This window comes from Prinia subflava, chromosome 3 (genome assembly GCF_021018805.1).
Source record: "Prinia subflava isolate CZ2003 ecotype Zambia chromosome 3, Cam_Psub_1.2, whole genome shotgun sequence".
In the NCBI taxonomy this organism is placed as follows: domain Eukaryota; kingdom Metazoa; phylum Chordata; class Aves; order Passeriformes; family Cisticolidae; genus Prinia; species Prinia subflava.
The window spans coordinates 99,869,436-100,010,662 of NC_086249.1; the positions used below are offsets into that span (position 1 = coordinate 99,869,436).

The following is a 141,227-nucleotide window of genomic DNA, read 5'->3' on the forward strand; positions in this document are numbered from 1 at the left end:
CGAGCCGCTGCCTTCCCCGCAATAACACACCCTCCCCTCTCCAGAGTGAGCCGCTGCCTTCCCCGCAATAACACACCCTCCCCTCACAGAGTTTGCTGCCCTGAGCCGCTGCCCTCCCCGCAATAACACACCCTCCCCTCTCCAGAGTTTCCCAGCACACGGAGCTGCTGCTTCCCCTGCCCAGGCCCCGACTCCCAGACTCACAAAGCACCTTTTTGCTGCGGCGTATTTGCATCTCTTTGTTGATTTTGCTAATCAAGCACACTCCTGGGCCTTTGAACACAGCAGTACTCAAAGGCACTCCATCTCTTTGGGCATGGCAGCCATTTCAGGGAGGTAACCCCTTGGGGCCAGGTTTGGTCACCAGGCTGTTTGGGGCTGTGCTGGGAGCAGCAGGTGCTGGGTGGGCACAGCATCCAGGATGCGGAGGCACAGGCTTACCCAACTTTCTGAGCCAAGGTAAAGCCACACTGCCACCAAAAGGGCAACACTTCACTGGCTCTCCCTGACCCCTTGCCCTGCTCTCAGCCCCAGGCAGCACTGCCTCCTTCCCTTGCAGGGGGATGGGTGGCCTCCCACCCTGTACCATCCCACCCTGTACCATCCCACCCTGAGTGGCTTCTGGGTCCGTCATCTGCCGGTTTAGTGAGCGCATCCAGCCCCTGTGGGGACATTCCCAAGCACTGCCATGTGCTGATCTGACCCTGCAAGGAGGTGGCTCAAATCCCCAGATGCTCACAGCAGCCAGTGTGTAGCACAGATAGCATCCCTGGGATGGGAAAGCTGTGCAGGGCAGCCAGGCAGATACAAAGCCACCCTCATGACATGGAGCTAGGGGACAGAAGGATGAGCTCACTCTGGAAACCCAACTCCATCCCTTGCTTGACTGCCCATTGGTTGGCCCAATTCAGAAAGAATTACATTTGTGTAGATTGGCAGGTCACAAAGATACTTAAAAGTTATATTTACCCTAGGATGTCATGAAATGAGGAGACAAGATACCCAGCTTCAAACTAGTTGTTTTCCTCGGTGCTTTATGCCATCAGTTCCAGCACCTCAGCAAGGGAGCCCAAGCCAGGCCCCACTGAGTGGTCAGGCACTAAATGCCCATCAGATTCCTGTGGTGGTGGAGGAACTCCCACCCAAGGAGCTCCCACAGATGGCTCCCATGACACGTGGCAGTGGCAGCCCAGCTCTCCCCACTCCCAGTGCTGGGCTCTGTGGTTACCAGCAGCAGTTTGAGAGCAGCCAGGCCAGGCTGTCACAGAAGAGTCCCTTCGGCACAGGTTGGCTCCAGCTCTGAATTTGCATACTGTATTTGCCAAGGGTTATTAGTGTTGATCAGCTGTTAAATAATCTGCCCTTTTCATTTCAGGAGGCCTGTCAGGACTTGCCTTCACGCAGGCTTTACTTAAACAGGAGTTTCATGGCATATTTGAAAAGGGTTTTCATTAGGTAGCCTTTTCCTTGAAATTTCGACAGCTACAAATACTAAACACTGTCTCTGACATCATGAGCGTCTGCCACATGTGTTGCCTAACCCTCCACATCCTCAGTGTGTGGAAAAGCAGCCTGCAGCCACAGAGCAGCAGAAATCAGGCTGCAGTCCCACTGGCACTCCTCACTGTGTCAAGGAAAGACCCGAGCCAGGAGATGAAGATAAAAGCAGATCCCACATTAGAAAATGAAATTATCCCCTGTTGGAGAAGGGCTCTCTGGGTTTGCTGTACACAGGTTTTAAAAACAGCCTCACCCTGCTCTGCACCTGCAGGGATACAATCTTTGGGGTGACTTCTGGTTGCATTTCAGCATCCTTGTTTTTACCTGTGTCTCTTCAGGGCCGTACATCCTTTGCAATTAGCCAGAAACAGGAGCTCCAGAGCCTGGGGAGGCTGGGAGCACAGGCCAGTGGTTCAAAGGGGGTGGCTTGTGACTCACAAGGAAACAGCAGGATGGGGTAAGAACCGCATTTTGTGGTTAGGCAACACTGTCAAAGGACTCTGGAAAGTCAGGTCAGGACAAAACCTCACCTCAGGGCTGAGGGGAACTGCAATAACCAGCTGGTTTCCTCACATGTAATTATGCCCACTACCCTACAAATTTTTAAAAGATCCAGAAAGGAATGAAAAATATGGATGTGGTAGTAGGGATCTGAAGAGGAGATTGCTGTGCATACAGGATGGTCTTGAATAGCCCAGTAGAAAAGTTGTGCTACTTTGAGGGAAAAGGACCTTCACTGCCACCAGCAAATGAGTTAAAACACCTGCTGCAGGACAGCCCCACACTCCACATCTCCCATTCCTCTCACCTGCAGATTTGAGTGCCTGTTGAATTCTAAGGGCTTTTCACCATGGTTACTTCAGCACAGGGGAAGAAACCCACGGTGCCAGGGGAGTTTGTTGCCCACTGCCCACCTGCCATGCTGGGGGCAGAGCTCTGCCCTCCTCTTCACCAGGGCTGAGCCAAAGCTGGTTTGCAGGTGGTACATCCAGGTGGTAGCTGCCTGCTGGCAGAGAAAAGGGGGAGCAGGGAGGTCCCTGCAGAGCCGAGATGGCCACGTGTCTTGGGTTCTGTAACCAAAAAATGTGTATTCTACTTCATCTGTTAAAAACAGCTGGGGAGATGTTTTTGGTTTTGTTTTTTTTCTTTATCTCTTGCAACTCCAGGGGGGGAGGAGGGTGGATGCCTTCTGACAATAGCCCAGCTGTTAAAACCAGGTGGGGCAGTGTTCCTTATCTCTTTCACCACTGTTCACCCTCTGGGGGATATCTTCTGTTAATGGGCCATTAAGGCTCACCAATGACATCACACATTACATCATCCATTGGGAGATGCTCCACCCAGTGGGGAGGAGCCAACCATTCCCTACCCAGATAAAAACTGAGACCCAGGAACACCAGGTATCTGGTTTTCCACTGGATTCCTGGAGGAAAACTGGAGCCACCTTGCCACCACTGGACCCACCCTGCCACCACTGGACCCATCTCACCATCACTGGACCCTTTTCTACAGGATGATCTCTAGTCCACAGAACCACATCTGTTACTCCAGGAGGATTTATTTGGACTGCTTCCAACACCCTGACCAATAGGGTGTCAGGTCATATCTCTGACTCTGTCAGGGTTTTTCTAGGATTTTTGTTTGTTTGCATGCTTTGGTTTTTTTGTGCTACTATGTTTGTATTTTTAATATTCCACGTAAAAAACTGTTATTCCTATTCCCATATCTTTGCCTGAAAAGCCCCTAATTGCAGAATTATAATAATTTGGAGGGAGGGGGTTTACATTCTCCATTCCAAGGGGAGCTCCAACTTTCCCTGGCAGATACCTGGATTTCCAAACCAAGACACCACATTGTACTCAGCCATGCCCAGTTGGATGAGAAGGTGGCAGTGGATACCAGAGCAAGCTCAGCCTTCACTTTCTCTCCCACCACTCCTCTGGGGAGAAGAAACAAAAGCGACTGTGAAAACCAACCAATTTGACTGTAACGAACCATAAAACACAGGATCAGCTCCCCACCTCTGGGTCACCTCGCCAGCAGAGTGCTTGGCTGTGCCTTGCTGGTACAGCCTGTGTTACGGTCATCAGGCAACAAAGCCAGCATTTAGAATTGATTAATTGATTTGTACATTAAATAGGTATTTGTGCTCAATTATTGGCAGGTTTGTTAATAGATTATTATTTAAACAATTGTGATATTTTAAATTACACATTATTTTATAGATGCACATTTACTTAAAAAAAAGACCTCCCCTTGCATCTATTAGCATATTAAAAAGAAAATAAAACATTCAGGCTGTTATAATGCACAATGTGGCATTACTCTGGTACTTTCCCTAAGCTAGGGAAATCTTATTTGTTTAATAATAAGTTAACCATGAATATGCAAATCTGCATCCGTGCAGTACCTCACTGCTGTCACTATTAATGAGTTGCAAATTAATGTGACAACAAAAGGAAAATCTATTTAGTGACAGATTTGTGGTTCCTACCTGGCTCAAGAGAGCAACCATCTACAGTCACGTCAGTCTGCTGGAGGAAAATGTGCACATGGCGTGGACGGGGTTTTCTTCAGGACTGGCAAACCAGAAACAAGCAATGGCTTTCTGCACCCCAAGGGCAGAAGGCAGTGCTGCTGCTGAGGATCCATCACACTTCACTTGCAGGAAAAGTCTCTTCACTGTGCAGTCAGGGGAACCCATGCAAACCACACTAACGAGTGAAACGCAGAACTAGCAAGAGTGATGCAGGTAGACATCATGGTGGGATACTTAAAACTTCATCTTTTTCAGAGCTCTGTGGAGATTTTTGCACCTGACGCCGCTCCCAGTGAAACTTGGATTCCTGTCACCTTCTTCTGCTCCTCCTTCTAACAGAAATGCAATAGTGAATGAGCACACTGAGAAAAACTCAATGTCTTCACAATCACAGCATTCAACTCTTCTGCCTTGTGGTGCCAAGCCCTCTCCTACCACCATCGGCCTTGTACGGAAATGAAAATATATTCTGCAAAAAAAATTAAGCAGATAAAATGTTATTTTTCCAGTTACCTTGTATCTGTGCAAGTTTAAAGCAATAAGGTGTGCCTTTTCCCTGTGCAAACTGATGATGCTGAATGTTTACCAGCAGCCCCACAGAGCCTGGGAATGGCACCTTGCCTGCACTGACCACTCCCTGATACATCAATGCTCAAGCGATGGGTCTCATCTATAGTTCAATTATTTAGCACAGAAATGAAGGGAGGAGTCAGCTTCAAACTCTTTTGATTCATGGAGTGAGCTTGGCCCCTGGGAGCTGTTCTTCAAATAATTTCCATTCTGTTCCTGCTAACTAAAATCATAGAACCATTAAGGTTGGAAAAGACCTCCAAGATCATCAAGTCCAAATGTTAACCCAGCACTGTGAAGTCCCCCACTAAGCCATGTGCCCAAGCATCACATCTACCCTTGCTCTGACCCTTGCTTGTCACTCACTGCATCAACGTCTCTGGCACAAGATCCAGCTCAGCCACCACAGCAAAGCAGAAGGAGCAAGAAGAGTGGCTGGAGGGAGAAATGACCCAAACAGGAAACTCCCAGAGCTGACCCCACTTTTGCAGAACCCTTGGGTAAGGCAGGAAGGCGAAGGAGGGGTTCAATATTTTGGTCCTCAGCAGCATTGCTTATCTCAGGGGAAATTTCCAGCACTGCCTAAGCTGCGGCTCCCCTTAGCCTCCCCGCCAGGCAGCCAGCCTGGAATTGGGTATTCCCTGGGATTTCCCAGCTAGCAAAGCAATAAGTAAAAGTTTGTGAAAGGAACCTCTTTGAAGCGAGGCTCATCTTCCTGCTCTCGCTGGAAATAGGGTTTTTCCCAATTGCACCAGTGGTTGTCCAACGCCTCCACAGGGCAGCACAGGCTCCCAGCCGGGCAAATCCAAGGGGTAAGCAGGGGAAATTCAAGGAAACACCTCGGCTTTGCCCCCTACAGCATCAACATTGGGCTTTCACCTTGCAGAAGTCAAGAAACAGGATCCGCAAGGTTTTACCATCCCCAAAGGCTGCGTTTCCATTTCCTCATTTTTTTATTAACCTGGAGCAAAGCCAGCAGTGTGAAGCAAGCATGTTTGGCCCAAGGAGGATGCACAGGAAAGCACTTTAAAGGAGAGCAGAGTGAGACCAGAAGCTGAACTGCTGAACACAGCCCCCACGCTGGCTGGAGCTTGTCCAGCCCCAGCTCTGTGCCCTACAGGATCCAGACAGCCCCGGTGCTGGCCGGTGTTCCACTCCCTTGTCACACTCGCTGTCACCACATTCCCGCCCTGCTGGCAGGCTGCCATCTCTCCTCTCCTAAGGTAACTCTCCCCTGGCCTTGCCTCCTGCAAAATCACTCCTGCATCCAGCCTCTCCTGTGACAATCTCTCTCAAACCACCCAGCGAAGGGCCACCAAGCCAGGCTCGTGCCTGCTTTGCTGAACCCTCTGTGCTCCCTGAGGCACCCTCACACAGCCACGTCCCTTTAAAAAAGCACATCCCAGCGTGTGGAAGGGCTGTGTTAGTCCGGGGACAGCGCCGGGATCAGGTGTTCCCTGCCATGCCCCTATTTTTAGAGCACGGGCGCCTGGGGCAGGCACACACGCTGGCATGGCATGAGGCTGTTCTGTATTGGAGCACCAGGCAGGAGCCAGCGTGGAGGAGACCCAGCTGTACCCGGAGGAGGCAGGGAAAGCTGACTAAGCAGGGATGCTCGGGATTCTTTGAAGAGGAGCTGGCCAAAAGAGGAAGCCCTGTCAATCTTCTGTTTGCCCGAGGGGCTCGGGGAGAAATGAGGTGTCTGCCACACAGCCCGGGAAGTGGCACGGAGCTGATTTATACCCAGCTCGAGCCACCCAAGCATTGCACAGCTGATCAGATAAAGGTGTCCTTAACAATTGCTTTTAGTGCTCTCCCTTGCCTTACATTTTCTGGCCCTGTTCTTTCAGGGAAAATCAGGGGGTGAAAGCAGATGGCACTGGAGAGTAGGAGTGTCTGTGTTTCAGTTCCTTGAAAAGCTGGAGGCTGTTTGAAAAGGAAATCCAGCATGCACATAAGAGCATCACCCTCCTCACCCCACATCTGGAAAAAGGAGGTTAGTGGATGTGTTAGGAATAAAAGTTCCCTGTCCTGTGCAGAAACGAGACTTTGATGTCCAGCAGCAGGAGCTTTTGGACCCTTCTCTCACCTCTTGGCTCAGCTACAAAACCACCTTACCCACAGAACAGCCCACTGTAAATCCACACAGTACAAATGTTTGGCAAAAGACTCAGGGGCAGCACAGGAGAGGCAGTTCTGAGTCCTCCCCTCCAGGGCACCTTCAGAAATGAGGCAGAGTTCCCCCTTACCTTCAGCCTTCAAGGCAATGAAGAAACTTCCTCCTAGATGCTTTTCCCAGACTGACCAGGCGCTCTGCTCGAGACCCTTGGGCTGGGGTCCTGGCCCCCATCAGAAGAACAGTGCAGTTTAAACACCTCAGAGGCAACTGGCTATCATAAGACATTCTACTCTCAATAACAGCCCCAAATTAAAACTCATGAGTTCACAGCAAGAATTTCCTTCCACAAGGGGAAGGCAGAGAAGGTCTGCCCAAGCCCAGGGAGCCCAGCCTCATAGATACAAGTTCCAGAGCTATGCAGAAGTGACATTCTGGTCACTGTCCCTTCAAAGCCTCCCAAAATGTGCTTATATATTTAATGCTCCGCATTAAAACTAAAGCATTTCCCCTGGTACTATTTTCCTCCACTCTGCAGACTCAACTGAAAAAAGAATTCAACCAATTGAAATTAAAAGGATGTCAAAGGAGGGAAGGAGATTAAACCTATTCACAATTGTTTAACTCAAAGATGGTGCAGAAGGTACTGTGACCACCACTTTTAAACCCTTGTCCCACCAAAAGCACCCACCTGATGTTTTCTTGCAACATGGAATTTAGAAAGGCACTACAGATTGTACCCCAAATTTCATCAGCTGCTTGCCTGCACCTCTACCAGCCCTGCTCCACTTTGGAAACTACACCCTCCGTTCATAAACATTAATGGGATGAAGCCCATGTCACAACCAGGCACAGAGTTAATGGGAGTCACTTTAACCTCTTCATTTCTCAACAGTTTTATTGCCTTTAAGAAAATTTTTGTAAAATATAAATACAAAGGCAGAAGATTTACTTACAAAGTTAAAACACAGATCTCAAACATAAACACACAATTCAGAAAATTTAGTTTATGTACAGTTTCAAGCAACTTCAACATATGTTAGTTTTTCAATATTTTACAAGGTACAGAAAAAATAGTTCAAAGTCTTCTTTAAATAAAGAGCATAAAATGTTTAAACATATATAAACAATCCGGTTTGATGTGTGAAAACTAAATTTCACAGCTTTTAAATTAGGATATAAAAGTTCTTACAATTAGTTGATGCGTATGGATATGGTTTAATTTATATTACAAACTATTGAATTATATTCAATAGTGCTTACCTGGCCAAAGCAGGTAATTCTGTAAACAAAAAAAACAAAAATAATATCACCAAGTGCCTTACTGAATTCTATCTCCCAAACAAGCCACACGACTTTGATCACATCACCTAGAAAAAGTATGTTCTGTGTAATCAGTGCTTTGTATGAAACAAAGTCAATGTGTGTGGGTGTGTTCTTTAAAAAAAAAATGTGTTCCGAGTAATAACAAACTTATCCCAAAGCCTGTGTGCATTTAAAGAAACATTATATAACAATTTCCGTAAAAACTGATTGAAGTTAAAAAAAAATTCTTCCAAAATCCATCCAACTGGAATTCAGATCTCTTATATAAAGGAAAGATATTTTCATATTTAATAGTGTCCTTTCTTTACAGAAACGATTTCCTCTGAACACATATACATAAAGGAGTAGCTGTATAGAGCGCTGTACATTAGCGGCCTGGCGGTTCACCAGAGGATGTCGAAGGGCGGCTCCTCGTGCGGGTGCAGCCAGTGGAGCTCGGAGCCCAGCAGAGTCTTGAGCTCGCTTGTGAACTCCACCAAGTCCAAGAGCTCTTTGCTCTCTGGGTTGAAAGCCTCAAGGTCCGTAGCACAAGAGAACAACTGGCTGAGGGAAGTCTGTTTGTAAAACTCTGCCTCCGTGATGGTGACGACCTCCAGGTTGGGGAAGTTGCAGCGGAAGATGCGAGATGACATTTTTAGCCTCTTCACCACGTCCGAGAGCAGGAGCCAGTTCCGTGGTCTGCGGAAGCAAAGGAGAAAGAGGCTCCAGTGACTGCCAGTAAGTGACAGGACTCCTGACTCTTCCCCACAGCGCTGTGTGACAAACCCTCCCCAATCCCACAAGCGATCCCTCTGAAATCAAAGCTGTCACTCAGGAGTCGAATGTAACATGAGCAGGTGTGCATGTATTTACTCAGAGTACTGCTACCTGCAGCTTTGGGAAGGAAGGATCCAGGCATGCAGGGGCACAGGGACCTGTAAAACCTGGGCTCCTTAGTGCCCATGTGTGCCAGCAGCCATCCCAACTCAGGCACCTAAAGGTCAGCCCACCTGATCCCAACTTTCATTGCACCAACCAGGACATGGCTTATAGTTACAACCACAAAATTCAGCACCCCTGGCTTCCAGAGATGCCAATATTAAATAGAAGTCAACAGTAAGTTGGGGTTTTTTTTTGTCAGATAAACAACACAATTTTAAAATTCAATCTTTGTAGTTGTCCACTTCAGGGAATTAAGTTAGATTGATCATCCATGTAACAAAAACATACTAAAACCCACACTCCTTCATGATCAATATTTAAAACTAGCTGTCATCAAAACTGGTGCAAATGGTAAACAACAGTCATTTACAAATCTAATTTATATCTTGAATATAACAGATAATACAGCTTTCCAGGTCTTTGCTTATTATTAAGTATCATAGGATCTTCATTAAGATACTTATTTGTTTGTTCCAATTCAGAGCTTTAAACTAGTTTTGCTAAAAAGTCTAGAAAAGGAGTAATGGTGTCATTTTGTCATCCACAAAAGTGTGTCCACTCAGCAGCAAAACAGAAAAGCCCATGAAATACAATTGACACCTTTCAAACTTGATACCCCAATTTAAGTGCTAGAAGCATTTCTGTTTTGGAAAGTTATAAACAAGATGCCCATCTGGGATGAGGAAAGGAATTTGTGTTCAAAATCACTTGTCCCACCTGGGAATATGGCAATAAGAACTCAGCCCTGACAAACAGCCTTTTCCCCTCTCACGTCCCATTAGTTTATTTCCAAACAAACCCTAGCAGTTACAGTATTGATCTCTCATTTATGTTACATAAACACACTTTTTCCCGCCAACACAAACTGCCACCAACCCAAGCAGATCATCCCAGCTGGTTTTACCCCAAAATTTGTATTTGTTCTTACCCCTGAGAGAGACACACTTGAATGTTGTAACACGGCAAGGGAGGCTCATCCAAAAATTCAAATTCAAACACATCGCTAAAGCCATCTTCATCTTCATCACCTGGGCCAGGAGGATTTGCCAAGACATCAAATCCAGATTCATCTTTTGGATCTAAATAAAATTGAATAAAGGTGCTAAGTCAGCAATGGAAAGACTGTTGCAGATCTTGCTTTTTTCCCCAATAACGTGATCTGTAAACAAAATGAGTTTGCTTCCTTCCTAGCTTCCTCCACCACAACAACAAAACAGCCCCCACCCCCACGTTTTTAAAGTCTCTGCATACAAAGAAATAAAGGGCAACATTTGCTCACCGCACACAGAGCTGCCATAGAAATCCCAGCACAAACCAGGGTCATCAACACTCCGACCTTGCAGGTCAGTTAAATACTCTGGAGAGGAAAAAACAACAACAAAAACATACTGATGAGAACAAAAAGCTGCCAAGTTAGGAGACCACACGTCACAGAGCCTCCACACGGGTCCTCTGTACCTTCCATCAAAAAATCCCACACCACACTCCTGGCACACATGCCACAAACAACAGCACATAACCACCATTCCCCCACATCAAATAATCACCCACCACATCAAATAATCACCTAAGGTCTAAAAAGGACAGACCCAACGTTAAGCTTCAGGTACTGAGAGCAGTATCTTATTTTTGTAAAGAAAGGGTGTACCACATTTTTTGGCCTTCACAATTATTCTTGGACTTCACACAAATTTGAGGGTGAAACTGTGGCCCCAAATAAACCGATGAAAAAGGTTTTTTCACACAGGTATGTTCACAAGATGCAGTTCTTTTCTACAGATATAATTTCGGAGATTTACAAGCTGAATTGGTGAAAAGATACTGGGATTCAGGATGCTAGAAGTCAAAGATACTTTGGACTTTACTGGAGTCCTGAAACATCTGTATGCTTTCTATGCTGCACCATTTAAAGAGGTAAACAGATGAGTACTTAAACTCATGGACATGAACACTGCAAACATGCTCAGAGGTAAGTTATTAGGAGATGCAAGTGTCTTCATCCAAAACTAAGAGGCAAAAAACCCCTAAAACCATGTTACAACATGGATATGTTTAAAGACAAGAGCCTTTAACGTATTTTTACAGTATTTCAGATATAAAACAAGGCAGAACAGGCAAAACAAAAAATAGTCTAAGATAAGAAGCAAGACCATGGGAAAACATGTTTAACAAACAGCTATTTGAATTGGCAAGTTTCTTATTTCCATTTCAAGCAGAAAACTGAAGGCACCGAAACAGCCCGCTGACCTACCCACCTATTAAATCTGACAGTGGAATAATCCTTATGACTTTTTAAGAGTTTCAATTAGAAGGAGCCCCCAAGCATGGCTGTGCTTCCCACATGCAGCCTCTGGGTCTTTGCAGGCAAACAGGGAGCTACTGCAGCCCAGCCCACCCCACGGCTCCGTGGCGTGAAGTCACCCCTGCCAGGCAGGAGGGACTTTGGGGGACAGGGAACAAAGCCCCATCTACCAGGACCAGAAAGTCTCATGCAGCGTGGGTACAGACCTGTGAGGAAGGTCTCCATGAGCTCACTGTGGGTCATTTTCACAATGGTCCTCCCAGAGTAGGTGGCCAGTGTTGGATCAGCACCATAGGACAGCAGCAGGCGGACAATTTCCAAGTGGTCGTTCTCGACCGCGTCGTGGATCGGTCTGGTGAGGAATAAAAGGAAAATCACGGCGTTACTTTTTGACTCAACAGTGTTATGCAAATGTTTCTGACAAGAAACTTCTGACTGTAGATCAAAGTTATTTATAGAAAGTAACTCTATTAATACAGCTGCCAGTCATCTTATTGTCGGTTTTACTTGCACATCATTCCCCTCCCTTCCTGTCTTCAGTCAGACTGCTCAGGGCACATATTTCTGTTATGTCTATTCCTTGCTGTACACATTTTCGAGGGACAGTAAAATAATTACAGCCCTGTAAGGAAAAGCAGGAGTTTGTGTGAAGCCTCACAAACATCATTTTGCTGCAAGTCACTCTACCGTTCCAAATCTCTGCCAATTTAACAGCGTGTTGTGGAGCAAGGCTCATTCAGCCTGCCTCTGGGCAAGCACGGAAATCAGTTACCCGAAGCTCCTAAATTATGTACACAGAAATAAGTTATGAAAATTTGCTAGGAATTAAACTTCCACACAGAACATCCTCTTTAAACAGTACTTGTGAATATATTTGCAGCACAATTCAACCCTTCTAATCAGAGAATAGAAAAACATGTTATTTTAGGTGTAGTCCACCCAGAAATTAACGCATTTCATGCGCGTGAGCAATCCATACAAGCTCAGACATAGATTTTGTGAGCCTTCAGAAGGATTATTCATTAATACACAGGCCTGCAATTCCAGGTTTAGAATTTCTTATTGCTAATTATAAATCGCATTAACTTTTGCCTTTAAAATTGATTACACGTAACAGGGAGTTGTCTGGAAGTAGAACATATTACCCTTCAGACTAATGAAGATGTGTTAAAATCCCATCTTTTCCTTAGACAGCAAGAGCAGGGAACTAAAAGCAGAGTCCGATGCGTGGGCAGCGATCGTGGCAGTCCAACTCAGCACAACACTCCTCCTCTGGGCTGTCAACACTGCTGCCCCCAGCAAGGTTTCCAAGCTCTCAGGGAGCTTGTACGAAAACACAAGGAAGGACTTTAACCAGGATCACACACTGCCTTCCTGGAAAGCTTTCCCAGTGATGTTACCACGGGAAAGCATCTGGAAGCACAGCCAACCTCTCCGCTCCGCCTCCCGCTCCGCCGAGCAACGCTCGGCTCACAACCAGGGCTCCAACTCCCTCCTGCCAAGAGGTCACATCCCAGAACTCCTCCCTCACAGGGCAACGTCCCCTGGATGTCACCACTGCTTTGGATGACCTGGCATCCACGAAAGCTCAGGACAGAGGAGAGGAGGATCAAATCAGTCACAAGAGGATGGCACACCACCTTTTTCCCATCTATTACACAGCACTGCTGGTAGCAGGAGGACTCTGGTAAGTCTCAAGAAGGTGTTCCAGATGTATTTACTCCAAGTACTTTCCAGCATAGCTTAGGGTGACTAACACCTGCTACATGAGAAGGGATCTTGCTTGCACCCATCTTGCTGGAAAGCTGCATGTCGTATTGGTTTTGACATGTGCACAATATACTGACATAAGGAGGTGCACTTGGGGACTTGGTGGTTTTTTCCCTATGGAAAGAGGGCTTATCCCATACTGCCTGCCTCCCATACACCCCATGCCACCAACAGAGTGAAGCAGGTGGTCCTCGAGCTGCTGAGCACAGTCCTCAGTCCAGCCTGTGCCAGTCCTCAGACCCTTGGCAGCAGAGGGCACAACATGCAGACACCTTCAAAGCCCAACACACCACTCCTGGGAAAGCCACCTTGACACTTTAAGACCAGAGAGGTCCATGAGGATCACTGGAAAAGGGTCAGGATATCCCTTCTCTGTTTCTGAGGAAATGCCTCTAAAATAACACTGAACCTGATGCCTTTCAGACACAGTGTTGGAGGAGCCAGCATTCCCAGGATTCCCCAGCAAATCTCACCCTCCCACCTCCACCTACTGACTCAGTGCTTCCCCACAGGGAAGCCTCACACGCAGGATCTGGTCAGTGCTACATCACAGTGTCACATCCCAGGTGACACCAAGCAGGAGGCAACAAATAACAGAGGTGCTGACACGGGGGCTGCAGAAGGATCGGGTGTTTCTTGCTGTCAGCAAGCAGCTGAGGCCTGAGCTGCTGGGTCACGGCACTCTGAGCATCCACAGCAGCAAAGGTCAGCCCTGCTGCAAACCCTCCCGTCCCCCACTGGGCACGAAGCATCCCTGGCTGAGAGTCTGGCAACAGGCACCAGGAGGAGATCAGCACTACGGCTGCTGCCAAGTGCTGGGAATGCTTTTTCTCCCCCACTCCCTCGCTTTACTGGAGTCTTTAATTTTGAACTCTTTTAAATTTTATTTCAGAATTACGATTTTCTGGTTTTGGGAGGGGGTTGAGGAGCGTTGTGGGATTACTGGTTTGTGGGTTTTCTTGTTTGTGTTTGGGGTATTTTTTAACTGACTTACCTAAGTGGCTTTTGAAGCAGTAATGAATTCAAGATGATCCCTTAACTTATTAAAAACAGCATCTAAATCACCGCCCGGTGTTTCAGTTGATTTAACGACACTCAGACGAGTTTATTAAAGGGTGCCTGGGCATTCCCCAGGAAGGAAAAACTGCAGCACATGGGCTGTAATCCTGTGATGGAACCTCCTTCTGCCTTTTGACAGGTCACCCAGCCCAACGTGGTGCTGCAGACAGAGGCAGCAGGGCAGGCACCAGGGCAGGCAGAACCAGATTTGTCATCTAGGAGTACACAGGGAGGCTGCCTGGGCATGAGGGGAATTTATAGAGGCATGGGGAAGGAAAGGCGTAGTAAAGCAGTGCGGAAGAAGGAAGAACAATAAATAGAAGGAAGGAAAGAAAACACTAGCTGGATGGGGTGGGTGCGGGGGGAAAAGGAGATTCCCCATAGATAAGTTAAGGGAGAAAAGGCCAAAACAGAGCACTGACAGACTCTTTTACTGGCTAGAACAGCTTCTTGGCAAGCTCACGAGCGGAACCATGCAAAGGCACAGCTATTTGTTTGCTTCTCCCAGCAGGGCCAGCAGAGGAGGGAGTATTCTTCAGTCTTGGCAGAGCTTAACCATCCTCTTTGTAGGATGCAAAAGCAACTACTGGAATAGGCAACTTTTTCAGATGTGAAAATAAAAGAAGATCCCTGGGAGTCCTCTCCTGGGCTGCTTTGCCATACAATCTCTTCCACCCTGAGCATCGTGGAAATAAACACTCTCTATCCCTAATGGTACAGTAAACGCAGCACAGCTCGTTTCTAAAACAAACCCTCCAAAAGGCCCCAGAAGGATCTGGGGACATTCGAGAGCTGCAATATCCTACAAAAGACACACATCTCAACCCTCTCTTGTGTACTGCCGAATTCTTCCTACTATTTTTACCACCCCCAGAGTTAGGAAAACACTTCACTGGAGGGATTTATCATTCCACCACCAAAATCATAAACTATTTAGACCAGTCAGGGTTTGCTCTCAGCCCTTCAGGCACCACCAGAACTCTCCTCACTGCAGCCAGAGGTCTTGAACTCGCCAAGCAATGCCACGTTCTGGCATTTTGTTTTTGTTTCCATCCCCCCACGGAAGAGGCAAGGCACGAGTTGCAGGAGGGCAGCTCCGCAGGCTGGCTCTTCTTTAACGCAATTAGCTGCTGGAAGGTATGGCTGTGCCAAGCCCAGCTGAAAGGACACAGGAAGAGAGCCATCTTGGCATGGTCCTCGCAGGGAAAAAAAATAAATAAAAAAGGCTGAGCTCATCAGCTGCCAGCGGGAAGGATACAGCAAAACTGGCTGCAGAGAGAGAACCTAGCGGGCGATGCGGAGCCCTCGCTAACAGGCAAGGGACGTCTGTATTTTTGGCATGTGGCTTTGTTTCTATAATGGCATGGGTTCAGCTGAAGAGGTAAGAGGAGGAGAACAGCGAGATAAGGCCAGATACACGCGGCAAACAGCCTTGCTAATGTCAGCTCGAACACTCCTAGCGGAGCTGCGGCACTGACTGGGGTCCTGTCAGGGAAGGGAAGCTCTCACCTCTTAAGCACGGTCTATTATTATTTATAGGTAAGACGATTAAGAGCCCTCAGTGACTGCAGCACCTCGGAGACAGGTCTTAAAGATCTCCGGGTTCTACAATAATCTTTGATTAGGCACTAATTGAGCAGCAGAGTGCTTGTGTATTCAGGGTCTGCAGGCACTGCATGTGGTCTATCAGCACAGGGTTTAAGGGGAAAAACATCCAAGACCTACCACATTTAGCCTGGCCAGATGTGCTGTGAATAGGGCAGAGAGGGACATCCTGTGCCGAGCTGGAGTGAAGGGAAGGACTGCACCATTCCTACACCCCCAGTGTCTCCTCCTTGTCCCTACACCAGTCTGGCGCTTTGTTTGTTTCTGGCTTCACCGGGATTTCTGATACTATCAGGAACCAGAGGCTGAACTCATCCCTAAACACACACATGCAAAGCCAGCCCGTTGATCAGAGCACCCGCAGCACTGCAGAGACGCGCAGACAGAACTTTACAGAACTTTCCTGCACCCTTCACATTCCCACGGACATCCTGCACACACCAAAGCCATATCCTCACCAGCCACAACTTCTCAGAGCGTCCTCCAAAAAGCCGAGGGCAGAGACAGCAAGGAACAGAGCCCAGAGCTCCAGGTGACCCCCCAAGCCAGCTCCCCACCCCAGCTGCATCAGTCACACCAGCCCTCTGTGCTGCCTTACACCAACAGGCTGAACACAACTACACACAGCCACTGCCACTGTCTGCAGCCCTCAGAGCTGCCACAGCACGGCCAAAAGTACCTGGGATAAGTGACATGGCAGAGAAGGACATAAAAAGCATATTCAGAGTCATTAAAAAAGCAGGAGAGAAGGACAAGTCTTTGACGGTGCGCATTTTGGGTTTTGTTTTGGGGTTTTTTTGTTGTTCTTTTTAAACCTTTACTGTGTTTCTAAGGGTTCTGGAATTTAATTTTAAAAGCAACACAGCTGAGGACATCTTTCCTCCTAAAAGTTAAAGAAGAAAAACTTTCAAGAGAGAAATGAGACTTGTCTTATGTCCTGACTTACTCTTACAGAGAAGTCTGATCCTGCCAAAAGGCAGTATGTTACACAGATTCAAAGTTCCTTACAGAAGCTTTTGCTCTCTGTCCTGCCCAACTCAGACCATCTTCCCTCTATATATTACTTGTGTTTTGGGTTCTTGCTGTCTGTTGGGCAGCTTTCCAAATGAAAAGTAAGTCTGCCCTCAGAAAAGAGAGGCAACTCTCTCAGGCACGCTGAGTTCTGACATTACCATCTATGATCAGATCATCATTATGTTATTTTCTAAAATACATTTTCCCAGAAACAACTTTTCAGGGTACACGGGCCAAGTTTCTTTCTTGAAAATCAGCTCCGTCTGTGACTAGAAATCAAAGGTGGACTCTGAACTGGCGAGTGATTAAGACTGCTCAGACACTTCCCAGGGATAATTTTCTATATAGGTTATTCTAGCGAGTGAGACAAAAATAATTTAGGATTCTTTTTACGGTAACTCACCGCTGTTGCACAGGTCACATATTAAAGCCGAAGGCAGCAGAAAATGTGAGGCTGTTTTTGTCAGCCTGGAGAGCTCAGAACTCTTACAAAGACAGGGGCGACAGAGGAGGAATCTGACAATCCAGTCGGGGTTTTAATGTTTCTCCCAAAAGCTTTCCTTTGGGCTGTGATGGGCTGGTGATGGGCCGGGAACAATGGGCCATCATGAACTTTTAATGGACCATCCTAACCAGACCTCTTTTTGTTTTCCTGACTCCTCCCTTCCCAAGTTAATAAATAAAGAGCTTAAAAACAAAAGAAGCAGCCTCTTAGTTACGCTAATTTTACCTCCCTGGCTATCTGGATGGTGATAGGGAAGGCGATAAACCATTTAAGATAACAAGCTGCAGGAGATTCGAAGAATACAAAGCGACCTGTCCCCAAAATGCACAGACTGAATAACGCTCTGCATATGCTCAGGACGAGTTACCCCAAGGTCAGCCTCACAGAGGTGGTCAAAGAGGTGCTTTAGGAGATACACAAGAAGCTTCAAAAAAGGTCCGGAGCAGCAATTTTTTTTCTCCACAAAGCTCAAAAGAAAAGCTCGCTATCTATTCTGCCAGCACAGGAACTAAAGCGCTCCTGCTATTCTGTGAAGGAAACTAAAAAAAGGCTAATTCGGGATTAAAAAAAAAGGAAAAAAGAAAAAAGTAAATCCAAAATATCAAATGAGCAGATAGTTTAACAGTTCAACAAACATTTTTATACAGCATATACAGGATTCGCACACCCGATCGCCACAAAAGCCTGAAGTGCTCTCAAAAGTAACCCTGCTAACAAGGCAAACTCCGCTCTTGTGGCACAACTCAAAGGACCTGGAGGGCACATGAGCAGGGCTGCGGCTCAAGTATCACTTCTTCCTGCCCTGCAGCTGGCAATTCCACTGACTAACAAAAACCAGCCAAAGCACAACTTATTGAAATTCCCGGAAGAAAAGAGAAATTACCCCGAACTCGAGTGACAACAGCAGCGTGTCCCCACTGCTTTATCAACCAGAGAGCAGAGCGGGTCGCAGAGCCTGGACGAGGACCAGGACTGGCAATAAGGCAGTGCTATCTGCTCTGAGAGTTTCAGGGTGGACAGGCAGGACGAGGGGAGGACAAAGGAGAGGCACAGAGGGCAGGGAGGCAGGGATGCCGCTGACCTGGTTCCATCCTGGGCGCTGCAGTTGACGTCCGCGCCGTACTCGAGGAGGTGCCGCACGATGCTCAGCCAGCCCCTGGCACAGGCCTCGTGCAGGGCACAGTAACCCGCGTTGTCACGATGGTTCACATCGCACGCCTTGTTTTCCAAACAATACAGAACCACTTCCTGGAAAAAGGAAGGAAAACGGATGAATATAGAGTTATTTCTTGCCGTGTGAATGCGCAGGTTTCTCTGCTTGAAGGAAAAGAGGGGCGGGAAAGAGGCTGAAGACAAAATCCCTGTGATATGCTAAGTTACCCTTTACGAGATGGGTCAGTCAAAAGGAAAATAAAAAGGGGAGCTGTTGACAGTCCTTTCTGTTCAGGAGACATAGCAGAGAGCACAACTTCCCTGAGCAGACTAATTTGGGCAAAGCGACACGGAGAGCTCCATGCCCTGCATGACCCTGTAACCCCCAACATCAGGAATTGTCATAGGCGGAGAACATAAAAATTTCACAGACAAAAACTCACAATGTTCCACTTCTGAGAACTTCTACATGTAAAGCCAGTGGGAAGGCTGTTACTCATACATCTAAATTGTTTTTAACAGAAAATTCTGCAAGTGCAACAGCAGCACAGCCAACGTCAGTTTGATTTTAAAAAGAAAAAGCGCACGACCCAAAACAAAACACATTTAAGACAAAGGATGGTTTGCTATCAGCAAACAGAAACCAGCCCAGCTCTATCGGGATCGGGGAAATCCCATTTTCACCCTCCCCGGTTTTCTGCATGCAGAAGTAAAGCCAGGCGCCGGGTTCCAGTAACGAGCCCGGCGCCGCAGGAAGCCATGTGAATTTAACACAATTCATCTTGCAGTCAAATACACCACGCTCCAGAGCCTGGGCCAGGCTCAGCTCTGCGCTGCCGTGCAGCCTTGGAACAATGACTGCTCCATCACTCAACCGAAAATTTAGGATGGTGCGAGTCTTCCTCGACTCGTGTCGGATGCAGAAGAAGGCAAAACAAAACAAAACAAAACACATTTCTAAGAGATGTTCGATGCATAAAATAGCCCCCACGTTCCCAGATTAGTGGTAAACCATTAATTTTGCATTTGAGTGACATCCTTGCAAAGCCAGATCCGGCACGGAGGGGGCGAGCGCTTGTTTTGCCAAAACAAGAATAAAACGACATCGGGCGCAGCGCATTTATTCCTCACGTTTCAAAATAAACCGGAAAGCCCGCAACAATCTGTGCTCTGGGTACACCTGACTCGAGAGCTGGTATCCAGGATACAGCATGAAGCTGCTCTTTTAGCAGGCCCTCACCAACCAGGCTAGAGCTGAGAGCTAATGAGCTGCCTGTCCCAGGCTCCAGAGCATCCCCTCCACCTGCCACGGGGATGCACCCACCTACCCCCACGCACCCACACATTTAACCCAGGACCCCCCCAGTCCCACCTCTCACCAAAGAGGGACTCTAAACGCTCCTGCTAATCAGCCCAAAGGCCAAAAATCAGTCCAGAACAGATGCTCTTTACCCTGCACATGCTCAAGGCCGTAAGAAAGGGCTGTGCAAAATTATACTCCGGAGGTATGAATTTTCCTTCAAACCAGACCACCCTGCCAGGCAAATTAGCAGATGGATATAGGTAGCAGAAGCAGTTGCTGTATTCAGCACCACTTTTAGCATGCAGTTACCGTTTAAAATAGACTTTGCAACCCAAAATAAAAGATGTTTCATCTATTTTTGTAAAAAGGAAAGGCTGGTCCTAGGGTGGAATACTTACTACTGGACAAAAAAGCTAATTTTGTCGGGCAATTCTGTGCTAAGAGGCTGTAAGAAGAATGTCATTAACCACAAAATGTAACCATAAAGACCAGAAAACTCTACATTGTTAATTAATTAAATGCCTCATTAACTTTTTTTAACATGATTTATTTAATTTACAAAAAAATGAGCCACCATTGCCAAATACAGGAACATGTGGTGCCACAAACACACTTTTGGTTTCCCAAGCATTTCTCGCTGAAGTTCAGGGAAGGCTGTGAGAGTGCCACAGGGCAATTTAATGTCTGCTCAGGTGCTCTGCTTAAACCAGCATCCTGAAAATCACTCACAGTTAATCCAAAGAGTCAAACTAGAACATAATCAGACACCCTCCACCTCTGCTGCTTGTAGTTTCTTTGCCCAACTACAAATAGTCAAAGTATGCACATATGCATGGTCCATCCTCATATGCAAGGAGCTGCCCTTCCTATGTACTTGTTTTACAGGGGAAGAGACCAGCATCCCCCGGGCCCCAAGAAACACTATAACCCCACAGCCAACCTCAAAACACAGCCCTTGGGTCAGGCATTATATGCTGAGCCTTAGCACTTCCCCCCAGCATCATACCAAGCCCCTGAAGTGATGTCCCCTCCTGGGCAGGACTCAGGAGCCCTGCGAGAGCTGTGCAGGGGCAGGAGGGTGCTCTGGAGCTCCTGCTCCTGTGGCAGTGACACTGGGAACTCCCTGTGCCTGGATAAGCCCTGCCTTCACATGTTGAAATACCCTATCACACATCACACACTCTGCTAATTTCACTGCCTTCCCAGAAAGGACTTAATAACAAACTGATGAGGGAACTTTCCAAGCCCATTGCCATGGTTTCACCCAAGCCAGCAGCTGAGCCCAGGCAGCCTCACTCAGTCCCCCACCAGCAGGAGCAGGGGGAGAACCACAGAATCACAGGGGTCAAAGGTGGAAAACTTGTGGGCTGAGATAAAGACAGTTTAATAGGCAAAGCAAAAGCCATGCACACAAGCAAAGCAAAACAAGGAACTCATTCACTGCTTCCCAAGGGCAGGCAGGTGTTCAGCCATCTCCAGGAGAGCAGGGCCCCATCCCACTTAGCGTGACTTGGGGAGAAAAACAACATCACTCCAAATGTTCCCCCCTCCTTCCCCCTAAATTTATACACTGAGCCATGATGTCACACAGTCTGGAATATCCCTCTGGTCAGTTTGGGTCACTGTCCTGGCTGTGTCCCCTCCCAGCCTCCCATGCACACCAGTCTCCTCACCAGTGTGGCAGCAGGAAAGTAGAAAAGGCCTTGGTTCTGTGCAAGCCCTGCTCAGCAGTAACAAAAACATCCCTGTATTATCATCACTGTGTTCAGCACAAATCCAAAACACTGCCCCACATCAGCCACTGGGAAGAAAATTAACCCTACCCCATCCAAAACCAGCACATACACACACACACCGAAAAGAAACAAGGCAGAAAGACAGTGTTTCCTCTCACATCAAATTCATTACACAAGCCTTCTGTAATTTTTTTCCAAAAAAGAATCTACACTCCCTGTAATTCCCTCTTCACAAAAAGTAAATTACAGTTTTAAGACTACCATTATCTCAAGTCATTTGTTTCAAATGGGGAAAGCAGAATGGATTCGAGAGTGGCCATATATTGGGATGGGTTGGTAACATCCTGCTGAAGCACAGCTTGGCGCATAAACCTAGGAAGGGAAAGGCAAAGCTTCCCACCAGCTTCATCAGGGATTTCCAGGGCTGAAGACCATTTGCTGCACTATCTTTAAGCAGCCTTGCTGGCTGCAGCCCTGCAGTTTATCTGACCAGACACAAGCCACACTCGTCCTTCGACATTTCACACTCGAGTCAGCCTCACACACAATTCGTACCCGCTTGTGTCGTGCTCCTGCGGCGATCTGGGGCACATCTGCCCCGTGGCACTGAGAGCAGGACAGGCTCACAGCCCCGCAGCATGCAGGCTCCCCACGGGTACAGCAGTGACACACACAGCCTGCCAGCACCTCTGCACGCCCAAGGGTTTGGAGAGGGATCTCTGCACAGCCTCGGGGCATCCCTGCTGCAAAGGCGGGCAGGCTGCCAAGGGCAGGCACGAGCTCATCCGGTCTCAGGGCAGTACAGCATTCCTGCCAGGGCTCGGTGGTGCCCTGCGGTGCCAGCCGCTTCCAGCTCGAGTCCTGAATCAGCACTCGGCTCCCTCTGCAAGCCCTGCTCTGATGATGCAAACTCGTCTGCCTCCCCTGCCACCGGGCTGGCACAGGGCTGCCATCGCAGCAGCCAGGGAAGCCCCCATGTGCCCACCAGAGGTTGCTGCCCTGCCAACAGGGGTGGCACAAAACTGACCTGTGTGCTTGCCAGAGCTCACAGACCAGCATACTACCTTGACTCGTCCAGATTTTTCTTTTCTTTTTTTTTTACATAGAGGAATTTCTTACTTCTCGACCATTCTCATTCTTTGTGCAGACAGAGGAAATTCAGCTTTCTACTAACTGCAGCAGTCTCATCACTATCAAGAAAAACCCCTCAGCTATGGAGCTCCCACGGATGATCAAACTATCACAGCTCACCATGGGCCAAACACAGCTCTGGCAGGGTGGCACAGCCACCCACCACTCTGAGCCTCGAAAAACACAGACAACGCTGGATTGTGGCAGCAGCCTGGGTGCATGGACCGGGCTCTTTCCCTGCCCTGCATTCCACCAGCAACAGAACCACCTGCTGCATGGCCAACACCACCTGAGCAACCAAATCAAACGGGCTGGATATTCAAGCCTACTAAAAACGTGGTGCTCACTTGAACTTTTGGGTGAATTCAAGCCAGAAAATGAAAATCTCCAACCAGCTGAAGGGAATGAGATGGTGGCACACAATGTTATCCCCAGCTTTCTGCAACCAGCCGGTTTGATGGCAGAGAGCTCCTGCTATAAAGCAAGAGGAGAGCCCTGGGCTCCTGCTTGAGCAGGACATCAGCCCATCACTCAGTGTGGGAGCTGCTCCCACTGAGCTGTGCTCAGCAGAGGTGCCAGGCACAGAAAGCCAAGTGCCCAAGCACACCCATCCTGACAGACCCCATGCAGGAAGAAAATACACACTGATGGTTCGAGCACATGCTACGACATATTTGGATTTTGGACCTACAGAAAATTAAGCACTTAAATTATGAAGAATACCATAGCACTGTTGTAACAACCACAGCCTGAGCTGAAGTGCCCTGGGTTAGAAGAATCCTTTGTCTAAGGTAAACAAAACCTTTCCAATAAACCCTGCCTTCCAGAGCTGGACAAAGCCTTGCTCCACACAAAACTCTCTCCAGCTATACAAAGGGCATTTCAAGGTTTCAGCAAATCCCAAAGGCTGGGCAGGCCCCACCTGGACCTGGGCTGATGCCCCCTTGCCACGTGGGGCTCAAGCCCAGCTCCAAGGTCCAGGCAGCCCTCTCAGCAGCACAGCAAACCCTGCAGCCACGCCGAGGGCAGCAGTCGCTCTCTGCAATGAAACACCTCTGCACCAGATCTGAAATCCAGCAACACCACTCATACCTACATGCCCGCATTTCCCCAATAAAAGCGTGCTTCAAAACGGCACAGCTAAGGGATTCATCGGTTTCTGATTTTTGTAGCAACAGGGGGCCCCTTTCATTAGACAACATTGTTCCAGCTACACCAAGCAGCTCCAGACGCCGAGTATAAAGCATGCAGAGTGCTGCTACGATGTGTCTGATCATGCAAGAGGACACTCCAAGCGCTACATCCTGTGTCACATACCAGATACTCCTTGGAGAGAAGAACAAAAATAAAACCCTTCTAAACTACGCGCTCCTCACAAACAACAAAAGCAGAAAACATACAGCTCATTAAAGATCACCATAAAGATTACTTGGGAGGGAAAAAAAAGAAAAGACATTCGTTCTGTTTGCAGATGGTTTATATCTAAAGGGAAGTGAGGGTTACCAATAAAACTTTACCCTTTGCTCATTCCCGTGGGATGCTGCTCTCCCTGCATCCCTGCCAGCTGACCCAGCAGTGGTGGGGACTCATTCCCACAGCAACCTGCCCCCAGTCCCCACACACCAGGGAAGGGGAAGCAGCAGGGGAACAGAGGCTGCGAGTTTCAACCACCCAACCCAAAGCTGCTGACTCGCAGAACTTCCATCTATAAAACTGGGAAGAGGATTTTAACTTTTGAAATTTAAAGATAAAAAAGAAACCACCGCGCAGGGCGCCGCGGGAGGCTCACCTCATATCCCAGGCGAGCAGCCCGCTGCAGCAGCGTCTCGCCCGCGTTCTTGTTGACGATGAGGCGCCGCGCCTCGGGCGGCATGGGCCGGCTGGGGGCCGTGTCCTGGGGCGGGCTGGCCACGGGCAGCGGCGCGGGCGGCGCGGGCAGCAGCGGCGGCGCCACCGGCAGCCGCTCGTACGGCTTCTGCTCGTACGCCTTGACTGGCGAGGAGTCGCCGTCCGAAGCTGGCTCCGGCCGCTTCCTGACTTTCCTCGTTACCGTTACCTGTCAAAAGCATTACGGAGGGGGGTGTTTTATCTTTGTTTGCACAGCACGGTGATGGGAGCGCGTTTTGTCAGCAAGGAATTACACTGTTCTACTCGTGTTTAATTTTTAAAGCAAGACTCGCTACAGCTTTTAAACAGAAGATGCTTCAACCCTGCAATGGTGCCTTCAACTAAGGTTAAGAAAAGCAAACACAAAATGTGCAAAGCGCCCATAGACAAATCTGAACGCAATCCCTGTTACCCTGCATGCACGACAGTGCGCTAGTTTTAAGCAAGCTGGCTCTGCCTTCTCAGAGGCCGGTGGACAATTAAGTCTAAATAAAGATACCTTATCTTCAGCATTTTCGATATCTGTGGTGTCATCCCCTGTCAGAGATGACCTCCTCCTCCTCTCCTGCAGTGCCAAGTGTTTTGTTTTACACTGACGTTTCCCTGATGGCTTCTCACACTCGCTGTATTTCGGCAGCAGAGACGCATGTTGGAAATCCTCCTCTTCGTCTGTGTACAGCCCATCTGTCTTCCGGCTTTCTTTAATTTTCTGCTGTTTGGCAGCCAACCTCGAGGCTGGAGTACAGCTTGGCTGAGCCTGCCTTTTGCTGTTTGCATTGGTGGATGAAAGGCTCTTCATGTGCGGAGACACCGGGAATACAGGCAAGCCTAAATGGGAAGGAAAGGCATTACACATCGCACGGCGCGTTAAACGGAAAATGCATTGCTAGCACTTAACACAAGCTCCTCGACTGCTTAAGAGATCTACAATTACATTTTCAAATCATTAATATTTTAAGCGTTCCACATCCAAACTGTAAACAGCATCTCGCCTGTCGACGCTACACTAGCGGCTCTCGGGCTCTAATAAAAACCCCTGAATGAAAGGCCCCGCGCAGGTGCCGGGCAGCGCCAGGGCCATGGGGATGTGCCACAGCCCGGCCACCACGGGCAGAGCGGAACAGCTGCAGGGAAAAACTCCCCTCCTTGCCTAGGACTGCCTGATGTGAAGGGGAACCAACTCCTCCAGCAGCCTGGGCCCAGCCCGGCTTGTCTCAGTGGGGTGTAAGCGCAGACACAGGGATGGTGAAGGAGGGGGGGACAGGGAGAAGGGTGGGAGCAAGGATCAGATTTTGCCCCCCAGCACAGGTGGGCATGTTGAGCTTAGCCCCAAGACAGCCCCAAGACAGGGAACACCTCCTCAGCAGCATTTTGACTTCAAACACAAGCCAAGAGAAAACTACTCAAGGAGCCATCCCTACAGAGGTTCTGTGCAAGCTCTCTGCCAGAAAGCACGGGGATTTTGCAGGAAAAGCAATCAGATATTTTCCCCAAAAGTGAGTCTTTCTGGGACATTGGGACAGTAAGGCCAGTGCTCTGCTGCCTGTGGCAGGACACTGGCAGGGCTGGGTTTTCTCTGGGGGTTAGTTCTGACAAGCTGGATCCCTCAGTCTGGGCCGCATGCAAAAAGCATGGTTAGTTTGGGGGTTGTTTTCAGAGTGCAAGCAGGCTTACAACAAAACAAGGATAGGAAAGTTGACTTTTTATAGTCTGAATTTCCCTTGGGAGGAGAATTGAGGTGACCTCAGAACCAGCTCCTCTGCAGAAAAATTAAAGCTTGCTGGAAAGGAAGGGACACTTCAGCCAAACAATACCACACAACCAAGGGAAGGTGTGGAAAAAACTTTGAGAACTTGAAAGAGGCTCCCTTGCTCTGAGAAGTCTCTGAAGTGATGCTACTTTCAGAACAGAAGAGATGGCAGGAGCAAATAAGCAGGTGCTCAGAGGAGAGATACCCTTACTTAAAGAGATTCGGTCCAGAACCAGTTAGTAAAAAAGAAATCAAAATCTAGAATCCTCTTGGTGGGCAGTTTCACACTTTAGTCTTCCTTTAAATAGACCTGTGAAAGCAACTCACAGAAGGCTTTCTAGATTAAGGATGAAAACAGAAATCCCTCAGTTGTTTTGAGCCACTTTCTAGAAAAAGACACATACCACGGCTTGCCAAGCAGATGTCAGGGGATTTATGGGACACATGATGTGCAGATTGTTCAGCAAAAATCATATAAGTTTTTCAGGCTTTCCAATACTGAAGGAAGGCACCTAGTTGTAGGCTGAGCCTATGGATGCAAGGCTGTCTTTCCAACTCTGTAGACAGCACAAGGTAAAGAGTGTTTAACTCTAAAGTTCCCAACTAACCTAATTGAGCAGCATGTGAAAAGCCCAATTCCAATACAGAAGTACCAACATTACCTACTTAATCACTTACTAAAGAAAAAAAAAAAGATGGAAAAGATGGAAAGCAACACTGAGGAGCTCTTGTGAGTGCACATGGAACAAACAGCTGCATGCATAAAAACTACAATAGAATGAAAAACTCACAGGTCTGGAGAAGGATAGAAATACTGAAAGGATGGAGGAAAAAAACCACAGGAAGCTTATCTCAAAGAACTGCAGGCTTTCCCATGCAGAGATGCCGAGGCACTGAAAGCAGAAGTTTAATCACCACAAAAAATGTGTACTCCTGCCTGCAAACTCCACATCAACTCTGTGCTTCACTTTGACCCTCCACAGTGGTGACAGCAGGCACCAGGCTAAATGTGCACCAGAGCTAAGAGATGGGCACCAGAGCTAAGAGATGGGGAGTAGCTATGTGCTATGCACCCAGGAGCTTCAGGATCAACAACACTGCAAGACACCAGCACTACAGAGAAAAAGCCAAGCATCAGCCTGGGAAATGCAAGACAACAGGGGCAGAGAAGCAGCAAGTGATGAATCCTGGAATCCCACCCCATCTTTCTGACCACGTGAAGAGAGAAGAAAAACAAGGGTAAGCACGAATATACCTAAATATCCATGGGAAAAAAAAAAAGAAAACCCAAACCAAAAACCCCAAAAAACTCAGGCCTCTGACTGATGTGGGTTGTGGCAAGTCTGACTCAGAGCAGGATCTGCCTCCCTTCCCGCAGGAGCGGGCTGCTGAGAGGTCCGTGCGGAAAAGCAGCTGCTGCCGCGTCACCTGAACGCTCGCTTGTTCAGCTCCCACCCCGGCAGCTGCCTCCTGCTGCCTGCCAAGCCCGTGGCCCCGCACTGCCTGCAGCTTGTGGTGGCTCTGAGGGGCTGGCACAGGCTTCTCAAGGGGCTGGCACAGGCTTCCCGGTGGGTGAGAGCCTCCCGGCTCCTCTCCCCAGGGTTTTGTTTCCGCGCTGTTCGGGGTTTCTCCTCGACGCTCACGGTGGCAGCTCCCCAGGGAGCATCAGGAGAGCACTGCCAGCAGTGCAGGGTTATTGCTCAGCTGGGACCCCGGCAGAGGCCCTGGCTTCTGCCTCGGTCACAGGGCTGGGCAAGCAGAGTGATGCCCTGAGGCAGCAGCATCACAAACCCGATGCACCCTGGAGAGCCAGCACGGCAACCTCGCTTTGCAACAGGATCATAAAATGGTTCAGGGTTGGAAGGGAGATCATCCCTTAAGGATCATCCAGCTCTAACCCCCTGCCACGGGCAGGGACACATTCCATTAACCAGCTTGCTATGCCCTTGCCAAAAGTCCCTCTCCAGCTCTCTTACAGCCCTCTTCTAGGTTCTGGAAGGTGCTCTAATGTTTCCCCAGAGCCTTCCCTTCTCCAGGCTGAACAATCCCAACCCCCCCTCAGCCTGTCTTCAGAGCAGAGGTGATCCAGCTCCCTGATTTTCTTTGTGGCCTCCTCTGGAATTGTTCCAGCAGGTCCACATTCTTCCCATGCTGGGGGCCCAAAACTGGGCACAGCAGGGCAGGTGGGGTCTCACAGGAGCAGAGCAGAGAGACAGAATCACCTCTCTCGACCTGCTGCCCACACTGCTTTGGGTAAACACAACTGGGGTAACAAGCCCAGAAGTCAGAAACCTCCACATTCCCAGAGATTTGCAGGCAGGAGTGGCAAATCATCCTGCTAGTGTTACACTGAGGCGTCAGAGGCACAGAGGCGACCCTCATGTCCTGTTACAGACTGCTCCTTGGGATACAACCAGCTGCCAGGCAGCAGAGACTGCCACAACTGCAGGCAGTGCTTGAGCACAGACAACAGCTGTTGCCAGCCCCAAACTAAAAAAAAGAAAAGCTGCAAGTGACAGTATATATTCTCATATTGACAGTCTCTGGTTGCTTAAGAAAAGTTTGAGGACTAGTCCTGAGCAAGACAGACAAGCTGGAAGTCTCTGTCTCCATGAGACTGTCATGCAGAGGATGCTCTGTCACACAAAAATGTCCTCATCCCAGTCAACTAGGAACAAGGAGATTCAAAAGTTGGCACTTCAACAGGGCTGGAGAAGCATCAGCAAAATTACCTGAATGATATCCAGTGTCTTTGTACAATAAACAGTGAGGTGCAATTTAGTCAAGTTTATGGTTTTATAGCAGCTTCCAAACCCAAGAGTTTTTTAACAGCCATAGGGCAACTGAACCTGAATGCCTTTGAGAATGGTGCATAAATTGGGAGCCACCCCTTTTTCTTTCCCAAGGCCACAAGCCTGTCACTGCCACAGGAGGCATTACAGGGGAAAGTGAGAGCATCCTTACACAATCCAGCTTCTTGTTAGTGACCGTCGTTTCATCTCTGCAAGGTATCTCTCTCTGAAAGTACAAAGGTGAGGGGCAGGGGTGTTTGAGCCGACACCACGCTCGCCAAGGCAGCACATAAAGCAAGGAAGGAAGAGTCAAAGCGCCTTTTAAACCAAGTTTTGATCTCCTGCTCCACAAACTCTTCTGGAGAACCTTCCCCATCAATAAGCATCAAAGTTTGGGGGTTTCTGCCCTCAGATAATCCTGCCAAGGAGAAGGACAGATGAGGAGTTTTAGGACCAAAGGGAAGCTGATACTTTTGCCTGTGACTGTTTCAGAGATGCTACCGAGGAAAATCCGCACTGGCACAAGATGATCTGGACTTGGTCCCTTCCATGGTGTGGGACAAGAGGATCCACTCTCCTCTTGCTTCTCTCTTTTAAGGGGATCTCAGCTAAACTACAGGTTAGGCCAGCTGGAATGTGAATGCCTTCCAGGTGATGAAGCACCCAGGTTTGTGAAGGAGGAAGGAGCCCAAATGAGGAGCCCCATACACAGAGCTCCCACTCCCAGAAACAGTCTTTCCTCAAAAACAAGCAGAGGGCTTGGAGAGGTAAGAGCAGGAAAAGAGAAAGAAGAGAAAAGGGGACTGGCCCTGTGGACTGTGTGATTCCATTCCCCACCAGTTCTCCAGCCAAGCTACAGTACCAAAATGTTGAAGGGAAGGAGAAAAGCATCAGAGCAGAAAACATGCCCAGGGGCTAAGGACAGTGAGGATAGGAGAGTGACCTGTCCATCCCCATGAAAATTTGGCAGATTGTGTCCACAGGCTCTCCCCCAGCACAGGGAATTGACAGAAATGAGACGGAGGATGGGGAAAGGAGGAAGTGGAGTGAGGGGGAAAGAAGGAGCCAAAAACAAGTCAAGGAAAGCTGATGCACTTTGAGGAAGCAATCCCTAAGGAGAGGGCTGCTGGAAGACCTCTGCCATGGGGCTGGGAAGTGGGGTGAAAGGGGTTTACAGGATTTGCTCAGGACAAACCAGCAAAGCATCCTCATCAGGAGGAGGATGAGCTTTACTCTTGAGCATATGGCCTGGGAAAGGCAGGGGAAGCCAGCAGTGCTGAGGGTGCTGGAGGTGTTGGGTTCCCGAGATTAAGAGCTGCCATAACTGTGCTGATGCTGTTTCAGAAGCTCACAGACCCTCAAATCTTAGGTGTGGTTAAACACCCTTACACCAGCAGCCCATTTGCTCCCACTCTCACTCAAAAGCATGCCCACATTTTATGCCCTCCCCAGCTCTCCTCTAGAGTCATAAACTTCATCGTCATATCATCTACAAAAATATTTAAAGCCAAAACACACACGCACACACACACAAACATGTAGTTACACACACATACACAAACACATTTTCTTGTCTGACAAATATCAGCTACAGTGCAATTCTGAAAGAGGAGGTGTCTGTCCTTATAAAAATGGACATCTACAGAAATATATATAATTAAAAAAAAACAAAACAAGAAGAAAAAACTCTCAACAATTCCTAAACATCGGTGGCAGCATGCGTCACTGTAAATGCTAAAGCCAGCTGGTTTCCCTAGTAGTCTCTGCATACCTTGTTCATTGTCACTTGTTTTGAGGGACTCTTCAGACCAACTTCTATTGCTTTTGGCCTCTGACCTTTTCTTGGTGTGCCTTTCTTCTGTGAAGTCTTTGACCTTTGCAGTGGCCTCTGGCTGAACAGCCTCAGCTAAATCTTTCCTGCTTTGCCGGCCCAACTTGCCGGACGGGGATCTCTCTGGTGACACCTGCTGCTCCCAAAGTTCCCTAAGATGCTGCAGGTGACGCTGCTTTTTGGGATGGAGCCCTGTTAATTCAATGCACACCTTCAGGTTGGTCACCTCATTACAATTGGGCTCTTCTAAGTGGTTAGAGGAATTGTTTGTCATTTCCCTCTCAGGCCAGTCATCTAATGGAAAAATAACTAAAAATTAATCAAAAAGCCCCCTCAACTTAAAACAAAAGCTACATTTCACTTTCGGGGCATATAGTCTCAGCTTTAGCACCACACTATGCATTTTAAAGCTTCGCTCATTAAGGGTTACATGCACTACAGTAACTTGCACTGCTGTGGCTACAGTTTCCAATAACTAGTGCTTTATCCTTACATACCAAGTTTTTTTATATATACATATATATACATATATATATACATATATATATACACATATATATAATTTAAAAAGTGAAATGACAGTGCTCACATTAGTAAATAGCAAGTTCAAAAATGGAAACACATTAAGCCAAAGGGACATTCCTTTCACAAGACATTCCTTGAGAGAGACCAAAGCAAAATGCTGTCTTACCTTTGGAGCTCTTCTTCTTTTTTGCTTTTGATATAACTTCGTCCTGCAGTTCATCCCCAAAGCTTTCATTTTGGCTGCCATCATTTTGCACTCTCTCACCAGAGTGTTTACGTTTCCTGTCCAGACGTGGACATGAATGTTGGCCAAAATCTTCTGTTGGCTGGTCTTCTGCCTTTTCATATACAGAATGCCTCTCTAAATAACATTTCTCATTTGAGAGATCTTTTTCCTCTGGAGTTTCAAGAAAGTGACCTCGGTTGTTTTCTGTACTAGTAAAGTTACCTAAAAATAAGAAACAAACAAACACCACAAGACCTAATAAATATGACACAATTGACTGTGAGAAGGCTTTGCCCTCTGATCTCTTCAATGTCATCTCCATCGTGACTTATGGCTCACGAGGCATGCAAATAAACATAAAATTGTACTTGGGAACAAGTCTCCTCTGCCCAGCCTAAGGCAGCAGTTTCCTCAACAGTTAAGCACAAAACACCCAAATGCACACAACTTTGTGTTGTTTTTACATTAATTTAAGAAGCACAATATTCACTATACTTGTATCCATAGAAACGTAACAATATGCTTTTTTAAAGAAATATCTTTAGATACTGAAAGCACAAACCCTTTTCAGAAAGCAGCCTCACCCCCGAAAACTGTGGCAAGTAACAATCCAGTTCAAAAATACCTTCTGATGACAACCAAGTATTAGTCCTCCCTTAATTCCTAATCTTTCACTAACTTCTCCCATCAAATTGCAGAGTCTGACTTAAAAGCATTCATCCCTTCTTCTGGAGATATAAATGGGATACAGAACACGCACACACGGACACAGAAATACCACTAAGAATAGCTGTGATATTTTGCAAAAAAGGCACTACTTGAATCCAAGGTTATAAAAAGGCTGCCTCACTTCAAGTAACCAACAAGGCACTGTACCTCACATGATCTCTGTCACCTCCTTTTAAAACAGACCTCACTTTTTTCAAGGAGTATTTCCAGCAATAGCAAGAGGGTGAGCTCTGAAAAGCTTACTAGAAACTAGTCTGACAAATAAGCCACAAAAACACACATGCTGCCTCGCCCGCACTAACTTCAGCTTCCCTCCAGTACTGTTTGCCCAAATTCAGCCTATGCAATTTTAAATGGATGCCTGATTTAAAATTACACTTAATCACCATCTTGAATAACGTTATTTTCTTGGGTTTAACCAAACTAGCAAAGGCAAGGTTAGGCAGAGATGCAGTACAGACTTCAACACAGATAATCAGCTCCTATTTACAATTCCCACAATCAAGTTGGGGCTCCCACGTGTTTTAGCCCTCCTGGCCGACAATTACTCCACAGCTCTGCTGCTGTCTGGCAAACTCGATGTTCCATCCTGTCTCCCCATGGCTCACTGTCCCTTTTCCTCTTCTTCCTTCTTGTCCTTCCTCCTTCTCTCACTTCCCTTCCTGCAAACTTATTTGCTGGTTTCCTATCTGGACTCCTGACAGCTCTGCTACCCTTCCCTCCCAGAAGGGAGAGGAATCCTCTCTCCCTTTTACTCAGTCTTCTCAGTCTTCTGCCCTGTCCAGCCTGGCCTTCAACTTCTGCTCTTCCCCCTTACCCAGGCTGACACTGCTCCCCTGCAGCCCCTTCTCCCCTCCTGTGCCATTCAAGACCCACCACTGGCAGCTTCTGGAGGCAGCCCAAATCTATCCCACCTTATCCTGACAGCACCTTCCTACAGCCCTGCCAACCCCTCCTGATTTCATGACCATCCTCGAAATACCTGCTGTCAGTAATGGAAGGCTGGGGGGGGTGGTGAGGGGAAACTTCCCTGACGAGTTTTCTCTTCACCACAATCTGGAAATGGCTTCTAGTAGCACCAAGGGCTCTGGAAATGTTTGTGGGCACCAGAAGACACCCCAGCATATTTTTTACACTGCTTGGGAAGCTGCCTGCAGGGCTGCTTGTAAAACAGCACAAGATATCGGCCAAGAAAAATCAAAACAAAAGCTGATTTTCTGCAGGCGAGCGGGACGCTTGGGCTGTTCCGCTGCTTGGCGATGCTCCTCTCCACAAGGCCGTCTGGCCAACACATGCTCCTTCCAAGACTTTAAAATGCACTTTGTCACACTTCTTCCAGCCAACAACGCTGAGACGTTCCAGAGAACAGGTATCTCAGTTTACTATGACCGTGCCTCTAAATCAGAGTCCCCCCGGATCAGAAGGAATCTGGCAACGCCCTGTGCTCGCACATCTGGCAGGAGGACGCCGCCCCACAGCTGTACCCTATAACCACACCAAAAGCTCCAGCAGTCCTGTTTCACACAGCATAAAAGCAGCTGGCCCAGCCACGTTTAAAGTATCACAATAGAAATAAATGCGTCTATCAGATTTCATTTTACATTTTTAATGCAATCTGCTATTTCCCTCCTTTCATAAAGAAACATGACACTTCTGTGGTCAGCTTCCCTGAAGAGATCAGGTAAGGGCACTCTCAGGCACGCTCCTGCTGTCTTAGAGCCTTCTCATCTCCAGCAGCACCAACAGCTACACGCCAGGGTTCATGCTGAGAGTGGCTACACCGGGACAGCTTTCCTGCTCCTAACACTGTCTGGCCTGAGAAAAGGCAGGCACATCCTGACCAATTCCCAGAGAAGCTCTTGCAGGGTCAAAGGAAGTAGCAGGCTGTAGCGAGGGGGGGTGATGGTCTTAATCTTTACGGCTTGCAGGAAACAGCAGGCTAATTCCAGCCTGCCACCACCGAGAGCAACCTGCTGCAGATTAATTCCTCCTCTATCTGCAAGAGGACTTGGCACGGGGATGCCGAGCGCCGCTCGCTCAGACTGCGCTGAAAAATAAAGCGGGGAGAGACCTCGCTAACAGCTTGTCACTGTCAGCGCTCCTCCGGGGCTCCACGTGCTGGGAAGAACAGCACACACCTACTGTGGCTCCTCCGAAAAGCCCTCGCTGCCAGCAGCAGCTCCGCGACACCTCGGCCTCCGCTTCCAGGTCACATCCGAGAGGGACCCTCGGGGGACATCTCGGCAGCTGCCGAGGCAGAAATCCCTCTCACGGAGCGCCCGTGCACACGCGGCTCTGAATCCGTCCCGCTCGCTGCGGCTCAGGCCATGGGGAAGCGGCGTCTCCGCACGCTAATCCCGCTTGTGTAATCACCCGGCACCGGAGCCGCTCCAGCCCCCGCCGCAGCTCCCGCCTCTCCCGCAGCTGGATTTCAGTGCCCTGGACACAAAGGTCACTCCCTGCTGGGGACACGGCACGGCCACGGGCCGCCAGGCTCTCCCCGAGCCTGCACTGACACAGCGCAAGCCCAGAGGTTTTCTCCCCCTGGCACAGCTGCGGCTGGCTCTATTAATATTTTACCACCGGATTCCACTCCGTCCTCAAACTGTTTTGCAAGCAACCGGGATCAGACGTAATGTCTCCCCAAATTAAGATATAAATGTCAACAAGCACAGCAACATAAGCATAACGTGTGCACCCAGCAAGGATGAGGAGAATTTATCTGCTTTTGTTCCCACCAGCCCCCTCCCATGCCATGTAAGTACAACATCCTTTTCTCTGCCTGAGGAAGAAAACAACAACAAAATACTTGGGAGTTCTCGTATCATCATTATTCAAACAGTGGTGAGGTAGCCAGAAACACAGGATAAATGCTGAGTTCTCATAGCAACACACCTCTATGAGTAAGGAGATTAAACTCTTGAATGTGTTCCTTCCTCGAGCCTCCAGTATTTGCCAGTCTCACACCAGCTGTGACAACCAGCACCAACAATTCAAACTATTTCTCACTGTCCTACCAATCTAGAAACAAGGAAGAATTAAGCAGATGCTTCTTCACAGCTGGTTTCTGTCTGAAGCAGTATCTTCTTAGTGCACGGGTTACAATCTCACAAGAAACAGTTACAGACACGCACAAACACGCTACCCAAAAAAACTTTCATTTTCCCATCTTCCTGTTCCCGTCAGCTGCTGTCAACCAGACCAGACCCTCCCGTGCAATGCAAACAAGGAAACACATCTTAGTGTTTAAGTCAGATTCTTTTGTTCAAATAACATGGCAGCTAAAAACAGCCTTTCCTCTTCCCTGGAGCAACCTCTCATTGCACTCACTTATATGCAAGGCACCCTTTATTCATCCGAGAGCAGTAATGACTATCCAAATGCTAAAACCCAGCATTCAGCACAGAGATCACAACAACGGTAAGAAACTCCCTAAGACATCCTCAGAATTCAGTTCTGAGTATCCCATGGGGTAGAGGGAACCCAGTTGATTTCACTTGTCCCTCCAAGTACCTCTGCTTGGGAGCTTTCTGCATTTGTTTCATTCTGCCCAAGCCTTCCACACTGCACAAACAAGCAACCCCCACTCTCACTGCAGCCTTTTTATTTTTTTCCCTTCTATTTTTTTTTTCCCCACTATCTCCTGTTGGCAGGAAGGTAATAACTGACCAGGGCAAAGGACATATTTACTGCCTCCATCTTTCATTTGTTCCAGTGTACACACAGCCCAGCAAGAAAAAAGAGAAGCAGGGCATCAGCATGCGAAGGGACACTGGCACCTCACTACAATGCTAAGATCAATTGTGTAATGTGTTTAGGCACATTGCACCAGTTACCTTCACACACACCACCTGCTTTAACTTTTTCCTAATGACCTCACACCTTAAGATCAGGCTTCCAATATATTGGCGTAATTTTGCCCAGCTAAGGCTTGAACAGACAGTATCTTCTATCGTAAAAAATTAAACAGCTAAAGTCATGCTAGCCAATCAAGAAATTCACAGTTTGTAGAATTCATCCCATCTTTTGCACTGGTGTATGATTTTCAGAACCTCTGGAAGAGCTTTGTTATGAACCCACATGCAGTCATCACATGCCCGTATTGATGCGCGTGTCCGTGCCAATAGCTTAAATCACTTGATCTCTCAACAATCCTATGACTCATGACATATGCATCCCATAATTTATCATGTTTGTGCTATGAAAATGCACTGGAGCAGCATTGCCTCAGCAACATTTACAAGTCACCTTGGCAACAAAGCAGCTTTGCGGCTGCTCTCAGATGCCCGGTCTCAGATGCCCAGCAAAACCCAGATGAGATGGGAGAGAACTGAACCACTTCTACTTTACTGCTCAGCTTTAATTGCTCATTAATTAGCTAACATGGCTATCTGCCTTAAATTGGGCCTTTAAAAATAAAAAAAAAACCAACAAGGCAAAACAAAAAGCTAAACAAAACAAAAGCCCACTTCTTTTACCCTTCTCCAGAAGGCTCAATGCTCGAATTTAAGGAGACTCCCAGTACAGCAAAGCCACGCACTGCCAAGCCCGAGGAAAAGTTTAAGGAACCGAATTTTGTGCCTTCATGTGCTTCCAAAAAAGTCTACACATGTGCACTACAGCTAGGAAAAACAGCAAATCCTAGGACAAGCTAAAAAAAAAGGCAGTTCCATCGCATCAAATGCCTCTGTAAGCATCACCTGCCTGTGCTATTTAGCCTTTTGTTGCACTGGTAGGTTTAGAGGAGCCAAGGGGGCAGGCAGCTGCCAGGGCCCCGATCAGCTCTGGTGCTCCATGCCAAGCACGGCTGCCACCGTGCCGAGGCAGCAGCAGGGGAGCCCTGGGAGCTGGCTCCATGCCACAGTCACAGTTTTGGACACAGTTTCCTTCCTTCCCACCGACACCAGGCAGGTGAAGTGCTGGCAGTGGGGGCAGAACAGCTCGCTGCTTTCACTCCTGAATTCCCTCCTCACACAGGTAGAGGCACGGCTGCTTTGCTTCCAAGCTAGCACCAGACAAACACGAAACTTTTCAAGCAGCAAGATCGCTTGCAGGAGGCAGAAAGGAAACAGAAGAGGCTGCAAACCATCAGCTCGTTCCCGTTCAGGAGCCTTAAAGCCACACACCAACAGCGTGGTCAGAAATTGAAGGCAAAGGGAAGGCACAAGATAAGCAGCCCTGGCTCTCACCGAAGGGGAAAAGAAGGCAGAGCTCATCACCCCTCTGCCAGTGGCTCAGTGAGAGATGCATGAAGGCTGCTGGTGGCTCAAGCCCCAACACAGAGCCCACGCCACCACAGTAGAGGCATTCAAGAGGTGTGAAACTCGGCTTCCTGATTTATCAGCTGCTATCCCGAGGGGCAGGAGGTGAACCACCACGATAAAAAACTTCTACTGAGACCTGAATCTGTACTGGTAAGTATTTGCTGCTGCCCAGGCGGGCGTACAAAACAGGAGCTCCCTCAGCAGAACAGATCCGTGCTTTTAGGAGTTTAGACATTTGGCCAAAGTCTGAAATAGCCTGTTAAGTCAGAGCTAATTAGCAGAGGAGAGGAATGAACTAACATAAGACTGAACATACTTTCCCTGCTTCCAACAGTTATTTAACAGTCTCAAACAAAATTCAGCCAGCAAATTCAAGTGCCAGAGATCTCACTAAATGGTGACTTTACAGACAAACGATACCATCAGCCTTTTGCAAGGATGGGGGGAGGGGTTTCAGCACACAATTATGCTCTAACACACTCATCCTCTTCACAGCACCCCCACCAGCCCTCCCTCTGTTAATCCCCTGCACCCTCCCCAGCTCCACAGCCCATCATGCCCCCTTTGCTGAACCCTCTCTGCAGCCAGAACAAGCCAGCAGGACTGCTGCTGCCACTGCTCCTCTGGCTTTCCTGTCCACCCAGGGTGGAATTTAACAGAGGACATCACCAGGGCATCCCATGTCCTCTGAGGAGCAAGAAAGGCTGCAATGGGGACAGTCAGGGCAGCAGCCTGCCCAGCTCTCAGCTTCAGCACAGGGACTGCAAAGGCAGCTGTGCCTTCCTCCCCGCAGCTCGGAGAAGGAAAAGGTTGCCCAGCTTCCAGAGGCTCAGCCTGCCTCTCCCCACCCTGCTACCCTCTCCACTTCCACAATTAGAACTTTCTCTTGCCATTTTACCACGCCAGTTTTCGTTGAGGCTGTCATTTCAGCGATAGCGATGCCACAGTAACTTGAATTTAGGTGAGTAACCGAGCAACTATGATTGACCAGCATGCTCTCTGCCAAAAGCATTAACCAAAGACCAGAACAATAATTCAAAGTTATTAAATTGCCTGAATGAAATTTTCTAGTAGCCCTACACTCATGAATCTCCACCTACCAAAGAGCACACTTAACCACTGAGTTACACAGCTGTGAACACACACACAGAGTGCAGTCTGCAGTACAATTCCTCTTGTTTTGCAATGCTTTCAGCACAGATCTTTTTTTCTGAGTTGTTCAAAACAAAGTATCAACCGAAGGAACTGATCCATTCCTTAAACACCTAGGTAAAACAAAAAAGAAACAAAAAAAAAAGGAGGAAACTGACAGAAGCCATAAGCTTACTAAAGAGTGCAAACAAAAAAGAAGTGATCTTTCTTGCACAGAGTAAAAAATCCCCTAATACTATTTATTTATTTTTAAGTTTATCTTACTTCCAGGATGTTGCACTTTCCATAGTCCTCTGACACCCTGTAACAGCCCAGAGGGAGCAGACAGCCCCACAGGGAATTTCAGACTCTGCCTGCAAGAACCTGTGCCTCACACACACCTCCCAGCCACTGCAGCAGAAGTCACTCGGGCAAAGTAGCTTCTTATCATTTGGAGTTGTTACTGCCAGCTTTTATGGACAAGCCAGCCTGGCAGATCACATCCTTCCCCACTTCCCTGCACTCTTCCATCCTCCATCCTTGCTTTGAAGACTGCAATACTGGCATATCTCAGTGCTACTGCTACTTCAGGAAGCTGAACTCCTTCTTGTTTTCCTCTCTTCCCCCATACCCTTTCTGTATTTAAAATATAACCTTAGACCTTTGCTTTCACTGGCTGATGTGGTATCCTATCAGTTAAAAGGAGGCTCTCTCTAAGGCAGTAACAGTGACAGACAGTCAACTATCTCCTGAAAAGCAGGTGCAATGGCAACCAGAAACTCACAAATCCCAAAACAAGCACACAGGGTACCAGCCGTGGCAACTCAGCACCTGCAGAGGATGAGGTCAGTGACTTTCACCAGCAACACAGTGAGTACATGAAGATTTGCTTGCTTTGCTGCAAGCTGCCATGGCAAAGAGACACATACACGCTTCAGAAAGCCATCTAAATTCGCTTACATCTGTCATTGTCATTTTGGTCAGCAATGGCATCTTCCAGAGCAACCGACTTTGGCTTCTTTTCACTGTTTCCTTTCAAGTTTTCCCAGTCTGCCTGGCTGAATCTGCAGACCTCTGAGTCTTTGGTAGCTGTTTGGCCTTCTCTCTCTTTCATCTCCAACTCTGAGAAGCGCATCATTGCACGCTAGAAAGAGAATTGATATGAAAAAAAGTCTTGCAATAAAAACTACTTCATTTACCTTACCTTAAATGAAAACATTTCCAAAGAAAAATTGACTCAAAACCAGGGTTTCATATAGATAGCTAAGGGTAGGATTTTAACACACCTGACTTGTGAAACAGTGTTCTAGCATCTTATAAGCAAATAGCCACACAATTATTTCGTATATAAGTATATATATATAAAAGATTATATATAAACATATATTATATATAAAACAAGCAACATTCCATTTTGGAGGTAAAAAGAGACAAAAACAAAAAGAAATAAAACAAAATTAAAAAAAAAAAACAACAACACAAAACTGTACAATGAATAAAAAACGACCATGGCCCACAAACTTCCCTTTGTGTATTTGGAAATGAAATTTAACTCAAAGGTTTATGTAAGAGTCTAGTAATAAAAATTTGAAGAACTGACCTCACAGTAAGCAGCAGGTAGACATAAAATACTGTCCTCTTGTAATCCTTCCATCTATGTAATTAAAATGGGCACTCAATGGATCATTTAGATAATTTCATCCATTTTTATAAGCATAAACCAATTCTTTTCTTAACAATGCAAAACAATTTGGCTTAACTCATCCCTTCATTAAAAGTAAAACACCCTGAGAATATTCCTACACAGTATCTGTCTATCATCCCTTAGCATCAACCTCAATACCACTCCTACACTTCCCTAGGCGCTTGCTTGGCACCGATGTTGCCTGAGACCCGCTAATGCATGGCTGCAACTCCTCACCATCCAATGGCACATTTGGCATACTAATCACAACTTCTGGGTGCGCTGCGCTAGCTGGCACTGCAGGCCGGCTCAGAAATTACAGCCAGCACCAGGGTAACATGCATGCCTGTCTGACTCCCCTCGAAACTGCACAAACATTGCATTAACGTGCATTAACATTTGCATCACATCTTAGTAAAAGCCCTTTAAAGCTCGCCAGCCCATACATACCTGTAAGCCACACATACTATTCTTTACATCGCCTCGCTCTCATTAACAACCTCACTTTGCTATTTAAAACCACTTACGGCGAGTATGCCCCAACAAAAAAAAATTTTCTGGTCTCCCCACCTGCGTCGCTTCTCTCAACTTTAAAAACTCAACTGTGACTTGCAACAGAGAAATAACGACAAAAAGCGCGGCGGTCGTTGGACCGCGCGGACTCACCTGCAACGCCCGCTGCTCGCGGCTGAGCTGGCTGGAGTCGGCGTAGAGCTCAGTCGTCACACACTTGAATCGGTCACCTACATAACCGGCGGAGTTTGCGATCCTCTTGGCCAATTTAGATGGCTTGGGTTTCAGTGTTTTGCCATCAGCAGACTCCGCGTCGTCAGCTCCGTCTTTGGTATAGGTCTGGTTGGCATCGATGCTTGGCGGCGCGGTCCCCATGCAGAATGGCTTCGCGTCCTCCTGCACTTTGCCAAAAGCCAGAGCTGGAGCATCGCTCTCGTGCGTGCTTTCCAAGAAAACAGGAGAAGGCTGGACTGCCACTCGCTCTTTAGGCTGGCTCACAGATAAATCTTCTTTCCTTAAGCCAAACACTGATGAACTCTGGGCTTGCTTGAAATTATAGGTTTCATGAACATCATTATTTCTTCCAAACTCCTCTCTCATTACAATAAAATCTCTGTGCTGAGACGCCTGCTCTACCTTGTGCTTTGTAGGGTCATTAGTCTGATTACTGCTTTCTGTAGCAAAGCTGGCTTTCGTTACATTTGCTTCGCTCTTAGCCTCTTGTTCGTCTCGCAGAAGATCTGGGAAGAGGTGTTTGTCACTTTTTGCAGAGTTTTTACTATGGCCAGAGCTCTGGTGCAATTTCACGCTCTTGTCACCGGGCATTTCAAAATGCATCTTGGCCCCGCTCTCCAGGAGCTCTGGCAGTCGGCCCCGCAGAGCCGGGTCCTCATAGCGGACCCTCTCGTGAGACCGGGACCTCCGCTCCGTCTTCTCCTCCTTATTGATCTCCAAAGATGAATGCTGCAACAGCATGGGGTGCACCATCCCCACTCCCAGCGCGTCCTGGTAGGTCATGAACTCCCCCCTCCCGGCTGGCAGGCTGTAAGGGAGGCCGGGTTTGGGAGCCAGGTGCGTGGGGTAGAGGCTGCCGTTGGGCAGCAGGACAGGGTGAGGGTAGACATGTCCTTTCCCGTGGAGAGTGAGAGGGCTGATGGCGATCCCCTCCGGCACTGGGTATGGGAGGTAGCTCCTGGGGTAGGGCAGAGGCGGGGAGCGAAACGCCTCGTTGGGCGGCAGGAAGATGGGGCTGGAGGCCAGGGCAGTCTCAGTCGCCTTGAAGTTGGCTTCCTGACCACAGGATTTGGCCACCTTACTGCTGTGTTTCGCAGGGGTGGCGACGGGCTGCCCGACGTGCTGTATGACTGAGGCGGTGCTCTCCGCAGAGTTCCGCGCCGTCTTGGCGCAATCCGCGTTGGCGTTGGGAGCTGGTGACGCTGACGCCGGCCGCCCCCCCGCCGACACCGCCGCCGAAACGCTGCCGACCACTGCCTCTGTGCCACCCATCCTGGGACAGGAGGAACTCCGCGGCTGCGGCATAACCCAGTCCAGTGCCTTGTTTTTCAGCTGGACATTCTTCCCAGCCTCCTCACTGGGGCTGGGACCAGGAACAATCCAGGAGGATGGCGCCGTGCTGATAATTTCAGGTCTGTAGATGGGGCAGCTGTTCCCAGGAGAAATGGTTTCTTTCTGAACGATGTCACTGCCTGGCAAGTGTGTCCCCGCTCCTGCCCTTCCATGCACCAGCACCGTTTGCATCATTTTCTTACTGTGGTCCGACTTGCCAGCAGTTTCTGCATCAACCACTTTCGCCGACAAGTCCAGTGGTTTGTCGGTGACGTCTTTGGTCGGGGTCTGCTTTTCCAGGAGTGGGGGAGACCTGCTGTCCTTCCGGTCATGGCTAGCTTTCCGTGCATGGGGGGCAGATGGCAGGGGTGCCTCCCCAGCATCACTGCCTTTGGGAAGCTTCCCATTGGAGAGGCGAGCAGGTGGAAACTCATTGCCGATGTTCACGTAGGGCTTTGGGAGCGTAACAGCAGAGGAGGGAGAGGTGGTGATCCTGGGGAAATGTTTGTGGAAATCAGCATAGGCATCCCCGACCTGGGCGGGCAGGGGGAGGCGGGGGGACGGCCGGGGCGAGTGCGGCAGCAGGAGTGAGGGATCTGCTGGCAAGTTGGCAGGGGCCGGCTTGGCGGTGGGGACCCGGGGCTGCTTGCTGCTCTGGATGTGCGGGTAGGCATGCGTGTCGACAGGATTGCCTGGGCTCACACCCATCTTCCACGACAAGCTCTTATCCGGACAGTGCACCAAAGGTGGGATTGCTGGTGAAGCTGAAGCAGTTGTGAGCCTCATGGGCGATGCCAACGACGAAGGGATGTGAGGGGCAACGTAATGGGAGGGAGGCAGGTATAAAAAACGTTCGCCGTTCGTACAGACGGGCGAGTAAGCCAGGTGCTGCGGTAAGCTGTAGGTGGACTGCTGAGGTAGCAATGCCTTGTACATGTTCAACGAATACTTATTTGGTGAGTCAAGGAAAGGGTATATGGTGGGCGTTGCACCCTCCATGTAGGGGTTTACCCAGGGGAGCCTTAGGTAACTAGCACCATTGACGCCGAGGGGACTCTGCCTGTCACCCGCAGCTCGGTCCAAACCCAGTGTCTCCCCTGTTGGGACTGAGTTTTTTTGTATTCCAGGTGGCGTTTTGTATATAGCACTGAAGCCGTTCGGGGCTTTTCCAGAGACGGCTGCGCTTTCCACTGCTTCGGGGGGATTAGCCTTAAACTGTATCTCTGGATTTCTTTCAGGAGTAAATCCCAGGCTGGCTATGGAACCCGTAGCATCCCGCGATTTTTCCGAGCCAAGTCCGCACAAGCTGGAGTAGACAATGCTACTGGGGACTCTGAGTCCTTCTCGCATGAGCCCAGACCTGTCCATGCTCAGAGCTGCAAGACTGTCGATGCGATGTGCTGTAGTTGCATCCACCTTTACAGAACAAGAAGCATGTTACTTTCACACCTCACTAACATGACTACCATTCAAGCAACAGATAGATCAGCACTTTGGACGAGGAACAGTAACAATGCAAACATGCTGTTTGTTGTGAAAACGTACAGAGGCTGATTACACTGGAAAACAGGAGAACAGAGACCTACGGAGCAATACGTATAACACCACAAACATCAACACCAATCTCTCCAAATCCAAAATTCAAACAGACAGGAACAAAAGTGGGAGGACTCAAGCAGCCAGGAAGGGCCCAGAGACAATGCTCAGAAGCACTGATCCTGTGCAACCACTGGCTCTTCAGCCCCAGCCCTCCCAGAGCAAGAGGATGTGGGCTGTGGCATGGAGACCAGAATGAGAAAGATGGAGTGTCTCTCCTCATCATCCTCCTCCTCCTACAGGTCCCTCTCCCTCCACCACAGCTCTGCTCTGGGGCTCACCACCGCTACATGATTCATGGGGCAAAGCATCTGAGGATGTAGCATAAAGAAAGGTCTGCTGTGTTATTTCTTTCCCACCTGCTGCTCCCCATGCAGACTCAAAGAAAGGAAAACCCCACCTTTGCCCAAACTTTGCTGGAACACTGATGTTCTTAATGCTTACATGAACTATTTTTGTTACTCATGCTGGTATTCTGCATGGCATTATTCATAACAGCAAAACTAAGAATCTGACGCCATACAACAACACACATCACAAAGCATCAAGAGATTAACGGGATAAATAAACAAAGCCCCAACTTCACAGAAACAACCAGAGTGTGCCCAAGCCCACTAGGGCTGCAACAGGAAGGTGTTTTAATCATTTCTCCAAATGGGTCACGTAGTAACAGCCAGGGGCAGGAGTCACAGGGGGGGAGGACAGGCACAGATTCATCTGCAGCATGAAGCTTGTAACTTCTTACCACACTGTGATTCAGGTGATTTTCCTCCCTCAACTCCAGTCTGCTTTTCGGTGCATCAGCATCATTAACGGGAATTTTCCTATTGAAAAACAGAAGCTTACTATTTGAAAACATCCTGCACATCTTGGATCACTACAGTATCATATCACCTCCATATTTTGATTCTCCTAGAGAAGTCCCATGAGATAACATATTTACCCTTCTCTGTACCCATACATGCCAACTACTTTGAAAAGCAAGGACTATTTTAAAAGAAGCATAAAGGATTTTGAAAACAAGAACACACCAAGTACATCTCAGAGCAGATTCTTCCAAAGCAAGCAGTTTTTGTCAAGGTCTTCCCTTTTGCTCCTTGCCCTTTCCTTTTTCCAGGGGCAGAATATCCCATTTTAAACTCACTCTGTTCATATACCATCCATAAAAACTGCTGAGGATAAAATTAAAACGCACACGCTAATATCATATGAACATCAGCTCTTCCATGCTAAAGAGGGAGCTGCACATCTGTGCCATACCAGTGTTGCAGCTCTGGGACTTGTTATCACAGAAATCACCAATAAAGAATATACCTCAGTGCCAAATTCCAAATCCCAGGGATAAAAATCACTGACATGCAGCAGAAGGGAAGTTTCAGCATTACCCAAAAGAACTCCTTTCAATCAAAGTGCTTAAAGGCACATCATCACCACAACGCAGAAATGTGATTTTAATCCATTTGTTTTTAAAAGATTCACCTTCCCTGCAAGTAGCACATACAATTATTACCCCTGAACAACTGGGAGGAAAGTGGGGAGGGAGGGTGAGAAAGTAAAGCGAGATGCTTGGCTGTTTTCCTTCGGCTTATTATTTGCAAATAATATTCCCTGCAAAGACCAAAAACTTCCACCAGCTTTTTGGAGGCTTTTCACACAACACTGAGAACAGGGAATGAGAAGAGAGAAAAGCACTAAAACCACACAAAACTGGCACAGAGAACTGGAGGCGCATCTGCAGCTTCTGTCCAGCATCATCTTACTTTTTAAAAAGCTGGGATTTAAGGGAAGGGGACACCTGCCAGTGCCTGTGTCACCCCATGGAACACTGTAATTTTGATCTTCAACTGAATTATATTCAGCAGGAAAAAAGGTGGGTCCAAAGGCAGGGAACACAAAGTTGCAGGCACGAGACCCCCTGCCGCAGAGAGTCACCACAAGAAAACATGCACTGTTTGGTTTAATTCCCCTTCAAATGCAAAATAATAAGTTAACTGTAAAAGCACATTCAAAGGCTGCTTGGGGGCGTCCCCACTTCACTGACCCAGGCTGCCTGTTCCACAGTAAATCAGCATCTGCTCTACTGCTCTCAGGCACGTCTTGACTCTCTCCCTTTGCCCTCCCTCCAAGCTGGGCTGATCTCCATGCAGGCTTTCTGCTCCAGTATTAGGGAAGCGAGCAAACTCCGAGACCTCGCTCTGCAGAATTACAGTGTGGTTTAACTTGCCAGAAGCTTAAATATTTACCTGTCTTCATTAATTCCACACATGCGGACCCTTTCATTGCTCATCCAGCTATGAACATTGCCATACAGGGGAGTTGCAGAAAGCATGACGTCTTCTTAAAAATCAACGCTTCTCTTCACGGTTTTATATTCTATTAAAAAAAGAAAAGAAGAAGAGAAAAGAAAAGAAAAAAAAAAAGTTGAGCAGATTTGTCTAGGAGGAAGTGCAAACATCACAGTGGAGCAGGCAGCCTCCCTCCGGGTAATTAATAATGAATGCAGGATTGGTGCGGGGAGTGAGCTGCCTACGTTAACCGCTGAGGGAGATACCCAGCAATAAAGGAGCAAATTGAGGGCATTTATAGGTCAGAGGAGATGGATCTTTTCCCCAGCGCACATCCAGAAAATTAAGAATCATTCCAGACTATCGGCAAATAAAAGTTTCTCCACAGCATTTCATTTCCACAAGAAATGACTCAGCCGGCCAAGAATACAGCTGTCCCCAAATCTTCATCTCACACAGCCTGAGCCAAGGAGGGAGACCCTGTGAGCCTGGGGGAACGTTTAAACAAGCCACAGGCACTCCCCAAAGCCCTGCTTTAGGAACACACAGGAGCAGGAGAGCATGGTAAGAACAACCACATACCAGCGTGTATTAGCTACGCTGATTGCTGATAAGGCTTTTACACGAGGGCTTAAAACCAGAGAGACACTGCTACAGAAGGCATCTAAATAAAAACCTCCCCTTTAGCGTCTGTACATGACTAACTTGGAGAAAGGGGTTAAAAATAGTAAGTGGGTTGGCGAGCTCCCCACCCCTTGATTTGATTAAGTGAGGAGCCCTGGTGGCTTCTGCATCGGAGCTGCTGCTGCTGCTGCTGCTACTGCTGCTGCTGCTGCTGCTGCTGCTGCTGCGAGTGCTTTCAGTAATTCATTGATGCCTGCTCACTCCAGGGAAAGAAATCATTAGCAGGCTCACTGGAGAAGTATTAGCAGTCCAAGAGGATCGGCGCCGTGTGCAGCCAGGGAGGCAGGTGAAAGGTAACCACATTTTCGCGTCCAGCAGCAGAGAGGGAAAGGCTTTTCCTCCCCTCTACCTCGCCTAATGCCACCTCCGCTCGCATTAAATTCTAGTTTGCTGCATGAGCGAAGTGTCAGGACAAGCTGCGTTTTATTAACAGGATTATCGCGGTGCATGATTTATTCCAGTGCAAGATTTTAATTGCTCTTCGGAGGTTGAGTCGTTTCTTTTGACTGAGCTTCAGCCTGCATCCTGCTGCTAAATGCTGGGTTAATAAGTAGGGGGAGCCTTTAATGCACAGGATATCCCTCAGCTCTTCCTCTCTCACAAAAATAGAAGCCTTTAAGCAGGAGGCATGATACTCCTTTTACACACACACAAGCCAGTAACGGGCGATTGACCACTGGGAGTTTAATGCCTAACGTCTCCCAAAGCATCCATGCTTCCCCAGCAAACTCATTTCCTTTGTCAGGCTACAAAATATGCAAATGATCGCTTTGGCATTTAATAGGGAAGAAGCCCAGATTGGGCCTTTAACACAATACTTCACACACGTTCAGAGAGGTTTAAGAACTGAAACGGCAGGAAAGCCTTGTTCCCCAACACTTTTTTCTCCCCTCGGAGAGGTCTTTTGTGCAAAACTCCACGTCTGGAACAAATGTATATTAATGAAACGGCGCATTGACCCTCCTTTCTCCACAACGGTTAGCTTTTCCTAATGAAGTCCGCACAAATCGCCGCGAGGAAACAAAAATCCGCGGAGGTTAGTTACCGCGCTATCATTCAAAAGGAGTTATTTCACTGGAAAGACGTTTTCTGGACAGATTTACTGGTTTCCAGATGCGCTGCTCGTAATGTTTTCAATAGAGGCAGCAGCAGCATGGAGAGAGTGATTTAGGGTTTTACGTAAGGTTGTAGCCACCCCGTGCGCTGCCTCATCCGTAGGGGACAGACACTGGCTCAGAGAAGGGCCTCGACGGCACAGCCCCGCTGGCTGTGCCCCGCTTCCCTTCGGGGCCACGGCTCCTCGGAGGGGCTGCCTGCTCCCGCCTGCCTTCCTCGGTGGAAATGTATCATTAAGATAAGGCGAGGTGCCTGAACTAGAGCTCATCAATCCCCTGACACGTGCAGATAGCGAAATGCTGAAGTTGCATGGGGGGAGTGAGAGCTTCCCCAGCCAAACGCGGGTAATCTGGAGGCCCCATGTCCCGCAGCCACCACCGCCCGAGCAAGGGGCAAAATCCACCCGGGTGCGGGGTCGTGGTGGGACGTCCCGGGGCCAGCAGGCCGGTCAGAGCCCGCGGCCCCGGCGGCTGCCAGCCCTTTCCCCAAAGGCAGCCCTCGTCGCCGTGCGCCCGGGTGCGCGGTTATAATCATCGCCGCCCTGAACTTCTCGTGAACTGTTTAAAAGTGGAGGTCTGCTGAACGAGCAGCGGCGCCACTGCCAGCCATAATTTCATTGCAACAAGCAGCAGACTTTTAACTCTTCGCACACCCTGTCCCTCGCCCTCCTCGCTGTCCCCACAAGCCTGTCGCGGACACCGTCTCACAGAGGCTCGGCCAAACGCCGGCAGCGCCACAAGCGCTCTGCGCTACGGGGACCGGGCGGGGAGGACAGCGGAGGGGGCGTGGGGGGCACCGTACCTATTTATACCCGGCTTCCGCGGGGGTGGGCGCAGCCGCTCCCGTTATGCAACCCCGACGGCGGGCTGAGCGCCCCGGCGCACGGAGGAAACCGAGGACACGGCTGTCCCTGCCTCCTCCTGTCACCCATCGGGCCGCCGCCAGCGCGCCCCAGGGCGCCGCAGCCCCCCCGGCCGCCCCCGCTGCGCTGCGCGGCGGGGCGCGGAGCGGGGCTCGGCAGCCAGAGCGCGCACGGCATTTCCTCCGGGAGGTGTCTGGCCGATAAAGCCATTTGCGGCTAAATATAGACGGTGATGCACGGAGGAGGGAGGGAGGGAGGGAGGGAGGGAGGGATGGAGGAAGAGAGGGAGGGAAAGCGCGGGGACGGGGGGGGGGGTGGGAAGAGAGTGAGACGCGCAACGCACACGCGGTTCCGCAGCGATGCCGCCGTGTGAAACCAGTTGTGAAAAGCGCCTGCAAGCACTAACCTGCCTCCCGGCGTGCTGCCGAGCGGGGCCCCGGCGTGCCGAGCCGAGCCGTGCCGAGCCGTGCCGGGAACACCCAGCCGCCTCCCGCGCTGCCCGCGCCCCGCCGCCCCGCGCCGCAGAGGCAGGCACAGGCACACACCGCACTGCTCGGGCAGCCGATTAAAAAGGGAAACGTTTGGGTCTCCCTCGCAACGTCAACAGACTTTTGGCAGCCATTGACGCCAGCAGCAGCAAAGTTTTGTTAACACGCTCCTGGCGTGGAAACGAGAAAAACCCGATGCCCGCGGGGAGGGGGAGAAGGAGGAGGAGGAAGACTCCACTTCTCCGTGCCTCCGGGGGAAAGAGGAGGGGATGGCATCGCCACCCGGGACAGGGCAGCCGCCTCTCCCCCCTCCCTCTCCACCCCCGTGACCCCGGGGTGCCTGGCGGCGAGCTTGCGAGGTGAAAGTCTCAGCGAGGGGCGTGCGGGGGAGCGGGGGTTGGCCCGGAGGAAGCCCGGCGGGGCCGGCGGCTGCAGCGAGCCAGGAAGCGGGTCGGGAGGAGAATTGCAGCGGCGCACGAGTTCCCTTTTGGCGCCTTTACTCTTTTCCACCTCCGAGCTCCGCCTGGCAGCCTGCCAGTTTCCACTGCACAAGCCACGGAGCCGGCAGCGGCAGCGCAGCGGCAGCCGGCGGGGAGGGCTGCGCGGGGTATAAAAAAAAAAACCTCTGCGAGAGCCGATGGCACCGACGGAGCGCCGGGAGCTTCGGCAAACAACCCAGCCTTTCGGATATTAAAAGCGATGCAATAAATTACCGGCCTCTGATCCCTCCCCCACATCACCCCCCCGGCCCCCTTCCTCCGCCCCCTCGCCGCCCGGTTCCAGGCCACTGGAAGGATCATTTCTAGATTTGTGAAAATCCCTGAGAAAGAAGTGAAAAGCAGTCGGGGACCCGTAGCGATCTACTTCGATTAGCCCTCAGCCCCGTTCATCTGGAGCTTGATTTACAGGGTAGCGCTCGCACGGTATTTATAAGCTTAAATACGGGCTGATGCTTATGAATGTGTTTAGGTACCTCGTTTATCTTGTACCTCCGACTTACATATTTACGACTTATAAGAACAACGACCAGTGTGTGCCACGGCTAGAAAGGAGACTTCAGAGACACCGTATTGCTGCACCGCTTACAATGCGCCGTGTAAAGCTCTGGCAGCAGCCAGCGATCTAATATTAGACAAGTGTTAAAACAACAGGGTTGGCTGCGTTTTTTATATATATGTATCAAAAAATAAAATATACTGTGGGTGATTTTTTGCGATCTCCACACGACATCACCGCTAGTGACACGTTTTGTAAACCAGAGGAGGAAGCTGCAGACTAAGTAGCCGCCGCACGGATCCGCGGATTAGAGAAGAAGTTTGACCTTTACCCGGGACGTGTGGCATTTCATTTAACCATAAAGCTAAGCACAATGCGCCAGCGAGATCGCTAAACCGATTTAAAATACATATTGAGTCATGCACGACAGTAGTGCATCTCGGTTTAGGCAGCGTGCAGGCAGCACAAGGGGGTCGGCGACTATTTTAAGGCTCTTGCCGCAGCCACCCCCATAGTTCCCGTGTCCCCCGTGTTCCCCCCTCCCGCGGCTCCCACACCGTCACGTGTCGAACAGCGACCGGGACTTTCTGCCGTGTAAACACGGAACCAGCCGGGGGCACCCGGGGCCGCCAGCGCCAGCGGGGCATCCTCCCGGGCCCGGGCACCGCCGCCCCGGGCCGCCCGCCGCTCCGTGCCCGGCTCCCACGGAGCCGCCCCCGGTGCCGCGGGGCTCGGGCGGGTCTGTCCCGCCGGCACAGGCGGCCCCAGGGAGCCCTCCCGCGCCGCCCGTCACGCCTGGTCCCTGCACAGACAGGCGCTGCGCCGGAGCGGCAGCGGCGCGCTCCCCTCTCCCATATGCTGCGAGGCGAATCATTGCATCGCTCTCAGCTGCCGGCGGCGGCCAAAAAGGGGGAGGAAAAAAAAGTTTTCAATTAATGATAAGCCTAGGAGCTGGGGAAGGGGGCGGGGGAGGAGGCCAATGAGGGAAAGTTAAAATGGCTGGCGATCCTTCAAATAACCCTGGCTGCCTTCCCCTGGAGCCCACACGGCACTGCCTGCCGCGGAGCGCCGGGGGAAGACCCGGACCCCCGTGCACACGCTCCTCGGGGCCGAGGCTGCCTCCGCACACTTCGATGCCCGTATCTGAAGGTTACGGGACACTCGCATGGCGGGGGCACTCACGTTCCCCCTCCCTCTCCCTCCGGTTGAGCCACATCGTGGGGGTGCAATAGAAAGGCTGCAAAGCCTCCCACACACAGCGGGGGGAGGTGAGGCGGCTGGTACCCAACTTTGAGGCATCACCGCACGAAGGATTTCCCAGAGATTCGCGGGAAACACCGAGCCCATCCCCGCACTGGCAGCCCCGCACCGCCGCTACGGCGCCCGCCCCCGGGGCCCCGGTCCCTCCCCCGGCTCGGGCGATGCCTGTGTCCCCCAGGCACACGCCGCGGTGGCGGCCGGGCGGGACGCGCCTCGGGGGGGCCGGGGGATTCCTGCCGCCGCTCCGGGAAACAAGGTTACCGGAGGAGGCGGTGGCGGAGGAGGGAGCCACAAACAGGCTGAGCCGCAGGAACCCCCGGGCCCCCACGCAGACGGGGCCCCCCGGAGAGAGCCCGGGCTGCCTCCCGTCGCCCACCCGCCGCGGCATCTCCCTGCCAAGGCCGTCCGCGCCATTTTAGACACACTCGCTCCCGCTCACGCACTCACACTCACACACGCGCGCACGGGAGCGAGGTTTCCGCTGCCGCTGCCAGAGACAACAGGCAGCAGCCGAGCCCGGGCTGCGCAGGCGGAGCGGCGGCAGCGGTGGGAGAGAGGGACACACACACGCAAGCACACACACCCACGCACCGCGGGCCAGGCAGAAATGTGCGTTTCAGGTAATTTAAGGCCGCATTCCCGGCGCGGGGAAGGAAGAGCGCAGGCCTGCGCGCCCCCAGCCCATTAACCCGCCGCGCACTCGGCATCCCGGGATCCCTTCATTGTTGCCTTTATTCCGTATGGCTTTTGCTTTCCAGGAGGGGGATAGAAAGGAATAAAAAAAAAAGGGGGGGGGGAAGGGGAGGGAAAAAAAAGAAAAATATCACCAAGCCAGCCCCTTCCCCCTGTTCGTTCCCCATTGTTCGTCCGCGGGAGGCTGGGAGAGCGCAGCGCCACGGGCTCGCCATTAGCCGGGCTCCGGCGAGCCCTCCCCTGCCCCCAGTAGCTCGGGAAACTTAGGAGGCAGGGTGGGAGGGAACCCCCCCACACTGAATACAAAACTCCCAGCGCTCCTGCGAGAGTTGGGCGAAGGCCTGCGCTCACTTCCGCAACGTTATCCTCGCAGAAATACCGGAGCACGGCCCCCGTTTCCTTCCCCCGGCCCCCGCCGCACCCCCGAGGGGGTGGAGTGATTAATGGGCCGTACGCCCTTGGTTTCCCTCCGGCCACCCCGGCACAGCGCTCCCCGGCGCGGAGCCTCCGCGGCACGCCTGGCGGGGGCGGCCCCCTCCCCCCGGCATCCGTCGGGGACGTTGCGAGATATTGATCACGGACGACTTCATTTTGCATAACTGCGGCTGACAGGGCCTGTGGTTCCCTCATTTACGGAGCAACAGCTTCGCGGGGCTGATGGATGGGGAGCGGCCCCCTCTGCTCCCCCAACCCCCCACTCCGTTCCCCAGCGCCAGCCCCGAACCCCGCCGGGGCACGGTGGCTCCGCGCCTCATGCAGCAAATGGCCGCGGACAACAGGCAAATATTAAACTTGGGTGCCTCCGTCTCTCGTTTTACCTAGCGCGGCCGGCGTGGAAGCCTCTCGCTTCCCGCAGGGCTTTGTCTGCACAGCCACGGCAAGGCCAGGGCCGGGGCATGGGTACCTTCGGCGGCCGCAGGCAAGAAAAAGTGCTTGGGAAGTTGGGGGGTTTCCCCTTTTTTTTTTTTATTTTTAATTATCTCCTCCTCCTCCCATCAACAAACAAATAAACAGCCTGGTTTCTGCTGAACAATGCATAAAAAATAGCCTCGCCCCAAAGTTTATGTGGGGTTTATGGCGCTAACGTTTCTCCTTAATGGGAAATGCTTTCCCGAGCACTTCTGGAAAGCTGCGTTACGAGCACCTCGTCTCCGCAGCGTGTCCCGACCTCACGTCCAGCACCTTTTCCACACCTTTAGAGGAAACGCCTGGCCAGAGCACGGGCACCAAACACCGCCCGACTCGGCGTGCGGAACACACCGGGGGCAAAAAAAAAGGAAACCGAACAACACGTGAAAAAATACAAAATATTAAAGAGAGAAAAAAAAAAAGGCAGAAAAAGGAAATCAAAAGGACATAAAGTTGCCGGTAGCGGCGGTGGCCCGGTGGAGAGGAGGTAGCGAGGAGGCCGCCACCGGCCCTGCCTTCCCATCCCGGCGCTCCGCACCGAAACAAAGCAGCGAATCAACTGCGATGCAGATGGGCGGCTATGAATTTTTTGCTGCTGCTTAGAGCTTTAATTACTCGTTCTTGATCCGTGGGACTACGACACGACACCGCCAAGGTTAAAATGCCCTGAACAGCTCTGAGCAGATGTGAACGAGTTGGCAGACGCGCAAATGAGGTCTGCCTCTAAGCATGATAACAAGTGACTAATACATTGCATATCGCTGAAAGAAAATTATTTTTCTCTAATTTGCATTAGCTTCTTTTTTTTTTTTAACGCCGCCGACATTCCCTCCTCAGAGGCAGCAGCATAATCCTGAAAATATTGCTCCGTGACTTTAAAAGATTTGGAAGGAGGCAGCAATTGCCAGTGTTTTGGCTATGCAAGTGTTTTGGCTATGCAGGCTTGTTTATCTTTCCGCCTTTGCTCCAAGGCGAAACTAGTTTCGCAAGCAGTATTCTCGCAGAAAAATGGCACATGTCATATAAAACACCAGTTTATAGGAATTGATGCTAAAATTGTTGAATGACTACTGGTGTACTTTTGCCACTAATAGCACAGTGTAATCCATAAAGGACCAAGGGGACAGTCAAGGCCAAAAGAGAAAAAAAAGTAGTAGATTGACTGGAGAGAAATAGATAAAGACAACCCATCGACCAAAAACGACTAAAAGGGGGGGGTGAGGGAGGAAATAAGCATCTCCCCCTTCTTACCTGCTTACCACCCCAGAGCTGCCTCGTCAAAAAGACAACAGTACGAGGAGGTCACTTACTATATAAAACACAGCGGTTCTCGTAGGTAGCGCAATTATGTCAGGTACAAATATAGGCCGGAACCCAGTTCTCCAAGTTTCCTCGACTTTCCAGAGGCTCTTCTGAAAGGGCCAGGAGATCACTCTGGGTACTGGAGCAAACTTCAAGAACAGACAGCATTTTATATCCTACTCTCAGAAGACAAACCGAGGGCCTTAGATGCGGAGGCTTTGAGCAGAAAATAGCCACTAGGGAAATTTATGCACGAGGAGTTTTTCACTGAAGACCTACTCCAGGGATCCCTGCACATCCAGGTTATCAGGGGTCGTACGCTGCCATCTCAAGCGATAACTTCTCTGCCAACACGTGTTTGTGAGGAAACGTGCTGCCAAGGCGCCGCACGGTGCCGTGCCCCGGGCCGGCCGGGGCTCGCAGCCGGGCTGCCCTCTTCTGCCGCGGGGCTCCCCGGCAGAGTGACCGGGGCCGGCGCAAACCTGCCGCCGGGAGGGATTTCCCAGCGCCGGGCACGGAGCCGGCCGCTCCTCCAGCTGCCTCCCTGCGCTTGTAAATCAAGCGGAGGCGGAAAGCGGGGCCGGGGGGGAGGGGGCGGAACGCTTCTCCCGGCCAGCGGCGTTTGCTCCAGCGCCGCGGCGGGCGGCAGGGGAGCGCGGCCGGGCGCCCCGCCGCCGCCGCCCGGGATGCCGCCGGGCCCCGGGGCGCCCGGTCGGGCCCCGCAGCGCCGGGCGGAGCCTCCGGGAGCTGCGGGGCGGCCCCGGGGCCGCTCTGGCCGCAGCGAGAGCTTTTGTGTGCGAGTGCCAGCGAGGCGCGGGCTTTTCGCGCTCCAACAGCTGTCACATTATTTGCACTGGCTGTAAACAGCCTTCGCCTTCCCCCCCCAACCCCGCCCCCCTTGCCACAGAGTTAAATCCAGACTAACAATCCCCAGTTAGAGATCAAACCAACAACAGCAGCATTGTGTCTGCCTTCATTGCTTTACCATCAACTACTGCAGCTGGTTTACTCGAAACAAGGAACACCCTCTACCCACCTCCCCCGCCCCGGGGCCACAAACGTGCTTGTTCCCGGAGGTCGGCCAGGCGGAGCCGCGCTGCCCCAGGGCTTCTGCGGGCCGGGGCCGGGGGGTGCTGCTCCGCCACGCCGATGTCGGCGGGTGCCGAGCGCTGCGGGGCTCTCCCCCACAGCACACAGGGGTTTCCAGTCAGCACTCACGCCCGACGAAACGCCTGCACAAGTTGAGCTTCGCTCTCGGTCTGGCTTTTGGGAAAGGCGAGGGGGAACCCCGCTGTAGCGGGGAAAGCCGCGCCTGCAGCTGCGCAGCGCCCCGCGGCACACGGCGAGCTCGCCCCCGCGGCGCGCCTCCGAGCAGCCCTTCCCCGGGAAAGCCGGGCTTCCCCCGATCGCTGCCCGGCCGATCCCTGCCCGGCCGATCGCTGCCCGGCCGATCCCTGCCCGGCCGATCCCTGCCCGGCCGCCGCCGGCAGCGCCCGAGCCGCGGTCGCAGCGAACCTCCCGCCGAGGGGCCCCTCCGCCACCCCTGCCCGGGGCGGTGACCCCGCAACCCGCGGCGGCCCCGGCCCCTCCGTTCAGCCGGGCAACAGAGACGCTTCCACCCTCTCCTTCCCACCGTAAGGAGGAAAAAAAACAATAACAAGAAGAATGCCGATAACCTAAAGCACAAGTCCAGCTCCGTTCATGATACAACCACCTGGAAGCAAAGGAGTGCGCTGCACACTCTCTGAGGGCCTTTTGCCGGTCACAGATGGAATTTGAGTGTAAATCCTCATACCTCCTTCCCTGCCCTTACTTATTTTTTCATCAGCAGCAAAGTTGGAGGAGATGTGGAATTTACTTTACAGAAACATGCGGAAAATAAATCTGTTCGAGGAAACCTTTCCTTGCCCATTCTGACCCCTGGCCTTACCCAAATTGTACATGTAAGGGAAAACCGAGACATGGCAACTTTCTCTGAAATTTGTGTCCCGCACAAACTCTTGAGGAGGCCACAGGAGCTGGAATAACACTTTGTACGTGCCTATATGCATATACAGGAGCCGGCACCAGTAAGGGAAATGAGCTGACTTCATTGGAAGCATATCTCCATCTTGGCCTAAACTCCTGCCTAAGGGCAGTACTACCCCGGCAGGTATGGGGCTTCACACTAACGTGGTAAGTCTCCAGTAGACTTCCAAATCAGATTCAGCACCCAAAGACAGCAGAACATATTCGCAGGTCAGTATCATCGACTATTCATTGGCTATACGTAACTAGAAATCTGCTGGCCTGGTAAAAACCACTGCGAACAGAACAATGTCAGCAAAGGCTGCAACACAGTCTTGTGAGAGACAGGCGATTCGTGCCTACTGAGGCTCTTTCAGCACAAAGGCTTTTAGAGGAAGAAGAGAGAGAAGGGGGGAAAAAAGGAGGGAGGGCTCTCGTGTTTCAGGGCTGCTGTCCCCTGGGAACCAAGAACCAAGTGTAGCTTCAATCAAATGCTGACTTCTCCTCTGGGAGCTCAGTAGGAAACCTGATCTCACTAGCTCATGCCTGCCTCCATGCATATAGGCTGGGTTTTCTTTCATACCAGCAATTTGTATAAAGAGAGGAGCCAATATAGTTTATTGCAAACGAGATCTCGCAGTAATGGATCTAGAGAGATATTTCTGTAGCTAAAATAAGACAACCTTCAGCCACCTGCTCCGGGCAGGCCGCGCCACAGCCGCCTCCAGCTCGGCGCACACGGCTCCGCTGTGGGTGCCCCTGGCACTGCACGGCACAGCCTCCCACGCCTCTCCCCGAGCCCTGCATCCTCCCCGGCTGGCAGCAGCCGCCCTGGCTTGGGGTTTGTGCAATGCCAGGTTACACTTCCATTAAAACGTTTACCCCGGGAGATCACTTCCTGCTTGTGAGTACTGTTCCAGCTTCCTCTGCCGCTCCCAACTTTAGCCAGAGGTATTTCTCTCCTCGCCCAGTGAGGCGTGGAGAGCCCTAAAAAATCCACCCCTGCCCCGTGGTCCTGGGGTGCCCTGACACGGCAAAGCACAGGAGGTCTGCAGGGGAGGGCAGGGCAGTGCTCAGAGCCCCGCATAACTTCACACCGGGGCTGCTTAATTCTGCACGGGGCTTTGCTAATCCACTCTGTGCTCGACTGCTGAAACGGGAGGAAAGGAAAACACTGCACGGGGAACACGACCAGGCCAGAGCAAGGTGAGCATGGGGGACTGCAGCCTGTGGGAAACACTTTCCTTAACACCCAGCTCAGCCTCCTACTGCTGTAGGCAAGTCGGAGAAGCTTAAAGCACAAGCCAGCACACCAGGGCGTGGGAGCAAAGGGGATTGCCCGAGGATCAGAGATCCCTGTAGGATCTCTCCATAGCCGGGAGCTTTCACATGGAGAAAGTTTGGCTCAGGGAGGGAATTTACACTTAGAAAGGGGAGCTCAGCCCATCCCTTCTTGTGCCATTAACAAGTTCTCTGTGAATTTCAAGGAGAGCTGAGAATACGCCCCTCCAGCTTTGATTTCACTTCTCTGTCCCTACCTGTCACCATACACAAATGCCATACTCAAACCATGACTAAACCAGCCCCAAAAAGCTCTCTCACCCCTCCAGGAGACTCCCAGATGCAATGCCACCCCACTCCAGGGGAACACAGAGGAAACACAGCAGTGGGTGAGGGCCAAGCAGCCCCACAGCACCTGCCCACACAGGGACAAGGATACCCATCAGGCTGCCCCAAGCATGGAGTCTGCTCTCTGTGCAAGTGCAGGTGTCCTTCTCTCTGCTATCACCTGTGCCAAGTGCCAGCTACTCCAATACTCCCGTGAAGGTGGAGTTTTCACTTTTACAGCTGAAGATACAGGCCCAAATGTTTTATGATATGCAAATACTGAAAGGCATACAAGGCCCCCCAAGTGAGGTATTGGGGTAAGACCAAGAGCCACTCCAGCTGAAAACGAAAAGCAAACCACACTTTGAGACAGAATGAGCTGGCACACTGCAACCCACCGTGGGCCGTCTGGAGGTGCATAGGGAGGGACCCCAGCACAGCACCAAGCTGCTGCAGCTCCTGCATGTGGGAGATTACTCCAAGGGCAGCAGGAGCTGTGGAAAGGAGAGCACCAAGGCTGAGCACTCTCAGCCCTCCTGGCCGAGGAGCCGGCAGGGGAAACACAATGACAGGCTTTCCCCACGCAGGCTGGGCCGTGCAGCACAGCCCCGAGCCTCCCCTTTCCCCTGTGCTCTACTGAACACACTCAGCTCTTTATGCGAGCTGTTCCCAGTGTGGCTGGTGGATTCTGCGCTTTCCACTTTAATTGTCTTATCCAAATAAAGCTTTGTTTTTCTTAGTAGGACAATCCCAACATTCAGACTGAGATTTTCATTGGACAGAGGAGATATTTTATTCTCGGATTGTTTAGGGAGTCAGGGCTTACAGGGAACAGCCCAGGCTTGTGTGCCTCCACTCACAATGGGCGCTTTGCAGCCCCTTGTCCCATCATGTAGATTCATTTTACTGAATTATCAGGATGAGAATCATTGTTTCTCTCAATTTCATAGCTTTCCAAGTCTACGCAGACTTTAACAAGTCTTTTAGTTTGCACCTAGACAATAAATTTTGTTTAATTTAGCTTCCGGTCTTTAATTTTAGCAGGTCTTCTTTTTGCATGCAAATCAATATGGCAATTACCATCTAAAAGCTCACCCAGCCCTAGGTCAATGTAAATTGATCATTGTCCGCCTTCTACAAAATAACACCGGGAGTCTGTGGTGCATAATGAGATTATACTGGAAACTGTCTCTCAGATCACAAATTATATTTCATGCTGTCAGGATATTCTCCAAGCGGACTTCCTTGCATGTCTAATCACATGGCACCAAATCTATCAGCTCATGAGGTAGTTTTGGGGTGCAAAGAGTGAAGGAAGAGTACCAAATAATTCAGACAACAGTTTTGGAAAACAGGCATGCAGATACCGAGGCGTGCTCTCACTCGCTAACTTTTCCAGCAATGGAAGAGAGGAGGGGAAAAAAATCTCCCCTCAGCCAAGAACTGCTGTCCAGCAAACAAGGAAAAACGAATTCCCTGCTGGAAAGCAGCAGAACTTTCCTAAAGCCACATTTGCAAGGAGTTCTTGGCCTCCTCCTTTCCCTCCCCACCTCATCTGCTCAGCCATTCGAAGGAGCGCTGGCATTCCGCTCCAGAGAAACCCAACGAAGGATGCGCTGTCCTGGCAGAGACCTCCCTGCCCGCCGCAGCCCGGGGACCTGAGCAGGTCAGGTCGGAGGGAAAGGTCGCTCCGGAGCAGCGGCTGCTGTAAGCCAGTTCCCTGAAAGGCCAGAGGATTAACGGGATCTGCTCACAGCCCGGGGAACTCCCCCTGCCTGCAGCCCAGGCCTCCGCGTTCCCTCCGGCACGCACACGCGGTGCAGCCAGCGAGCGCTGCTCGGCGTTTGACAGGGTGAGCCAGGCCCTCCGTGTCACTGCTCAGGGTATTGCAAAACCCACAAAGACTGGAGCAGGCCTGCTCTGGCCACCTATTATTTCTAAAGCAACGCCAGCCTGAGGAGGAAGTATTAAACTCGGCTTCGTGCTGCTCTAAGCCCACACTAAAATGTGATGTATTGCAGTGTTCGGGGGAAAGACAGCGCATCGCACATCACCGGTGGAACCCAACTACGCTGCAGGGTCCCAGTAAGAGCACAGACCTCTGTCAGGACATGCAGAAATCGGAGATCACGCTAAGAACCGATTTACTGCAAGCCATATTTAGTCTGAGGGCAACGTGGCTGCTTAGCTACGACCTCAACTGCAGCAGGCCTTTTGCCTGTCTGTGCAGGGGCCACTCATCGGTCAGAGTTGAGAGACCTTGTAAACGACAGGCACACATTGCCAAAACTGCGCTGGTATGTGCAGCAGTCATTATTCTGGGCTGTGGTGACCTGTGTCCGTTTTCTCCACAAACGGAGACATGGAAACATGTCAACAACTTTGTGCACTCGCAGCTGCACAGATCCAGAAAGTTTGCTTGCATGGACTGTACACGAGCCCCTGCAGCTCAGTCACTGTTAGGGGACCCTTGGCTTCCTCATCAGTCTTCAAAAAAGTGAATTATCGTAGGATGGAGGAAGAGGAGGGAAGAGGAATGACAATTTTGAACTGCCTGAGAAGCTGCAGCTCTTGGCACATTCTGGTAAGGGCAGATACAGCGTGTGACACGGAGCCTGGATTGTCCACCAGCACAGGAATAAAGCCAAGGCACCAGTATTGTTTCAAGACCCAGTCCATATTTGGGCATTCAGCTCACACATCCCAAGTATTGCTTTAAATATTAGAGACATTTGCCAATGTGGTTCATAATGCACTCAAATAGGAGAACTCATTTCTGTTCACTCTCAGATTACTGGCTTGGTCTTGATGGTGGGGGTTTTTTTTGTGGGGGGAGAAGAGAGGGAAACCCTGCTGAGTCTGTTTGCACTGGTCTCTATTAGATATGCAACAAATCTGCCATTTCCGGCGCTGCTTCTATCTAATTAGAGATGTATTTAGATGTGACGTGTAAATAAGCGCAGAGCTGCCTGCTGCCCTGGCTGCGTGGACTGCTCGGGAGCATTTCCAATAAGGCTGTAGCGCCCGGAACCAGGGCTCAGACAAAGAGGGATGGGAATGGTCTGTGCTGCAGGCGAATCCAACAAAACCAGCTTTTATCTATCGCTCTAAAGCCTTAACTGCTTTTAGTCTGTACCGCCCAGGCTTGCACGCCAGGATAGCATCTCATGCACCGAGGACGTCTCAAGCACAAAAGGAAGCACATACGCTCAGAGGAGCTGCGAACAACCCCGACCCGCCCGAGCTGCATCGCAGACCCCGCTCGCCACCTGCCCTGGCGTTCCACGAGGTGTGTTGCTCCCGTGGGCTCCCGAACACCCCGAGGCGGGCACGCCCGGCTCCTGCCTGCGAGCCCAGGGCTGCCCCACGCTGAGAGCACAGATGTGGCCCCGTGGGGCCAACGGCGCCGAGACGCTGGGGGAGAAGTTGACGGAACACGAAGGCGGCCACGGAAACTCGCCCTCCGCCCCCCCGCGGGGCCGGGAAGCTCCATCTCGGGATTTCCACCGCGGCCCGCGGGAGGAGGGCGGGCACGGCAGGGCCGCGAGGGGCGGGGAGCGCCGGAGACGGCCCCGGGCCCGAGGGGCTGCGGCGGCTGCCCCGGCCCCGAGCCGGCTCCAAGCGCTCCTCGGAGTTTCCAGAGAGGAAACTCCTGGGAACGAAATCATCTGGCACTCGCCTCGTGAACTCTTTTCCTGTTGTGGGAAACATCTCGTATAAAGCCATTAGAGGAACGGGGCAGCGCTACCCCGTCCCTCCGGCTCCGACATCATCCCTGCGATCGCTGCTGTGCTCCCGCATCTTTCCAGGCCGGGATAGCCAGCCCCCATCCCCTCTGGCGTGAAGGGTTAACAACCATCACCACCACCACCATAAAAAAAAAAAAAAAAAAAAAAAAAAAAAAAAAAAAAAAGAAAAAAATATCGCGGTGACCTTTTCCTTTTCGTCTCCCCCACTCTCCCTTTCAGGCTCTGGTTCCTGAGCTCGCAGGGAGCCTGAGCGGCTGTCTAGACCGATCTATCACAGACGGACAAACAATACCAGGAGAAGCCCCTGCCCGGTCCCTCAGCCTCCACCACTCACCTTAGAAATGGCGAAGAACAGAAAAGTGACCGCGATACAATCCTCCCCGGTATATTTATAGCCTTCCACATAGCCCACCTTCATGCCTGACAAATGAGATTTTGTCTGCTCTCTCAACGTACGCTCCAATAAACACACACACTTTTTTTTTTTTTTTTTTTTTTTTTTTTTTTTTTTTTTTTTGTGTGTGTGTGTGTTTGTTTTTGGTAACATTCCGGCCTCGTCCCTCCGATCCCGGGGCGGGCGAGGGCCCACCACGCCCGTGCGTGACGCCGGGTTTGATAGCGGGGTCGGGAGGGACGGGGGGAGCAGTAGGAGTCCCGGTCACTCGTCCCTATGCAATCTCCCAACCTGGAAGCTCCCATATCCCTTCGCAGCCGGCCCCCCTCATCCGAAGTACTCCCTGCTCCCTGCCAGCCCTCCAGGTTGCGTATTAAAGAGGTATACGGGGCGAGGAGCCGGAGGTCCAACGCTGCAAAAGGCTGGGGAATAACTAATGAGCTGTGCAGCCCATTGATCCGGTGCATACTTCCTAATTAACTCTGAGTCACCTATTTGTGACAGCAATTCAAAGAACTGCACCAGGGATAAACTGCAACCCCGGCGCGCGAAGGCAACCCGGCGGGGGGGGCGGGGAGGGAGGGGGGAGGAATTTGCTCCTAATCCTCCTAAAAGCAATTAGGGTGAGCGCTGCGCTGGCTACCTCTCGGGAAGAAAAAAAAAAAAAAAAAGGAAGGGAAAAAAACCCACCCAGCGGCTCCAACAGCAGAACCGAAAGGAAATGAATCGGTGTGTCGCAAGGGCGACAGCACCGGGCTCCAGACAGACAGGCAAGCCTCAGCACCTCGGGGACGAAAGTCGGCGGGAGCGGCGGCCGGAGGGAGCGGAACGCCGGTGTCGGCGGGCGGCGGCGCGCACGGAGCTGCGGGAAGCGGTGACCCGGGAGCGGCGGAGTCACCGGCGGGGGGTGCGGGCGCTGCCCGGGGGACCCAGAGCCCGCACCGCCCGCCCGCTCTGCCCCCAGCTTTGTTCCCAAGCGGCTCTGGCGGGGCATTGCTCTTCCCGGCCGCCCCCCGCGGTAGGGCCACGGGGAGGGGGCGGGGAAAAAAAAAGTTAATAGAAACCTTTGGAAAATCCGGGCTTGGCTACGTGGTGCGGGTTGGGCTCCCCCCGCCCGCTCCCCCCCTTTTTTAATGCAAACACGAATACAAAAGCTGCGGGCTCTAAAGAGCAGATGAAAGCAATGAACGGAGTTTCTGGAAAAGATTCATTAGTGGGAATTAATGCTGAGAGGAGCTCCGAGGCGATACCATTAAAGTCAGTCCCCACACTTTGTCAGTTTTACACCGCTCGCTATGGTCGGGGCTTTTTTTTTCTTGTCGGGGTATATGGGGGAGGTGCTTTTCGCCTTCCCCTCGCCCCCTCTGCGATCACCAAACCCGGGATCTGACGGACATCGCGGAAACGAGAGAGAGGGAGGGAGGAAGGAGGAAGGGGAAAGGAAAAGAAAGAAAAAAACAACAAACCACCCAACATACACACATCGAGAAAGAAAGAGGAACGTGAACGCTCCGCAGCCCTCGCCCCCGGACTCGCTCCGCGAACATCAAATGCATGCCTCATATGCTGCGCAGAGCCGCCCCACTTGGCCCTAGCTTCACAAAGCAGCCTCCGCTGCCTCCCCGCCTGGCCGTCCCCCTCCGGCCGGCCCATTGATGGCAAGCCCCGAGCCTCCCTCCTGCTCGCTCTCCCAACTCCAAACTACATTTTCGGGCTGACTAAACTTCCGTGTCACGCCGGACCTCACGCCAGCACAGCTCCGCGCACGGGAAAGCCCCGGGCCGCCCTGTCCCACGTGCGCCGCGGCGCCCGCCCCGCCGGGGCGGAGGGACAGTGGGGAGCAGAGCCCGAGGCTCTCCCGGCGGGGAGAAGGCAGCCGGCAGTGGGGTCTCCCGGTGGGAGAAGGCAGCCGGCAGCGGGGTCTCTCGGCGGGAGAAGGCAGCCGGCAGCGGGGTCTCCCCGCCGCTCACCTGCCCGCCGCCGCCGCACCGCGCGTTGCTCTTGGCGGGGAGCGGAGCCCGGCCCGCCCGGCGCGGGAGCTCTCCCCGCTGGGCGAGCCGGCAGCGCCGCTCCCTGCTTGCCCCGTCCCACGGGAGCCCCCGTAACGCCGCTGCTCCGGCGCCTTCCCGATCATTAAGTGCGAGATGACGGGAACACCGCCACCACTCCCCACACGGGCGCACCGGAGCCGACAACGCGATCGGGAGCTTCCCCCCGCCTCCGCTGCCCCAAACAGACATCTTCACGAGTAACTGCCTCTAAACTTCCCCTCCGACACCGCAGCCCCGGAGGTGCTCCGCTAGAGCCTCCTGCCGCCGCCGCCCGCCCGCCGCTCCCACCCGAGCCCTGCTGCCCCGCGCCGTAACTTTCTGCGGCGCCGCCGCTCCGCCTTTCCCGCGGCCGGCCAGGGGAGCCCCGCGGCCGCCCCCGGCACCGCGGCACTCGGCGGCGGCGCTTCCGCACGGGAGCTGTTCGCGGAGCGGAGCACTGACCTTCCTGCCGCGCCGCGGGCTGTGGCGTGCGCGGTCCGAGACGCGGATCCCCACACCGTCGCCTGGCCCTGCTGCTCTCCCTGAAGGGCAGCCCCGTCGGAGGTGGGAGGAAGAGGCGAGAAAAGTTTCACGATCCCACTCCCCCTCTCCGTGGGTGCGTGTGTCGCGGGCTGCCCCAGCGCGGGCGGGTCGGGGAAGGGGCGCGGAAAGACCAGAGAGCTGCGGGGCGCGGGGAGCAGGAACGTGGCCGCCTCTGCGCCGACGGGGCAGGTGCCCGCGGGAAGGGCTTTGCTCCTCGGCTCGGCTGGGCTCAGCGGCGGGAGTGGGAGCGGCAGCCCGCGATGCTCATTCCGGCTGCCGGCTCTGGTTTGGCAGCGCCATGTTGCTGGCTTGCTCCGGGCGAAGTTCCTGCGCTGGCGAGCGCGGCGCTCCCCACATCTCGCCCGCGCCGCCGTCTCCCGTGCCCTGGCCGCCGCGGCTTTGTGTGTGTGTGGCTGGGGATTTAATTCTCCTCCTCCTCCTCCTCTTCTCCTCCTCTCTCTCTCTCTTTTTCTTCCTCTCCCCCCCCTCCCCTCTTTAGTCCGCCGGGAAAGCCGCTCTTCCTCACCTTGCCGCTGGGAGACCGGGCTCCGTCTGCTGCACGCTGCGCTCCCCTCGCATCCCCCCTCCCTCTCTCTCTCCCTCCTCCTCCTCCTCCTCCTCCAGCCGTCGCCTCCCCTCCCTTCCCCTCCCCCCGGGCAGGCGCTGCACCGAGGGAGCCGCCGCCAGCAGCAGCAGCGGCAGCAGCGCCGCCACCGCTTTTTCCCTCAGCAAGTTTCCCCCTCCCCTGGCTGCGTTTCTCTGCTCAGGCAGGGCTCGCCCGGCCGCTCGCCCGCTCCCCCGCTTGCCCTGACTAATTGATTTGCCCCCCCTCGCCGCGCCGCCAGCCCCTCGCCTCGCCCGCTCCCCCCGGCTGGCACAGGTCGCTGCCAAGCTGCGGCGCCCCGGGGAGGGACTCCGCGCTCCCGCGCTCCCCGGCAGGCAGGAGGGGAAAGCCGCCCCCCCCGCCCCGCCGATACTCCCCTCTCTCGCTACCCAGAAGGCCAGTGGAGAACCGCAATTACCATAAAGCTCCGTTCACTCCGCTCCGCCAAGCTGTCAAAACCCCGGCGGCGGCGGCGCTGCCAGACATCGCTGCGAGCCTCCGCGGCGGGTCGCGCCGCGCTGCCACCCCCCGCCACACCGCTCGCCCCCGGCCCCTCCGCCGGGAGCCCCCGGCCTCCCCACCCCGCTCCCCCCGTGATCCCAACGGCGCCTGGAATCCCCCCCGGCGATGCAGCCCGCGCCCCCGGTCACACCCGCCGCCTCCGGGTTCCCCCCGTCGCGCAAAGGCATTCCCGCTCCCCCAGGACCTGCCCGGGGCTCGCAGCCGGCGTAACCCGCCGCGGGGGTCACACCACGAGCGGGCTCTTTCGGCCGCAGCCTCTCACACTGGCGGAGGGGGGGTGTCGCCCCCCGACCCCGGGGCCCCTCTCTGGTCCCACCCGCCGCCCCCAGCTCCGCGTGGTCCGCGGCTCGGCCGCGCTGATTGCCGCGCTTCCCCCGGCCCGCTTCTCCGAGCTCTGAATCGGGATGGGAAAAAAAGCCACTCGTTTGTCAACGTCTGCATTGCGGGGGGCGGGGGGGCCGAGGGGGACCTTATTAAAGCGCGTTTTCGCCTGATCCGGCTTTGGCAGCCCTTAACGCGCTTTTTACCCGGTGTGAGCAGTGTGGCAACCCGGGGTGGGGTCACGGCTGAAGTGCCGTTTCCCTCGCTGACATTTCTACGGCTGCTTTAAGATTTCTCGGCCGGATCGTGGAGCCCTTTAATCTCCGGGTTGGTAGTTATCGGCTGCATCTATTTACTTTGGCAAGGCAACTTTTGGCTCGGCGAGCTCGACTTGTAAATTCCAGGTTCATAACGCCCATCCTCGCTGATACTCCCAGGTTCGGTCCCGCAGGGCCCGCGGCGTGGAAGCTCCCGGGGCGGCCCCGGCCTCGGGGCCAGGCGGGCTCTTGGCCCCGCTGCTCCCCCGCACCTCCCGGCGCCTTCCCGGGGAAGCGGGAGTTCTGCCACTTCAGCGCCGACGGCGCCGCATCGAGCCCTTCTCGCCGCCGCTCCGTGTGGGAGCGACTGCCAGCCAAACGCCAGGCGATTAACGCGGACAGTTTGCCCCGGGGGGGATTTTTAATCGCCTCGTTCAGGACCCTGCGCGAAAAGGCTGCAGAGACGCTATGAGCTGCAAAAGCTTCCCTCTCCGAGGGCGCCGGAGCAGCGAGCAGGGCGGTGGGAATTCAACGCCAGAGCAGGACGGCCGGGGCTGCCTGCCTGCTCCGCGCCGCTGCTGATCTCTGAAGGTGGAAAAGCGAGAGTTCTCCAAAGTTGTCCCTACTAAAGCTACCCCCCTCCCAAATCCAGAAGCTTTTAATAGAGAAGCTACACTACGTCTGGGGGAAAAAAATAAATAAAAAGTGGGGGTCGCCCAATGCTCGAGAAAAGGACACAGAGTCCAGAGAAAAGCACACACCCCCCACGCATACACACAGGCAGCCGGGTCATGGCCAGAGCGCTGGCATTTCATGAAACTGCCATCACGGGCTTTGGAGTTTCATTGCGTCTCTTAAAAAACTTGCTCGTCTCAAAGCAGAAGTGAAATATCCCCCATGTGAAACCCGAAACGGCAGCCGCACCGCTCAGCTTCCGCGCAGGGGAGCCCTGGAAGCTGCGGGGACGGGCTGCGGTCCCACCGTGCTGGGAGCACTGCCCCGAGTAGCGGCCGGGTTTGATCCTGGCGCGGCGGGCCACGCATCTGAAAAGGCTCCCACACGTTTTTTTAATCTCCAATAACAAGCAGAAGGACACCTGGCCTATTACGCTGTAAAGCTATTTTTTATAAAGATGTTTTAGGGCTAGACATTAAAAGTTATTAGACTGAACACACGTGAGTTACAGGCACACAGCTGGAGGGGAGGCCTCTGTTGGATTTTTTTTTTCCCCTTTCCTAGGAAAACCTCATTAAAATTGCTTCTTTCGATATGAAAGCAGAACTAGCGCGTTTTCTGGCGAGGTGGCCGCAGCCGCGGCTTCCCAGCTTCATTGATCTGAGCTTTGTCTCTCCCCACAGGTCTGGATCCGCGGTGCCAGCGGCCCGCACTTGCATCACAAAAGTCGCTCGCTTCCCTTGCTCCTAGCTGCGAAGCCCGGATCACAAGTGTGTGCCTACAGCGTAGGGCTGGATGCTTGGGGCAGGGGTGGTTCGCTTTTTGTTTTTCACTAATGACTTAAAGTTATCTCGGGGTAAACTTGCTCCGCTTTTATTTTTAACCGTAAACTTTCTTTGTGAACGCAGCTTCCTTCGTGGCGGGGAGGAACAGACCCGCGCTTGTTCGCCTCTGTGCCTTTTTTGTTCGCTGGATCCCCGAGCTTTGCAGCGGGAGGCTGGCGGCTCCCGGAGAAGACATTGGGGCTTCAGTTCGCTCCTCCCGCGGCCTGCCCCGGCCGCCTGCGCGCCCCGCCGCCTTCCCCAGCGCGGGTCCGCCGGGCTCCGCTGCGCTAACCCCGGAAAATTCAAAGCATGCTCTTGCCTTGCGGATTACCGGGCGGCCTCCCCCCATCCCACACGGCCCGGAGGGAGCTGACCCCCGGGTCAGGTCGCTGCACACTGCTCTCTCCCCGGGAGGGAAGGGGGGCTCGGCGCTGGCGCTGCTGTTGCGACCGCCGAGGAGCCGGGGCGAGGATGCGCTCGCAAAAACGGCTGCTCCGATAATGCTAAGTACTTAACCTCCTCGTAAAGACAAATCCATTGTTAATGGCAGAATAGGCTTCTCGCAGGAGGCGTCCAAGTGGGATGGCTTTATGCCGGCTCTCATTTACCTCCAGCGCCGCCTCTAATTGGAAGCTTCCCCGCGCCCCGGCCCGCGCACCTCGGAAAGTTGGGGGTGAAAGCGCAGGAGCGGCGAGGCCGGGCCCTGGCCCCTCCACGGCCCGCTCCCCTGCTCACCAAACGGCAACCGGAGTCCTTCGGGCACGGGAAATGAGATAGAGGGGAGATGGGCGCTGCGAAAGTGAAATGAATTAATGCGAGAGAGGTGCTCAGACAGCCTGGTGATGAGTGCTAGGAAAAGCCTATAAATAACAGATCACTGTCCTGAGCTCTGAATTGCCCTGCTTGAGTGTGTCTTAAATCAGACCTTTATCATTGGTTATTGTAAGGCTGTTTTTAATGGAAGTGTAGAAATCTGAATAACAAAACAAGACAAGCCTCAATTGGCGTTATACAGGGTCTGCAGCGCTTTCAGACCTGACACGGCGTCGGCACATTGTTACACCGCCATGCAAACTCCCCGTGCAATCAAAGGGGTTTTGCATAGCAGAAGTACCATAATTTTACTTCGTAGTTCAGGGCTACTCCGTTGACAGGAGATCCATAATTTTCTTTCCGTCTCCTCAGGAGAGCCCAAAACGCGCTCGGTTCACGGACTAAGCGCCGCTATCTTTCTTACAAAGGCGAATGCCAAATCGCTCATGTTGCGTTTGCTTTGCTCCGCACCCCTTCCCTGCTCCACCAAACAGCGGAGGTGCCTGCGGCCCTGCGGTGGCCGCTCGCTGCCCGGAGCGGACAGCCCGGCAGGGACAGCCCGGCAGGGACAGCCCGTCAAGGACAGGCAGACAAACACTCGCACTGCCGGCCTGCCCCCAGCCGGGGAGCTCGGCCCGCCGCGCCGCGGCCGGGGAAGCGCTCGCCGGGCCCGGGCAGAGCTCAGAGCTCGCAGCGCCAAGCTCACCGCGCTTCGATGCGCGGCGCGGGCCCCGGCCCGGGGAAGGGGGGCGGCAGCCCAGCTGCAGGAGGAGGGCAGGCCGGCTGCGAGCTGCCCCCTCCACCTCTCCCACTTGCATACCACGGCCATTTTGTGTGCTTGCGGCGCGCCCGTGTGTGTGTCCCCCGCCCCGTCCCCCGGGGCCGCTGTGGGCGCTGCCCCGGGCGCAGGGGCCGGACCGCGCCAGCGGTGGGGCCGAGGGGCAGGCGGAGGTGAAAGGCGGGCGGACCCGGCCGCTCCTGAGAGCCGAGAGATGCAGCCGCTAGGCAAGGCCCTGCAGGGGAGGGGGCGTGCGCCGCACAAGTCTGGAGAGGAGTAAAAATAGCGCCGGCGAGGTTGTCGCTCTCGTCGCCTCCCCCCAGCCCAGCGGGGGGCAGCGGTGGGGCTCGGCGGGAGGGCGGCGTGGAGGGCTCCGGGGACGGACAGGAATGGGAGCAAACAAAACCCCGGCCCGGCGGAAAGCGACGCGGGCGAGGCTCAGGCTTCGCCTTTGAAGGCGATGCGCGGGAGCTGGAGGCTACAACCCCTTTTCCCGGTGGGGTCCCCGGGCCCCGGCAGGCGCGGACTGCGGCCCGTCCCCGTCTCTCGGCGGCCTGGAGAGGAGCGGCAGCGAGCGGTGACTTGGCGGAGGAACAGAAGCCACCATGCTCCCGAGTTTAAACATAATACGGCGGCCGGGGGAACCGCCATGGTTTGAAGGTGTGTTTGTGCAGACTACAGCTTGTATGTTAATAATTGGATACAGTCGATGAATCACCTCCGTCCTCCTTCTGGTTTTGTTTTTGTGTTGTGTTTTGTTTCGAAGGGGGTGGGGAGAGAAAGCGAGGAGACGGTGGCTCGGCGCTGAATACCAATTCTGAGCCCGGGTTCATAAACACTGGGGTTATTCACTCCGCCCCAGAGGTGACAGCGGAGGCCTCCGCCGCCCTCTGCGCCCGCGCCCCGCGGCGCGGCCCCCGGGCTCGCCAGCGTGCCGAGCGGGATTTGCGCCCCGGCTGGAAGCCCGGCAGCGGCGGGTGGCTCGTCGGGGTGCATACATATGAAATGAGAGCCTGCAACATCAAAGCAGCAGCAGAGCGAGGGCAGGGAGGGGCTCTCGGTGCCTACACGCGTGTACCTTTTCCAGAGAAAAGCCCCTAATTTTTAAAATCGGACACCACCAACCCCCCCCCCCCCCGCCCCTGCACTCGCATGGCAGACACGCGGAGAGATTCTTTAGTCCTGTACTTAACACTTCACAGTGTTTTTAGCAATTAAGGCGAGAGGGGGGTGGGTATAAAGATAAGCCACTTTTTCGCCCTGCAAGTGTGAAAGATAAGATAACAGTAAGCTGGGGCAAAACGTCTGCTTACAACCTCCCCCCAGCGATTCTGATCGGTCACCTCTTATCTCAGAAAATGTTCATTTCGAAAGCAGCTTCAAAAATCCAAGGGAAAATAAAAGTATTTTCCGTTCAGAAGTGCCATTTAAAACCCCGTCCTCACTTCATCTCTCTACATCGTGGTTCCCCCGCGCCCCCCCGCTCCGCCATCAGGGTACCCAAACAAGGGCAGCAGCCGCTTCACAGAGCGCCTCTCGGAAGCCAAATCACGCAGGTAATCAGAGGACCGAAACCTGTCAGGCGCCGAGATTAGCGGCTCCCCGCCGCTCCCCGGCAGTGCCCGCTCCCCGTCGCAGGCGGGGGGGACCCGGCCCCTCGCTGCCCCCGGAGTGGGCAGAGCCCCGCTCTAGGGAAAGCCCCGCGCCGGCCCCACAGGCTGCGGAGGGCGAGGCAAAGCCAGAGCCAGGCTGCCTTTCCCAGTTCGTTTCGCTGCAGCACCCCCGACGGCGACACTCCTCCACCCCGGCCTGTCCCCATCCGAGCTGCAGGATCCGCTGTGGGCGGCCGTGCTCGGTTCTGATGCTGAGCCTCTCGGCCGCCCCCGAGCCCCGCTGCCCGGCAGGCACGGGCGGAGGCCGGGTGCGGGCACAGTGCCCGGTGCACTCGGCGGTGGCCCTGCCCTCTGCGGCACCGGGCAAGGCCCCGCCGCGCCCGCCCCGCGGCCCGCGGGCAGGATGCGGGCGCTGTTCCGGCGCGCCTGCCACGGCCACGGCCGGGGTTACGCGCTTCTTCCCGGTCCCCGGGGCCTCCCTGTGGGCCCGGAGTTTCCCCCTCCCATTCTCGAGCCGTCGCCACCCGCGATAAACCGAGTAGAAAAGGCTTCCCGACACCTTCCCGAGGGCAAGGCGCGGCAGCGCCGTGTCCTCGCTGGCCTGGGAAACCTCCACACGGGCCTCCACGCGAGGCAGCAGAGTGTGTGTGGCGTGCGTCCCCTTGTCCCCCGGCAAAGACACATCGAGGGCACCGCACGGGAGATGCGATAGCAGCGACCCCGCGCTGCCCCAACGTGCTCAGGGCCAGGGCCGGAGCGGAGCCGGGGTGGCTCGGCGGGGAGCCAAGACGGTGGGGGGGCTTCCCATGCCTCGCCACAGCCCCCATCTCCTCCTGCTGCAGTTCTCAGAAACCCGTCGGTGCCGTGCTCTCGAAGTGAGTGGGTCAGCTGCTGATGACAAGGGGAAAAAAGAAGAGAGCGAGCGAGCGAAAAAAAAAACCTCCCTCCCAAACCCCAGCCTGGCGCGATTACTCATCCCCAGAGTTCCCCTAAGTCACAGAAACTTGGCGAAGTCCCAAGGCCGAGCCGTTAACACGGTCTGAGGCTCCCCGGGCACCTTCCGCCGCTGGGCCGGGGCCGAGGGGGCCGGGGCCGAGGGGGCCGGAGGCCAAGGCCATCGGGGAATGCGCGTCCCCATCCTCGGCGCTGTTCGCGCTCGAGTTATTGTGGAGCGTTTTATCTTCACAGTCACATCGGCAGCTAACGAAGCTCGGCGGCTGCAGCCCACACGACTTTGGTTCTCTGCATTTATCCTTCAATAAAAGCCGATTCCTTTATTAGAAACAGGAGACGTGTCTCCTACCGCCCCTATCAAATCCCAACTGGCAAGGCGCAGCCGACACCTCCCCCTCAGCCCCCCCTGCCCGAGAGGGGCAGGCGGCACCACCCCGTGGCCTGCGTCCCCCTCCCGCCGGACCCCCCACCGCGAGCATCCCGCACTTCCCCGCTCCGGCCCCCCACCAACAGGGGCTGCCCTCGTCCCCTTCCACCGGGGCGGCCGCCGCCCCCTCTCCGCGATCCCTCCCGGGCAGGAGCAGCCGAGGCCAGGCGGCCCCTCCCGCCCCAAACAGCCCGCGCCGGCACGGGCAGCCGCCTCCCCTCCCCTGCCAAATCAATCGCCCCCACCAGGCGCACCCACACGACTTTCGTTCCCCTGCATTTATCGTTCAATAAAAGTCGTTTCCTTTATTAGAAACAGAGGAGACGCTTCTCCCACCACCCTCACCTCGTGCCCCTTCCGCGGGCGCAGCCGGCGGCCCCCCTACCACGTCGCCCCCCGCCGAGCGCGGACCGCCCCACTCCCCCCCCGCTCCCACCACCGCCGCCCCCTAAAAATAACAATAACAGTAATAACAATAATAACAGCCGCCGTCCCCAGCAGTCGCGGCAGTCGGCACCCCCTCCACCGAGCTCAGCCCCCCTCCCCTTCCCTCTCAAATCCCCCATCGCTAGGCGCAGCCAACCGCCCCCCTCCCGCCCGCCTTTCCCCAGGCGCAGCCAACGACCCATCAAATCCCCTGGCCAGGCACGGCTCGGCCCCCGCCCGCCTCGAGAGCCCCCCCCGGGCACCCAGCAGGTCTGCGCGGCGGATGCTTATGTGGGACTCCGACCGGAGCTGCCGCTCCACCGCTACCGGGCGGGGAACGTCTCCCCGGGCGCCGCCGGGAGAGCCGGTGCTCGGAGGATGCCAGCCCGCTTTGCCGTGCCGTGCCCCGCCGCGCTGTGCCGTGCCCCTCCTCCGCGGCGCGGAGCGCCCGGCGGAAATCTCCCCGCTGAGGAGGGGCCGGGAGGGAGCGCACTCTGTATCGCATTAAATTAATCGCTCGGCTCCGGAGGAGGCAGGTGATTCTGCCAAACACAATGAGGGGTTTGAGCGCTGCGGAATAAAGCGCTGTTCATGGGGCCGTGGGCGGCGGTGCCCGGCTCCACCGCGGGATCGCCGGCTCCCGGGCGATCTCGGCGCTGCTCCCCGCCGCCGGCCCCAGCGCGGGGAGCTCCGGCTCGGCGCACCCCACCCTCGCCCTGGGGATGGATAAAGGGAGAACGCGGGGGGGAACCGAGCAGCCGCCCTGGCAGCGGGGGAGCAGCAGCCCCTGGGGACAGACACGGAGGGTAGAAGAGGCTGTAGCCAGCCCTCCCCACGCCCCCCCCCTTCAAGCCCCGCTGTGCGTCCCATCGGGGGCGGCCCTTTGAGATGGGAGGGGGGGCGAGAATCAGCCTCCCGAGAGGAAGCAGGGGCCGAGTGACGGGGAGCGCGCAGCTCGCTGTGCAGCGCGCCAGGGAGCGCGGGGCCTCTGGGCGGCTCCGGGCGGACGGTGCGGGGCGGGCGGCGCTGCCAGGGTTCAGGCGGTGGCAGGCGTTGTTTTCCTCGGAGAGCGGAGGAGGAAATCTCCGGGTTTTTAATGAGGGGGTGCAGAAGGGCTGAGCGCTGGGATTACACGGCGCTGAGACAGAGCTGCGGGCTGTGTGTGCGCGCAGGGCTGGTAGTCTCCGCCCGTCTGCCTGCTAATCGCACGTTTTCCGCTGTTAAAAAGAAACCGAGACACTGTGGCCGAGCCCAGCGCTGTCTCTGTGACTGTGACATGAAAAGATGGCGCTCTCTCCCCTCCCCCAGCCTCCCTCTCGGTTTACACTTCCTCCCCAACAGCTTTTGCCTTCCAGTTTTTTAAAGCCCTCTTTGCTCCTTCCTTCCCCCCCTCTCCCCCGGCCGGATACCACCAGCTTCCCAGCCGGTCGGTGGGTCCCTCTGTTGCGACGATTTTTTCCCCCCCCTTTTTCCTTTACCTCGCTATTTTCGCCTCTCCCTTTTCTCGGAAACCTCGATCTCTTTATGTCTCGCTCTTTTGTGAACTTCAGCGGCAGTTTGCAGGAGGCGGAGGGAAGGGGGGGAAGGAAAAGCGGGGAGGGGGTTGCCCCGTCGCTTCTGCCCCCCATCCATGTCCTCCCTCTCCCCAGGGGCAGCGGGGCCAGGAAAGTGAGCCGGATCTAGGTGTGTGGGTGTCGGGGCGGGCAGCAGGGAGCCTCAGGGAGGTGCCTGCCCGCGCCGGCGACCTGGGCGCGCTGCGGTTGCCCTGGTGGCCGCGGGAGCACTGGCCCGGGGGGAGCCGCGCTGGGGCGATGCCGCGGGAGGCATCGCCGTCTGAGGAGCTGACCCGTCTAGGAACCTGCGAGCACCAAGGTGGTCCCGGCTCCCACAGAGGGTCCCCAGAACTGTCCGCGGCCCCGCTCCGAGGCAGGAGGGCTACTCCGCCGCCTTCCACATCACTTCTTGCGTTCATCACCAGAACGCTCTAAGTGCTAAGGTTTTTTTTTTTTCCCTTTTTTTTTTTTTCCTAAGCCTGCAAATTAAATTCAGCGCCGCTCTCCTATTTTAGTGTCTGTTATGTTAATTGCACTTAGCGCTGGGGCGCTGCTCGCCAGGGATGTATGAAGGCCTTGGAGATTAACCGCAGGCTCTTTCTCGGAGTTTTCTGAGGCAGCAGCAAGTTCCGAGGGGCTAACAGGGAGTCTTCAAGATCCCATGTGCTTTCGGGGCGTGCCGCTGCTGGCCGGCACCTCTAAACTCGGGGCCAGCGACTCTCGGCTGACAGGTCAGGCTGCCAGCAGGTCCCTGTGCACCCGCAGATCTATTTGCGTAAGAATTTGCATTGCGGGACGACAGGTATTTTTCCTCCCTGTGGATGGTAAAAATGCAAAATTAGCGTGACTGTTTCTAGGCAGAGAAGCCACGAGTACGTGATCTCGCTGAACCTGTCGGTTGTGCTCTCTGGAGCAGCAGGGAAACCGGACACCTTTATCAGTGACCCCCGGAGCCGTTCTCCCGGGCGTTCGCTGTGTTTATCGCCACCTAACCCTGGGCAGCCCGCGAGTGCCGTGTCACGGCCCCCTGCCCCGCCCGGGGATGTCCGTGCGGCTGGCGGTGCCCCGCGGTGTCACCCCGCCTCTCCGGGAAGGAGCAGGCGTGTATGGCCTCCCCAGGCATGTCCCTTCTCCGGCGTCTACTTCATCTATTCGTTATCAGGGGACAGCGTGTGGAGTGACTGAGCCTAATAAGTTGTCCACTTGTTCATTTCAGGAGCATTGATTTCTGGTTCCAAGGCACTCTGTTCTAGCTCTGGCTACAGCTGCGGGGCATTCGCAGCTGGTCTTTCGCCTAGACAAATATCAGCGAGAATGTGAGCGTTATTAGCCACATAAATAAATCATTAACGTGCACACAAATGTTATTTTAGCATAACTTCCAGGGAGAAAATATCCTGGCGGGGTAAGGCGGCCAGGCGTGCTACGTCGGACCGGCCTCGTCGCGGGCTGCCCGGCAGCGGCGGGCGGGGGTCGGCGCCCCCCGGCACGGAGAGGCACGGTTCCCCGGCTCCCGATTGAACATTAACAGGGCCGGCCGGCGCGGCACGGCCGCAGGGCCTCGCTTCGCAGACCTTTGTCTGCTCTCCCGAGGCCGGGCGGGGACGCCGGGCGCTTTACTGCCCAAACGCGACGGCACTAATGAGATTACCGGCCGGCTGGCCGCGGCTGGGGCTGGGGAGCGCCGAGGCGGCGGGCAGAGCCCCGGCCCGGCCGCTGCGCCCCGTTCCAGGGCAGGAACGGCGCTGGCCTCGGGCCTCCCGCAAAGGGCCGCCGGCTCCCCCCGTGCCCCGGCGGCGGCGAGCGGGGAGCGGCAGCCGCCGCCGCCCGGGCCGCGCTCGCCCTACCCCGCGGAATCCCGCGGGTGCCAGTAAAGCCCTGCCTGGGAGCCCTGCCAAGGCGGTCTCGCTTTGATATTCCGCGCCACGGCCGCTCCTCCGCTTGCTCCTAATCACGCAAATGCGAGCTTGCCCCGGCACTCTCCATAATAAACACTGAGCGCGTTTCGCCGGGCGCCCTAAGTAAATACTGTATGGGAGAAGCGGGGCTGCGCTGGGAGGCTGAAATCTTCCACTTTTTTTGCACTTAGCAACAGACTGAGGCGTCGTGCGCGCCCTCCCCGAGCCAGGCTCGGTGTGATTTACTTTCTGGTTGCAATGCAGATATTCACTTGTCAGTTCAAGGGCAGGACAGAAACTGTGCAAGCGGAGTCTTGTGAACGGAAATCTCCCATTTACGAGGTTCTGCTCCAGCACCAAAAGCCACCCTCCAGCACCTTTGTTCTGCATGCAGCTGCTCTTACACACACACCCCTCCGCCCTCCACCCAGCCACATCACCATCCAACCCTTCTTCCCGCGTCTCACTCAGATGGATTCTCAGTTTTTTTCCCGACTGACCCTGGGAGAGGCGGCGGGGGGGAGCAAGGGGGAGGGAGCCCGGGAGAGGTTGATGATGAATGACAAGGCAAATGATAAGAGCCGAAGCGACAGCGAAAGCAAACAGAAGTGGTCTCGCGCAGGGCCCAGAACCGTCCGCGGCCACGGGAGTTGTGCCTGTGCCATGAAGGCAGGGTTGTCCTCCGCAGGCAGCCCGGCTTCTCCGGGGCGAGATAAACACATTTCGGTCACGTGGCGAGCCTATACGGTGCCATGCTCCTATTTGCCTTCCCCGCTCGCTTTTCGCTTTTCACAATAACATGCCATCCGCCAGCCAGCTCCGAGGCTAACCTCACCTTCCTGGCGCCCGGCCAGCCCGCCCGGGCCCGGCTGTGGAGGGAGAAGCCGCGACTCCCGTGGGGAGGTTGCATCCCGGCCTGGGGCTGGCAGCAGCCCAAGCCAGAGCCGTGGAAGCGTCCGGCTGCATCCCGGTTTGGGGCTGGAATGGGAGCTGGCTGCACGGGGGGGAGCAGGGTCCAGGACTGGCCACATCCCCGGGACAGGGCTCAGGAGGAGCGCGGTGTCCCCGCAGGGTGGAGTTTCTCCCGGGCACCGCAGGTGCGGAGCGTACGCGGGTGGTGCTGACTTCAGGGCGGGGGGATCCCCCGCATCTCCGTCAGGATCGTCCGAGCGCAGAATGGGCTCCGAAGAGAGGAGGCGGGAACGGGGCACCCGCGGCGAGACGCCAGCAGCTCTGCTGTTTTAAAATGGCTGAAAAGGGTGTCCCCGGGCATCCCCTTCCCGGTAGCAGCAGCGGCGAACCCCGTCGCCCCGAGCACTGCGGGCGGCGGCGGCAGCCCCGGTTGGTTACGGGAACAATGAGGCACCGCGGGCGCGCCCGGTGCCTCCCGCGGCCGGGGCCGCCCGGGGACAGCGCCGCGGGGCCGGGGTGCAGGCGGCGGGGGCGGCGCTCGGGGGGAGCGGGAGGCCGGAGCGGGCCAAGCCCCCCCCACCTCGCGGAACGAGCGTGCCGTTTAATCCCTTTATCCCCGCTCGCTGGTGGCAGTGCGAGCCTCCGGGCCGGGAGCCACCCGCCAGCCGCCGGGAGGGCAGCGTGCTGGCTCGGCGCTGCAGATGTCGCCGGGAGGGAGCGGGGAGCCCATCCCCAGCGGCAGCACCTCCGTAAGGGCAGCGGCCCCCGGGGGCCCGGGCACCGCCTGGCCGCGCCCCGGGGGTTCGCACCCTTCACAGCCCCCGAGGGCTTTCTGCCGTCGGGCACCGCAGCCGTGCCCCAGCACCGCGCTCGGGCCCCGGCCACCTCCGTATCTCGTTCCCGGGGCAGGCCTCTCCTCTGGCCCCTCGGGAGCACGGTCTGAAACCTCCCCCCTGTCCGGAGCTTGCCGAGCCCCCGGGCGAGGGAAGAGCAGCCCCGGTGAGGTGCCCAGGTTGCAGCCCGTGCTCTGAAATCTGGCAATTATGCAAATACGCAGGACGCTCTCCCCTGTTGAAGTGAAGGAACCTCAGATTAAACCGGTTGTGTTAAAACGTTACTTAGTAGTTATACCTCTAAATGTATTAAACTGTCAGTGTAAGAGTTGTAACTTTAAGTCTGTGTTAATTTGTGAATGTAATAGTCAGAGTTCAGAGCCTATGTTAAGATAGTAACATTTCCAAGTTGTAACTCCCAGTTTGTAACTCCAGTGATTTACGTGCATTAAGAACTGTGTTAAACTGTTTTGCAGCATTGTATCCCTGACCCCTGTAGTCCAATCGTCCCTTCCTGCGCTGCCTCCGCTGCTCCCCAACCCCGAAGGCCTCGAAGGCCTCGTCGTTTCCACTCCACCTTCACTGCTGACACTCCGTCACCATAGTCACAGACTCCACCTTCGCTGCTGCCACTCCATCACAGACCCCGCCTTTACTGCTGTCATTCTGTCTTCATGGCTACCCTTCACAGCCTGTCATGCAGCTGCCAGCTCCACCCTTAATGTAAAGACCTCACAGCTCCCAGGGGACACTGCTCTACCCAGAAGCCCAGTAGAGGGGAATAAACCTCCTGGGCAGCTAACCAGAGCAAAATAAGAACCTGCGAGGAGCACCACCGAGCTGAGCAAACTACCTAGCTGCCGACGAGAGTCGCTTCCTGCCTCGCCCTCACTTGCAACGCACTGGAAGACCAAGACACCCCTAGACTAAACCAGCCATAATAAGCTTCTTCGCGCTTTCGCGAGGACAGGAGCCCCCGACCTCACAGCAGCAGTGATCGGTAGCAGCGGGTTCGACGGATCCTCTTCCGCGGCGCAGACTCCGAGGGAGCAGCAGCAGCAGCAGCAGCAGCAGCGGCGGCGTGCGCAGACCCGAGCATCCTTTCCTCTAATCCTTAAATGAAGGGCCTCAAGAAAAGAGCAGAAGGTCTCCTGGCCCTTATTTCCAACGCTTTATCCCCGCTCGCTGGTGGCAGTGCGAGCCTCCGGGCCGGGAGCCACCCGCCAGCCGCCGGGGAGGCAGCGTGCTGGCTCGGCGCTGCAGATGTCGCCGGGAGGGAGCGGGGAGCCCATCCCCAGCGGCAGCACCTCCGTAAGGGCAGCGGCCCCCGGGGGCCCGGGCACCGCCTGGCCGCGCCCCGGGGGTTCGCACCCTTCACAGCCCCCGAGGGCTTTCTGCCGTCGGGCACCGCAGCCGTGCCCCAGCACCGCGTTCGGGCCCCGGCCACCTCCGTATCTCGTTCCCGGGGCAGGCCTCTCCTCTGGCTCCGCGGGAGCACGGTCTGAAACCTCCCCCCTGTCCGGAGCTCGCCGAGCCCCCGGGCGAGCGAAGAGCAGCCCCGGTGAGGTGCCCAGGTTGCAGCCCGTGCTCTGAAATCTGGCAATGATGCAAATACGCAGGACGCTCTCCCCTGTGATCTGAACTTCCTCGGAATGATCCCTTCTCACTACGGGGCACGAAAATGCCTTTCGGACGTGTAAAGTGAGCTACAGAGCTCCTTTCATTCCCTTTTGTTACCAGCATCAGGCTCGTCCCTCCAGCCCCGCATTCCCCAAAGCGCCGGGAAAGAGGACGGAAAGGGGCTCCCGGGGAGGCGGCGGGACGTGGGAGCAGCCCGGGCCGCCGGTTGTCATGGCGAGGCCAAGCGTCTTCCCAAGTTATGTGCGACTAATGGGTTTGTGCCCCTCTCGGCTCCGGCTTCACCTTTCCCCCCGCTGCTCGGCTCCCCGCCGACCTCCCCGCCCGCGCCCCGGGAGGCAGCGGCGGCCCCCGCCCCGGCCGGGCCCCGGAGCCGCGTCCCTGTGGCTCAGCGCCCGCGTTCCGAGCTCCGCGGGGCCCGGCAGAGCGGGCAGAGGGGGCGGCTGGGGGCTCCCGTCGGCGGGATTGCGGTCATCGAGCGACTTAAAACTCCATCTTCTGCGGCGCTCCTCACCAGCCCTTGTTTCAGTTTTGATAACTGAGGCTAACGAGGCACTGAGTGTATCAGAGGTTTAGAATGTCTACACAACCGTGGATATGATTTTCGAGACTCCCAAGAGCCATTGCTGGGATTTTCTGTTATCTTATTTTCTCTATTCTCTCTCTCTTTCTTTTTTTGTCTTTTTTTCCCTTTGAAGGGATATTAAGAAAGTTTATGCTGTCTTGAAAACTACTCCTCTGTAAGAAAAACATTCTGACCATTTGCTGGAGGCCATTTTATGAAACCTCAAGGAGGTTAATAGCTTGCATAATTTCAGGAATACCAGATCTCTCCTTAATGCCTTCTTCTCATTCTCTGCCATTTACTCAGAAAAACCAGGAGCTCTGTAGGCCAAGCGCTCCTGTGACAGACAATGGATTCCTACCTATCTGAAGGGCCTGCACCAGAAAACAGATGGATTTCTTCCCTGCTCTGCTTATACCCGGTGCTGAGAGAAAACCTGCGGTGTATCTGTGAGACTAAGGGATGCACATGAAAGAGGACACAGCGCGAGGGGCCCACCCTAAGTATGGAGGTTGCGTTTTTCATTTTGCTGGAATTTGCTATTTCATCTAGAGAAACGCTGGTAGATGTGGCATGAATGAAATTTTGCTGCTGCAAAACAAAGCTGAGCAAACGGGAGAAGGAGAATTATTTGAACTGTTTCTAAAATGTTGTCATGTTTGTTAACAGCTGCTTAACTCCAAGCCTAACAAGCTCTTGGAAAATAAGTTTATTAATAATAAAAAAGAAAAAGGCAATGCCCCTGCTTGCTTACAATTAAATGATGACAGCTTATAATGCATTCCTTTGAGACCTCCAGTAATATCAGGGCTCAGGGGACTGGAAATACCTAATTCATAGATTTTTTAAACCAAGAACGGACTGTTATGATCAGCTGGTCTGACCTGCCACATATCATGGGCCAGTGAATTTCAGCCAGACATTCTTGTATCAGACCCATAAATTCTGCCTGAGCTTTTAACCTGGCATCCAAGCTTGCTCTGAAGACTTTTAAGTAACAGGAAAAACCACTGCTTGCCTCAGTTGTTCCAGTGGTTATATCCTCTCACTGTTAAAAAAAAAGTACCTATTTCTGCTCAGAATTCATGGAGCTTCATTTTCCAACGTAGGATCTCATTATGCCTTTGTCTGCCACATTAAAGAGATCTTGACTATCAGAAATCTCCCCATAGAGACACTTAGGGCACTTAAAGACTATGATCAAACCAAGTCATAGCCTCCTCTTGGATAAATTAATAGACGGGATTTCTTTAGTCTTTTGCAATAAGATGCGATTCCCAGACCTTGAATCACTCTTCTAGCTCTCTTCTGATCCCATATTAATTTGCCAATGCACTTTTAACATGCAAACACCACAACAGGGCTGGACACAGTATTGCAGCAACAGCCTCGTTCATGTTGGAAGCACTAATGGCATCATTAAGTTCACTTGTTTAAAACCCTATGCAGATTACTTTTACAGATAGCCTTAGCAATACTGACTTTATTAAAACCCCATTTAAAAAGTCACCTGTCTTCATGCAGACTAGTGTTGTTCATCAAAATCACAGTGCTGAGCATCGCTTAACCAAAGTGCAGAGCTCGCTTAGTTTTTCTGGCTGGGGCTTTTTCGGTGCTGCACCCTTTGGTAGGGCTTCAAATTTTTTTTTCTTTTGTCTGTAAGAAGCAACTACTGCATATTCTCACAGTGGCACTAGCCCTGGGTGTACAGCAACAGAGAAGCATGGACAGAGCTTCACTGCACCATCCCCTCTTTTCCCTGTTCCTCTCTTGCTCTACCAAAGCCCTCATTAAATTCCTCCAAGACTCAGGGTAGCTCAGTCCTTTCAATGCCCCAGTGATGGGGCTCAGTTGTGGGACACTCCTCCCCAGACAGCTCACAGAGACATTCCATGGGGGCTTTTCCAGCCGTGTCAAAGGGTCTGCTTTGACCCCTCAGCCCACTGCCCATCCAGCTTCTCATGAACACCTGCTCCAAAAAATGGACATTAAGGATGGTAGGGCTGTGAGTGATGTCACATCGGGTGCTGCAAGCCTGGGCTCTGTTCTGTGTGAGAGGTGGCCTGAGTTGAAGCCAAAATGCCCTGGATTATCTGGGTGAGACAGGCTCTTAAAATCCCCAAAAGTAGCTGGGAGTGCATTGTGCTGGGCTTTGTACAGCAAGGATGAAATAATTTGACCCTACAATCTCTTTTCATATTATTTGTATCCTCAAAAGCAGAAAATCACATAGGATAGACAGATTCTAGGAAATGGCTGAGCCTCAGCTTCATACACAATCTCTGTGCTTCCTAGCAGGAATCACACCTGAGGAACACTCCTTTATTTATTTTCCTCCCAAATTATAGGTCTTTTTTCATGGTTCTGGTTGGAGATTCAGGTTAGTCATGGTCACACCTCAGACCAAAGGTGCTTTTCCTATCAAGGGGAATCAGACTGTCATCTTCTAGCTCACTTGGTTTCCCAGGCTGTCCTTACTGAGCTCTGTGCCCTAACAGAGGTTGTGGCACTGGGGGAGCTTAGTGGGCCTGCACCATGGTCACCTCCCAGTGGGGAAGTAACTATGACCTGCCCAGGAAAGCTGGTCCCCATACAGGGATGATTCCCCATTTGCACAGAGCTGCTGAAGGGACTTGCATGCCACCTGTTCTTCCAATACCTCTGGGAATGTGGTGGCAGAGCATAAAGCCAGTGTAACTACACTTTTTACACTAAGGTGAACTATGATGAAGTTCACATTACATTAGAAAACCTTGAGGCCGTTCCTGCAATACCTGCCAAGGCCCAGCCTGCATAAACCAACACCGAGACAGGGACAGCACAGGATCAGGGGTTAAGTTTCTTTCATGCTTATGCCCCATCTCGCATTTTGCACCATGCTGTTGCACCACATCTGCCCCTTTAATCATAAATTATCCAGGAGCTTAAATAATTTTTCCCATGACACATAGCATGGCTTTCAAGTCCTACTAGCGACAGCCCTCCCTTCGTTTGTACTTTCCACGTGCCCTCGTTTTACTATGAGTCGACACACTTGCCCTCTCTTCCTATGACTTACACTTTCCTACCTCGGAGGACACATATATCAGAAGACACATCTGACGGCCCAGTTTATGGATATCCTCTCATACAATGGGCATTTCTCCTTTCCAGAACCACTGCTAGATAGCCATCAGGTTCAAATCAAACTCTCCATTAGACCCGACCGTGAAAAAGCAAGCGCAGAGAAGTCACCTTTGTTATAACAAAACACCCTTGAGTTGCACTTAATTCTAGTAAGCAGCACATTATCCTCGCTCACTGTACGAAGATGTGATTTATAATTTTAAAAAGCAATAATCATTCAAACCATCGGACCTGCAGCTTTGAGGCACTGCATGCTGCGGGGTGGGATTACTTCTCTTCCAATTTACCTGCAAGCACACGTCATGCCCAGCCACTCATGACAACCTGCACCTGCTTCTTGCCAGGCTGCTGCAGCCAGCAGTGTTTGGGTCTGAGAGACTCTTTTGGGGTCTGCTCCCCTCCAGCTCTCTTAGGGGCTTGCCAGTGGTTTTCATGGAGAGCAGAACGAGGCTGTATGTGTAAAAACCAATGTTGACATTTCCTTGTTTAAATATCATACATCAGAGGGGGGTCACGGGAGCCAAGGCCACCAGAAAGGGTTCCCCCACAAGCTATTATTTCCTTTTAAAAGCACCAGGGACCCAGCAGTCTCAGCGGGGCCTCACACCCGCTTGTCTGCCCTTCTCTGTGAGCTGGATGACTGCTGCTGGTGCCACTTAGCAAATACAGATGTTCAGGTCTTTTTCTTTCATCACGGGCCTCACTTATCCCTGTGCAGAGGTCTGCTACTAAATGAATGCATCGTTTAAGCCCTGTTTTCAAGGCCATGCAAAATACACACCCCGTCCACGCTCACTTCACTCTTTGCTTGCAAAAATCTACAATGCTTTCCTATCAAATTTGAAACAAATGGCATTCAAACTTATTTTAAAAATTAATTGAACCAATACATCAACAACTTTCATGTTTTCAGAGCCTGCATAGCCCTCGCCTGGGAAATTAGAACTGCAGGAGGGTAATTTTGCATTTAAATCAATGGAGCTCTCTTCCCTGACAAGGTTGCCTTCTCACTAAGCCAAGCATCTCTACCAGAGTTCCCAAGAAGGGAGACCATGAGGTGTCCTGTACCTATGGCACACCTGATCTCCCTGCCAGGAGAGTTTCCTGGGAAGCTGTGGAAGTGTAACCCTCACATCAGCACCATATGGGACAGTGCTGCTGGGCAGTCCTGCTTGCACCCTGTGCCCTAGTTCCTTTCTCTTCCCGTTTGTCCAAGCAACACCTCACCTGCTGCGCCTTATTCCATGAATTTCCCCCCATTCCTGAAGTGGGAGTGTCATGCTGAGAGTGCGCAGGCTGTCAAGGTGATATCAGACACTGAGGTAGGAAAAAGTGGGTTTGGGGACTGCTCAGAAAAAGGAGCAAAGAAAGTGATGGAAGACATGCCCTTTCCCAGGAAGGGAATGGCTGCAGGATTTATCTTTTTATCCAAACCCCTGAACAGATTTGCTGCCAAAAGAAAGATAATCCACATTATGTAGAAACACAATTACGTTCACATGAGCACACACACACAAACACACACTGTTCCCTTCTAACCACAGGACACAGACTTTGGGAGTGGTGGCCTTGGTGAGACATGGCAAAGGAGCCCATGACCAGGTCCAGGAGCTCACCTGCCTCCCTGTGCCACCAGCGTAGCACTCGTGATCATCTGCTTCTATAGACTTTACAGTTTTTCTTCCATTTTTGGGACAGAGGGGAGCAATCTGTCTTCTGTCCCTACAGAGTGCCCAGCATTCTACAGTTCCTGGCACAAAACACAACATTTGTGAACCTGGAAAGATAAAATACCACTCAAATTTAGGATATGTCAATCCCCCTACTCATTTCTGTGTGTTCTGAGCCTTACCCTAGTCCAAAACTGCTCCTTGCTGTTCTATATTTTGATAATAGGGACAGTATATTAGATGATGCAAGGCAGAATCTACCCTGAAGAAACAAGACAGCTTTCATAAACAGAGTTTCTAATAATATGAAGGCATCATTTAGGTGGTCATGTAGTGGTCTTTAAGAATTTTTGATGACAGAACTTTTGAAATAATTTTTCAGATGTGTTTTGAGGGTGGTGAGATGTCAAAACAGTGAAAAAGAGAGACAAGACTTGACAAACTGTAACTGGGAGAGCATCAAAGGTGCAAGCCTGGCTGCAGGAAGGCCTGCAGGCTGCTGGGCACTGGGTGCCTGCAGCCTGCTACTTCTTGCAGAATTAAGACAGGCAGCAAAGGGCTGGGGTTGGAAGAGGGGCCAGGGGTGCACCTGTGTTCCAGACTGAAGAAGCTTTCACACCTTCTGGTGTGCCAGCCAAGTGCTCCAAGCCACTGGGGTTTGCCCATTCTGCTTTGGTAATGTTCTTCCCTGCTTTGTTTATGAGGCTTAGCCATCACCACGTAACAGCACTTCCAGAAGATTTTAAAATGCCTTTGGAGCACCAAGGGGACAGCAGTGGGAAGACTATTGGAACAACCTTAGTCTGCGATGCTGGGACTTAGATCCATCCAGGCATTGGCTCAGTGAAAGCCAGACAGGATCAGGCTGAAAGTGGCATAATGCGCTGTTGGGAGCAAATCCACATAGTTTCAAGTACACACAAACCATTTTCTCTGGGACCTTGGAGTGCTCTACAAGAATGCTCAGGGGACCAGGTGACTTTGGCGTGGTGAATTTCAGCTGTATAACCAAGGCTTAACACTGTGACCAAGGCCCTCCCCGAGGCAGGGATGACTGCAAAGGCCAAGCCAACAGGTTGGAAGGGATTCTGTTTTCTGTTTTCATGGCTACTATCTGGTTTTCCAGCTTCTTGATATGCAGACTGCTTGAAATGTGAAGTATGTTACCATCACAATACAAGGCTGTGTTTTCCCTCCCTTCTAAAATGCTGGGTGTACCTAGTCAGAGAGCAGCTCCATGCAGAACCTGCAGCGAGGTGTGGAGACCCTGGGGCCATTTTTGCCTACTGCTCTTCAGGTTGCTCAAAAGTTTCAGTCCTGCCTTCAGACAGTGAACAACAATGCCCAGGGCTAGAAAGAGTGTTGGTATATAATACCTATACTATATCTCTCCCCTCACAAGGCAGGGACCAATCAACTACACCCAAACCCCATCAGGCCCCTGGGAAATGAGTTTCAGTATTGGTTTGCCACAAACCTTGTCCCAAATACGGAAGAAGGATCTTGTCTCAAGCTAACAACAGAAAGAGTTGTACTGACACACATTGCTGCTGGTGTCTCATTCTTGCACTCTTCTTTCAGGGGCTTCCTTGGCATGGGAGACGGCATCCCCAAACCCTCATTCACACGTTCCTACAGGACACCTTCCCAACCACAGTTTTCCCCAGACAAGAGTTACTCTGACATCTTCGCACACACACAGAGAAGGATCTTTCTGAATGCTGTATGCACCATCTTTTGCTCTCCTGCTCCCAGGCAGACCAGGGCTCGGCCTGCCCAGGCATGTGCCACACCACACCTCTTCCCCATGGTCTGCCCAGAGTCCATCCCCATTTCCTGCACCTTCCACTGTGCCAACACCATCCATTTCTGGAGGACCAGAGCAACTTCTCTGGTGCAATAGGAGCACATGAACCATTTCCCTCCTAGCCAGTCCTCTCTGCTGTGCTCCAGCAGGACTGGCACAGTGCTCTGCTCCTTAAGCAGCCCTCAGACATACAGGCCAGGTTACAGATTTTTGCCTCTCTGACTTTTGGGCTGCACAGGCAGCTGGCTTGCTGCTGTGCCCCTTTGCTTCCTCTGCCATCCCTGATGCGTTAAAACTTCCTCCAAAGGCCCAGGGGTGGAGGAGAGCAGAGGGAGAAGGCAGAGGTCAGTGAGAAACTGGGAATAGGATCACTCCAGGGTGCTGGTGATGAGCATGAAGGCTGCTGGTCAGCTCTGCAGGCACAGGGCAGTCGGGAGCAGGGGCCGCGGGCTGGGAGATGTCACTTGCCTGACCTGGGGCCGGGGCCATCACCGGGCTGGGGACAAACCGCCCAGGCTGGCTCCCGTCGGGGGGCAGGGGCACGGCTCGGACACCGCTCCCAGCTCCACGCCGTGCTGCGCTTTCCCCCCGCGGAGCCGGGCACGTCTCACCGGGACGTCTCTCGGGCCCGCAATCTTCCCGGCTGGCTTAGCCCGGAGCCCTGTCCCGCTGCTGCCGGCCCCAGCCCCGACGGCACGGCCCGATCCTGCCCTGCCTGCCTCGCCCAGGGTTACGAGGTGGTGCTGGACCCGGGCAGGGTTTTCCGGGCTGAGGAACGAGGCCTAAAGCAGCCCGAGCCAAAACCCTGCTGTGCAAGTCACCCCTGTCCTGGGAAGAGCCTGCGATATCCTGGCTGCCTGGGGGTAGCAGGGAGCTCCAGAAAATACCAAGTGCGTGCTTGGACTGCATCAAAGGTATTTATTTTGATTGTCCCTTGGCTATAACTTTCATCGTTCGCCTTTGTTTTATAGCTGCTCAAGTTTACTTGCAGAATTAAGACAGATTTGGGGGGGAGGGGGAGGAAGGGGGTAGGAAGCCTTTGTTCTCCGGAGTGTGCTTGTCTTACTTTTGCATCATGTGGCCCGAGCGGCACACACACACATCCCCCCCGCCCCGACCGTATTTACTCTATCTCGAGTGAGTCCTTTGAAGGAGAGGGCAGAGTCGTCGTTAACCCCCTGCGTGCCTGCCGGGCCCTCCGCCGGCAGAGCCCGCCTGTGGCGGGGACGCAGCCGCTCCTGAGTCCCGGAGCCGCGGGTGTCGCTTTGACGGACGGCATCACTCGTGTGTTTGTCCCCCCAAAAAAGCCCACAGCAGCCATCCCGTGGCGGTCTCCACTCCAGCAGCACGCACGGGGATCCAGCGGCATGGGCCTCTCGGAGAGAGCCCGGGGATACCCCTTGATCACTAGCAGACTGGGCTGCTTGCACGGCGCTGGAGATGCCTACAAACTCGAAACAGCTGCCGGGCTTTGCTCTGGCCTGACTGCTAAAATACGCCGATCTCCTTTTAATCTGTTTCATATTCACAAATTAAGCACTTAGCCTAGGTAATAAATCATGAGGCAGTTTATGAGGCTAGCAGGAGACAAACAAGTGGAAAGGGAAAACAATCGCCTAAAAGTAGATTCCGTAGAACTGAAAATATAACTCGGAAATGTAACCAGTGTAACTCGGAAAACCTAGCCCGCGCTCCCCGGGGCGGCGGCAGCGCCCGCGGCCCCGGCAGGGCCCCGCCGCTGGCGGGGGGGGCCGCACCGGGACCGGCCGAACCCGCACTTGTCGGCGCAGCAGGGCTCCGGTGGCACCCCGGGCTCCGGCCTTTGTCTCCCCGGGTACCGGCCGCCCACACCGGCTCCACCTGGGAGAGACTTCCGCGGCAGTCGGCCTGGAAATAATGACTCGAGCTGGCGATAGCCTCGTCTTGCACACACGCACACCGGCTCGTCTCTGCCTGGGGCGGGGGGGGAAGAAAGTGATGATGGAAAAAAATAAAGTGCGGGCTTGTCTCACAGCGAGCCGCCCGCGCAGGATGTGGCACTGCGCGGTGTCCCCGGGGAAGGCAGCCCCGGGAGGTGCCGGGGGCTCCGGAGCGCACGCTCTTGGCCGCCAGGCGCAGGGGAGGGCAGCAGCTGGAAAGTAGCGCCTGGGCTACCGGAGTTGTCCCCTGCTCGTCTTTCCGGATGGCCAGTGGAGGGACACACGGCCCCCAGCCCCCCGTGGGGCCACTGTCACGCTCAGCACCCATGGGCGTTGCGGGGCTGGGGCCCCGGAGGGCAGGTCCCAGCCCAGCCCCTCTGCTCCTGCGGCGGGAAAGGGAGGCGGGCGAGCTGCAGAAGCGCCGGCCGGGCGCTGGCAGCGGGGCCAGGGCACTGCTGCCCGCGGCGGCAGCCCGGGATTCCCCGGCGCTTTGCCCAGAGGCTCTTCCCGGGAGAGCCGCCAGCCACTCCGGGGCACGAAGCCGAAGTCCCCCAGACAAAAGATCCGACGCTAAGACCCCTCCTGACAAAGTCGCAGCATGCCGAAAGTATTTCACCAGAGAGTTTTCCCCCTCCCCCGGCGGAGCTCCGCACCGGGCCGGTGGCGCCCAGCCGTGCCGTGCCGAGCCGTGCCGAGCCGTGCCGAGCCGAGCCGTGCCGAGCTGTGGTAGCGGGGCCGCAGCCGGCTGCGGGAGGGGGAGCGAGCAGGGGAGGGCGGCAGGGCTGCTGTGTGGGGGACGGTCGGGAACATCCCCCGGGAGAGGTGAGGGGGGAGTGGACCCGTGATTTAAAGGAACTCCCGCGAAAGGGAGCGACACAGACCTGCGGCCGTCCGCCGAATCCAGTCTGCCGAGCTGTGGGTGCGAAGAGACGCTGTCAAGGGCTATTTATCTCTCGCCGGAGCGGCGGCTCCGGTCCCCGCATCGCCCGCCGGTAACAATGGCAGCGGCCGGCGGCTTTCCACGCGCCTGGGAGGCGGAATGGATGGCGGAAGATGCCGCCGCGCTCCGCTCACACGGGCTCGTTCATGCATCCCTCTTGGCCGGAGCCTCTCGCTACTGCCGCTCCGCCGAGAGCTCTGGCCCGCTCCCCCCGCTCCCCCTGCTCCTCCACCCACCCCCCACAGCCCGCCCTTCCCCAATTTTCCATTTTCAGGACTTTGGCACCGAGCCAGACATGTCAGGAGGGGATGAAACTTGACACAGAGATCTCAACCCAGAGCGATTTCCTCCTACCCCCGCCCTTCCCACCTCCCCCGCCCCCGTCCCCAGCCCCTAAGTTAACTTGAAGATAGTTTGGCAATATTTCAGTTTGAAAAGAAGGGGAAATTGCAGGTCACTGGTGCATGGTCGGGCCGGGTGCATTTTTTTAATTTAAAACGGTAGACATCGAGGCCTGAAAAGCATCTGCAGCCCGTGCACTTTAGCTGCTCCTCCCGGCCGCGGCGCGGTTTAACCCCTGTGTGCCTCGGCCGCCTGCCCAGCGCCGCCGGCGTCCCCTGCCCGGAGGGGCTTCGGACCGTCCGGGCAGCAAGCCCGGCGCGGAGCTGCGGAGGGCGGCGGAGCCGAGCGCTTCCCCCGCCTTCCCCCCCCCGGGCCCCTTCGCCACCAAACGCCGGGGCTGGGTAGTGCCCGCCGGCAGGATGAGGCCCCCGGCGCGGAAGGGCGGCCAAGCGACAAGGAGCTCGCCGAGGGGGTCCTCCCGCGCTCCCCGCTCCCCCCGCCCACGTCTCCGCCCTCGGGCGGACGAGGCAGCGCTCCCGCCGTGCCCCCGCAGCGCCCGCGGGGCAGTCCGGGGCCCCGAGCCATGGGAGGGATGCTCGGCTGCTCCTTCCACCCTCAGCCGGCCCTGGGACACAGCCGAGGGCTTCCCCCGCCCCTGGCCAGCTGGGCGTGCTGATAAGGGCGAGCGATAAGGGGGGGCTGGAGGGTGGGGAGGGGGACGGACGCGGAGTGAGGGAGGGAAAACTCCCGAAACGAGGCGAGCAGGGAGCGGAGCCCGAGCGAACTCCGGGGAGGATGCCTCAGCACTTTCTCTATTATGCATTTCCAGCACAAGGAAAGCTAATTCCTCCGCTGAGGGCCTCAATCAGGCATTTATTTGACACTCATGATGCATGAACGGCTAAACACTAGTCTAAGCGGAGGATCAGCCGCTAGTTTATAGCTCGCGAGGTTTTTTTTGATGCAGGTGAATTATGTTGATCTCTGAATGCCTCGTACTCCTGGTGGCGGCCGGGGGATGGGAGGGGGAGAAGGGGAGGAGAGAAAAATAAAACAAGAAGAGGGAGAGTGTGGGGGAGATGAACTTCTTCAAGCTCCCCTACTGCACACCCGGGAAACAATTTGGCCGGGAGTTTTGGCTGGCACCCCTCCTCACGGCCCTTTCCTGACCCCCAGTCTTCCCCTGCTGTTCCCTCTCGCCCCTCCACGCTGCGAGCTGGCCCGGCTGAGCCCCTCAGACACTGCACCGGGCCGGGCCGGGCCGCTCTGCGGGGCCTCCCCACGCCGCGGCGGGGAAACGCTCCCCCGGGGATGGGAGAAGTAGCGTGGAGTGGGGAGAGTCACGGAGACATGGAGGGGGGAGAAGAGGAGGAGGAGGAGGGGAGAAACCATATGGAGCAGGAGGGAGGGAGGCGACACGGAACGAGCGAGCCGGGAGAGGGGGGAAGCAGTGGGAAGCCGGGTGGCCGCCCCGGTCCGGGGCACTGGGGCGGGCGGGGGCGGCCCCCGAGGGGCCCGTGGGGGTTCGGCAGAGCGTCGGCCAGGCCCTGCTGCCCTCCCTCCCTCAGGGCTTCACTTTCTCTCCCTCTCCCCCACGCTCTCCCGGGCACTGCCCTTTATTCCCCTCGCCTCCCCCCACAGGAGAATTTATTTTTAATTTCTTTTTTCCCTCCTGCTGGCCTCTTTCCAACTGTTGTTCCAGGACCGAAAAAAAAATAACAATTAAGTAGGAGTCATGTCTTGTGACTTGCACAATCTCTTCTAACGCCTGAGTTCAATTTTACACAACATTTAATACAAATATTAAAAATCAATAAATCAGGGAGGTTGTTAATGAAATGTTACAGTGAGTGTGTGTCACCAGATAGGATTTTGGTGGGAAACATGTCTGATTTAGCAAAAGCTGAATGCAGTTGTATTATTTATCCTTCTGCTAAAAACAAAAGATAAAGGTGTTCATTAAATCATATCAAATCGAATTAAACTCTATTGGCGGGTCCCTCCAGCAGAACAGAAGTATGAAAAGCAGGGGATGGAAAATGAATCTCAATGCATCTCTTGACAACGGAACAGGAATCGGAACGCATTAAAAATAAATCAGAGCGCTGCTGTAGGTCACAACAGAAGGATTCGACTGTAGTGGAATAATGGGACGAGAGACAGAAAGGCAGAGACTCCCCTGCAGGTACACCCCGGCACTAGAAGGGCAAGCCAGATTTTTTTAACGATAGGTCACACCAGGTCTGTAAGAAACAATCTTTGCCCCATTCACGCTGCCTCTTCATGTCCTCCTTCCCTGGCTGGCGGGGCTGCAGTGCTCCCTTCTCGGCATGCTGCCAAGTCAGCATTTGCAGGCTGGTGGCTTTGCCTGTCGGCCCCCCAGCCCGGGCCTTTGCACCTCTCCCTTTTCTGCACCCTGGCCTGTCCCCGCTCTCCCTGCCTCAAATCTGCCGTGCCTTAGCCTGGCCTATCGCACTCTTCAGCTGCTCCCCGTGACCCGCCTCAGCCCTTGCAGGAGTCCTCGGGAGCCGTCTGCGGAGCGATCTGCCAAAAAAGCTGGCACTGCCCGGGCGGGGCGGAGCGGGAGCGCCGCTGGCAGCGCCACCGCCCTGCCCGGCGCCCGTCCCGGGAGCAGCCCCCGTTGTCGCCAGCTGCGAGGAGTGGCGTGGGGTGACGGCACCGCGGGGATTCTCCCCTCTGCCGTGATGTGGCCGACCGGTGATGGAGGCCATGTAGCACCCCTGGGAACCCAGGCCGCGGCTGCGTCGAAACTCGAGGGGCGCGGTTCGCTCCCGTTCTTCCTCCCGGCGTGGCCCCAGCCCGAGGCCCCGGCTCGGGCCGTGCTGCAGTGGGAACCATGGCAGCGGCAAGAGATCCTCTCCTGCCACCGCCATGCCGGGAAAGAAAGGTCTGTGACCGCCGGGACGAGTGTTGGCGGCCTCTTCTCGAGCTCTCGTCCAGCTTCCCCAGGCTTGGACTTCGCTCCCGGCTCTCCTGACACAGCTCCTTTCGTCCTCTGCTGAGGGCGTGCAGAGTCCCTTCCTCACCCCGAGGGCTTTGGGGCTGTTCTGGCTCTGTTAAAAACTGGATGCAGAAGTGATGTCCCCTGCGAGCCCTCCGCGAGCAGAGGGGCTGCACAAGCCCTGCTCAGGCGGGGCCGCCTCTCCCCCTGTGTGGGCCTGTGGAGGCCGACAGTGCGGAAAGGCTCGGGAAGAGCGATGGGAGGAGGAGCGGACCCCCGCCCCCCACCCCCTGCCCGGGCTCGTTCCTCGAGGCAGACGTGAAGGCCGGTCGGGGGCCAGTGCCACTGGAGAGGCTGCGAGATCAGCTCTGCCCTGCCGCCTGCAGAGCCGGGAGGGAGCGCGGCGGCGGCGGGAGGCGGCGGGGAGGCTGATGCGCGGCAGCCGAGAGCGCTGGGCACGGAGCCCGGAACGCGCCGCGAGAGCGGGAGCGCGGCGCCCCCGCGGTGCGGCCAGCGGGGCCGACACGGCCGAGCCCCGGCGGCCGAGGGAGCGGGAACCCCCGGGCACGGCTGCAAACCCTGCGGGAGACGCCGTCTTGGCGCTTCACGATCGGGAGGCTCCGCTCCCGCTCCCTCCACCTCTCCCTTCCTGCCTGCCCGGGGCCGGCCGCGCCGCACAGCAGCGGTCAGGCAGCGTGCAGCACCGCCGGAACGCGATAAACAAGGGTGGCCATCTGCCCTCCGCCCGCTGCCAGCCCGCGGCACCGCGCCCGCCGGCGCAGGGGGGTGCTTGCCCCGTCCCGGGGCCGCGGGAAGCCGGCGCTCCGCGGCGGCGAGGTGAGGGGTCAGGGGGCCCGAGATGCTCTCCGCGGCCGCACGCTCGCCCCGCGGACCGTGCCGCGGGCTCATCTCGCCGGGAGCGCAACTTCTGCTCCGACCTGAAGTTGCAGCTCCTCTGTTTGTTTATTTCCCCGGCCGCGGTGGCCGGCTGCCAAGCACGCCGACCTTGCCTATTAAAAACCCATTTCTCCTGCCCTGCGCGGAGCAGCAGTTTGCTCGCCGCGCTCTGTTGTTCCGTTAAAATAAAGCGCTGCGAAGTCTGCTCGAGGGTGCCGGGGGACGCTGCTAATGGGGGGTGCTGGTGGAGCTCTGCAGCTTCACCCGCTCCGCCCGGGGCCACCGCGGTCCCCGGGGCGCCTCCCGGCGCAGCCCGCGCCGGCCGCCGCCGTACGCCGGGATCGCGGCGGGGCGGGGTGACCGCCGCGCTCCTCGGCCAAGCCATTTCCTGCCCTTCGGAGCCGCGGCCCCTCTCCGGCGGCCAAGCAGCGGCTGGGTCTGGCTGGGGGACGGCGGGCATCGGGGCTGGGCAGAGAGGTCGGAAAAACCAACACGCGGCAGCGGTGGCGGAGGGCAGCGGCTTGATCCCATTAGCCTCGTCAAGCCGAGCGGCTGAGCCGGAACAGCGGGGTCACCGCTGCCAGGGCCGCCCCGGGGCGCCGGCCAGAATGGCGAGAAGGCGATGCTGGGTTCCTCCCCTCCTTCCTCCCGTGTCCCTCGGGGTCCCCACGCCCTTATCAGCCGAGACAGCCGAGGAGGGCCGCGGAGGGGTCGTTGCTGCGTACCCACCTCCGGGGCCAGCAGCTTTGTGTCGCTGCGCTCGGGGCCTTTTCTCCTCGCCGCTTTGTTCGGCGGCGGCTCTGCCCGCCCCAACGCGCTCCGGCCAGCCCGATCCGGCCGGGCCCCGGCTCGCAGCTCCCTCAACCTTGGCACTACCCCTGTGCTCAGAGCCTCCTCCAATACCCGAGGGTGGCCTCTCTCCTCCTCTAGGACGATCTAGAAGTCGTCCGAAGCAAGTCGCTTTTAGAGCAGATACAACAATAAAGTATATTGAAATAAGTCTGCGGTTGGTGAGTTTCCAGCGATACTTAATGGCACTCGCGGTAAACAGTCCCTCTCTGTGCGAGCGGGGAAAATCATCCAGACACAAGCACATTCCACCCTCTTTAGGGCTCCCTGGCTGTTATTATAGTTATTGCATTACTCTGGTGTAAGCCTTTTGTAACTAAGCTTCTATAAAGCCCCGCTTACAAGCACCCTGATTAGAATTTTCCTTGCCAGTAACCAAAGGCCACCCGCTTTCCAGTGCTATACAGAGGGAGCCGTCAACAGCCACCCCTCTGAATGTACGCTTTGTTCCTGGCAACAAGGAAACGAGTGGGCTTCTATTGGGGAGAATGCAACCCTTCTTTTAAATATCACACAGCGAGAGCTGATGGGGCACTGGGCTTCGCAGAGGCTGCGATGGAGGGAGAGAGACACGGCGGGGTCACGGGAGCGCGGAGTGGCAGAGCCCTAACGCTACCCACGGAGCGGCTGCCACTCAGCCGACGGCCGGAGGATCATCTGGCTGATCCCGGCTCAGGGGCGGGCGGGGACGGAGCCGGGGCCTGGAGGGAGGAGAAAAGGAGGACGCCGGATAATGGTTTCCCAGCAGCACACTCCGCTCCGGCACCCTGTCTGCCAGCTCCCCAAGCAAGGGGAGAGCAGCGGTTCGCAGGCCCGGGGTGAACCCCAGTGCAGGGAACGGTGGTGACCTTCCTAGGAGCTCACCCGGCATCCCCGTCCCGAACCCGTCCATCCGTCCCGCCGCCCCTCCAGGGACGCTTGATGCCCTGGGAAAGTAAACGCCGAGGGAGCGTTAGGACATCGCCATTTCCGCACACACGGCTTAGCTGCCGGGCACCCCCATTTGCAGGGAGGAAGAATCCCCCGGTGGCGAGGAAGGAGCCCGGCTCCCCGGGGCACTCTCTGCGTGCAGCTGCGGCGCTGGCAAGCGAGCGGGAGGCGAGCGGCCTCCTTGGGAAGGCTCCGCAGCCAGCCCAGCTATTGTGAGCCCCGAGAGCCCGTCTAGCCGGGTGTGAGTGATTACTGTGGTGTGTCCAACGTGGATGTTAGTGACATTACTGAGGAGGTGAGAGCTTGGCGCTCAGAGGGCCGAAATGCTGGGCTTTCGCTTTCATTCAGGATGTGTGTAACACAGAGCCTTTTCTCAGCTCGTCTGATTTTTAACTTCCTCTAAACCTCTCTCTCTCTCTTTTATTTCCTTTGCTCGGGGAGCAGCAATGAGAGACCGAGAGGAAACACGCTGCTGCTGTGCAAAATGTGGACCATGTGTGGGAACTATTTACTCAGAGTGCAACTGCAGGCACCAGGCGAGGGACTGGCAGAGCCGGGGGGGGTGGAGAGCGAGGCTACATTTCTCTCGTGCCTTCCCCCTCCTTGTCTTCTCCAAAGCCAAACCACGTCGCTCTGTGTGTAACGGTGCGTTTTACTGACTTCTCGCTGAGCTTGTGTTGGGGTTTTTTTGTTTTGTTTTGTTTTGTTTTCAGTCCAAGGCTTTCACGACATGCTTTTGTGCCTCACCCATCTCAAGCCTCAAGCAAAGGGTTAAATCTTTGGAGCCCTGTAAGGAACCAGAGGGGAGGAAAAAAAAAAAGAAATAAAAAAGAAAAAGAAAGAGAAAGGTGGGGGGGAAAGGAGTGAGAGCGTGAAGAAGTGAGCAGAGAGGGCTGCACGGTCCCCTGATCGTCCTTTTGACGGCTGCAGAATAATAAAAATAATTAATAATAATCCCTAGCCTTTCTTTTCTATTTGGCTGTACCAGGAAGTGCCTCTGGCCTTGAAACTCCCTATTACCTCTCTTCCACCAACCCCCGTCCTTTCCTTGGGAAGTGAGAAGAAAAAGGTCTGCAGCTGACAAATATTATCCATCCTTTTCATCGATCGGAGCATATACAGATGTGATAGCTTGATGTACGCTGCAAACCGGCTGATCCATCGCTTTCTCCCTCTCTGGCTGGCTCTGGTTCGGCCCCCTCCTCCTCCTCCCCCTTTGTTCTCCCCCCCCCCCCTTCCCTCTCTTTAAATAGATTTCAAGGCGCTGCCTGTTGGAGAGCAGCTCTCCAGAGAGAGCGAGCTATTGCTTTCCTGCCGATAGCCTCCCCCCTTCTCCAGTTTCCAAACAGAAAACAATCCCCGGCCCGAGGAACCTGTGCTGGGCCTGGCGGAAAGAGTTAAACTAGCAGCGGAGAGCGAGATAAGGAGGCAGCTCGCTGCACCATCGCTTTCTAGTCCTGTGTTTAAAAAAAAATAAAAGGATTAAAAAAGGAAAAGAAAATAAAATTAAAAAAATAAAGAAAAATGAAATTAAAATAAATAATAAACAAATTAAAATACAATTCGTGGCTCCGCGTCCTGCATTGCACGAGGAGCAGAGGCAGTTTATCCCAGGACAGCGCCCGAGCCGGTCCCGGCGGAGGCGCCCCGGGCTGACCGGCACGGCGCGGCTCGGAGCGGGCGGGCGGCTGCGAGGCGGCTGGCGGCGCGAAGCGAAAGGGTTAAGCCTCCCCTCCACCGCCCTCCTCTCTCGCCAGAGAATAAGCGCTCGCACGAAGCGTTTCTGAGGAGGCAGGCTGCGAGCAGGCCTTTCGCAGCGGATCCATGGCTACCTCGGTGCTTGCCGGGGAAACGCTGACCCTCCCCCGGTGCCGTGCGCGGCCAGCGCGGGCCGCTGCCAGGCACTCGCCATCAGTTTTTGGAAAGGTTAGCCAAGGTCCCCGGCCCTCGCAGACGGGAGGCATTACGAAACCACCTTTGTATCTGCAGGAACTTACATAAAAAACAGGAGAGAAGGAGGCGAAGGAGAGAGAGCAGCTCTCTCCAGGCGGGCAGCGAGTGGACTGGGGGCTCTGCCCGGGCGGCTGTGGGGACCCCCACGTACCCCTCTCTTGGCCAGGGCACCGCGCTGCCCCGCAGGCAGCTCGCCCGCGGAAGAGCCGGAGTAGCCCTCGTCGCCAGCCCCCCCAGACCTGCCCGGTGCTCGTCCGGTGCCGGGGAGAACCAGCCGGCGGCGGGGCTGCCGAGGCGAAAATGGAGTGGGAGGAGGGAAAAGTGCTATCCGGAGAGCTGTTGTGACAGATGCTAGGCTTTGCCCTGCGCGTGCTGGTGAGAGAAGGAGTTAAAAGCAAGCTGCTTTTTCGATCGAGCTGCTTCCCCGAGCGTCTGAAGGAGCGGCTTGCTAGAAAGCCGTCCATCAGCAACCAGTCCAACCTGCCCGTGATAATATGCGATCAACACCAAATCACCCCCGCTAGGCACGATCCATCATCGCTACGATGCGATGGGCCCTTGTATGGATGTGTCTACACGGGGGGCGGGCGGGGAGAGAAGGGGAGGGAGCGGAAAAGAGAGAGGGAGAGTGTGTGTGGATGTGTGTGCGAGGAGGGGACCGCATCATTCACGGGAATGGGAATCGCCGCCTCCCCCGGTTCTCAGCGACCGGAGCTGCCCGAGCCAGCGGAGCCGAAAGTTGCTGGGCCGGGACTGAGCGGGGAGCCTGGCACACGGCCTCGCCGCCGCCTCCGACTGACATCAGCCTCCCCTCCCCCTCCTCGCTCCTCCTGGGCAAGCTTGACTGGCGTAAAATTAATAATTAATAGGGTGAAATTGATTAAAGGGCTGGGCGCGCGATGGGGGCGCTCGGAGAGCCCTTCCCCTGCCTGGTCGCTCCGCATCCGCCTCCCCGCCGGCAGCGGCCCGGGAGCGGGGACTGGCCGCCGCCGGCGAGCCAGGGGAGCTCCGGGGCAGCGCAACCCGCGCAGGAAGGAAAAGGGCGGCGGGGACCGGGGAGGAGGAGGAAGGCGGCTGCTGCAGCAGCCAACCCCGCTGGGTGGCTGGCTGCAACCGAGATCGGCCGCACAGGCGGCGGCGGCGGCAGGCGGGGGCTGGCCCCGGGGCTGGCTCGGCTCAGCGCAGCTGGGTGTGTGTGTGCGTGAGTGTGTGTGTGTGTACAAAGCCGGGTCCCGGGAGCTGCCCGAGGGCGGTGCTCGGCAGCACAAGGCCAACCCCCCCGGGCCCCCCCGCTTCTCCCCCGCCGTGATCAGTCTCTGCCACGGAGGGAGTGGGGAACCGCAGGGGACGCGGCCGGGCCAGCGCACGCCTCAGCCTCCAGCCCCGCGGAGGTGGGAAAGGGTTAAACGTTGGAGGGAGACGGGGAGGAGGACGGGGGATGGGGAGCGAGGGAGGGGGGGCCGCCGAGCACAGCGCTGAGCGCAGGGAAACCACAGCGCACCTGGGCTCGGCTCGGGAGCCGGAACGAGCCGCCGCCTCCTCCTCCCTCTTTCCCTCCCTCCCGCCCTTCCTCCAGCTCGGTGCCTGCCTGGCCCATATCGCGGCTCTATCTCTGCAGCAGCGGGAGCTCAGCTCCTCTCTTTCTATCAGCTGCTCCCTCTAACCCCAGTGACCCAGATAAGAGCAGCGGCCTCCCCCCACGCCCCCGCCCGCAAGCGCGCCGGGGGCCCCGGTCCTGCTTCTCGCCGGCCCTCCCTGCCCTCCGCGCCGCCTCCCGCTGCCTCCCTGCGGGGCCGCGGGGCCGCCCCCGGCCGGCAGCCCCAGCGGGTTCCTCCCGGCCCCGCGGCTCCGGCCCCGACCTCCGCGGGAGGCAGCGAACCTGGCCCCGCGCCCGCGCCCTCGCTGGGCTCTTTCCCCCCCGGCTGGGGCGGCGCTGCTCCCCGGTGCCCCTCTCGGACTGCTTGGGGTTATTGTTTGCCTGCGCTGCGTCAGCCGGCCGTCAAAATAATAATTAAAAGCAAACAAACACCCCGATCCGGTCTTTCCTGGACACGCGGGTCGGAGCCACCGCAGCCCAAGTGTTATTATTCCCGGGCTGGAAATAGCCCTGGCTCCGCCCTGGACAATCGGCTGTCAGAGGCCTCTTCTCTGCCCTCCCTGGAGGCCCTTCCCTGCCCTGCTTTATTTACTTTTGAAGTGTCTGGATTGATGGAGAACTGCGAACGGCACTTTCTTCCCCCGGCTCCCTCCTGCACCAGGGCTCCGCCGGAGCCTCTTACCGCACCCGGCGCTCCGCGCCAGCGTGACCCAAGATAACCCGGCCCCGGGGAGGCCGGGGCCATCGGGGGAGGGCGCTTGGCAAACCAAACCAAACCAAACACATCGATCCGTCCCCGGCCGGGCCGCAGAAGCCCAGGGCGGTAGTGGGGGGTACCGGGGCACCCCTCGGACGGGCGGGGGGAGCTGCAGTCCCAGAGCAGCCTGTCCACCCAGCGCGCCCGCCGGGGAGGGAGGGCGGAAGGGAGATCGCGGCAGGGCCCGTAACGACACAAGGGATAAACACCAAAGTTATCACCAGCCGTGACCAAAATAAATGCCTGTGATAAAAAAGCACTGACAGGATGATCCATTACGCGGGTGTCACTGCCTACAACGAGGTTCAATCAGATACGCCGGTTGCCGTGGACAACGGGGGAAGCGGCGGTACCGGGCTGACGACTTTTCTGGAGAGGCGGGTGGTGGTTGCCATCAGGGAGGTGACACGGCGCGATCTGCATGAGGGTGGCCCGGCGTCGCGGGAAGGGACAGACCGCATCTCCCGCGGCCGCCGCTCGCCTTGCGGCCCCTCTGCTGGTCCGGGAGGCTGCCTCGAAGCACTGGCACATCCCTGGGGAGAGGAACGTCTTCCCTTACGGGCGGCCCCGCGGATGTGCGCACACCCTCCCATCTGGGATGCGGTCGGGCCCCTCCCCGGTTGGTGCCCCCTCGCCCCCGCTGCTTCAGGGCCGGAGCGCGGCACGGCGCTGCTGCCGCGGCTCTCCGCTCCCCGGGCGCCCCACGTCCCTCCGCAGCCCGGCGGGGGAAATCAATGAACGTTTGTTCCGTGCGGCGCGACCGTCTTGCAAGTGGTGCCCTGTTATTAGTGGGGAAAGGGGGAGAGAAGAAAGGCTCTCTGCGGACTCCTCCGCACGTCCTCGCCTCCGGCGGAGCCACTCGCAGGTGCCGGAGCGGGGGCAACGGGGGCCGGGCTGGCTGTCAGCGCCGCCGGGAAGAGCCGTACCCCGGGGCGCCGGGTAATCGCATGGCAGGCCAGCTCGGCGGTACGCCGCGGCCCCGGGCGGAGCGATTAATGAAGGCTCAGGGGCAGTGGGCATGGGTAAGGGCCGGTCCTTCTTATGCCACATTCCTCTGGATCGGGCCGGGCCAGAACTTGCCCCACACCGAGGAGGGGGAGGCGAGAACAAGGTCCTCCGGGCCTGGGGGATACCAGCCCTTCTCCCCCAGCCGAGGAGAAGGAGCAGAGCAGCGAGCAGCCTTTGGGAACGGCCGTGCCCGAGGTGGGGCATGGCAGGGAACAAGGGACGATGCCTCTCCACGCCCGCGGGAGGAGCGATGCCAGGGCCGTCCCCGCCGGTACCACGGTGCGTGACACGCCAGCCCCGTGTCTCTCCGGGGTGAGAAACTTCCTGGCTGCTAGCGACGGGTGGCTGCGCCGCTGCAGCGCATCTTTCGGTCCCGAGATTCCCCCCCCGAGCGTAAACGCATCCCCCCCGCCCCCGCCGCCCCCTTCCCGTCACGATTTAATGCTTTTCATGTTCTTCGGCAACTGCGTTTCCGCAGAGAAACCCCGGCGCGCTCGCAGCTCGGCTGCTCAGCTGTATTGTGGAGAGCTCAGGCACAGCCGGAGTGAATCCATTACGCCTCGATCCTACAATACAGGTTTATGCGGATACCCTCTGATTTACATTTAAAACAGTGCACGGGCATTGTCTGCTAGCCTGAAAAGAAAACACAGCCCCATAACTTCAAATGACCTTCAAAGCAATGCAATTAACTCTCGTAATTATCAGTACACGCCTTTTAGAAAAAGACACAGGTGCTCGCCTCGGTGCTGTTCCACCTAGTTAAGCAGCCTCGTCCTACCAGGGAATGCCCCCGTCTCCCCCTCCCCCCGCTTTGGAGTCCCCAAATCTGGGACTGGCTCCGCCGTTCCTACATGTCGAAACCTCCCTTCACCCTCCCTTCCCCCGCCCGCCGCCTGGGCTGAGGGACAGCTTGCTCAGCGCGGCGAGGCTTTGTCACACCGCCACACACACACACCACCACCACGTCGCTGGCTGGTGCCGGCGGCGGGCGGCGTGGTCGCTTTCCCGGCTCCCACAAAGCGCTCCCCTCCCGCCGGCCCCCGGACGGCAGGCCACGCAGAGCCGAAATTTAGGTTAATAGGATGGGCTTTGATCTGTGGTCCCCTTCGCCCGCCCCTCACCCCGAACGACATCGATCCGCTGCATTTACTCCCGCGCCGATCGGCCCCCAGCGCTCCCGCAGTCGCTCTCTGCGCGTCCGGGGAGAATAAATAAATATTCCCGAAACACCCAGCCGGTGGTGGCCCACGGTCCTGCCCGCCACGGCCCCGCGCACGAGTGGCAGAGCTGAATGTGCAGTGTCATGATGGCTCCTCCGACCCGCGGGCAGTCCCGGGGGCGATACCGGGAGCGGCGGGGCCAGGGGCAGCTCCGGGGGGGAGCTGCGGGTCCCGCAGGAACCGCCACCCCCCCCTCCCCTTCGCCCCTCTTTTGCACACACGCACACACAAAATAAATAAATAACGAGGCGGCTGGAGCCATCTGGGGTTGGATGGCTTCTCATCTCATTACAGAGCATTAGGAGAAACAGGCAAATATACAGCTATTAAAATTAATCGCCTCGCGCTGTCAGCTGAACATAATGGAAATTATTTATAGGCTGCCTACGATGCCTTTCTCGTCACGGAGGCTTGGTGCGGAGAGACGCACCCGCGGCTCCCAGCACAGAGAGGCGCACGGGGCCCAGCGGGGGTCGCCGGGCTCCGCTCGGCCCCGAGCAGCGAAGTTTGGGAGGTCAGAGGGGGAGGGAGAGGGAAGGGGAAAGGAAAGGGAAAGGGAAGCGGCGGAGGCGCTGCGCTGAGCGAGTTAGGATGGCTTGTTTTCAGGTGATTGCAGGGGAACGGGGGAGAGGCAAAAAGGGCAAACCGCGGGGCTGGGGGCCTCCCCGGGCTGCTCTAGCGGAGCGTGCCCGGGGCGGTGCGGGGCAGGGTCCGGGGCAGCGGGCGGGCTCTTCCAGAAAGAAACCTCCTCTGCAAACAGCGCATAGTGCTTAGCAGGCACCATGCGATGCGGTGAGGGCACGCCGCGGGAGGGGGCGATGCGCTTCCCGAGAGATCTGCCTGCAGATCTCTGCTACCAGAGGAAATGTTAATTGTCAGCCCTTCCGCTTCAGCCTCTGGAGCGGGCTCTCGGAGCTGTTTGCTTATGCTCCCGGGGAGATGAGGGTTTCTTCCGCTCCGGGAAAAAAACCCCTAAACCAAATCGACTACGCTAAGGAGAGCTGGCCTGTTTTTCCGACTGAGAAAGAGACTGTATTTGGGAAACATGGGGAAACGCTGCCCGAGCATTTCCCTGCTCCGTCCAGGGTAGTTTTTGCCAAGAGAGCCACCTCGGCTCGGCCGGGGCGAACCGCCTCCTCCGCCGGCAGGTATGGGGCTCCTCGCGGTGCTGCGCCCATGTGAGGAGTGAGAGCCTCTGCGGGGCCGGAGGAGGCAAAGTACGGCTGCCATGGGCATCGGAAGGCACCGGGACAGCCCGGGTGGCACCTGCAGGGTCCAAGAGAAGGTGCGAGAAAGGCCGAGTGAGAGGCTGGAAGCGCATCTTCGCCAGGCTTGAGAGGTTAATAAATATACCGTCCCCTCTTCCCAGCCCGCCTGAGGCTAAGACTCACAGCTCAGCGGGTAATTGACAGTCTCAATCCAAAATTGAAACATGTGTTAACAACAACGCCACGCATCCTAGGAGCTACCCGGGAGATCGCCACCTCACGGTCTTTATATATTATTTGAATCCACCGGAGGAAAGTGTCACGAGATTTTCAGAGCACGTTTCACCCCTACCTGTAAATCAGCTCTTATCACTGCTGGCTGCTCAGACAGAGCCAGCCTCTGCTCTGTAGCGCAGGAGGAGAGAGCCATTGCTCGCTCGCAGCGCTGCTTCAGTGCCGCCTCCATGCGGAGCCCGCCGGCGCCCCGCGCCCTCCGGGGCGAGCCCCGCGGCGGGGCAGCGCCGCCAGCCCGCCCCGGGAGCGCCCAGGACGGGCGGATCCGAGACCCGGACACGGCCGGGGCTGCGCCCGGCTCCGTGCTCCCTCTGCCCGCCCTGCCGGAGCGAGCAGGACCGGTGTCCGCGTCCCACCCCCCCGGGAACCCTTTCGCGCGAGAGCACAGAGCCGCGAGTGGGAACACGAGCCCGTACCGGGGCAGCATCTTTCCCATGCAGTTGCTCGTGCAGAGCTGAGGGCCTTGCTCCCGTCAGCGCGTCGACAGCCACAGCGGGGTTGGCTGCTCCCTGTGGTGTAAGCTGAGGATTCCCTTCCCCCGAAACCCCTCTAAGGGCCTATGTTATCCCTGGCAGGAAGGATCGGGCCGGGGCGGGAAAACGCAAACTTGTGCCGAAGTGGTTGGACGTGCAGAGGCAGGACAGGACTGGCAGGGTTCCCCGGGAAGGGCAGGTCTCCAAGGCCTCCCACCGCCAGTTCCATCCCTTTCCCCTCGCCGTTGCCATCGTCCCCTTTTCACCCCGGGAGCCCGTGTGAGGATCCGCGTCCTCCTCCGGGGGGGCGGCAGCAGCTCCCGCTGCAGCCCGGGCCCGCTCACGAGAGCCGGTGCCTGCGAGCTCTGCGCGGAGGTCACGACCAGCGGAGCAGGCAGATGGAAAATCCCAGTTCCTGCCGCACATAAACAAGGTGGGGACGGGCAGAACGGCCCTCGGCGCTGAGCGGGAGGGGAGGGGCGTGGGGTCCCTCCTCCATGGCCCGCTGCCCGCCCAGCCACGGCTTTTGCCCCGGGAGCTCCCTCCTCCGGCGGGCGCCGGCCGCGCTGCGCCGTGCGGGGGCGGATGGGCCCGGAGGCTCCGTTCGGCGAAGGGACGGGACAGCCGATGGCAAATGGACTCCGCTAGCGGTCCCGGCAGTCGGGACCGCCCGGGCAGGGCGCGGGCAGGGCGCCGGTGCGGCAGGGGGCACAGTTTCTGCCCGGCTTCCCCGGCCCCGCAGCGCGTCCGCCCCCCGAGCGGCTCGGCAGCTCTCGCCCACGCGTGCACTCACACGGTGGCACGCTGAGTCACACGGGCACGCCGCCTCTCGTACACCGTGTCACGCATACGCTCCGTGTGGCACACACCCTGCCGCTTCTCGATCGTGCCGTGTCACGCACGCGTTCCGTGTCACACTCACGTTCCGTGTCACACGCACATTTATTCCCACGCACACTCCATGGCCCTCTCGCACGGGCACTGCATCCTCCGGGGGAAGTACGGCAGCTCTCGCACATTCGCTGCTTCTCTCAGCTGGGACACACGCCGAGGCCCTCTCCCGTTCCCGTTCTCGCACCCGGGCTGTCACACAGCCACACACACTGTGACCCGCACACGCGATGCCCCAAGCGCGGGGTTCCCACGCAGACACACGCGCGCCGCCTCCCCCGCGGCGCGCTCCCGCTCCCCACGCACATCGTCTCGCCGCCTCAGACTTCCACACACGCGGAGCCGCCGCCGTCCCCGGCTGCTCTCCGGGTGCGCCCCCGCCCGCACACGCCCGCCCACCCCCGCACACACACACGGGGTCCCCGCTGCTCGCGCTGGGAGCGGTCCCAGCGCCGCGCCCGGGCGGCCGCGAGTGTGCGCTTGCGGGAAACCCGAGGACCTTCCCTGCGGCCTCTTTGGCAGCGCTCCGCCGCCACCGCCGGGCCAGCTGCGCGGCCCCGGTCCGGAACAGCTTGTGTTTGTTCCCACCAGACGGACGGGCGGGCGGGGGGAGGAAGGGTCAGCAGGTCCCGCACCGCGCAGCCCCGGGCTCCGCTCCCCGGGGCAGCGGCGCAGCTTCCACCTGCCGCCGGGCATCCCCAGGCCGGGGAAACCCCCACTCCTTTCTAAACTTCGCTTCCACGCTTTATACCCCCGTCCGCATTCTCCGTCCCGGGCTGATGCCGAGCTGCGGCCAGCCCCGGGCGGGTGGCCCCTGAGGAGGCAGCGCCGTGCGCTCGGCCGTGATGTACGCGCTGCCAGAGCCAGCCGGGGAAAGGCCAACTCCGCCCGAGGCGCGGGCAGAGGTAGCCGCTGATCTCTTGGCAGATCCAAGAGCGATTTGGCCGCCACAGCCGGGAGGCCGGCCCGGATTATTCATCATGGGCGGACGAACACAATCCCTCCCCCCTTCCCCCACCCCCGTCAACCCTGGATATTTTGTCCCGGCCGCACAAACAATATTCAACTTGTATCCTCTTCCTTGGAGGCACCGGCAATCCGGAGGCTGCCAGGAACAGGCTCCCGTGCAGCGCACGGCAGCGGGATCCTGTTTCCCTCGCAGCCGGCGGAGAGCGGCGGTCCCGCGGGGAGCGGGCTCTTCCCGCCCCGCCCGGAGCACGGCGGAGGCCCCGGGCCCTGCCAGGCACTCCCTGCGGGGCTTGGCCGCAGCCCGGCTCCGGCCCGCGGGCGGGCCCCCGGCGTGCGGCCGCGGCTTTGCGAACGCGCGGTCGCAGCCCGTGGAGGGCGGCGCTGGCAGCCGGCGCTGCCGCCCGTGCCAAGCCGCGGGCACAGCGGGGCTCGGCGGCCCCCAGCGCTCCGCTCGCCAGCCAAAGCCGAAATGAAAGCCAGCTCCGCGAACGCCCCCGGGGGTTTGCCTGGCGCCGGTTCCCTCTTTTCGTCCCCGCAGCCTCTCTCCAGTGGGAGATGCCAGCGGCGGGCGGGGGGTGGGTCCCGGGGAGCCGGGCTGTCCCTCGGCCCCCGTCTCGATCCCGGTCCCCGCTCGGACTCGTAGCCCAGCCGGGCTTCCCTCGCCCTCTGTTGGAAGCCTCCACGCTGTGCGGGGCAGTGGCGCCGGCGAGGTCCCCCACACCCCCCCCAAATCCGAGGGGACGAGGGAGAGGTCGCCTCCGTGCTCAGCGGCGAGCCGTGCCCCGAGGCCTCCTTCCCCTTCCATTCCCCGTTCTTCCTCTTTCCCCTCCCTCCTCTCGCACTTCCCTTTTCCCTTCCTTGGCCTCCTCGGGGGGAGGCACCCCTAGAGCGCACTCAGCCGAGTGCATCGTGCTCTTAAATCAATCCTGGATATTTAAAACTTAACTCCCAGTTTATTTTCGTCCAGGACGAAAGGCGCTCTCTACTTATTCGGGAAGCTATTTAAATACCTCCCCCGACCTCCCCTCGAGGTTATGAGTTTGCTGCTGGAGAATTTCACAAAGGTATTTGTTACCGTCGCCCCGGCTCACCAGGACGCGCGGCGGGAGCCGGGGAGCATTGCCGAGGGCAAGAGGGGATGTGTTTTGAGACGCTGAAGGGAGAAGACCTCCTTTCAGCCAGGGAATCGCGGTACTTCACACTCACTTCGTGGTTTATTACTACGGGAGGAATCTGTTTATAGTCAAACCGTATTACATTGGGCCGTATCGATTTTCCTGCAGTACTCCCCACCGATTTAATTGTTTTTAGGAATGTCAATTGCAGCTCTCATGTTCCCTGAATTCATCAGTGTTCAAATGATAAACCTCATCATCGCTCTAAATCATACGGCACTCTGCTCGTTCCCGGCTGCCTGTCCAAGCCCCCGCGCCCCCAGCCCCGCACACGGCCCCGTGCGGGTGTCAGGGCGCATTAAACTTCACCAGAGCCGCAGCACCGCCTTCCCGCCTCTCTCTCCCTCCCTTTCACAGCCCCTCCACTCCATCTTTTAAGTTTTACTGTCTTAAAATGAACGCACTGAAGAAATACACCCCTAAATTAGTCACGGTTCCCGGTTTCGGGTTCTACAGCTCAAAATCCCCTTTGCAGTGCAAAGCATACAAAACCAGAGGAAAAAAAACCCCAGCAACCAACCAACCAAAAAAAAAAAAAAAAAAATCATCACCCAACAGCAACAAAAAAGGCACAACCCACACAGAGAAGTCATCGAGTCTTTAAAAAATAATTAGGAAGAAAAACAAGCTGAAACTGCGGACAAGGCGCTGGAAACTCCACGCTGGTGCTGCTCGTGGCTGCGCTAATCCCAGAAGGAGAGAGCAGATGGAGCCCTTGCCCACTGCCCTGCCCGCTGCGTCCGCGCCCGGGCAGCTCCGGGGGTCCCCGCAGCCCCCGCCCGAGATCCTGGGCTCCGAGCGGCTCTGCGGCTGCCCAAGGGACGCCCAAGGGACACCCAAGGGCTCTGCGGCTGCCCAAGGGACACCCAAGGGCTCTGCGGCTGCCCAAGGGACACCGAGGCTGTGGAGGGGCAGGCGCAGTGACGCTCCCGCGGCAGGGACGGGGACCCGAGGGTCAATGTGGGGACATTCCGGGGAGGGCGAGCGCAGCCCGAGGGTGGCGGGCAGTCCCCTCGGGAGGGCACGGCTGTGGCCGAGCGCCGCTCAGCGCAGCTATTCCGGCAGCTTTTCCTTCTGCCGCTGAGGCTGCTCGGGAACCACCATTCCCAGGCACAAACATGCCCTGCGGGCAAGCTCAGCCCCCGCGGCGGTTTCCCTCCGTGGCGACCTTTACGCGGGCTCTTGGCCCGCTGGTTCCCACAATGATAGTGAAGTGCCTTTACGGACAGCCGATTAATTTGCTCCGCCAAGTCAGCCACTGTCTCTTGAGGCTACGGGGGCCTTTATTGCACGGATGGGAAGCGAGGGGGGAGATGCCAGGTTAGAGGGACCCGCGGGCAGGAGGGAGCTTCTCCCCGCGGTGAGTCTGGGACGTTCAAGGCGAGGGCAGCGCCCGCCCTGGAGGCAAGAGTTACCCTACAAACCCAGGCCGGACACCCACCCCCAGACTAATCGGACGTGCGGGCCGTTTTCCCCGCCGAAGTTTCGGCGCAGCGAGGGGATCCAAGCACAATAAAACATCACCCGCGCTGGCGCCGGGAGACAGCCCAGGCGCTGGCGCTTCGCTACACTCAGAAGCCCCCAGGGCAGGACTTGATGCCGCGTCTGCCATCCCCTGTGCACGGCACCCCCCTCTCCTCCTTCGGGGGACGGCGGGGAATGCCTTGCTCGCGGCTGGCCCGGGCGGGCCGCGGAGCCCGGAGGCGGTGCAGCCCCTGCGGAGCGCCGGGCGCGGTCCCGGGTGCGCAGGGACGGCTCGGCTCGGCTCGCTCCCCGCCGGGCCCCGGGAGCCGCGGCCCGGGAAAGCCGTGCGGGCATCCATCCCCTTCCTCTGCCGCCTCCCGCGGGCAGCCCTCGGCTGCTGTTTATTTTGTTATCAAATCAATTAAGCTGCCGCTCTCGTATAAAACGGGGGCTGGAGGGGAAGGAGGGGGAGGGGGTTTGGAGTAAAACTGTGGCCACTCCTTTGACATTGTCTCACCAAAGCAAAGAGCTCCTCCTGTTGGAGAAATGATTTCTTGCCGGATGGGAAACCCTCACAACATGCGAGGGATTTCATTAGTTTATTTTGAGTAACGTGGCTTTATGCTATACTATGCCATTCTTCTTTTCTTTTCTTTTCTTTTCTTTTCTTTTCTTTTCTTTTCTTTTCTTTTCTTTTCTTTTCTTTTCTTTTCTTTTCTTTTCTTTTCTTTTCTTTTCTTTTCTTTTCTTTTCTTTTCTTTTCTTTTCTTTTCTTTTCTTTTCTTTTCTTTTCTTTTCTTTTCTTTTCTTTTCTTTTCTTTTCTTTTCTTTTCTTTTCTTTTCTTTTCTTTTCTTTTCTTTTCTTTTCTTTTCCAGTGGTCTCTGCACCAACAACCTTGCCAGTCACCCGGTACAAATGCTCTTCTGTGTTCTACTTCTCTATTGCCATCAAGTCTGGCCACTGGTGCCTGGTCAAACACTAACTTCAAAACAGTGGACCCTTCCTGTGCTGTGCATAATGATCTAGCCCTTGTAATGCCAACACAGTATCTGGCACCTTGTGAGTAGCATTGAGCAGATTTAGAATTTTTTTGCTTGATCCAAAGTCCCCCACAAACCTGTCCCAGTCGCTGGATGGCTGGAAAATTTTCCATTGGTTCCCAGAGGCCATCAAATCAGCTGTCATGCAGGGTAATTTCAAATCTGTGCTCTGCTAAGTTCATGCCCATGATTATATTAAAAGTTTTTTAAACTTACAGTGTCTGTTAAATGAGGTAAGCTGAGCTGGGGACCCAGTATAATCACAACAGGTATCTTCTGGGGAATCCCTGGCAGGAAAAGCCAAGCATTTGATGAGCAAAGAGATTCTCCCAGAGCCTTGTGGTGTGCTGAGGAGCATCCTCTGAAGGCGGTGTCTGGCTGGAAGCACAGGGCTGGCTGCCAGAGGAGAGCACCTGCCCAGCCCATCCTGTGAAGGGCAGGACTGCTGGATTTCAACAGAGGGTTTTGCTCCCTCTGTCTGAAAAATCTCTGCTCTTTGCTGCTCTAGTTGCCAACCATTTAAGACTGTACCCCACTAAGGGTGATATATCATATTTGCTTATTTATACAAGTACAAAGAGGATCCAGATCTCCCCAGTCACAGAGTGCTACATTCCAAACTTACCCTTGTTTAGTTTAAAACCAACTACAATACTCATTGCAGGTACTGACATCAGGAGAATGACGGTGTGCTTGCTCCCTCCCCATGTTGTAAGAATTCTAAAGACAAAGCCCAGTGCACTGGGTAGGTACTTCATGGGAGACACATTCAGAAAAAGCCACTGATTATAAAAGCCTTAATTTCTGGGCACTCAACTACAGCCTGTGTGGAAAAATGGGTTCACTTGCAATCAGCAGCTATTTAGAAAAATTCAAGCTGGATTCTGGTCAGCCAAGAATGGATAAAAATGTTAAAACATGCACGTGCAGTAATGTTGGAAGACAGTGAAAACTGTGAGCAGAGGGTACACTTCAAGATATTTTCTACTGCTTCTGCACTGTGAGATTATCCATTTTAGAATAATTTACGTTTGCTAAATACTGCTGAGTTCTGTTTTTCAACCAATGACTGTGCTGTCTCAGGCCATCTGCTCCTCCTACCCAATGCTGCAGCAGCCCAGATCTTCATGGGATTATAGGGCCATGTCCTGGCCAATGCAGAAATGCACTCTAATTCACAGTGGGAGAGTAAAGCCAACAGTTGTGATCTTAATGTGTTCACAAAACAACAATTTTGAAAGAAAGACAGCTTAACATTTTGTTATGTTTTAGTGGTTACTCCTTACCACAACTTCCATCCTCTCTCAGAATTTACTGAAAAGAGAAAAAAAAAGAGAGTGTCCTACCTACACCAGGCACTTCCAAAGCCATAGAAATAATCAATGAAATTGCTAGTGTAGCCTTCAGCTATCTGGGAGCATGATTTCACCTTCTCCACATTACGTCAGCCACATCCACCACCCACAACCCACACACCTCCTCCCTCTGTCCCCACACAAGCTACATAACCATAAACTCAGAATGTGCAGTGTGGTTCACAGGAGGAGCAATTCTGTGGATCAGTGGTGCCCTAAGAGGAGTTCAGGGTGTATGGTCTCAGCAGCTGGTGGGAGGGAGCTACGTAGGATGGTGCAAATGTTTTTTTGTTTGTTTGTAAGTGGGAATCTATGGTAGGAGAGTTCATGGTTTGGAGCACTCCCCTGCTCCCTGTGCTGGTGTGAGTTAAGTGGTGCACTGAGGAAGTACGATGCTGAATTTTGTTTTCCTGGCAGGAGAGGTTTGTGTGCAGGGTTCAGGTTAAAGGTTTCAGGTGGGGAGGGAGGGAGGAAGCCTGTGGGTTCCAGAAGTCGGTGGGGTGACATGCCAAATGTGAAACTGCGGTTGAGGGCTTCCAAACCCACGTGAGAGCTTGGCTAGGGACCTCATGGCTTTCTAATGTTTTTGTTGGTGGGATGTGCCACGAGTAACTTTAATGGATTTTAAACAATATTTTTGGTTTGGTGGGATTTCTGTGCAAACATTGACAGATGGCATGGGTAGCTCATGTATTTTCATCTCTGTTCCTCCCCTAGTGTCTTGAAAAGCCCTAAATCTTCACATATCACCTTGCTTTCTCTATAACCTCTTTACTGGCCTCCCCTTCTCTCTCTCCTTTTCCAGACCATGTCCTGGGTTAATTCTATATTCTGCTGTTCCTAGAGCCCAGACTAACTCTTTTCCCCTGTTTCCTGAATTTTTGGTCAGGTCTTTCACTGCTCATTTAAACAGAATCACTGGAGGGTTGATGTATTATGGGCACAGAAAAAAAATAAAGGCAGTGAGGGAGAAAAAAAAGAGAAAGGGGATATGTGTGGGACAGTAAGGAGGGCAGCATGAGAAGAGGTGGTAAAGATATTGAAGTGTAGGTGGGGGCTTGTCTGTAATGTTCTCTGTGGGTTTGCAGGACTGACAAGCTCCAAGGGGGAGGGAGAGGTGAGAAAACTGGCTCTGTAGTCAATCTGGACCCAAGCAGAGAGAAACAGAGGAACTGTGAGCTAACAAAGCCTGGGCAGCCCCTCTACCCTGAACAGCTTTCGTGTAAGCTTTCCTTCCCTTTGCATGCTGCCCCACACAATCCCATTGCTGCAGCTGCCTACAGCCCTCTGCCCTGCCAGCAGAGATTGCCGTGGTGCAGATAAACAGCATGCCAGGGAGAGAGACTGAGGGAGCAGGAGCAGGCCTGGGTTCCTGGAGGAGTAAAAGCCCAGCAGCCCTTAACCCCACGGGTCAGCCCTCAGAGGAAGCCCCTTGCTCTTGCCTCAGCTTTGTGGGGCAGTCAGGGCTGGCACACCCCAGCACAAAGGTGCAGCTCCTTTGGCACGGGCTGAGAGCAGGAGAATAGAAGGTGACGTGGGTGAGACTTCTGCAAGGACAGCTGCAAGTGCTGCTGATCTGGTGCAGAACCTCAGGGCTCAGAGCCAGGCTTGGTCCATTCCTCCTCTACTGTAGAACCACTGGAGCACTTGGGGTTTAGTGGGGCTTAGCCACTTCCACCCAGTGCCGTCACTTGCTTGTCACATCATGTGCACAGCACACGTATCCCACACATCTCACTCCCCTGTTACCTTGAAAATCCACCTCCGTAGTTTCTATTATCAGGTGAGCAATGCAAGAGGTGGAAGGCTTTTAAGCTCACATTACTGGCAAACCCAACCATTCCCTTTGGCTAAACTCAGCTTAATTCGGACCTGCCACCCAAAGCAGTGGGAATGATTTGTGGTGCCTGAAATTCCCCAGGTACAAAACAACAGAAACCTTGAGATGCCATCAGATCTTCCATCTGTAAAGTCTGGTATTTACAATTATTTAGAAATGAATGAGAAAGAAAATGAACATAATTTAGAAATGAGTTGATATGCCAGAAAATAATGTTAACCCCTCTGTGCCTTGTGCAAGATCTACTCAGTAAAATTTGGAGATTAAACTCAGCCAGGGAAGTTTGATACAGAGGGATTTGATTCCCCTTTTGGCTGCAAATTCCAGATTGGCTTGAACTACGATCTTAGCACGAACATCCCCCCTTTTACTCGACTGAGCACACTTTATTTTAGCAGTATGCACACCAGCTTCCCCTAATATGAATCCCTGCCATAAGAAATCACTGGCATCCCTTCAAAATACCATGGAAAGCTTTTGGTCCCTGCTTGAGAGCAGAGAAGGTATTTGAAATGGAGAAAGCGACTGAAAATGGGGTATGGAAAAAGAAGGATTTAATATTTAAATGAGGCTCTTGAATTCCTTACATTACAGAGACACCAGGAGCAAGATTCAGCCCTTGCTTTGCACTGTCAAACACAGTCTGTGATAGTCATTGTGCCTTTTTTGTGGTGCAAGCCAGAAAAGGAACTGATCCAACCTTTTGAGCAACAGGCTGTGTGTTGTCAGCATCACAGGGTGGCTGCTTTGTTTATCCAGCTCCTAGAGGAGGCAATGGATTGGCCTCTCCTTTTGCACCCTTCTGATGCTGGAAACCTCACCTTTAAAAGAAGAAACTGTGCGTTTGTCTCTATTTTCAGTGTTTTGAACCACATGGACACAGCCAGACAAAACACAGGTGCAAGCCTGTTATAAAATGTAAACATTTATTACAAATCATCCCAGTAACCACTTTTCCTATCTTTTCATCTTAATGTTGCTAGGTAAGGCAGGTGAGGCAGCTGGTAAGCATTATTTTAAATGCCAGAAAAAAATGAGCTAAATTTCACCAGCCTGTGGAAGACTGGGCTTTCCTTTGTCAGTGCTTCTTACTGAAGACAAACTTTAATGGTATTCAAGCCTAAAAATATTTTAAAACCTGCTTCTTGGGGAAGAATCCAGACTCCAGGTGCCTGACCACAACAGTAAATTGCTGTCAGTGACACAGCCTATGCATATTTAGGGGACCCAGCTCTGCCCTCTCCTTGACAGGATAGTGGGTTGCCTTGGGGTCCATCTGCTCATATCACTGTCATCTGTCATGACATATTCATATGGGACCCAGCTGCTGAAGCTTACACCAAGAAAGAGAAAATGTAAAAATAATTGGTTGATGTTTATGTCGTTCCTTAGGCTACACCCACGCAGCCCTTTTCAGGGTTCACTATTTGAAGGATCATTATCTTTACATACATATATGTATTGTCCTGTATCTTAAGTGATATACCCTTCCACTTTCAACCTTTAAATAATGCAAGGGCAGAAAAAGCCTTGTCAGCACTGAGCACCTCCCAGTAAAATTTGGCTGTGGTTTAATGTCAATAATAGAAGCATCATAACATTTCAGTAAACTTGTTTCTGAGGTGGGATTGATTTTCTTAGATTTTCTGGGAGATTAGACAACTTTTCATCTCCAGAGTTTTAGAAATGCTCATCACTGGAGCCAGCAGTCTGAAGATGATGAAAGCTTTTGTACCAGGGCTGAGCTTGCTCTGGGCCTGCTGCAAGCTACCCAGGACAAAACTGTGTCCCTCCACAGGCATCTGCCTCCGAGTCAGATCCTACAACAGGGGCACTTGGGATCTCCTGGAAATGCAGCCCCTGTCTTGGCAGGTCCTGTCTCCTCTGGTGCCGGGGAAGGAGGTGACATCCTGGTCCTGCCCAGGCTCCCCATGGAGGGGCAGTGTGAGGGTGCAGACCCCAGCAGGCAGCAGGATGTTGGCACTGCACTGTGCACAGGAGCCATCCTGCAGACCAGAGGGGAGGACAGACTGCCCAAGGCAAATGGCAGTGGCTGCCTCCCTCTGAAACTGTGTCCCAAAAGGATTTTGGATGAAGGATTTGGGTGCATTAGGAACAGCACTGCCAGCAGGGCAGGGAGGGGATCCTGCCCCTCTGCTCAGCCTTGCTGAGGATCACCTGGAGCGCTGTGTCCAGTTTGGGGCTCCTCAGGACAGGAGAGACGTGGAGCTCCTGGAGCAGGTTCAGTGGAGGGTGACAAAGATGAGGAAGGGCCTGGAGCATCTCAGTGAGGAAAGGCTGAGGGAGCTGTGCCTGTTCAGCCTGGAGATTTCTGAGAGGGGCCCTCATCCCTGTGTGTCAGTGTCTGCAGGGAGGGCTCAGGGCATGGACAAGGCTCTGCTCCCTGGTCCCAGCAATGGGACAGGAGGAACGGGCAGGAGCTGATGCCCAGGAAATTCCACCTGAACATGAGGGAGAATTTCTTTCCTGTGCAGTGACTGAGCACTGGAACAGATTGTCCAGAGAGGGTGTGGAGCCTCCTTCACTGGAGATATTCCAGACCCATCTGGACACAATCCTGTCCCGTGTGCTCCCCAGAGCTTGAGCAAGGAGGTTGGGCCAGATGACCCATGGTGGTCCCTTCCAACCTGACTCATTCTGTGATTCTCTGATTTTGTGATTCTGTGATTCTGGATCACTGCAGTAACAGCAATAACAAAGGATTGATCATTGATTTCAATATCCTCAACAAGGTGCTGGATTTAAAATATCATCATTAACCTGGCTAATAGTTATATGGGAAATGAAGTGTGCAACCATCATCTTTCACTTAAGAGATTGATTAAACTGAAATAGGTAGCTATGGAAAAGAGTAGAAGAGGAAGCTTATATGTCTGATAAGTAAGAGAAACCACATGGACAGCTGACAGGAAAGTCAGCAAGCAAGCAGTAATCATAGCACCACTTGTAGCAGGACTGAGAAAATGCTCAGAGTTCTGGGGTTAGAGTTCTTCCAGAAACAAAGCTGAAAAGAAATTGTTTCCTCTTGTTTGATTCCTCCTGCATTCTACATACCAATTGCTTGCAAGTAAACAGGGCTGCACCAAAGAAATAGCTCACTGTTTCCAGTTTCTAATAGACATGAATGCTACATTTTAGTCATGCTGCCCACCAAAAAGTGCAATTATGCATTGAGGATGACACAAAAACATAAACACATTTTCAAGGAGTGAAAATTGTCCATGTTCCTTTTTGATAACTCTTGAATTGTGATTTCTATGCTTATTCACCCCTGGCTCTGCAAGGGAAGAGCAACAGGAAAATCTTGTAGATTAGTGATACAGCAAAATGTCCTTCTTTATGGTTTTTGAGGCTCCTGAATGTTGAGTCCCTGTCTGTTGCAGAAGTGGCCTCAAGGAACTGCTGCCCCGGGTCGCTCCAGAGCAGCACAAGCTGCAGTGCACAGGGGGCTCTGGCTGCTCCCCCTGCCCAGCACTGCCTCCCTGTGCTCCCAGCAGAGTTTGCCCCATGGCAGAGCTGGCAGGGCCCCAGCTCGGTGCTGCACACCACAGCGTGCTGCACGTGTGTGCTGTTTGCTCAGGCAGTTCGTCACTGGTGCTGGGAGAGGTTTAAGGGGGACAGTGAAGAAGCACAGCCGCTCAACCCAGGGAATCACACAGCAATGGCTCTGTGAAGGAAAGCCCTGTATCCCCAAAACACCATTTCAGATCTATTGTTAGAGCATGAGAAAGGCAGTAATTACAATTGGAGACCAATCGCACTCTATTGCCAGGGAAGATTATTCTCACCTCAGTTACACAGTTAGCTCTATTTTTATTCTATCATTTCTTTTTTCAGCATGCTGAAAAACTGAGAGAAGAACGAGTGACAAACAGAATTCAGACATGTCCAAGTAAAGTTACTTCGGAATGAAGAATAATCCATCAGGATACCATTTGCAGTGTCTATTTTAGTAAAAGTCCCCAGACTATGGTTCTTTAGAATTAAAATAAATATTGATATAATGCATAATATAGGCAGCTGGTTTCTGGATTGTACCGTGCTGTCATCTATCACTGTAAGTAGTTTTTAATGTAAGAATGAAATATATATTCTGCTGCAGCTGCTTATGTTTTATGCTGGGTTGTTTGTTTGTTTGCTTGTTTGTTTTTAACCATTTTGTGTTACACGGGGAACAAGAATTGACTGTCAAAGGGCCAGGTTGAACAAAGGACTTTTACACCCACTAGCCTGAGTGATAAGACCACGTTGTGCTTGGTGCATGTCATCAGCACCCACAAAATTAACACAAGCCATGGCTGGGCACTGGGACCTGCTGAGCTGTGGTGCCAGAGCCCACAGGGGTGACATGGCCTTTTGTGAGTTCTGCCCCATTCGTTGTTGCACATTGATCAGGCAGTTCCAGTCTGTGCCCAATGCCACCAATTCAGTGACATGCTCCAGCTTGGTAGAGCTCGTTGCCCCAGCTCATGAATTAGCAGGCTGCTTGGACTTGCCTTGGCGTAGGTAAATGTGCTCTCCTTGAAACTAAATGCAGAATAGGTTTATCTTAAACACATCCAAACATCACTTTTGGCTTAAATGAAGATGCTCATTGCACAAAAAAGGAGGCATCACAATGCAGTAATGCTGAGGGAAAGAGATGAGCTAGAAATATACTTGTTATGTGAGCGGAAACCTGTGTTTGTGTCATCGTTTTTTCTAGAATAAAATAACCATGATTCCAGACTAGAAATAAAGAACGTCAAAATTTATCCACTCCACAAGTGCATTTCTGTGTATCCCAGTTCCTACCTGCAGCTTCCTATTGTGGAACAGAGAAGTCAAAAGATTTATTCAGAAGGAACCTTGGTTTCCTCCAGTACCAACATCTGGAGGGTACAGCCAGAGCAAGACACACTAAGACAAGCACTGCTGAGGCTTAATGCCATCCCAGGGTCTGTGCTGGGGCCAATTCTGTCAAATATTTTTATGGATGACATGGATGAGGGTATTGAGTTTTTCATTAGTAAATTTGCAGATGACACTAAGCTGGGAGTGTGTGTCAATCTCTTGGAAGGTAGGAGGGCTCTGCAGGGAGACCTGGAATGGTTGGATGGATGGGCAGAGTCCAACAGGATGAAGTTTAACAAGTCCAAGTGCTGAGTCCTGCATTTCGGCCATAATAGCCCCCTGCAGCATTACAGGCTGGGGACAGAGTGGCTGGACAGTGCCCAGGAAAGGGACGTGGGGTGCTGGTGACAGCAGCTGAACATGAGCCAGAAGTGTCCTGGTGGCCAAGAAGGTCAACAGCATCCTGGCCTGGATCAGGAATGGTGTGGCCTGCAGGAGCAGGGAGGTCATTCTGCCCCTGTACTGGGCACTGGTGAGGCCACACCTCGAGTGCTGTGTCCAGCTCTGTCCCTTCAGTTCAGGAAGGACATTGAGTGCTGTGTCCAGTTGTGTCCCCTCAGTTTAGGAAGGACATTGAGTGCTGTGTCCAGTTGTGTCCCCTCAGTTTAGGAAGGACATTGAGTGCTGTGTCCAGCTGTGTCCCCTCAGTTTAGGGAGGACATTGAGACGCTTGAGTCCAGAGGAGGCAGTGGGGCTGGTGAGGGGCTGGAAACACAAACCCTGTGAGGAATGGCTGAGGGAGCTGGGGTTATTTATCCTGGAGAAAAGGAGACTCAGGAGTGACCTTATCACTCTCCATACCCTGAAAGGTGGCTGTGGTCAGGTGGGGTTGGTCTCTTTCTCCAGGCAGCACTGACAGAATGAGAGGACACAGTCTTCAGCTGTGCCAAGGAAATATAGGCTGCATATTAGGAAAAAGGTTTTTATGGAAAGAGTGATAAAGTACTGGAATTGTTTGCCTGGGGAGGTGGTGAAGTCACCACCCCTGGATGTGTTTGAAAAAAGACTGGATGTGGCACTCAGTGCCATGGTTTAGTTGAGGTGTTAGGGGTTAGGGCTGGGTTGGGCTCAGTGATCTTGGAGGTCTCTTCCAACCCAGTGATTCTGTGATTCTGTGATCTTCAGAGAGGTGGGGGATCAACTTCAGAGAAACTCCAAACCTTCAGAAAACTGTAGGTGACAGACACTGGAGCAGGTTTGGGTAGCTGGGGATACCCAAGAACTGACAAGCAGCTTGCTGGAGTCATCTGTGCCACCCTACATGTTTGGGAAACAAGCTTTTTTCAGTGTTTAAAACAATAACTGCAAGGGTACTTTCACAAACCTTCACAGACTCCTGGAGACTGCTTTGCTTCTCTGAGTTAGAGAAATGGCATCACTCTTATTTCACTGGATTTTTTTTTTTTGAGAGCGAAGTGGAACATGTTTCTTCCTTTCCTGACTAGTACAGAAAGAACATTTTCTCTTCTAATCGCCATTTGACAGAAAAATGGAAGAGCAAGCGACCTATGTTTTTCCACTGTGATTGTTTTTTACTTCCTTTTATACCTTTCTCTCTGAAAAGTGTCCATATCCCCCCTGCCCCCTATTTCCTAAGTTTTTTCTGGTAATTGTGTGTTATTGTGGGGATTAATGCACAGGAAACTTGAAAGCAGCAAAAGAAGCCTGCAGGCTCTGTTGGGTATGAGGGATGGGCTGTTATCCCTCACACCTCCTTGTTGCAAATCCCATTTGGTGGTGTGCTGCTAGTGAAAAGAAAACCTGTCTTTTGCAAGTGTTTGGATCTGTCAGGGGAGAGAAGATGTGTGTCAGGGTTGGTTTTAGCAATAGAAGGGTCTGACTTTGCTCCCACACCACCCAGCTGGTGAGAGCCCTCCAGAGAGCCCTCACTGCAGCTTTGTCTTTCTCTGGGCTTGGCTTTCCTGTCCTTAGCACCTTCTGTGCCAGGGACTGAGCCAGGCATCCTGCTGGATCCCCTTGGTCCTGCTGAGGTGGGAGCTGTGGGAGAACAAGGTCTGGCAGGGGCAGCTGGTCCTGGGCTGAAAACCTGAATGCTGTGGAGAAGGAAACAAGCTGTTGTCCTCTTCCGTGAAAAAATTTGCCCATTGGGTCCCATCCTGCCTTTGCCAACATCATCAGGAACTTGATCTTTGATTTGGACAAGCCTAGCATTTTCTGAACTCCCATTAAGTTCTTATTAGCTAGGAATAGTTGAATCCATCGTAAGAGTCTGTCTCTGCTCACAGACTATGCAGGAGCAGGTTTCCCTTTGTACAGCCTTGTGATTTACAACTCTTCAAGGTAACTTAGTGCTGATGCTCTTTAGCAAATTAATTTTTTTCCACAAGCCAGTTGCTACGGGCATTCGCTACTTGCTATTCTCGCTGTGTGGCTGGGTGCTGTATCCCAAGGAATTGTCCCTTTTCCAGGAGTGGCCCCACCTCAAATCTGTAAACCTGAAGCCCTGCTCTGCTTGCAGATTGCTCACAAACATATTGAATTGTTTCCTGGGTCCATTTTGCTCACCAGAAAAAGAAAAAAAACAACTAAAAATGGAGGTTTCCATTCCATGCAGAGCTGCTTTCGACACAAAGGCTCTCATGGGCAGAGGGTCATGCCAGCACATTCTGTTTCCTACATGCACTCTGGGGGATAAAAACCTGGTGTACCTGGGCACTGGTGAATAATCCACATAAATCACTAACAAACATAATAACAATAACAACATAAACCAAACTGAATTAAAATAAAATAGATGGCAAGTAGCAACAAAACCAATGAGCAGGCTGATTCCTGGGACTGAAGTGAAAGCCCTTCTGCAGCATTCACCTTGCTGACACAGCTAGGACTGGAGGGGAACGCCAGAAACCAAATCTCCTTCGCAGCCAGCACAAATGGTTTAATAGTATGTTACGTAGGCTTCCTGAAATAGCTGCCCCCTGTTTGCTCAGCCAGGCTGGAGGAGGAGGCAGGAGGGAGCACACGCGGACGGTAAATGCCACCGCAGGCTCCCCTGTGCAGGCACCCCCATCCATGCCAATTTTTGATCCAGCAGCACAGGGCGGATTAGCAGCGGAAGATTAATTCCTTCCTGTCATCTCCCCGGGGAGGTTAAATGATCTCAGGAGCAATTTCTCTTGCTACGAACACTGTAATCCCGGAGCAGACTGCTAACTGCTACAGTTTATGTGGGGCTCTAATGATGGCAAGGAGGTTCCAACTTTGGAGAAGGGTCATCGTTCAAAGAGATGTTTATTTAATTAAATGGTGATTTCTTGCAACCCTTCTCTCGCGTGGAACCTGCAGCTTGAAGGAACTGTCTGAGTAATTTTTAAAATGTCTGAAGGAGAAAAATGTTTATTAATTAAAAAGAGAGTCGTAGTGAGTATGAGCAGTTGAACACAGTCCATGAACTTGGCCTTAGCAATGCACACTACCCATCTGTATCTGGGCCATATTTACCCAGTACAGCTACTGGAAAATGAAACTCTGGTTGGAACCTTTCTGTTCTGTTGTGCAGCCTGGCTGCACCCACAGCTTCCCGTCAGTGTGCTCCTCTGCAGCCTGACACACCCAGCTGCTCCGAGCCCTGTCCCCAACCCGTGCTAGAAGGTGGCCAAGAGCAGGGTGTCTCAGCTGAGACTTGAGGCAGTTGTGTGACACTTCTGCTCCTCTTCTCCCATACTCTTGATCCAGAAGGCTGCCTTACTGGCAGGAAGAAGGCATGGGAGTATTCCCAACCACAGAATCAGGGATAATAGTTAAAAATTCAACACAACATTGTCCTTTCTGCCTTCAGATGACGAGGTGCCTTTTTTTCCAGGTCACTTTTGCACAGTGAGGATCATGCTGTCACATCATTCCTGCAGCACAGTGAGCGTGGGGCTTCCCTGCCCCAGAGCACATGCTCGCAGACCAAAATAAAAAGCAGACGAAGAAGCGAAGAGTAAGAAAGAGCTGAAGAGAGATGAGATGAGATGAGAGGAAGGCTCCTGGTAATCATGGGTTTGAAATGGAGTCTCAAATAGAGACAGTTCTTGGCAGCAGGAAACAGAAGACAGCTCTAAGTGGGGAGAGACGCGTGAGTGACATTCAAATGGGAGCGTGGGAGCAGCCAGCCCCTGCGGCTGGAGCAGCGGCAGCGAGGGTGAGCAGAGACATCTGTGGACTTTGGGTAGCCCTGGAACTGGAGAAAGAAAGGAGAAGGTGAACTGGGGTCTGTGGACACCCTTTTTGTGAGATACACCAGCACGTGGATCTACAGCACGTCAGCCAGTGCAACACAGTGCTTGTGTGCCTGCTCTCCCACTGGAGATGTGGGAAGCAGGACTGGCACAGACAGGGGTATGTTCACTGCAGGTACCACTGGCTTAGGGCATTTGCAACCAGGCTGTTGCCCTGAGGTAGCTGACACACAGTAGCTCACTGCCCCCCAGAGACCTGTTCTTGTGTTGGATTTCTTATTTGAGGGCCCAATTTCTATTTTCAACCTGGTTTGTAGGTGTTTCATGTACACGTGCAAATTACTGGCTCTTTAAGGCTTGTCCCTACACAGAATTCGTATCACTCTGGTTTAAAACAGATAGTAAAACAGTGGAGACCTCTCTGTAGGTACAGTGTTCAAGTAGATTCCAGCAGTTTATTTTGCCCTGTATGTTTTCAGGTGTAGAATAAACTCATGTACGTATTTCCGCCTGTACGTGCCTATTTGTGGCAATGGACTGCTGCAAATGAACTGCCTCGCCATCCTGCCTTTGGAGAAATCGTGGCAGGGAACACCAGAACAATAAGAATGGAGGAGGGGAAGGAAGGCAAAACAATTTCGAAGGGAAAAGCAGAATGAGAGATGGGATGGGGATTAAAGAGATGAAAAGCAGACCATTAAGCCCAGGGGTCTGATCCTGTCCCCTGCTAAGAATTAATAGGAGTCATTATATGTATCCAATGTGAGGGTCTGGAATTGTGTCTGCATTGCAAAGGATGAATTTGGGGAGGGTAACCAGCAGCAATAGCAGTAGCTCATTGGGCTTCTTTGCTGACCATGCCTTCGGTTCCAGTCTCTTCACGCACTAATCCAGTCAAATGTGTGCTTGTCTGTAAGCACGTGAGCAGTTTCCCTGATTGCAAAGGCGCTGCTCAGTTGTCATAAACGTCAGCATAAGCTTGAGTGCCTTGCTTGCCTCATCAGGCTTTCCAAGAGCTGGTTACACAGCCTCTAACCCAGCACCCTGAGTGATACCCTGGCACTGAAATACAGCCACCGGGAATCAGTGAGGGAAACCAGAGACATGCAGGGTGCATGCTTTTTAAGCAAATTGAATAAGTTGAAGGTCAACTTCCTATGTATTGCTCTATTGTGAGGATTTATGTGTGGGTTGTCCCCCTAAAGTTTAAGGATAGCTGCTCTTCTCTCAACCCAACAAGTCACTAGTGGCACCCAGTGGCTAGAAGGGTTAGTTAAAAATACACCTTTCTCCCATATGAGTTCCCTCACACTGAAGGCAGTGTTTAAATGCAAATACCACTGTATTGGCATTACAGGTATTAAATCCAGACACAGCTATTTTTGAGTGAGGTTTCATCTGGAAAGTATCTCCTGAGCAATGATCACAATTTCTGTTCACAGAGGCATTTAGCCTGCAAGGTAAAACGCTCAGGCTTCTAGTGTAGCACACAGCAGGCTACAAACCGACTGCATTTTGGCGCAGTTGTGGGATGGTTAATGCTTATTTATTCTGTGAGAGCAATAAACCTGCACAAATGAAAATTATGCCTGTTGTAAGTGTTCCAGGACTTTCCTCCAGAGAACACTTCCCAAAATTTGCTGACTTTCAGTACTCACGGAATTTCAAGAGCCAAGTGATCCATAGGAAAGTTAAAACCCAGCTAGTAAATGAAATGAGCAATTAACCAAACTGATGAGAGGGAACGCCAAAACTCCATAGCCATAGTTTCTGGATCTTTAGCCTCTACTTGGAGCATATATAATGAAAACATGTGTCTTCTAAAAGAAAAGTAAAAGCTACCTGGTTCATTCCTGAATGATACATTAAATAGGCTTAAAGTTTGTGCCTGATTCTGTGGGCTGTGGGACTCAGTAGGATGAATCATGTGGCCTGAGTCTCTAGGGTTTGTGCATTACACATTTATGGTGCCAGCACAGGCAGAGGTTTGTTATCCCCATGCACTCCCTGGTCTGTGCTAAGGTAAAGCCCCCTTCACCTCATGCTGAGCTCCTCTGCCACCCTTTTCTCCAGCCAGTGGCTTGCAGCAAGGCAGAGTCACCGTGTCCCCACATAACCTCACTGCTATCAGGGTAATGACAATTCCTATCAAAACACACAGCTCTATCTTTACCCCATTTTCTACTCCCCCACCCCTCTGTCTGTCAAAAGCTGGCATAGCAAGAGAGGGAGAAGATGCTAATCTCATCCCTGCTCTGTTTTAGAGACAGGAATCCTATGTGTGGTAGGAGGATAATGACAGAAGCCTCAGTCATGGGGTTTACTGTAGCTCTCTGCAGCGGTGCAGGGACAGAGAGGGGCAGCAAAGCCATTTCACCAGGGTCTGGAGGAATGGAGAGGCTGTGCAGGATTCACAGACTCCCTCCCACAGCACCTGAATAAGGGCCGTGGCAGGGACTGACAGGCTGCTGCAGCAGTTCCCAGCGGCCAGAGCAGCCTCTTGGCACTGAGGCACGCTCACACTCAAGCCTGGGCAGTCCTGCAGCAGCCACTCTTCAGAGGCCAGCTACCAAACATGAGGCAGAGAGCAATGCTCCCGTTCCTCTGACACCAGGCAGCTGTTTTTTGCTGGGGTCTCCTGGGCTGGGAACAGCTGGTTTTGCCTGTGGTGTGATGTTTTGTAGGCTGCTGTGGCTTCAGGGAAGCACAGATCTAATTTCCCATGCAGGACATCTTCGGTGTCCAAGATCTCACTGGAGCAATAGGCAGTGTTCACATCTGTTTTAGCAATTTTGTACATTCCCTGCTATCACAAGGACCCAGACCACCAGTCATGCCCTTTTCAGCTGCTTTTTACTGAATATAACACTCATGGCTGCAGGTCATTGACTACAGCTTGTGATGGGTTGCAGAGAAAGTATTGGTGATTCTGGTGTGGGGTGGATGTTTTGCAGATCCCTTTTATGTCTCTATTCATGGCTTTTCTGACACTGCAATAATAAATAGGAATGTAAGGTTTTGGGCAAGGGCCTCCTGACCAGTAGGGTTAAATCTCTGCAATCAGAGGTGTTATCTATCATTCCCTAATGGAAGTTAATTTCTCCTTGCAATGACCTCTCTGTGCCTCAGTGTCCCTGTGTGTGAAATGGGTGTCATCAGACAGGAGTTTGCTAACAGGGGGGCAGTGCTGTTTCTTGCCAGGCACTTTGTGATCTGCTGGGATGCACCAGGAAGGTGCATGCTAGCTTTCAAAACTTACATACCCTTCCAAGGGGTCTTCCTGGAAAGTTTTTAGCCAGTTCTTACCATCACCCTCATCTCTCAGCACATTCCTTAACTGAACTGTGTGGCTTTGCCCTCATTAATCCACTCATTCTCCCCACCCTTCCCCACCTTCTCCCAAGGAGGGTGTGAAGTGTGTGCACAGCAGAGTGCTCTGCCATGGTTCATTGATCTCTCTTGTTTGTTGCTTTCTTTCCTTTGGTTGCTTTCTTTTCTCTGGTTGCTTTCTTTTCTCTCTCCCCAAAGAAAGAAGTGAGTGGAAATGCTATAGGTGATGTAAAATTTGCAAGCCAAATAGAGCACACGCTCATTCCCAGGTGCGCTGCTTAGCAGGAGGATGGAAACTCTTCACTGGCTCTTCTCATCTGTGTGAGAAGAGCTCCTCACCTGGCTGGTGAGTGTGGAGTTCAATCCACGTGGGCATACTGCTACAGCAGGGTTCAAATGTCCTTTCTGGCATGTCAGCACATCCTGCCTCAGCCTCAATTACACACTTCCCAGGTTTTCATTAAGAAGTCATAGTTCTGTGTGATGTCTCGTGTTTGGAGGTGGTTACAAAAACCTGTCAGGCACTGGCTGGCTTCTTAATACAGTAATCAAGTGCAGAAGTGCCAAACCATTCATTCTAGGGAATATTTTTTTCTTCTTTTTTTCTTTTTTTTCTTTTTTTTTTTTTTTTTTTAACCCCAAGAGTATAAAATCCAAAGAAGACTTAATACAATTATTCCTAAGGGATGTTGTTCATAAGTGTTGCGACCATCTGGGCATACAGCTGGCTAAACATAGCCTCTACTCCATCTCCTCCGGGAGAAATCCTTAAAAGGGGCAGAAAAGGGCTAAAACATCACAAAAGACGACCTCTTTTCAGCAAGAGCATCCTCCCCGTTTTGGAAGTGTTGATTGTTTGGCCTCCCTCAGCCACCGAGGCTGCTTTATTGTGTATTTATTACTCGGATGAAGGCTGGAGCCAGAGTTCTTTGGCCCATTTATAAAGCAATTTAAATGAGCCGGCTGCCGTGGGCGGCAGTGCCGGGCCCGGGCTGAGCCGCCGCAGCAGGCGTGCCAGCGGGAGCTGCCCTGGCCTTTGGGAGCGCGGATTTACGGTTCACATGCAGTTCAAGCACGGCTCCTGCCCCGGGATTACGGACGTGGCCAGCACCGGGGCATGCCAGACGAGCTGCCGGGCACTCCCACATGCCACAGCCGGGGAGGGGGATTGGTGGCATGGGGCTCCTGCGTGCTCGGGGACCTCACCCGAGGCGCGGTTTGTCTGCCTGAGCCCCCGGCTCTCCCTGCCCCATCCCCAGGGCACGGAGCCCGCAGGAGCTGCGGTGAGCGCTGCCCGGACCGGCAGGGCTGGCTGATCACCCATGGCTCAGCAGCGTTTCAGAGGAGGGTCATAGTTTGGTAGCCCAGTGGCACGAAGAGAGTTGCACCCTCCCTTAAGATGCTGCTCTTAAGCCAGACACACAGGAGCCAGATTTTTGGGCAGACACCTCTAACTGCGGGGTTTCACTGCTGCAGTGTCACACGAGGGGCAGAAGCCCTGCTGGATGCAGTGCTGGCCCTCCTCCCTACTGTTCCAGCTCATCCCAGCCCCAGGAGCAGGCAGCTCTTCCATCCCATCCACCCACACTGAGCTGCGTGATCACTGCTACAGTGTTACAGCACGGGACCTTCGGTAGGTCTAAATCACCAGCTAAGAGTAATTTACACCACACAATGACTGACATTATGGTCAAGTCGGGAAAGCACAATTACAAAAAAAAAAACCCAAACAAACAAACAAACAAAAAACAAAACAAAACAAAACAACCAAAAAACAAAACAGTCACTTTTTGCTTACACAAACACCTTTCTTATCAGGGCAATCCTTCAATATCTTGCCATCTTGCAAAGCCCGAATTGACCATCTATCCACCCTCAGCTCTCACATACTCTACACTGACACCATGCTGCCTGTAAAGCCCCCAGTCCTCCTCTTCCCCAGCCTGGCTTCCAGCACTGCAGCCTGGTGTGAGGACCAAGCTCCTGATCCCAACCACCAGCTCAGCCTTGGAGCCACTGCCTGTACAGGGGGCAGTAACATCACCTGGTTTTTCCCAGAGGAGTTTGGGGAATTTCACACATTTTCAATGCAGTTTTAAAAGGACTGGGCAGGGCCCTTGTATACTGTAATACACCTAAACAGAGAGGGACTAGATTTGACAGGTAACATGTCAGAAAATAAGACCTGCTGTGTCTCATATCAGAGATCCATCTGAATTGGTCAGGTAATTGGGCCAGATGATCATTGCAGGTCCCTTCCAATTGAAATATACTATTGTATTCTGTTCTGTTCTAACCCATTGTCTTATCTCCACCAGCACCTGGCCACAGCTGCACAGAGAGGATTGCAAAGCACAGGACACACACAGAGCGATCCCAAAGCTAGAAATATCTGCTTAGCCTCAGCAAACTTTGGCTCAACATCTCCTGCCTTGCAGCTATTGTCCTGGCATATCTGGCTTTTGGCTGCAGGAGAGGGAAATGTAAGATTTAAGGCTCTAAGACAATGTTACCTTGGCCATGGACACATCTGTAGTTTTTTTTCCATGCACAGCTTTTCACGTATGGACCTAAAGCTCTCCAGAGCAGGCAGCCTGCCCGAGCATCCTTCTGAGCTCCTACACAAGACAGGACAGAGCAGCCCAGCTCACACACTTAGGGAAAGATACTCTTTGAACTCCTGCTTCCACATATTTCTGTTGGTGTTGGTAACAGAAAAGAAACACATCACCCAAATCGATGCTTATTTCCATTTATATACAGCTGAGCCTTTTGAAACTGTGCTGTCTCAAACTTTCAGCGTAGTGTCCCTGCCCTCACACCCCTCTCAGCTCTCCTGTTTGTCTGGCAATGCTGTATTGCAGCAGGGGGTTAGCAGGGCAGTGGCATTCCCACCTACAGGGCAACAGCTCAAGTCTTCTCATGGAACGAGACAAAATCCCTCCCCACATATTTTCTTACTGAAAAGAAGGAAGGAAAAGGCATCAAGCTAGGAGACTATTTACAGATAGTGCTAATAAACCCACACATAAATGTTTTTTCTTTAGCATACATTTTCTTTCCTTCCGTTGGAAGGAAATACCCTTATTTGTTTTTTTTCCCCCTTTCCTTCCCCTAAGGTAGCAAGGACCAGGGAGAGTTACAGAAGTTTCTTGCTTTATTTTGCTGAGAGAACCGCAATGCCTCCCAGGTAAATTGTCTCATCATCAGTCAGACAGAGCACAGGAGTTTATTATCACAAAAACGTGGGAAAAGTAATTTTTCATTTTTACTGAATGTAAAAGTGGTCAAATGAGGTCTCTTCCTATTTTTCCTTTTCAGACTCTGCTTAAACACATTTAAATGCCAGCATAAAAGTGCCACGTTGAAGAAAGTTAGGCATGCTGGAAAAGAATAGCTGCAATGGAAACAGCAGCCTGAACAGCTGTGAAAAGTAGGATAAATCCTCCCAATCTGTGGATGATTTGTCAAGCATTTTACAAATATATAAACATACTGCAGATATATGTTATGTGTGTGTGTGTAATCAAGGTGTGTGCATAAGAGATGGATGGATTAGACAGATAATTATGTGATTGCAAGTCTCCCATTAAAGCCACTTCTGAGTTATCCCTCCTCTCCCTGCTCCTGGAGGTAAAGGTCATTAATGCCACCAGGTATGCCTCACACCCAGCCCAGCCCCAGCAGCCAGGCAGAAATTCTGATCTCAGCTTCTGCAGCCTGGGACAGCTCAGTCTCCTCCATTCTGGAGGAAAGTATAAGGTGGAAAAAAAGCTGTCTTTTCACTGCCCACTGAGGTGTGGGAGTTGGGTTGTTTGAGGTAGTGGAAAGATGTCAGCATCAGCCATGGGGTGCCCTGGTGAAGGATGGATGCCTGCTCCGGGCTGGCTGAAGGCACAGCCGTGCTAGTGGCTCCAGAGCCACCGTGGGTGCCAGGGCTGTGCCACCTGGGGCAAAGGCAGGAGCCACAGTGGCCCCAGCAGATGCCAAGGGGGGCCTTGCTGACTCTGGCATGCTGAGGGTGACGGGAGGAGAGCCGGGATGTGGCAGGCACAGGAACCCCTGTCAGTGGGGTGTCCCGAGCCAGGCAGGGGACGGGCTGCCCTGGCCAGTCCCAGACAAGTGCCAGCCCCTTGGAGCCCAGCCGAATCACCGGGAAGAGCAGTTCAGTCCACACCCTTTTAGTCACCAGCGTCTGACTTGGAAATATCTGACTAATTGGGGGTTGTAGGTGCTGTAACCCAGACAGGCTGCATTCCTGCCACCCCAGCCCTGCGTGCACAGATTCCAGTCCCCGCAGCTGGCTGAGGATGCAGCAGCAGCAGGGGTGATCCACTGCTGGGTGCAGGCCAGGACTGCAAACAATATCCTGGTCACTTCCCACGGCATCCGGACACGAGGCTTTGGCTGCCCTCCCCTACACAGCTCACCTGGGACAGGGAGGGTGGAGGGGAAGCCCTCCCTGTACCCACAGTGTCACAGGCTCCCTGTCACCAGGCCCCTGCCTGTGACAGCATAGACCTTCCTGGGCAGGCACAGCACACTTAGCAAGAGTGAAGAGGGACCAGCAAGCCTCAGCAGCGCACTGAGCCCTTGGGGTCACGCTTAGCAGCCTCATCTAACTCTTCTTTTTGACCTTTAAAGACAGTTCTGGATGTGGCTCAGCCCCTGCCTGACCTCAGATCAAGGGAAGCAGAAATAGGCCAGAGAGCAATGTTTTCTGAATTCTAGAAAGGACCTGCTGAAATAAATGATCATGGACCATCATGTTTCCTATTTTGCCAACAGAAAGAGTGAGGAGGATCACTCTAGTACTCAGCACAGCTGTAAATAAACCAGGTGAGGTGGGTCCTGGCCCCTTGCCTCCAGCCCAAAACCTTCAGCAGATTTGCATTGCTGGAATGGAATTCTACATTTTAGATAGTGACATGACTTTATATTTATAATTAATGGGCTTTGAGTTCAAAGACTGGAAATAAAATATGTGACTTCGGGCTTGTATCCTGCTACACCACTAGCAGGAAGAGATGGATCTGGGAACCAGCAGTGGTTTTGCTGGCTGTGGTCTTATGAATCCATGTGCAACAGATGAAATGGCATCTGCCAAAATTATTTTACCTCTTGCCTCTCTGCAAGCTGCAGCTCAGCTGGGCCCATGGCTAAACCCCCCTGCCTCCTGAGCAAAATACAAAGATTGGTGATCTCTCTGCCCCTGATCTATTGATGGACACAAATGACCAGTTTAGCACTTTCATTTCCACACTGGGAATAGGGGGATTAAAATGCCACTATCTCCTGATTTTAATGCTTTTTATGTTGGCCCTAGGTAAACACTGCACAAGTCAACAAACCACTGTTAATAAAAATTGCTAATTAAACGAGGACCAGTGGCTTGGTTTATTGACATAAGTATTTATGGGTTTTTTTCTGCTTTCTTGTGCTTTCCAAGGTTCTGTATTTTTGCATTTCCTTTGCCCTTTGCTTCTGCTTGTCCTTTTAGTTCAGTTTTTGCTTTATAGAGGTGTTGTTGTTTTAACCACCCTGAGTCAGACATAAGGATTTGCCTTACATCAAGCCAATTTTTTTCTTGAAAGGAGTTTTCTAACACAACACAATTACCTTGGGGTTGGTAAAGAATACTGAGTTTTTCATAAATCCATCTTTTGCAGTGTGTTAGTAGCTAAGATGGCTTTTACTCCACATTTGTCATACTCCTCAAGAAGTGGGGTTTTAAACCTTGAGTGAAAGGAATTTTTGTTCAGCTGATATCTCTGCTAGTTTACTAGTTAACTGCCAGGTAGAGAAAGGCACCCAAACTGCACCTCAGCAAGGGATTTCAGTGTGTTCAGGCATCCTTCTGCAGAACATGAAGCACTCACTATTAGCATGTACTATTGCTAGCATGTGCCATTCCTTCTGTGGAAATCCTCACTGAACACGGCACACAGGACTGAAATGGCACTCAAAAGCAGAAGGGTGACGATGGCAAATGAAGTGCCACACCATTTCAGCCCTCAGAGAACTCCTCTGTGACAGCAAGATCTGAGCATCATCAGAAGGTTCCTTGGCAGAACACACCCCAAGGACCTGACACTGCTTCTGGTTGCCGTGGAAGCTAGATTTGCTCCAAATCCATTTCTCCAGGTCTCCCATATGCTATGTGCTACCCAGCCTGCTTTTCTGCTCTGGTACATCCTGTGGCTTCTGCCTGTGCAAAGTTTTATTCTAGAAGGCACCAAAGCTTGTTACCCCTTTCATATCATGGCCCTTTGTGGAAGACAAATTGAAAATCCAAGTTATCATCAGAAGATGTGCTCTACAGACTGATCTTGAGTAAGTACTGGATGGGAATACCAGGGTACTATTGAGCCAACGCTGTTCAGAAAGTAAACAAAATTGAATGGAAGTGAAAATGATGTAGGACTTGTGTCCTTGAAAGCTAATTTAAGCTCTCTTGGTTCTGGTGGGATGAGGGAGACAAGCAGCCGCAATACAGAAGATAAGTGCTGGAGCCTGATTAATATTGGTGTTTTGAAGGACCAGTTTTCACAGACCATCTGGAAGTAATTTGTTCCCACTCAGAGGTACCACCAAACACAGCCATTCCAGAAAAAAGCAGTCTCCAAAAAGATAGTCCTTAAGCTGCAGTGAGGAGAGGGGCAAGCATTAAGGGTATTCTGAAATAATCACTCCACTCAGCAGGTGAATAACAAGAAATTCCTATTAATAAAAAATAGCAGGAACTGCAATTTTGAAGGTATTCTTAGAAATAAATAGCAATAAAGGGGCATCAAAGAGAGGTAAACAGCATTTGAGTGCTAGACAGAAAGCCTGGCACACTCCAAAACATTGCAGAGCACCTTTCAGTCTCAAGGGAGATCACGAGTTTGAACACATGAAGAACCCGCTGCTGGGTAACAAGTTATCAGGTGTCTGCTGATCCATGGCAACTGTCCCTGATGATTTGCAAGGTGGCAAATGTGGGATAATTTGAGATCTCTGCATCCTCGTGGAAGATGAGAGAGGTCTGTGCTGGTGTGAATGACCTCACATTTTCTGCAGCTCAAGAGCTGCCATGTAGACAGTTGACTTTTACCACTTGACTGGTGGCTCCTGATTCTCCTGTGTTCTCTTGTTTCTCTGTCTGAGTCTGGATGAGTGTCTCATTGCCTGGTTTTTTGCCTCAGAGTCATTTCTTACTTCAGTGCAATTCTTTCCTCCCTCAGGTAACCAAGTCAGTGAGCCCAGTGCTGCTCCCCAATAAGAGGACTGTTCCTCTGCAGAGGGTAAAGGTGAAAAGTGGTTTTGGGACCTTCTGATAAAAACCACCTTGTTTCTGACATTGCTATGACATCCTTCTAAACACAGGCCCCACATGGCCACTGATCCATCTCTTATCTAAGGCTGTACTTGGTCTGTAGGGCCTGAGGATGTCTCTTTATTGGGAAGAAGGCGGTGAAGAACATTTGTTATAGAAATGGGAACTGCACAAAACAAGCAAGCATTTAGATTTCATTACAAACATGGAACCTGGCAAAGGTTAATTGAAACATTTGCCAAGGGCCAATCTAAAGTTCGATGGAATCAAAGGGGGACTTTAAACTGACTTTAATGGTCTTGGGGTCAGGTTGTAAGACAAATTTGACAAGTTTCAAGGTCCCTAGGTCAATGGATATATATATATTTTTTAGATCAAAACCATGCCACACTATTAGTCTAAAAGACATTTCAGCCATCGTCCATAGAAATCCCTTGATACCACTTCAACAGGAACTGGATCAGCTCCTGTAGGCCATGGAGAGCAGTCTGTAATGCCTGGCTACTTGGGCACTGTACTGCCATGGTGGATAACATCTGTCTCTCTGGTGAGGGGTAAGGGAAGAGCCAGGCTCCTGCTGCTGGGTCTGAGAGTCCCAGACCCCATCGAGGCTGGCCCATGGCAGAGCACTCCCAAGACAAAATTCTTCCTGGTAGAGCTCTCCACTGCAGGAGACATCAGGCTGGAAACCTCCAGGACATGACACAAAGCTGGTCATCTCCTCCTTGATGTATTTGCTTGAGGGAACGGGTGGGTGGGTTGTTTATCTTGTCAGGAGGAGCCTTTTCCTTTTGGCTCTTGGGAAAAAAGGAACTGCATTGTGTATGTTTACTGAAAAGTCCAGTGTGTTCCCTGGGACATGAAGACAGGACACATCCTTATAAATCAGGGTGGAGAAAAAGTGAAATCAGATCGAAATGGTTGGGGATTGCTGCAGAGATAGTGTGTGTGCACTCAGCCAGCAAGGGGAATGACACTGACACTCTTTCAAAGAAAGGTCATCATGTAGACCATAAATCTCCAACATTTAGCATTTGCTTCATTCGTCTTTGTTGACTTTTTTCACAAGAAGTTCAGCAACTATCAGAAAATTTTGAAGTTCTTCCTTGTTTATGTGGCCTTTCAGCTGTTCACGGCTGGTGATTTAAAGTCTGATGCAGCCAAACACAGCAGGGCTGGCCTGAGCCTGCCCGTGAGGGACCTGCCCTTAGGAGGGCTGCTGCTGCCTGTGGCTGTTCTGTGCTGGGCTGGGGCACCCAGCACAGGGTACAGACACATCTCAGTGTGAATGCCCAGGTGTGAGCATTCCCTTTGCCTGGGCACAGCCAGAGCAGGAGGAGAGCCTTCTGGAAGGGAGCAGACCATTGCTCCCTTTTGAATTATTATTGTATTTAAGGGAATTTGGCCCTAGAGTAGCAAAGTGCATCTGCCCATGTTTCTTTTATCTGCTGCAGGAAACACACATACATTGCCTGGAAAGAGAGATATTTCTAACATACACTTTCAAACTTCTCAAGGCATTCAAAATTGGTACACTAATATTAATAAATTTCTCAGATTTAATTTGAACCAACACCCAGCCCTTAAAAGTGAAGAAATTGCATCTCTAAGATGTTTTGCCAATGGGACAGCGTTCCATAATGTTGAGCAAAAGCCATCCTAAATATCTTTATTTACATGGGTCATTTTTTAGTGACTCTTACTACGATTGGGAAGAACTCAAACACAAATGGGCTGGTTCCCACTCCCAGGCCTCTAATTTCAGGCATTCTCAGGGAAACAGACTTGTGGTTTGAGGTGGTGGAGCCCTTCCAATGTCTGCTGCTGGTCCAGTTTTGCTGTTTTGACTCTTCCAGTTTGACCCTTCCAGTTCCCTCAAGGTTTTGCTGAGCACCTGAGGCAAGTTCATGAGGCAAGTTCTCCAAAACCTTTCTGCTCAGAGGAGACAGTTTTCTCTAACTGATCACAATTAATTTAATCAGTGCATTGCAGTTTTTCCCTATCTGTGTCACTACCTTTGAGATCTTAATTAATCTTAATACCTGTTGCCATTCTTAATTACTTTCAGTGAGCCCACTGCAAAGAAGAGATGTGTAATTCTCTTCTGTGATCAGCTGCATGGAAATATTAGAAAAAGATAAACTGACCTGACTAAGCATTTAGTCAAATTCCAGCTCTGCCATTAACTTGCACAGTGTCCATTGCAAGTCATTTCACTTTGCTCTGGGCTGTTTTACTTATATAGAAAATAGAAATAGGAAACTGATCCATATTGAAATCCTATTCCAGCCCCAACTAAGACAAAGCTTGACTTTGCTTAGCTTTGCTTGCCTTGGTAAGTACTTTTGAAAGTGGAAGCTTTATTATTTTGAAAAATCACGGTTAGTCACACAAGGAAAATCTATTGTGTTGTTTAAATAAGTAAACTAAATGGAGAAAAATAACTGCAGCCTTCTCAACCACTGAGAAGCTGATTCTGTAGGCTCCTGTTAATACTTGCAGAGAATTCTGACCTCAGAATGTGTTCCACCACTCTCTGTTTCCACTGGGGCACTGGACTGCTTCACTCAGAAAGTCCAGGTGAACCAGAGGTCAAAGAGAACCTTGATTTAGAAGTTTAGTTTGCAGTCCAAGAGCTCCTTCCCAAACAAGTGGACGCTTTGTATCAGCCCTTGCTTGGTAACTAGGAGGATAAACGACTGGCTTTCCAATTCCACCTCCTGCTGCCACCGTCATGCTTGACTCCCTGCGTTTCCAAGACCAGGGGCCTGGAGACATCTAATGGCAAGTGCCTGCATAGCAGAGCATCCTCCCCCACTGCAGCTGTCCTGTCCTGAAATCCCAACATTTAACTCTTACAGGACCTCGGAAACACATGTGCACAAGACCAGTGAAATGACAGTGGCTGTGTGGGCGTAAGACATCTCGGCAACATTCCTCAGGGAAAAATAAGGGATGCAGAACAGTCAGAGTCACTCCTGTGTTTGGAAAGATCATGGAGCAGATCCTCCTGGAAACTATGCTAAGACACATGGAAGGTAAGGAGGGGATTGGTGACAGCCAACGTGGCTTCACTAAGAGCATGATAATGGTTTTCTGTGATGGGGAAATGGTATTGGTGCTGAGGGAAGAGAAACTGGTGTCATCTACCTGGACTTGGGTGAGGACAGATGCATCCTCAATAAATTCTGTGGTAACACAAGGTTGGGAGGAGAAGCCAATACCCCAGAGAGGTGTGCAGCCCTTGGCAAGGACCTCAACAGGATGGAGAGATGGGCAGAGAACCTCCTGAAATCCAGCAAAGGCAAATGCAGGTCCTGCACTGGGGAAGAACAGCCCCAGGCACCAGGACAGGCTGGGCCTGACCTGCTGGGAAGCAGCTCTGGGGAGAAGGACCTGGGGGCCCTGGTGGACAATGAGCTGTCCCTGAGCCAGCACCGTGTCCCTGTGGCCAAGAGGGTCAATGGATCCTGGGGTGCATTAGGAACAGCACTGCCAGCAGGGCAGGGAGGGGATCCTGCCCCTCTGCTCAGCCCTGCTGAGGATCACCTGGAGAGCTGTGTCCAGTTTGGGGCTCCTCAGGACAGGAGAGACATGGAGCTCCTGGAGCAGGTTCAGTGGAGGGTGACAAAGATGAGGAAGGGCCTGGAGCATCTCAGTGAGGAAAGGCTGAGGGAGCTGGGCCTGTTCAGCCTGGAGATTTCTGAGAGGGGCCCTCATCCCTGTGTGTCAGTGTCTGCAGGGAGGAGTCAGGGCATGGACCAGGCTCTGCTCCCTGGTCCCAGCAACGGGACAGGAGGAACAGGCAGGAGCTGATGCCCAGGAAGTTCCACCTGAACATGAGGAAGAATTTCTTTCCTGTGCAGAGACCGAGCACTGAACAGATTGTCCAGACATGGTGTGGAGCCTCCCTCACTGGATCTCTTCCAGACCCATCTGGACACAATCCTGTGCTGTGTGCTCTGGGATGGCCCTGGTTGGTTGGACCAGAGGTTGGGCCAGATGACCCATGATGATCCCTTCCAAGTGACCCAATCTGTGATTTCCAGGGATACTGCAAGTTCAGCTCTTCTCTGGAGGTGGCCCCTTGCCAGCAGAGCTGGGACAGGGGTTGGAACAGGGCACTGCACAGACTGTGTCAGGTTGGGACAATGGCCCCTTTGCTGCAACATTCATCTTCTAAAGACCAGAACAGGAATATCCCATGTGTTCCCCAAGGGTGCTGAGACTTACCACAGACACTGACAGGTGAGTTGTGAAGAATCTTGCTCAGCAAGATAAGAAACTATTCCCATCTGTCCCTTCCCCTCCCAGGTAAATAACCACTGTTCAGTACACCTGGATGAGCAGTGGAGTTACAGCCCAGCACTTTCTGATAACACAGACTCTGATCCTCTAAGGCTGGCCAGCAGCTAAGTGGCAAAGCAGCAGTGTGATTTTATCTTTTGCAATGGTTCACCTTGGTGAAATATTATTTCTGATCTCCAGTTAAATGCTGTCTCCAGAGAGCTTCATGGCTTGTCTAAGGCCCATTTAATTCAGTGTCTTTGTGTTGGCTTCACTGCGCACTGGATCCTGCTTGGGCTGTGAATGTGTCCTTTAATAGCTACAGCTGTAAAAACATATTAGCTGCTTCTCTGTAGGCCTGTTGTTTTTCTGTTAAAGAAGAAAAAAGATAAAAGTGTATTTCAAGAGGAATGAAATTTCAGATCAAAGGAAATCTTTTTCCATTTCAAGTTGAATTTGAGAAATAGTTATGACCTAATTAAAAAAAAAAAAAGAGAGAGAGAATGTTGAAATTTTGACATAACCAAGCCATTGTGTTATTTTTCATGGAGTAGTCTTTGGTCCATGATGGCTCAAGGGACAAAGTATAATTCCAGAGCATGGCACACTTGGTATATTATAAGTTTTGTCTGCTTATTTACGAATAAAAATTATAACCAGGATCTGGTTGGTCCCTGCCAGGTGCAGCTTCTGGCCACCAAGTGGTCCAGAGGGTTGTGCTCTCATGTCCTGGCAGAGCTATGGCACTCACCAGAAAGAAGCACCTGAGCATCCACTATAACAGGAGAAAAAAGAAGAACCAAGACTTTATAAGTCAGTAATGAAGACTGATTGGCTGGTCCAAGTGCTGGAGACCTCAAACATCAACTGGGTACCCCGCTAAACTACCTTAGGCAGTGCTCATGAGGTTTGAATCAGGAGGGAAGCCAGACAAGAGGCTTTCTGCAGTGTGGATGATCGGACCAAGGTGGAGAGACAAGAACAGCTTTTTCATAAAACTCAATAGTTTTATGAGGAGTATCTAAGCTCATATCTAAGACTTGTGATCCAGTATTTTGTTTCTAAGCTCCTCTGTTCTTGTTTAAAACACCCTCAAAGAATCTTTTGTTCACTAAAAATAACTCACTAGGTCCTTTTTCTTCAATTTTTGAGATGTACCACTGCATCAAAAAATGATGTTTATTTCAAGCCAAGTACCACATTTTCTTGCTAAGAGGTGTGCATTGTGCTTCAACACCAAGCTGTCAAATTCCATGGGACACAGCTACCTTCTCCTTACCTCCTATTGATTTTGAAACTGGGAACTGCTGTATGAAACTGAAAGGCTGACTGGGTGTTATCTTGTGTCTTGAGGCAACCCAAGAGTAAAATGATCTAATGTGGCAATATGTGAGAACTCAGCATTTGGGGTATTACCATTCCTGACGAGCTGAGTGTCATGAAACTGGCCTCATGTCCAGCCAAGAAGTATCTCAATACATACACAACTACCTAATCTGCAGCTTGCAGTAGACATAATGCTCATAAAGATTTCAGAAAGAAAAAACAAAGCAGTGTCTGTGCAAAAGGACAGATAATAGCCGATTGAACCAGGCTTCAGAGGGGGAGAAAGATGGCTAGCTGGGGGATGAAGAGAGGCTCTAACATCTTCTTGAGCTGGAGTCCTTTTGATCTCATGCATGTCTTGAGATTTTGAGTTGCTTTCTTAATCTTAAAATGACTTTTAAAACCCACTCAAAACTTTTTAGAAACAGGCTACCCCAGTCTGTGTCCTATCTCCTGCACCTGGACACAGGACAAAGATGTTATGGCTTTCAGGAAACAGCACATTTGTCAGCATACAGCCCCCAGCTGAACAAAGGGCTGGATTCATGGATGCAATATCAGCCATGGAAATGTTCCACCCCTGCCCCTCCCTGGCTTCTTACTCAATCTGTTGAAACAAAAAATGAATTGTCTTTGGATTTTGCAGCCTCTGAGGTTCCTCAGCAGATCAATATGTCTTGGACGTGTTCTAAGAATCACAGAAGCCTGAGAATTGCAGAATATTTGGAGGTGGAAGGGACAGGATCATGAATCTAGCTTTTACGTGGGATTGAACACAAAGTGGCCCCTAATTTGAATGAAACTGCACAAGAATTGCAAGAATTTGATCTTAGATTATGAGTGACTTTTTCGGGTTTTGTTTCTAATAAGAAGCTGCTGTTACCAAAGAGGAGACAGGAGGCAGTCTCTGCAGCAAGCAAAAGCAAGAGTGCAGTGAATTACAGTCTGATCTGACTTTGCTCCCACACAGCAGCACTACTTCAAAATTTCCCTTGCCCTGGAGGAGCAGGATACCCTTTTGACAGGGACTTGGTGTTCATTAGTGGTGTTTGCTCTGTCTGACATGATGTTTAAAAGCTCCGGAGCTGTGCTACTTTACTCAACATTGTCATATTCAGCAAAACATTTAGGCAGTTATTCAGCTTGAAGCACCTAAGTAGTTCCACTGTCAACAACAGGACTTCTCAAATGCTTGAATTTATGCATGTGTTGAAGTGCCTTGTTAAATCAGGGCTTCAAACCCTAATAGCCTGCTGAACCAGAGTGATCATTCCAGTCTTCAGCCCTGGAGCCTTAGAAACACCCCTGGCACTCAATGTACAAAACTAATTTTAGTTAATTGGATAAAATTGTGTGTGTACACTCTGTGGCCACTGAGAGTTTTTGAAAACTAATTGTGCTGGTGTCACCCTGCATGCCTGTTTTTGTGATTAGTCACATCCACCCATAGGAGACGTGGCACTGCTGTCAGATCCGCTCTGTGATCTGTCCTGGAGGCTGGCACTTCTCCAGCTCCGGGTGGGTTTCCTCTGCAGTTGTCACACAGTGTGGTGTAGCTACCTGTGATAACTCTGGAGCAGACAGGATGTCTTTTGTGCTGCCTTTTTCAACGTGTTTCACTGCATACCCCTTTCAAAGATTAATAATTTCCGCCGGGCAGGAATGCTGTCAGCCTGGCATCAGATAAGTTCTCAGGCACAGAGCTGTATCCTGCACTGCCTGTGTTATCCAATAAAGACTCTCCCATCTCTTGTGTATTGCTTGTAATTTAGCCTTCATAAACAGACTTGCCAGCACATTTGGATGGACAGAGAAAAGTGAGATACTGACGTGTCTGCAGACCCCTTTCATCTGACATAAACACCCATTGTCAACACAGGGTGAGCAGAGAGGAAAACACTGTGGCAATTACAACCTGAATTTCAATTTACCGTCCTCCTGCCCTTCTGGCACTCTGACAAGAAGCAATGCTCTGGTCATTCACGTGCTGATACAAGACAGCATTTTGAGGCTGGAGATGAAATAAAGTTTGAGATTAACCTTTTTTTTTATTGGAGGAGGGGAGAAAGTGCTCCACCTACTTAACTCAAAACTTTAAATTAAAACAGAGCTGTGAACAGCACAGGTGGCCTCATGTATCATCATCTGTTTCCTCACATGTGAGAACAGCTTTACAAAGGTGTTTATTCTCATTTTCCTTTGCTCCTTGCTTAGATAGTTTTGGTGCCACATGGCTTGGCCCCTACTCTTGATGGAGCCTCCCGTGCCTGTCTCTGAAGGCTGCAGCAGCCTCTGAGGATGCTAAATCCATGGACGTGCACAGCTGGCAGGGTAAAACTGTCCCCAGGAACAAAGGTGTTTGTGGACATGTCTTGAAACTGAGACTCCTTGTAATCCAGCAAAAATAAACACCAGCTCCTACTTGTCCAATATAAGTACATAAACCCTCACCCTCCTATATGTGCTAGCCATGCTTTGATAATTGTCTTTAAAATTGAATTTAATAACAGCTAAAATTATTCAAAAGTTTCCTTGGCTGCAGAGTTTATGGAAAGTGCTACCAAAATATGATGAAAAAAAAAAAAAAAATTATACC

At 53.3% G+C, this 141,227-nt stretch overlaps 2 protein-coding genes and 1 long non-coding RNA gene across 10 annotated transcripts; 1 reads left to right on the forward strand and 2 right to left on the reverse strand.

Moving 5' to 3' along the window:
* Nucleotides 1-7,596: 7,596 nt before the first annotated feature.
* BCOR (BCL6 corepressor) lies at nucleotides 7,597-90,242 on the reverse strand. Of its 7 annotated transcripts, none has more exons than XM_063393022.1 (15): nucleotides 89,986-90,242; nucleotides 46,287-46,416; nucleotides 44,789-44,867; nucleotides 41,035-43,863; nucleotides 40,285-40,338; nucleotides 39,645-39,828; nucleotides 31,501-31,782; nucleotides 30,750-31,103; nucleotides 24,936-25,264; nucleotides 24,339-24,605; nucleotides 18,309-18,475; nucleotides 11,481-11,626; nucleotides 10,252-10,329; nucleotides 9,901-10,051; nucleotides 7,597-8,729 (listed from the first exon to the last, which is right to left on the reverse strand). In XM_063393022.1, exons 2-15 carry the CDS (start codon nucleotides 46,370-46,372, stop codon nucleotides 8,435-8,437), a joined length of 5,301 nt encoding a protein of 1,766 aa, XP_063249092.1. In that variant the 5' UTR covers nucleotides 46,373-46,416; nucleotides 89,986-90,242; the 3' UTR covers nucleotides 7,597-8,434. The 7 variants fall into 7 exon arrangements, with proteins under 7 accessions (XP_063249092.1, XP_063249091.1, XP_063249096.1 ...); XM_063393021.1 differs by lacking the exon at nucleotides 89,986-90,242 and adding an exon at nucleotides 65,496-65,561; XM_063393026.1 differs by lacking the exon at nucleotides 89,986-90,242 and adding an exon at nucleotides 64,889-65,485 and having other exon boundaries at nucleotides 30,750-31,001.
* LOC134548339 (uncharacterized) lies at nucleotides 74,407-79,439 on the forward strand. The gene is made up of 3 exons (XR_010079754.1): nucleotides 74,407-74,613; nucleotides 75,594-77,731; nucleotides 78,856-79,439. It is a non-coding gene; the product is annotated as an uncharacterized LOC134548339 (long non-coding RNA).
* An 11,964-nt stretch (nucleotides 90,243-102,206) lies between the features above and the next one.
* LOC134548340 (collagen alpha-1(III) chain-like) lies at nucleotides 102,207-110,719 on the reverse strand. 2 transcript variants are annotated; one of them, XM_063393030.1, is made up of 2 exons: nucleotides 104,481-110,719; nucleotides 102,207-103,828 (listed from the first exon to the last, which is right to left on the reverse strand). In XM_063393030.1, exon 1 carries the CDS (start codon nucleotides 107,200-107,202, stop codon nucleotides 106,174-106,176), a length of 1,029 nt encoding a protein of 342 aa, XP_063249100.1. In that variant the 5' UTR covers nucleotides 107,203-110,719; the 3' UTR covers nucleotides 102,207-103,828; nucleotides 104,481-106,173. The 2 variants fall into 2 exon arrangements, with proteins under 2 accessions (XP_063249100.1, XP_063249099.1); XM_063393029.1 differs by having other exon boundaries at nucleotides 104,123-110,719.
* Between the last annotated feature and the right edge of the window lie 30,508 nt (nucleotides 110,720-141,227).

What these genes read in the sequence shown, in the direction of transcription:
- BCOR (XM_063393022.1), bottom strand. Translation starts at nt 46,372, where the DNA reads ATGCTTTCTGCAACTCCCCTGTATGGCAATGTTCATAGCTGGATGAGC. An exon ending in GCGAGCAGCGGGCGTTGCAG is followed by an intron (nt 40,339 to 41,034) that starts GTGAGTCCGCGC and finishes TTAATTACATAG; the next exon opens with ATGGAAGGATTACAAGAGGA. An exon ending in CTGCTCGCCTGGGATATGAG is followed by an intron (nt 18,476 to 24,338) that starts GTGAGCCTCCCG and finishes TCCTTTTTCCAG; the next exon opens with GAAGTGGTTCTGTATTGTTT.
- LOC134548340 (XM_063393030.1), bottom strand. Translation starts at nt 107,202, where the DNA reads ATGGAAGGGGAAGGAGGCCTCGGGGCACGGCTCGCCGCTGAGCACGGA.